Consider the following 144,179-nt stretch of genomic DNA (forward strand, 5'->3'; position numbering starts at 1 on the left):
TTAGCCCACCCTGCATTTTATTAATAGATGCAATGGTATTGCATTTTCGGTGGCATTGCATGTTCGATGTTGAAGTCTACTGTCTAGCAGAGTGTCTGCTTTATCACTATTTTCATAAAATTTTTGGGTCAACCACTTGTGTTTTGTTAGCCTTTTTATAAGGTATTGCACTGAATTGGCCCTTTCATGGATGTTAAGAATTTCCTCTGTCAATGTAGCTCGGGTTTATCCCCTCTATCTGTGATTCCAGTTTTTGACATTCAGATAATTCTTACCTTTCTTATTTTAATTGAATGCCCAATCATTTGGATTAGGGACATGGTAGCGCCCATGTTACCCAGCTGTTCATTGTGGTTTAATACAGTACATGTAAAATTGTATCGTTAACATTGCTATGTATTGTGAATATACATTATGCCTATGTTATGATAGATTTCTAAGAGATAACAATATTGTAATATATTAGTAATTTAAAAGATTACAACACTGTAGCACTGCACTCTTAATGGATAAGAATCACATTAAAATTGCTTCTCTTTCAGTGATCTACAAGTGATGTGGTGCCACTAGATATGTATCACTGCAAACTGCAACGATGCATATTTAATCACCGCTCAAATCCATAATGCCGGGGCTCCTCTGGGAACCCCAGTGAAATGACCACTCTGCTGTGATCTAATTTCCCTTCTTACCAGTAGCCAAGCGCTGCTGGTGAAAAGAGGATGTACTGTGCGCATGTGCACAGCACTTCCGCTGTAACGAATTCTGTGAAGCCGGAGAGGCTTCAGCAGAATCTTTTAGGAAAAGAGATGTAATGCCATCCTGAGAAAGAGTTATCTGTCTGCGCAATGCAAAGTTTTTAAAATCTTGAAGCATTGCAAAACTTCGCAGTACCCATATTAGTCTACATGGACTGGGAAGACAAACGTTAAGTGGATTATGTCAAGAGAAATCTTTGATTTCTCCTGCAATAAGCCTTTGATGCATTTTGCGATGGCCATTTAATGGAGAAAACCACTGTTTTCTCCATTTTAATGGCTCATTGTACTTTGATACATAGATCCCTTAAACATTATTATTGTTTTTAATATAAGTGGAAGTTTGTTGTACCTGCTACTGTATACAAAGCTCACTCCCTGGTGGGATCAAGTAGTGAAATGTATTGAGGAAAAAAGGAATCCTGCAGAGTGAGTCATTCTGGCTCCTTGTGCTGTGAAATATAAATGGAAAATGGGGCTTGCATGATATGTTGGATATTTTGGGCTTCATTATATTCTGTACAACTATGTAGCTGTTGTTCAGTGGTGTACTATTATATTATGTATATGTGTTAGGAATAATATTATACAGAGCAATTAGGGTTTTATTTGAGCTCTCACTGTTTATAAAGTCAAAGCCATCATCACCTGTTTAGAAAGTAGTTACTCTACTCCAGTAACTATTGGTGGGGGGAGAGACAGTGGTTCCAGCTTAACTTTAGGAGACAGTGATGGGTTTTGAGTTCCTCAGTTTATTAAAGGTAAATATAAGCTGAACCACAGAGTGGTATAACTGATGTATGATGCAATGCAATGTCAACATAGAGATGGTTTATTGAATCAGAAATGCTGTGGGCAATAGGTCATGGTAAACATCACAACTACATTACACATTACACTGCATTATGTGACATTTGCTATAAACTGAACACGTTTTGTCAAAATGACTAATATTTTCTGTAAAAAAAACAGAACATACAGCTGATATTATTTGCTATATTTATTTACTATTTAGTATGCTTATAATTATTGTAACTATAGAGTTCATTTATCTGCTCTACTTCCCCGGCTCACAAGTAAAATGAACAGTCTCAATTTCTTTCACCCCAACCATTGTATTCAATTTATATTTGCACCCCAGAGGAGAAATGCAGCCTTTGTAACTGTATTCTGCAATGTTGCTACCTGCAATAAAAGAATATTTACAATCATGTAAAATAAAGTGATTACAGTATTTATAAATGTACACTGATGCACAAAATGTTCTTATCAGGATTACTTTATGTATCAAAGTTAATTTTTCCATTGGTTTCTGTGAGATGCTTTTGTTTGATACATACAGTATACATTAAAAATGTAATTCATAACAGTCCATATTGGATCAGATTTACGAGCTACCATGATGAGCAGAAATACAATGTGCACCCCAAAAATTATTTCCAGTGGAATCCATACTCCATGCAACAGATAATGTTATCAGTGTGACCATTAAATAGCTTCTACCTTTACAAGAAAAAGATGGAGGGTAATCAGACCACAACCACTAAAGTGATGAAACTCTAGAATACATTATGATGGAAGATCAGCAGAGCAAGGACTTCCTGAAGGACAAACATGTTACTTTAAACATGGGGGTGTTTATTTGGCCAGTAGAGTTTGTAGAGTTTTTTCAGTGTGCAATCAAAATTCATAGCACCATACAAAGCTCCCTGTTTTGTTGCACTAGACTTACTATTGCTTCCTGTTTTACTTATAGGTCAATTATACCCACCTGCTACACCAGTCTCTGCTCTCAATAAACCACCAATTGTATTCCAGTAGAGGTATAGAGTGAGAGTGTGAGTAATTTGTACTTCCTCTGAGGGGATCATGTCCCTCAACCTGCTTACCACAGAGATATACAGTATTATAGGGCATTTCTTATTGACTCTTTTAAAAGGACCAAGTAGTAACATATTTAAAGAGGAGGAACTTGTCAGTGCCATATTGGTGAATTTCAATTTGTGTGATTTTCTATACACATGTGCCTGGATTGGTTTTTCCAGGTAGAGTTATTTAATACTGTACCGCACACAGTCCATTTTTTTCTGGATACCTCAGATATTCCAAACAAAATTCGGCCTAATAAAGCTAAATCCGGTTTTCTAGGTGGATTGGGGATGTAGTAAATAAATCATAGGTGTAGCTTAAAATGTTATAAAGGACTAATTGGCAATTTTGGTAGGTGTGTAATATTACATCTGGTAATTTTATAGTAAGGGGTCATAAATCAACAGGATTCTCTATAATTTTTTTACACAAATACATTACCTGGATTTCTGACTTTTCCAATATAATTAAAACATAGGTCGCCAGGATGAATACATCGCTCTGTATTATTGGTTATACATTCTGTCAATCCATCTCCAATGCAGACAGAACAGATTTTTCCTTTATGTTCTATGTTCTCAGGAGGCACTAGAAATTTAGCATTAAGCCATTTGAAATGTACTCTTGATTAGGTGAATCATTAATGCTTACTAAAAATGAGCAGTTCTTTCATTTACAAATACCATTATAATGCAGTGAAAATCAGGAGGATTCCATCTAACAAGGGCAGGCTACAATATTATATAGACTTGATAAACAGCAGCCAATACAACATTAGGCAATAGTTTTTTCAAAAAGGCAGAGTAGACATAAGCCCCGGCTCAGTTAATACCATATTATATATGGTATCAGATGAACAAATAATGTGATGTAGTGTTAAATTAGAAAATTCCTGGAATCTCGTACATAGTATATACATAAATAAGATATTAACTACTTTTCATAACATTTGGCACAATGATATTATCAAACAGCTGTCAAACAGGCTAGCATCTTCTACAATAACATGAATGTTAAGTAAGTTCTAACATGTAATGTATTCAAAGTGTACACATAGTGGATGCAGACGTTTTATGGTCTGAACCAACATATCATTATAGAGTTGCCAAATATTAATGGATTATATGTATGCGCTAATAGTTCATAGTGAATTGGTAGATTACAATCTCATGAATATTAGCAAATGTGAGGATAGTGTATCATGAAATACAATTTGTTATTCAGTATGTTCTAAAAATGAAATGTAGCGGATCTTTGCATATTTCCAAAGAAAAGAATTCTGCTACATTTATTGTTTTATAATGACAATTGTCATCTTAAGTTTTTTAATAGCTTTTATATCCCATGAATTCCACCATGTCCTAACATTTGGTCTTCCTTAAGCCTTACATTGTGGAAGCCATTGTTCTATAAATTATATAATTTAGATCTAAGCAGTTTGAAACAGTTGCCTATAACTTGGAAATATAGTTCTGTATCTTTAAGCCTTTAGATCAGTGGTTTATATTTTTAAAACTGGGAAAAAGTCAACAAAGAAATTATTTGAATGTCTCCATACCCCAATAATCTGTTTTTTGAAAATAAAATTGTGAGAGTTTTAGCAGGTTGGAACTGTTGCTTCTATAAACTGTTGGCATAATCATTTGGATTAGGAGACTAGTTTTGCAGATTGTAGTAAGAAAAAATTTGGTGCAATATTTTTTGTACGTGAATCCATCAACAATTCCTAGAGAGGATTAAATCTCATTTATTTGGTTCTTTGGGATATTGATAGTTCTTAAAAATGGGATAGAAACATGTAAATGTGTATTTACCTTTACTGAAATTTACTCTAAATACAATAGTTCCATAGTAAGGTTGAAAAAAGACTCAGGTCCAACACAATCAATATTTCATAAATTCTAAATGTGCTGATCGAAAGGAATCCAAAACAAACTCCCAGTGTGACAGTTAAGCAAAATATTATCTTCATTTTATTTTCCCCATTTAATCATATGTATTCATGATCAGGGAAATAAGTACATAAATAAAACACTTACTTTTGTAGCTATCTGTGTTGCAGTTATCTTCTGAGCAGCAATGGATGTTAATTCTCACATTGACATCAATGAAATTAGCGTAATATAGAACTTCACATGGGAAGCCTGGATTGCAATCTTTTTTAATTGAGTGATAAGTATGATTTCCTAGGGAATGATGACATGTGAAAATATAACATATAACATTTGTTTTACAGAAGAGACGACATAATCCCTTATAATACACAATTTCAATTCCATTCATCTACACTTCCATTACATTTGTCATACAGCAACTTCTAAATTTCCACTTCGACCACCCACTTCCTATACAATAACATTCATTAAAGCCTCATTTAAAATCAAAAGTGTATCCAATTTCTAATGACCTGTATAGATTGAAATGTTGCATTTTGGGGTGTGACTAAATATTATGCCGATAGAAGCAGAATTTGATTTGGTGATATTATCATGAATTTTACTAACTACAACAACTATGAATAGTATTTACTTTAAAATGGCAATTATTGTATTTTTTAATCATTAACAAATCTACTTTAGAGGTAAGTTCCATTGATTTAGAAATTAATATCAAATAAAGTGTCATTTTAAAAAAATTTACTTTAATTTTCTGGTGCCTCAAATTTTAATACCTGATACAGCTGCCTCATGTTGTTTCATTATAGTCAGACCTCTAGATGTATTTCAGACCAATAGGTCTTTGTCTAAAAAATTTTTATGGGCAAATGCCACAAAAATACTTTTATAAGAACCAGAGGAAGGAAACCAAAATGGTGTTAACTTCCTGATAATGTCAGTTATCTTTACTCAGTGAAATAATTCAGAAACTGCTGAATGGAAATTTTCATATGTCCTTTAAAATCAAATAGAAAAGAAAATCTTAAAAAGTTCAGTTTTACCAAAAATGTATAAATGTTCGACACATTTTGCTTTATTTCATGATTTGTTTATTAAAATAGAGAATCAAAGATATGTATCTCTGTGACTTCCAAATTTCGGTTTCTTTCTGCATTACACCATATCTCATACTATTAGTGTGTTTTCACAGTACAAAATATTTGTGTTGTGTATAATACAAGGTACACTCATTTCATCAAAGCACCCGCCTCAAATAATTAGACTTTGTGGAGAATCACTAATCACATGATAACACTTTTTCTTGCTGTAGAGATGGATAATTTCTTGTCTTTTCTCTTACACACCCATTGTGTTTGATCAACTGAATGATTGATACATACGGAATTGATGGAGTTCGGAAACTACCATGCATTGGGTAGCGTTGGGACAATGAACTGTCTCTCCTACACATGTGTCACTGTTTGTTTTGAGACACCGGTAACAATCAGTTGCATCAGCTAGGAAAAAGAATATGAATTATATTTAATAATGAAAACATAATTTTAAATATGCACTAACGCTAAAAAACATATCAACTGTATTAATATTGAACACACAAATCTACTATATAAATGCCTAGTGGCGTGTGTGGAAAAAAAAACCAAGCTGCAGCGCCACCTGCTGGGCAGAGTTATACACTGACCTATATATTTCTTGAAGGAGAAGTGACAGTTGGGAGTGGTTGATGGTTGCCGGGGGTGACAGTGGGGAGTTTTTAACACCTTAAGTAGCTTGATGAAGGATGTGGCGATGAAGATGAAGGATGAGGTGATAGAGAAAAATGATGAGGTGGTGACATGTGGACAAAACCACGTTAAAAAAGGGCGCTTGCGTCGGGAAGTAATGCTCTTCCCCTGAGGAGGCCTGGGCTAGGCCCAAATGCATGACAAGAACCTTTTTAACACCTTAAGTAGCTTGATTTGACTAGAATGCATGAGTATCATGCACGGGTTAACTTGTATATATATATATGTATGTGTGTATATATATGTGTGTGTGTATATATGTGTGTGTGTGTGTGTATATATGTGTGTGTGTGTGTATATGTGTGTGTGTATATATATATATATATATATATATATATATATATATATATATATATTCCTAACCTCAAAGGTTTAACATCCAGTAAAAATGCACATACAACAGGAATGTAGGGGATTTACTGGTCATTAGAGATATTAACACTTTGTCACAGTCACTGTTCTTTTTATAAATTACTAACATTATCACACTGATTTCTTTTTTTTTTTCATTTGTACCTCTATCTGGGAAACTAAAAACAGCGGATATACCAGTATATAGGCTACAATATTCTCCAGAACTAACTCTAACTTGCATGTCATTGAAAAGTATCTTGACAAATGTACGTATAAATGTTTCAGTAATGTCAGGTATTTTTACATGCAATTTTTGACTACAGGCTCAAAGGGCTTCTCTGATGTGTGTTTCTAGTACTAAGACATGCATAAAGTAAATTGCTAACTCATGATCTAATCCCTATCTAAAATATATTTTGTTATTTGTATACCTTGTAAATGTGTTTTGTTCTTTTTGTAGTTTCTTATGAAGCAATTTTTCTGTTCAACTTAAAATCATATTTGGTCATATGGATAAAGATACAATAATTATTCTCCCCCCCCCCCAATTTATTTAGCTAATTATATAAAACCAATGGATAACACAATTCAATCTATTAGGCAGTCATGCTAGTAGTATTGTTTAACCAAGTGTTAGAGTAGAATCACTTATTGCAAATGTAACATTTTGGAGGATTTTTACATTATTGAAGACCTTTCAGGAAAAATAAGTATCATGCAACTAATTCTTATATTTTAAATTAAATGGGTGAATGGAAGGAAGAAAATGAAACATATTTTATTAAAATATAAATGTAAACATCTTACCAGTCCATGTAACAGCACAGATTATGCTGAGAGAGATGAGAATGGATTTCATCATGGTTAGAGTAATGTTGAATTAGACGCTCAGCTTATAAATGGATTCACCTGTTTCTTGGATACAGCTGACTATTATATTTATACACTGAAATCTGGGAGGTGTAGTTTATTTTATTTGCCTATTTATCCTGTTCTGGAATATCCAATTGTATGCAGTGGCATGCATCACATCATCATGTTTGTTTGCAAATAAACAATGGTGAACGTCCTCACCACCATATGTATTCCATCCATTGCCTTGAGTTTGAATATATGCCATTGATGAGTACATAGCCAGATAGCCAGATCCAATTTTAATTGTTTGCTTGTTTTAAAACAAACAAATGTCTCAGTCATTCCTAGAACCATCTTTTTGCATTAAGTATCTTATGCCTTATCTTAAAATAAAATACCAGGCAAACAAGCAGAGACATTTATTGGACTCTGCGGTACACAATAAGGGATGGACACTAGGCTGTCTGAAGGAGAAATTAATAAAATATTTGTCTGCCTTTGCTTTTGTGCCCTTAATGTTGCTTATGTTTCTCTGTGAAGCAACATTTTAAGTAAAAATAACAGAACATACAATATTGTAAAAACAAACAAAAAAGTCAAACTAAAGGGAGTTTCCATGTTTTATATGAAGTGACCAAGTTCACCACACACACCATCTCCAATCCTAAAACCTCTGTGGGTTTAAACATTTTTAAATAAAAATAAATCTCTGTTTTCTTTTTAAAGGACAATGGATGCAATTTTAATACAGTACAACAAGTGGTTTAAAGTCCCAAATGGAATATCAGAAATGTTGTGGATTCCCTGAATGTGAAATATAAATACTTTGCAATAGGAACAACAACCCAATTTTGAGCAAGAACCTGTTTTGGTGTCATAGAACAATGATATACTGACACTTAGGGTCCCAGAACAATGGCCCAATGACATATGAGGTCCCACAACAATGGTATACTGACACCTGGGTTCCAGAACAATGGCATACTGACACATGTGGTTTCAAAACAATGGAACACTGACACTAGGGGTTTCAACACATTGGCACATTGACACATGGGGTTCCAGAACAATTGCATATTACCAAATGGGGTATCAGAGTAATGGCACACTGCCATATAGGATCCCAGAACAATGGCACTCTAAAACAACTGGTCCCCGAACTATGGCACTCGGACACATAGGGTCACTGAGTAATGACACACTATAGTCTCTGCCCCTAAAAAAGGTTAACACTTCAAACCAACCCATTTGTTTTACCTTTTATTCTTATGGGCCATTGCCACTACCCTAGTTCCTGGTGGATAAACCACATTATCTAATATTAGGGTTTACTTTAAATTGTACCTATCATTTAGTAATGGAAAAAAATCAATCAGGGTATAGACAAGATTTTCATTACTTAATTTCTAGTACTTCTAACCGGCTTGTTATCTAACTTTGACGGAATTTACAATATCAACCGTATCATTTTTATACATTTTACGGGGAATATTAGGAAATTGTCTTAATGTATTTACCCCCTAATCTATAGTCTTAAAATCCCCCCCCCTATTATCATGGGGCTTTGATACCTATACCTTACACATTTTGTGGATTTTTTTTTTTTATTATTTTTTATGTACCTTAGACATTATTATGATTTAAAATGACAAATCCTATATGAGGTCTTGCATAACTCATCACTATGTATTATGTTAACATTACATACATTGCACATTGTTCTCTGAAATCCCCCCCCAAACAAAATGTCTTCCATATGAAATCCACAGCACCATCTCCAATCACTAACTTTCAATACAGCGCCAATTCCTGTGATACTTCAGCACCTTTTTCAGTGCCAACATTGCAGCGCAATTTTCCTACACCCCTACCTACAGCGCAGTTTTACTGCGATACAGCGCCAATTCCTAAGCTACTTCAGCACCATTTCCATGCCGATTCTATCACTTCAAAACTATGTTTCCAGCTCCTCCTCTTATGCTGAGGTAAACAATATGCAAACTTAGCAAAACTGCAAAACTATATTTCCAGCTCCTCCTCTCACACTAAGGTTAACAAAATACAAAATAAGTAAAACTTCAAAGTTATGTTTCAAGCTCATTCTCTCACGTTTTGGTTACACTAAAGAAATTCCCTACACTATTTTAACTTTCTCTATTATTTAACACCAACTACAGTACAGTTTCCCTGCACTAATACAGAACTCATTGTTACCTGTGATCCGTGTTATTTCTCACAAGTCCTCTTATTGCTGCATCTAAAAAGATCCTCTTCTTTCAGGAACGTCTATCTATTTGCGGCGGGACTCTGCCAAAGGAATTGTGATATCTTTGACCTTTCATCATTTAAAAATAAGTACTAGATACTAAAATGTATCAGATGTTATCTAGCACTCATTTTATATGATGAAAGATCTTTAATCCGATATGTGTTTTATGTAATTTTCTTAATTTTACCACTGACATTTATGTTTACCACTAATTCATTGTTAAAATTGTTTCTGGTCTGAATGACTTTCATTGAACAGTAAGATTAGTTTATCATTGGTTTAATCCCGGTCACATGACCACTAGTGTTATGATTACTATGTCTCCCCCAATACGATCTCACTGAACTACGGGACCAATAGAAAGCTGATTGCTTGGCTTACTGCAGAACATTTTCTCTGATGACAAGTGGAAGATACCTAAAAAAAAATTAAATCTTAAGGTAAATTCATTTAGTCTTTGATTGCGCCTTTTAAGTTGCTTCTGATTTCACAAGGTCATCTGATCGGGTAAATTTGTTTACATTCTTCCTGGAACATATTAATTTATTTTATGTCTGATGTTTTATATCATTTTAAAATGTATTGTATGCATTTGTATATGGGGATTCAATAATGAAGTGTCCTTTGAATCATTGTGGTTTCTGATTCAGTTTTATTGTTTAAAGTTTTCACACTATAAATACATGACAGGAAATGCAGGTATGTTAATACTGACTGTGTTTTTATGTAGCACACAAATATTAACATTAAATTTCAGTGTACAACAAGTTATCAAGTATTTGTGTGCTACATGAAAAAACAACCAGTATTTAACTTGTGGGCAAAACAGAAAACTAATTTGCACCCCTTACATTGTTACATGGTTTTGTCCAGGAGACTGAAATAACAAGCTTCTTAAGTTAAGATCCTTAATGAATCAGGCCCTATGTCTTTAGATCACTAGTTTTCTATTCTTATAACTAGGAACAAAGTCAACTAATGAATGTCTCCATACCCCAATATTCTGGTTGTTGGAAATTCAAAGGGGGACCTGTTGCTTCTATAAATTGTGGGCATGAGCACTTGGATTAGGAGATTAGTTGGGCAGGTCAAAGCATTGGCCAAATTTTAGTCCAATATATTTCGTATTTGTATGCACCAATTCCTAGACTGAGAACTAAATCTCATTTCTATGGTTCTTTGGCATAAAGATAGTTCTTATAAATGTGATAGAAACATGTAAATGTGTATTTACCTTGACTGAACTTTACTGTAAATACAATAGTTACATAGTAACATTGAAAAAAGACCCAGGTCCTTCAAGTTCAATATTTCATAAATCCTAATTATGCTGATCCAAAGGAATCCAAAACAAACTCCCAGTGTGACAGTTAAGTAAAATATTATCTTGATTTTTCCCCACATTTCATTATACTTATGTATGATAAGGGAAACATATAAAATACATAACTAAAACATTTACTTTTGTAGCTCTCTGTGTTGCAGTTATCTTCTGAACAGGAATGGATGTTAGATTTCAGATGGGTTTCATTGAAATTAGAGAAATATATTCCTTTACATGGTAAGTCTGGATTGCAATCTTTTTTAATTATGTGATAAGTTTAATTTCCTAGGGAATGAGGGAAACATGTGAGAATATATTTTTTATTGTACAGTTATCCATTTCATCATAAAACTCTTATATAATGTAGCATAACTACTCCCCAAATATAAATGGTGAAAGTTCTACTCCACAAGCATATATAAACAATGAAATTGGCTTTTGAACATGCTTTCATGTAATTTATGTAATTTAACTGTAGACTGAACAGCTATACACGAAACAACTATACCATTAAAATTATAATTTGTTTGATTACTAGAAATCAAACTTTTGGCTCAATCTGGTTCATCTCTACTCCACGCAGTAAATAACAAGCATTGCTGAATGTAGACTTCCTGGATTTTATGCATGTTGTATTTTATGATATACCAACATTTCATTTGCCCTATACAATAGCATTCATTAAAGACTCATGTTAAAACAAAAGTGTCTCCAATATCTAATTGTATTGATTGAATTGTAACATTCTGGGGTGGGACTAAATATTGTGCTGATGGACGAAGACTTTGATTTAGTAATATTATCATTCCTATCACAAACTATCACAAATATGACTGGTATGTACTTTAAATAGAAAAATATTGTAATTATAAGCAATAATAAATCTATTACCAAGCTAAATGCCATTGATTTAGAATTAGGAATTTTCATTTAAAAAAAATCTACTTTTATTTTGGGTGCCTCAAAGCTTGACACATGAGACAATTGCCTGATGTTGTCTCATTATAGTCAGACCCCTAGATGCATTTCAGACCAATAGGTCTGAAGTTTGTATGTTCTCCCTGTGTTTGCGCGGGTTTCCTCCGGGTCCCCTGGTTTCCTCCCACATTTCAAAAAAAACATACTGGTAGGTTAATTGGCTGCTATCAAAATTGACCCTAGTCTCTCCCTCTTTGTCTGTCTCCCTGTCTGTCTGTGTCTGTGTCTGTGTGTGTGTCTATATTAGGGAATTTAGACTGTAAGCTCCAATGGGGCAGGGACTGATGTGAATGAGTTCTTTGTATAGCGCTGCGTAATTAGTGGTGCTATATAAATAAATAAATGATGATGATGATGATGATGAATAGGTTACTGTGTCAATTTTTTTACTGTAGCAAAATGCCCCAAAACTACTTTATAAGAACTAGAGGAGGGAAACCCAAATTGTCTTAACTTTCTGTGAATGACAGTTTTCTTTACTCATGAAAATAATTCAGACACTGCTAAATGGATATTTTCATATATTATCCAAAACCAAACAGAAAAGAAAATATTTAACAGTTCAATTTCACCTGAAATTTGTATAATAAATCAGACATTATTTAACGATGTGTTTGAAACATTAGAGAATCAAAGTTATGTATTTCTGTTACTTATATTTGTCCCTTTTTTTCTGTATTAGAGCATTTCTCATACTATTAGTGTATTTTCACAGTACAAAATATTTGTACAATACCATGTACAACACAGCTCCAGTTTCCAATAATTAGACTTTCATTGGAATCCCTAATCACATTGTTATTTTCTGTATAGATTGATTATTTATTGTGTCCATTCCCTTACACACCCATTGCATTTGTTCTACTGAATGATTAATACTTTCGGACTTAATAGAGTTCAGAAACTTCCATGCATTGGGTAGCGTTAGGACAATCAACATAGACTGTGGAATTAGAAAGTAAAAATAAATGGACCACGGTAGTTTGGTGGCTATCTATGCCCCCCCCCCCCTGCCCTTCACTTGTAGTTAAATAGAAAAAAAACAGCCTACATAGACTGTGGAATTAGAAAGTAAAAATAAATGGACCAAGGTAGTTTGGTATCTGTCTGCATCAGACCCCCTCTCCACTAGGAGTAAAATAGTAAACTATTCAGCCGTTATAGAGTCTAGAATATAAATAGAAATTGAGAAAGGCAATTTGGTATCTGTCTGCATCATAATCATCAACATTATTATTAGTGCCCTCGTCGCCTACACAAATCTCCCCCTCCTTCTCTTCTAATTCAAAAGTGGCATCCTCAATTTGTGTATCACCGACTACACTCGGGCTGTTAAGGCGCACATCAGCAGGACTGCTGAAAGGAACCTTCTTTATGAGTACACTGTCACTAGCAGAATGCTCACGATTAGACATACCACTGGTGGATGGACTCTCACCCAGGGATTAGTGTCATTTCTGATTCAGAGCATACATTATCCTCTAATGCCTTACTGTTTTCTTGGAGCTCGGCTTTCACGCGTAACAGTACTTGTGCACCAATTGTAGGCTCGGTAACATTTTTTGATCTGCCACTAATAGACAAAGGTGAAGGCCTCATTCTCTCTTTGCCACTGCGTGTATAGAATGGCATGTTGGCATTTTTTTTTTTTATCGGCAGTTAACTTTCTTTCAGTTACACTTCTTTTGCGCTTCAACATGGTAACATTTTTTTGGGTGTGTGTTTTTTTGACTGATTTCAAAAGACTGTGTAGCTTGACATCGCCTTTCCCAGATGACGTACTGGGAACACTACCATCAGGACTGGTGACAGAACTTGGTTGCTGATTCTGCTCATATGTGGACTGCTTAGAATCCATTATGAGCCCAACGCACTTGCAGTGCTATAAATTGTTTTAGATACTGCTGACAAATGACTTTTGACAGCCACAAAAATTAATGCAAACGAATGGGGGACACCCAAAAGGCACTTTGGAGTGCTAAATATTATATTTAAAATCTGCTGACAGATAGTACTTTTGACAGCCAGAAATATTAATGCAAAAGAATGGGGGACACCCCAAAAGCACTTGGGAGTGCTAAATATTATATTTGAAGTCTACTGACAGATAGTACCTTTGACAGCTAGAAATATTAATGCAAAAGAAAGGGGGACACCCAAAAAGCACTGGGGAGTGCTAAAAGTTATTTGGTAAATCTGCTGACAGATAGTAATTTTGACAGCCAGAAAAATTTAGGCAAAATAATGGGGGACACCCAAAAAGCACTTTGAGTGCCAAATATTGAAAACAAAAAGACTCCTTTATCCTCCTCTCTTCTCTATCGATTGTTGTTAGCACAATTGGAATTAGAATATTGTATTCTCTGTCCCTGCTCCAATCAGCCTGTGTCTACACCCTGCTCTCTCCCTCTGTCAAATGGCGATGGATTGCTGTGGAGGCGTGTATTTATAATCTTCAAGTATCGCGAGAACCGAGCCCGGAGATCCGACAATGTCACAATGACGTTCGGTCTCTATTTGGATTCCGAGCGGGCGGTAGAGTACCGAGCCTACTCGGCTCGGTACTCGGATAGCCGAAGTTCGGGTGGGTTCGCTTCTCAGGGAACCGGACCGGCCCATCTCTAGTTAGAGTAAAGTTGAATTAGACACTCAGTTTATAAATGGATTCACCTGTATTCTGGATACATCTGACTATTATAATTAGACAGTGAAATCTAGAATGTGTAGTTCCTTTTATTTGCCTATTTACCCTGTTCCAAAATATCCAATTGTATGCTGGGGCATGCATCCCATCATCATGTTTGTTTGCAAATAAACACTGCCAAATGTTCTCCTCACCTTATGTATTCCAACTATTGCCTTGAGTTTGTGTAACATGAATATAAGCCATTTATGAGTAAATTGCTAGTTCAGAATTTTAATTGTTTGCTTTAAAACAAACAAATGTCTTAATTAATCATAGAACCATCTTTTTCCATTTAGTATCTTATGCTTTTTCTTAAAATAAAATACCAGGCAAACAAGCAGAGAAAAATATTAGACCCTGAGGTACACAATAAGGGATGGACACTAGGCTGTCTGGAATAGCCATTAATAAAATATTTGTCTTTTGTTTTTGTGCTCTTAATGTTGCTTATGTTTCTCTGCAAAGCAACATTTTAAGTAAAAAAGGACAGAACGTACAATAATGTAAAAACAAACAAAAAAGTCAAGAGAACTAAAAGGAGCTTCAATGATTTCCTAATTGGAACACTGACTAAAGCAAAATAATACAAATAGATATAATGCTATTTACTTATAAGTCACAGGAATAAAGCCTTCTATATTATGTGTGAAATATGACATGACCAAGTTGTTCACCACACACACCATCCCCAAGCCTAAAAATGTGGGTTTAAACATTTTTACATAAAAATATATCTCAGTTTTATTTATAAAAGACATTGGATTTAAAATGAATACAGCCGTGCATAACTAGTGGTTTGGAATCCTATGTGGAGTGCCAGAAATGTTTGGGATCCCCTTATTATGAAATATACAATACTTTGTAAAAAGAACAACAACCTCCTTTGGTGTCATAGAACAATGGCATACTGACACTTGAGGTCCAAGAACAATGGCCCAATGACAGATGGGTTCTCAAAACAATGGCACTTGTGGTCCAAGAACAATGGCACTCTGAAACATTGGCTCCCAGAACATTTGCACATGACATATGGGTTCCAAAGAAATGGAACACAGACACATGGTGTCCTAGAATAATGACACACTGACACATGGTGTCCTGAAAAGTGAGAGACACAAGAGACCCAGTAACCAGTGGTAATCTGTATCAAATTATTTGTATGAGATTAAGAGACCAATATTGACTTAAATAATTCCTGATGAAGCTTCAGAATCAGAGATTATTTATGGACTATTTCAATAACATACAGTAAACATATAATATAATTTCAACATAGATGACAAGCTGTGAGTAGACAATAACTTATATTACTGACTTCTTGGTAATTGTGTATATCTTTATCATGTAGGTGTGTCTGTGTGCGTGTATATATCTCAGAATTCATCACAATTCCCATGTTGGCTGCATTATCTCCACCCTGCATATAGTGCAGCAATATCCATAAATCTTCATTGCTCTCTCTCTCTTCGGCAGTATTGTCATCAGTAGTATGTCTCCCCCTAAAGGCTCTCAGACCTCTGAAGTGACCTTGACATCCGGGTAGAAACGCCAACTGTCATAGCTGTTTTCAAAAAAGGAGTCAGATAATTTGAGAATAAAAAAAACAAATTCATTCAAGCTTGCCTGAATCACGGACCCTCTAAACTGGTTAGTGTATGTAATAAAGAAAAAAAATTATACTTTAAAACAACAATATATGGTTAAGGAAAATTAGGGGTTTTATAACAAACAACAATTTTGAGACTAACGCAGATTTTAACCAGGATAATAATAATAATAAAAAAAATAGAAGTATAAACTTGTTGCATAAAACCAAATAAGAATAATGTATAAATGACTTTCATATATTTTAATAAAGAATTAATACTAATGCTGAAATGGTAATGAATCAGTGAGGATTGATCCATATCCCAAAAATTATTTTAGATGTAATCTTGTTAAGGATTTAATAATCTGATGTAACTTTTAGCTATGTTGATCCAGAGGAATACAAACTCAAATAAAGCAGTAACCAAATTCACCTGACAGACCTCAAAACTGCAATAATATTAATTCCCTGGATCAAGCATTCCGATAATGCAATTTAACAGTTATTTATAGAGATACCATATTTTGTAATAAAGACATCCAATTAGCTGTAGTTACAGAACAAGCTATCATCATCTGCATTGTTAGAAAACTCCACAGTCTGACTATAGTGATAAACCCTTTCTATGCCAATGGTGGAACCATCTTTCTTTTAGACACAGTGTATGTCCCCTTGTTTAATATTCTGATTCTTACTCCTTTACTTTTGAAATGTTTAATATAAATTTAGAAATGTTCTCAATACTAAACATATAATATGATGTTTTTTCCTATTAAGATTCTTTATACTTCAAGAAACAGAGGGAAGTGGTGGGAAGTAACAGTAGCCACTGCTATTTGTACAGTATATTATATCAGGAATACCATATATCCATATCCTAGTAATGCAGACAAGCAAGATTGTGAAAATTGTAAATGTTAGCGATGGGAGTCAACATGTATTAGTCTCTGAGAATTTGGACAGTCTTTTATGTCATTGTATTTGCCTGAGTGCCTCTTTGTGACCTTGCAGTGTTCTGCACTGCTCATTCACATAGCATGTAGTGCTATAGATGTCAATGCAAATAATGAAGATTATATATATATTTTTAACTGAAGTAAAGTTTATTGAATTTTCTAAGATAATTGCAAAGGATACAAAAAAAAGAAACAGGTAAGGGGTAGGACCTAAAAGGGGAAAGGGGTACATAGGGGGGACGAAACCCAACAATATGTCATAAAACACCAGCAATCTAGACATTTATCACTTTGTAGTATTTAAATATAATTATAGCCAGTTGACTAGTAAAACTAAAGATTGGCACTCTAAACATAAGTCACTTTAACTTTACAATACGGAGACTAGTCCATTCCATCCTTGTACCTAGGCCCAAAAAAAAATATTTCTTAGATCAAGGCACGAGACACTGAGTCGGAGATATCCAGCCTATGGGGGGACAGGGATGGGGCCCCCCTCCGTCTGTGACGTAATTATGCTAGCTACACCATTTCACTAATGGGGAAGAAGCTATCGTGGAATACAGAACTCCTAGGGTCTCCATCTCAAAGCTGAAGTTCACTTTAGATATCACCTTAGCCAAAGACGGGGGAGACGGTTGTTTCCAGGCCTGAGCTATAGCAGCTCTGGTTGCAATGAGCTGAAGATTATATTTTAACCTTAATAACTTGTCTTCCAGTAATAGATAAAAGATAGATGAAGCATCAGGGCTTAGATCAATGTATGGTCATCAAGTTGACCAACATCTAGTTCAAGTCCTGAAACAGGCCAACTAGTTATCATAAAAAATATTTACAAGCAGTTTTACAAAATGGAATACATTTGGACAAATTGTATTGGTTTAGGGTATGATTTCTGTTTACAAGTTACATACTGAATATGTTTTCTTTTATTTCACCATTATATTTTGTAACTTTCTATGTTTAGAAGTATATTATTTCCTTATTTTTAATGAGCATTGTACCTTGATATTAATATTAAAGACTTTAATAAGTTGGGCACTTGATACAGCAAAAAGCCTTATTTAAGAATCCCATTTGCCCAACTGTGTTAAAGAGCAAGTTATACCACTATTTGACATTAATATATATCAAACATGCTCTTCCTTGCCTCTCTGTAGTAGGTTGCCATGCCAGGGGGTTTGTGTCCTCTAACTGAGTAGGCACAGTGTGACAGACATCTTTGCAAACATGCACTATAGATGTGTGGACTTATACATAGGAGCAGGGCAAGTGATAGCAAAGCAGTTCAACTGACTGCAGTCTCAGCTTTTTTACCTGTATCAAATCCAATTAGAATATTATCACACCGATGTTGGAGATGGCTTAAGTTGTTTGCAATGGAATGGTGAACTTCTACTATATTAGATTTTAACACTAATCATCTATGCAGACTTCCCTCATGCTTCATATCTGGAGGTTTTAAAAAGTCCCTTAAAAAGTGGGAGGCACATATAGAAACCATTGTAATTCCTACACCGTTCACCTGATTTGGATGTAAATTCCCTCAAATTAAAGCTGAAAGTCTGCAGTTAAAGCACATCTTGTTAGTTTCATTTCAAATCTATTGTGGTGGTGTATAGAGCCCAAAATATGAGAATTGTGTTGATGTCCCAATATTTATGGACCTGACTGTAGTTGTTTGACACATTTGTGAATATAACTATATCATACCACATCTACTTTCACTATAAAATATATATATAAACTATTTACTATAATATGTTATTTAAAACAATTTCCCCTTACTTCTACTACCTACTAAATTATATTTATTTTATTTAAACAATTACTTATTTATTAACAGCCTTTTGGCTGCTTGTCCGCAGATAGCTAGACTATATGTGCGTGCTACATACTTTGGGATGACCCAGTGGTCGAAGTGGACATTTCAAAGTAGTGGTATGGAAATTTGTAATAGAAATGTAAGTGAATGGAATTTGATAATTTTACAATAAAGGCAGTAGGAAAAGTGGCGGTATGGTATAACACCGTATATTTCCCCTCTTTTACGACTGGGCTGAGCTTGAAACTTTACATAAAAGTTTTCATGTGGTAACAATAACTAACACACAATGTGGGCTATTTTGAGATGTGATTCCACTCGCCACTGTTACCCATGTAAAAGGTGAGTGAGAACTCCATTGGTTAAAGTGATTAACCCACTTGCAGCAACCACCTCATGTGTGCTGAATGTGTGTATGTGACAACATGTGTGTATTTGTATTTGAGTTGAACAGTTACAGTTGCAGTCTGTTATATATGACCATATACGTGCTTGTTAATGTACATGTTTTAAATGCTGTAAGTTGTGATAATGAATAATATCTGAACTTTCAATTGGATGACTATGAATATTGATCAGAGAACACACGAGAATAGCCACAGAGAAGTTAGCAAAACATCATCTATGACTTCTTCATAAGGATAAATTTCACACTTTTTGCACTTTCTGATTTTCTGATTGATGAGGACAGTTATGCACCAGAGAGGTGCCTCAGTGAAGACTGAATGATAAAGAAAAGCTAAAGCAAGAATTTTATGGTCTTGGTGTTGGAATTATGAGGAAGTTAGTTAGCCAGTAATCCTGGAAAAAATAGTTGTAATACATTTCCTATGAATATAGTATATAAATGAAAAATCCTCATGAAATTCACATATGCAATTTTTCACTAGTATAAACTTCTTGCATATTTACGTATCTGAAAACCTCAGTTCCTTAACCCTTCATTGCTCCATCTCAGCCCATTATGACCCATCTGGACAGCAATGTAATAAGATTTTGCAATGCATGTTATGCTTTTCTTTATATTGGCATAGTTATCCTAAAGTGATATCCCACCGTAAAGTGATATCCCAAGGATTTCCCTGTAGACATATTTTTAAAATTGAACTTTTAAGAGTAATTAGAGTAGGGATACTCAAAATAACCCGACTGCATCTGTATTGTATTTAGTCAATGTTTCCAGCAGTATTTTATAAACTTCTAAGGCAGCTCTAAGGACATACTTTTTATGAGTTTGTGTCCCTGTTGAAGGGGAGAAGACGTAACTTGTTTACAGTCCTAAAACAGTTTTCTTCTATTTTTTTATTTTCATTTACCTTCATCATTTTCTTTAAGTAGAAAAATCAATGCCATTGTCAATATTGTGTCATCCATATTTACTCCTTGGCATGGTTGAGAAGTGGAAAAATTAATTATATAATTTGGATGCAATATTTATTTTCACACGTTGGGCGAGAGTTCTACACACAAAACTGTCTCCTTAACATGACTGGAAGGCATTGTCACAAACCAGGTGTTTAAATAAAACTCTAAGTGTAATTAAGATGTGTGTATAATAAGGGAATTAATATGGCATATTTTTCCCTGCATATGCATTATTCACTTTAAAATACATAATTAAATTGCAAGGTATATTTCATTACACCTTTGGAGTGTGCTATAATCCATAGACACCATTCAGAGTTTAGCTTGGTAAAGGAAATGACAAATTAGTAACTGTATATAAAAAAAGGTGAAAAACACCACTGCACTGTTATGTGTTCTGCCCCTTTCCTCATGTAATCACATGCCCCTCTGAATGGATATGTGGAACAGTTAGGGGTCTATTTAACAACCTGTCATAGCTCCAAAATCCAGCTATGAATGAAATATCTTGATAGCGATTGGCTTTCTTGAGTATAAAAGAAGACCAGTATGAATCCCGTGTACACTTTGACAAAGACACCAGAAGCGGGGTCGAAACGCGTCGGTTGAACACGGGTCATCCTGCTACAGCAGCATCTCGTTTTATGGACAGAATTTGATTGCCCAGCTGATTGTGCCAGGGACTTTTGATATCTTCATGCTGGTTTTTAGCTTCTATCTCGTACGAGTACAATAGCTACTTGATGTCAGGTTTTTCTCTTTTTAACTGTTTTCAGCTGTTTTGTATATGTTTATGAATAAATCCCAAGGGTATTACATTAGATGTCGTCATCCCTTTTCTTTATGACTATCGATTGGACTATGATTAAAATGTGAGAGTTCCCTAATGAAGGAAACTTTACCTTGGAAGTGGATTCACTCACATACGTAAGCTTATTGAGAACTTATATGTAATCTCATCTAGAGACTCCCTGTCACAAGTGTGGTGGTCTTACTATTGTCTAACAGCTGACACATTGTATCTAGTGGTATTTCTGGGTGTTAAAAATCTAATTGGTGATTTGTTTACTAACCCAGTATTTTTTCCACTTTTTATTTGATAATTTTAACCACCACTACTGGGAGACATCATAAGAATCAAATGAAGTTATTGGATGAGATATTTGACACAACAAGAATTCAAATGAACTATACACTCTATCAATAGAAGAAAGTGTCTTTATTGTGGACATTGTTCATGTTTTTCGTATGTTTTTAATTTTTTGATTACATTATGATAACATGTTCATAATATCATATGCGTCTTTTGTACTTTTTGGATTTAAAATCTCAACTCTACCATATAAATACATTTTATGGGGAATATTGAGAATTTTCCAAATCTATTTACTGCCTAATCTATGGTCTCAAAATCCCCCCTTCCCTACTCCCATGGGGTTTTGATACATATACCTTACACAGTTTGTGGAACTTTTATTTTCTTAATTTTTTTATGTACGTTAGACATTGTAAAGATTTAAAGTGATAAATCCTTTATCAGTTCTTGCATAACTCATCATTATTTATTATATTAACATTACATGCATTGCACATTATGCTCTGAAAGAAAAAAATCCTGTCTTACACATAAAATCCACAGCGCCATCTCCAGTGCTAACTTTAAACGCAGCACCAATACCTGCGATGCTTCAGCACTTTTTCCAATGCCAACACTGCAGTAAAATTTTTCTATGCTACTAACTACTACAGGGCAGTTCTCCTGCGATACAGCACCAATTTCTACTCTACTTCAGCATCATTTCCATGACAATTCTATCACTTTAAAACTATGTTTCAAGTTCCTCCTCTCACGTTTTGGCTACACAAAAAAACTTCCCTACAGTATTCTAACGTTCCTTATTATTTGACCCTAACTAAAACGCAGTTTCCCTGCGCTATTACAGAACTCATTGTTACCTGCGATCTGTGTTATTTCTCACAAGTTCTCTTATTGCTGCATCTAGAAAGATCCTCTTCTCTCAGGAACGTCTTTCTTCTTCCAGAAGGACTCCACCAAAGGACTTGCAATATCTCTGACCTTTCATCATGTAAAAATGAGCACTAGATACTGATATGTATCAGATGTTATCTAGCACTCATTTTATATGATGAAAGGTCTTTAGTCAGATATGTGTGTTACGTAATTTTCGGAATTTTACCACTGACATTTAGGTTTACTACTAACTCATTATTAAAATTGTTTCTGGTCTGTATGACTTTCATTGAACAGTACGATTAGTTTATCATTGGAGTAATACCAGTCACATGACCACTAGTGTTATGATTATTACCTCTCCCCCCTGTTACGATCTCACTACTCTATGGGACCTTTATTAAGCTAACTGACTGTTTTGCGTACTGCAGAACATTTTCTCTGATGACAAGTTAAATATCTCTAAAATGAAGTTTAAATCTTAAGTTAAATTGATTTAGTCGACAATCGCACCTTTTAGGTTGGTTCTGATATGGCAACTGAGTCATCTGATTGGGTATGTTTGTTTATATTCTTCCTGGAACACATTAATTTATTTTATGTCTGATGTTTTATTTAAGTTTAAAATGTATTCTATGTATTTGTATATGGGGAACATATAAGGAAGTGTCCTTTGAATCATTGTGGTTTTTGATTCAGTTTTATTGATTAAAGTTTGCCCACTATAAATACATGACAAGAAATGCAGGTAAGTTATGCCTTGACAAAGACACTGTGTGGTTGAAACGCGTTGGCTGTGGACTTCTCATCATCTTTGGACTTTTCTCCTGCTTACCTTGCTTTATAGTTTACATCTACAACATTACATCTGCAAGTTCTGGCAGGCGCCTGGTCCTTTTGATGTATATTGGGAGACAGCAAATCTTTCTGAATTTATCCATTTACTGAATGTCTTTTTAGTTAAATTAAATATTGAAAAAACTGCACTATATTTGCCTCTTCTTTGCTTTTATGACACACTCTACATGTAAGAAACACAATCATCACAAGGAATGCTGCATATATGTGGAAGATCTTTTATGTAGATATGGAATTCACTTCTTTATATTGAAGTAAGCAAATTCACAAAGGGAGATTCCCCCAAAATAATCTTTTGTCGCAAGCTGTGATTAATGTCTTATAACTGAAATGGTGATAAATACCTTATTATTTTTGTTTCACTAAATCAAGCAAATTCACAAACGGCAAAGGGGGTAATGGAGATTTATGAAACCCTAGTTCACCATTTTTATTTTCTTTTTCTTTTGCACACTGAAAAATTATCTATTTTATGATCATTCTGCACTTTATATGTTTCTCTGTTTATATTTTATATACACCTGGAGTTTCTGTTCTGGAAGACATCATTAAAGTAGAGGAGGAAACATTTATTTATTTCATTTGTTTGATGGACTTTGGCTTCATATAATTTTCCATTACTTATTGAAACATATATATGACTTATATGTTGTATACATTGATAGTGCCTGTCGATGATTGTCTTCTCTATGTATATTAACTATAACCGAAGCTGTCAGATCCAAGAACCAAGATATCAACCAAGAGCTACTCCTTTTTAGGGCCAACTAATGCAATCAACAGCCTTCACCATGTCTAATGCCACAATTAACTCTGAGGTCTTAGTAGTTTTAATTTGCCACCTCCTGGTGTTATCTAAAGCTTGAAAACCAGGAACATTCCAAACTTGGATGTGATTCATCTTGCTAAACCATACACTAAGCTTATTGACTAGTATCTAGGCAAAAACCTTCACGTCAACATTCAAGAAGAAAATAAGCCTGTAATTTAAACAAGAAGCAGGGTCCTTGCCTTCTTTATGGATCACAGAGTTTGTGGTTCTTGTGGTGAATCAACCAAAATATGACCCACCCTGTAAGGAACTATAACGATCTGGATTTCTGGAAAATAATATCACTACTTCTTTTTATAGTAGAAGGACAGGAGAACATCTGTAACAAGAGCAGTGACTGATTATATTAAGAAAATAATTGACAGAGATAAAGAGATTTAATGGCTTCTAAAGACAATTGTAGCTAGCAATACAGTCATCAATTTTGTTCTGTAAATCAGGAGGAAATCCACTTGTGTTTTGGTAAGTGATAAAACTTACTTTAGAAAGACTGTAATTCTTCTGTTATTTATAAGTCACCCTGCGTATTACTAATAGATGCAATGGCATTGCATGTTTGGTGTTGGAGTCTACTGGCTAGCAGGGTATCTGATGTATCACTCTCTTCATAAAACCTTTTGGTCAACCACTTGTGTTTTGGAAGCCTTTTTAGAAAGTATTGCATTGAGTTGGCCCTTTGAAGGATGTTAATAGATTCCTCTGTGGATGCAGATTGGGTGCCAGGCCTGAATTGCCTTTATCTGTGATAGTCAGATTTTTCTTACCTTTCTTCATCCCCATGTATAAGACTCACCTTCTCCCAAAAAATGTTGGGTCTAAAAACTGTCTGCGTCTATACATCCGGGGGGGGGGGGGGGAGTACTTCAGTGGCAGCAGGGGGGGGGGGGCGATTGCAGGGGCTTGCTGCCAGCAGCTGCACACTATGTGCAGGTCCATTGGGCAGGGACAGGCAGGGGGAGTATGCTGGCCGGCTGTTCTGATTCTGATCTCCGCACAGTTTGACAGGTACTGTAATATATATTTTTTCAAATTTCGGGGCCAAAATTGAGGTGCGTCTTATACATGGGAGCGCCTTATACATGGGGAAATACGGTAATTCAATGCCTTATCATTTGAATTTAGGTACATGTCTTTCGTAGTACAATCACTTTAGCAAGCATAATGTGTTTGGATCCTGTTCTAAAAAAATATATTCTACTGACAAGAATAATTGCAGTCAAAGGACCATTAGCCACAAAATTGTCATTGAAAAAAAATAGACAACTTTTATAAGGGATACTTCATATTACTAGATCTAGTATGGTAATCTATGAAGGACCATTCTAATTTGGGTTTAACTGCAACCCATTGCAAGATATTTCAACGGAACAGTGCTTCACTATATGAATTTGCTAATTTTTACATAAATGTTCTGCTATACAGAGGCCTATTACACTTTCTGTGTTATATTACATGGATTGATTCACAAAGAAATCGTCTTGATTGGAATACGAAAAATCCATGACCAGGTTTTAATTTCGTACATTGTGTTGAAGCTTGTGAGGAAACCATGGGTCAGGCTAATGGACTGGTCCTGGTTCTGCTCCACCCCTACCATTGTACTTTGATTAGCGTATTGCCTCTAAACACAGGACTTTTGGGTGATAACATGTTTTTCAGCTGTTCAATGTGGTTTAATACAGTACATGTGCTGTAAAACTGTATCGTGAACATTATATAGTTATATATTGTAATTATACAGTATGCCAATGTTTTGATTTCTAAGAAAGAAAAATACTGTTATATTTTAGTTATCTAAATGATAACAACAAAACTGTAGCACTGCGCTCTTACTGGATATTAATCACACTAAAATTGCTTCTCCTTCAGTGATCTACAAGTGAAGTGACTACAACAAGATTATTGTTTTTAATAAAAGTGGAAATTTTTTGTAACTGCTACAGTATCCAGAGCTCACTCCTCTCCTTGGTGGGAACAAGTAGTGAGAAGTATTGAGGGAAAAGGGGACCCTGTATAGTGAGTCATTCTGGCTCCTTGTGCTGTGAAATATAAATGGGAAATGGGACTTGTATGATATGTTTAATAGTTTGGGGTTAATTATATTCTGTTCAACTATGTAGCTGTTTTTGTTCAATGGTATACTGTTATGCTATGTAATTGTGTTAGGCTTAATAATATACAGAGAAATCATTGATTTACTTGAACCCTCACTGATTGCATTGCCAAAGTCATCATCACCTGTTTAAAAAAGAGTTACTTTACACCAGTAACTGTTGGGGGGGGGGGGCATAAAGCTTCACCTTGGGAGGCAATGATGGGTTTTGGGTTCCTCAGTTTATTAATGGTAAGTATAAGCTGCTTCACAGAGTGGTATAACTGATCTATGATGCAATGCGATGTCAACATAGAGATGGTTTATTGATTCAGAAATGTCATGAGCAATAGATCATGGTAAACATCACAGTCACATTACACATTACAATACAGTATGATAAATTTTTCTATAAACTGGACACTTTTTTTTAAAGTGACTGACATTTACTGTTAAAAAAAAACAGAACATACAGCTGATATTATTTGCTATATGTATTTACTATTTTGTACGGTTGTAATTATTGTAGCTTTACCCACAAGTAAAACGAACAGTCTCAACTTGTTCCGTACCAAAAAATGCATTCCATTTATATGTGCAACCCAGAGGAGAAATGCATCCTTTGTAAGTGTAGTCTTTAATGGTTTTATCTGCAAATAAAGAACATTTAAGATAATGTAAGAAAAACACAAGTGATTACAGTATTTATGAAAATACAATGATGCATCAATTTTTGTGATCATGATTACAGTGTGTATCAAGGTAAAGTTTTCCACTGGGCTCTGTAAGTTGCTTTTGTTTGATACACACAGTATCAATTAAAGATATAAACCATAATAGTCCATTTGGATGACATTTACCAGCTACCATGATGTGCCGAAATAAAATGTGCACTCAAAATATAAATTCTAGTGCTATCCATACTCCATGCTATGACTAGTGCTATCCATACTCCATGCTACGACTAGTGCTATCCATACTCCATGCTACGACTAGTGCTATCCATACTCCATGCTACGACTAGTGCTATCCATACTCCATGCTACAGCTAATGGTATTAGTGTGATCCATAAATAGCTTCTACCCTTACAAGGGAAAGATGGAGAGTAATCGGACCGTGTCCACTGAACGTGAAGAAACAGTGCACCCTGTTTTTCTGTGTTAAACTTGCCATTGTGTCGTGTATTACTTATTGGTCAAATATATCCAACTGCTTCACCAGTTTCTGTTCTCAATCTACCGCCAAATGTATTCCTGCAGCGATGTTACATACTTTTAGATATGGCTCTACTGCCATCTACGGCTGGAGCCATACCTGTTTTTGTCTTGTTTTATATATTCTTGATGTATGAACGAGTCAGAGTTATTGTAACAAAAGCCTTTTTCTCGTTGTGAAATGGTCAGAACTATGCTCATCACATGAACTGTGCAATGTCTTGTTTTCACCAAATGGTTAAATAAAGTTTCATATTTTTGTATACAATTTCTACTTTTCCTTGTAAATTAAAATGATGTAATCCTCCTTCAGGAAGACTAATTCCTACAGAGGTATAGAGTGAGAGTGTCAGTAACTTGTACTTCCTCTGAAGGAATCAAGTCACTCAACCTGCTTCCCACAGAGATATACAGTATTATAGGGCATTCCTTATTAAATCTTTTAAAATGACCAAGTAGTAAGATACATAAGAGGAGGAACTTTTCTGTGCCATATTGGTGAATTTTAATTTGATTGTTTGTTGTAATTTTCTATACACATATGTACCTGGATTGATTTTTCCAGGTATATTTTAGAGTTATATAATAATGTACCTAAAACAGTCCAATTTTATCTGGGCAGTGCAGAAATTCCCAAAAACAAGTTGGCAAAATAATTTTGGGATGTGATAAAGTTAAATCAAGTTGGCTGGGTGGATTGGGGGGTGTTCTAAATAAATCATTAGTGTAGCCTAAAGGGTCCCAATGTTCTAATTGTCAATGCTGGAAGGTATGTAATATTACATCTGGTAACTTTATAATAAAGTGTCATAAACTGAAAGGCATCTGTATATTTTCTTTACAGAAATACATTACCTGGACTTTTAAATCTTCCAATAAATTCAGCACATAGGTCACCAGGATGAATACATCGTTCCGTGTTATTGCTTATACATTCTGTCAACCCATCTCCAAAGCAGGACGGGCATATTTTTCCATTGCGTTCTATGTTCTCAGGAGGCACTAGAAATGAAGTAAACAACCCGGGATTGATTAGTCCCATATTATACATTGTATCAGTTGCATGGCAATATAAATGAGCATGTGTATACAAAACAAAAAGACAATTGTTGTCAGCACTTGTCCTTAATACAACATATCTCTATTCCTCTAACAAAATTAAAACTTGTGGTATGGGGCCATATTTTGATCAAAACTTTTAAAATCACATGCCTATTTAAGGGTGTGGTTTACAAGCCCCTATAACTGGGAAGTGAGTGCATTTATATTGCATTCAGCTGGTACCATGTATAATATTGCACTGATTAGCTCTAATAAGACTGAATCAGCTGCCTAAAAGTTTGAAATATAGCACCCCATCTCTAAGACTTTTAGTTCAATGGTTTTCTATTCTTATAACTAGGAACAACATTAACTAATGAATCCATGCCCCACTTCTGGTTGCTTTAAATCTAAAGGGGGACCTGTTGCTTCTATAAATTGTGGGCATGATCATTTGGATTAAGAGATTAGTTGGGCAGATCAGAGCATTGGCCAGATTTTAGGCCAATATATTTTGTATTTGTATGCACCAACAATTCCTAGAGTGAGGACTAAATCTAATTTATTTGGTTCTTTGGCACAATGATAGCTCTTGTAAATGTTATAGAAACATGTAAATGTGTATATACCTTTATTGAATTTTACTGTAAATGCAATAGTTACATAGTAAGGTTGAAAAAAGACCCAGGTCCATCAAGTTCAATATTTCATAAATCCTACTTGTGTTAATCCAAAGGATTCCAAAACAAACTCCCAGTGTAACAGTTGATTAAAATATTATCTTCATTCCCCCCCATTTCATTATACTTATGTATGATAAGGGAAACACATAAAGTATATAAATAAAGCACTTACTTTTGTAGCAATCTGTGTTGCAGTTATCTTCTGAGCAGCACTGGATGTTAACTTTCACATGGATTTCATTGAAATTAGAGAAAAATATATCTTCACATGGTAAGCCTGGATTGCAATCTTTTTTAATTATGTGATGAGTTTCATTTCCTAAGGAATGATGGAAACATGAGAATATAATTTTTATTTTACAGAAGAGGCAACATTATTCATTTTAATGCACAGTTTACAAAAAAAAGATGCACACATGCTACTACTGACATCTATATGTGATTTGGATTTTCCTTCATTGACAGTTATGCATTCCATCATAAAACACTTCTATAATGTGACATAACTACTGTCCATATATAAATGATGAAAATTCTACTCAACAAGTATAAATAAAATATAAAACAGGCTTTGCTTAATTCTACTCAACAAGTATAAATAAAATATAAAACAGGCTTTGCTTTATACATTCAGGTAATTTAACTTTGAATGAATTTAAATTTGTGTACTTTAACTGTAGACTGAATAGCTGTACAATATAAACAACTTTACCCTTAACATTTATATTTTGTTTCATTACTATAAATCAAACTTTTGGCCCAATATGGTTCATCTCTAATCCAAGCAGTAAATAACAAGCATTGCTGAATGCAAGCATTGCTGAATGTACACTTCCTGGGTTTTTCCGCATGTTGCATTTTAGGATATCCCATTTCATTTGCCCTATACAATATCATATATTAAAGCCACATTTAAAATCATAAGTGTCTCCAATCTCCAAACACCTGTATTGATTGAAATGTTGCATTCTGGGGTGTGACTAAATATTATGCTGATGGACGCAGACTTTGATTTAGTGATATTATCATCCCTTTCACAAACTACCACAAATATGACTAGTCTGTACTTTAAAAATAAATTATTGTAATTGCAATTATCAATAAATCTACTACCAAGGTAAATAATATTGATTTAGAATTTAGCATTAGGAATTTTCATTTTAAAATAATCTTTTGGTGCCTCAACACTTGTTGTATTATTACAGTCACATGCCAAGATGCATTTCAGATCAATAGGTCACTGTGTCAATTTTTTATGTAGCAAAATGACCTCAAACTACTATATAAGAACCAGAGTAGGGAAACCCAAAATGTATTAACTTTCTGTGTTTCTGTCATTAAAATAATTCAGAAACTGGCAAATGGTTATTTTCATATGTCATCCAAAATCAAATAGAAAATATTTACCAGTTTAATTTTATCTGAAATGTGTATGATAAATCAGGCTGTATTTAATGATTTGTGTATAACAATAAAGAATTTGAGTTATGTATTTATGTTACTTACAATTGTCCTTTTCTTTCTGCATTAGAGCATATCTTATACTATTAGTGTTTTTTCACAGTGCAAAATATTTGTGTTGTGTACAATACAATGTACATTCATTTCAACACAGCACCAGTTTCCACTAATTAGACCTTCTGGAGAATCCCTCATTGCACTGTTATTTTCTGTAGAGATGGATTATTAATTGTGTCCATTCTCTAACACACCCATGTGTTTGTTCTACTGAATTATTGATACTTACGGATTTGATAGAGTTCAGACATTACCATGCATTGGGTAGCGTTAGGACAATCAACTGACTTTCCTTCACATGTGTCACTGTTCACTTGGAAACACTGGTTACATTTAACAGCGTCAACTAAAAGAAATAATCTCAATTATATTAAATAATGACTATCAATAAAAAAGACAGATCAACAGCATTAATAGTGAACAGGGTACAAATGACAATTTCATAATAAAATTGAATATCTAAAGTTAGTATCTTGCACTGATATATATATATATATATAAATATATATCTATATTGGGAGCAGTTAGGATTTATGGATATTGTTGCACTATATGTAAGGGGGAGATAGTGCTGCCTACATTGGAATGGTAACAGATTCTGGGAAACTAAACTTACACAAACACAAACACACACACGTCTCAAATATTAGAGACATTAACACCTTGTTACAATGCTAATAATTGTTCTTTTTATAAATCAATAATATTATCACACTGATTCTTTTTCGTTCATTTGTAGTTGGATCTGAGAAATTTAAAACCATGGCTATACCGGTATACAGGCTACAATATTATCCAGAACCAAATCTAACTTGAATGCGATTGAAAATCAATCTGCCAATATTGACAAATGTACATATAAATGTTCCATTAATGTCATCTATTACCGGTGATTTTCAAGTACAGGCTCCAAGGGCTTCTCTGATGTGTGTTTATGTACTAAGACACTCATAAAGTAAAATGCTCCCACAAACCCTGTTTAATATATATTTTGTTATTTGCATACCTACTAAATATCTTTTAAGTTCTTTATTGTAGTTTCTTATAAAGCAAGTTTTCTATTAGGCTGTGACTACTAGTAATATCGTTTAACCAAGTGTTAATAAGAGTAGAATCACATAACATAATTGTAACATTTTTGGGGGACTTTTACATTACTGAGGACAATTCAAGGAAAATAAGTATAATGTCAACAGATTCTTATATTTTTAATTAAATGGGTGAATTGGAGGAAGAAAATAAAACAACTTCAATATAAATATAAATGTAACTTTCTTACCAGTCCATGTAACAACACAGATTATGCTGAGAGAGATGAGGATGGATTTCATCTTGGTTAGAGTAAATTTGGATTCACCTGTTTCCTGAACACATCTGACTATTGTATTTATACACTGAAGTCTGGAATGTGTAGTTCATTTTATTTGCCTATTTACCCTGTCCCAAAATATCCAATGTATCCTGTGGCATGCATCACATCATCATCATGTTTGTTTGCAAATAAACACTGGCAAATATGTATGTATTCCAACCATTGCCTAGAGTTTGTGTATCATGAATATAGGCCATTTATGAGTACATAGCCAGATCAGATTGATTTTTTTATTGTTTGTTTGCTTTAAAACAAACAACTGTCTCAGTCATTCCTAGAACTATCTTTTTCTGTTTAGTATCTTATGCCTTTTCTTAAAATAAAATACCAAACAAGCAAGCAGAGTAACTTATTGGACTGAGCAGTACACTATAGAGCAGGGGTAGGCAACCTGCGGCTCTCCAGGTGTTGTGAAACTACAAGTCCCAGCATGCTTTGCCAGTTGATAACCAGCAGATAAGTGGTAAGGCATGCTGGGATTTGTAGTTTCACAACACCTGGAGAGCCGCAGGTTGCCTACCCCTGCTATAGAGGATGGACACTAGGCTGTCTGGGGGAGCAATTAATAAAATATATGTCTGTGTTTTTGTGCTCTTAATGTTGCTTATGTTTCTTTGCAATGCAAAGTTTTAAGTAAAAAAAGGACAGAACATATAATAATAAAAAAAAAATAACCAAAAACCAAATTCTCAGATTTATTTATAAAGGACAATGAATGTAATTTTATTATAGTGGTGCACAACAAGTGGTTTGGAAACCCAAGTAGAGTACCAGAAATTTTTGGGATCCCCTGATTGTGAAACATGCAATACTTTGTAATAGGAACAACAACCTCCTTTGGTGTCATGGAACAATGGCCAAATGACATATAAGGTCCCACAACAATGGTACACTAGTACATAGGTTTCAGAACAATGGCATGCTGACACATGGGGTTTCAAAACCATGGCACACGAACATGGTGTCCTAGAACAATGGCACACTGAAACATGGGATCCCAAAGCACTGGCATACTGACACATGGGGTCATGGAGGATAAAGGATTAAGCATCACTGCATTAATAGATTAATGTTTTGAGGCAGTTTTTGCTTTTCTTGAGGTGGTAGTGGTTTTTGATATTCTGATATACAAATATTCAGTATGACTTTAGGAGATTAATTAGAACGGTCAGGCAAGCACCGCTCAGTCCCTGTGTACAGTCTGCATGGTGCCACTGGAGAGTAGCAGCATGTTAGGTGGTGTTGGTTTAGAAGGTATGGCGTAACTTGGGCCCAGACTTTGAGAAATATATCAGAGTCAGTTGGCAATGTCTAGGGATTCTCGAAGACAGTTTCTGGAGAACCGCCTCAGCCCAGCAATCTCTCTAGGTGGATATGAATCAGCAATGTACAGAAGGCAGGAAAACAGTGTGCAGCCAATTAAAACACCTGATGTTGAGGTATTTGTCAAGCACGTGGCCAGTCAAAATGGCTGCTGTTAGAATTATCTGAGGATAAGCTGTGGCTTGTGAAGAACATATATTCAGATGGAGTAGTGTATCAGCAATTAGAGATTGTGTAAGATGATCCACCAGGTTAACACTTGGTAACGCTTTTATACCATAAATTAAGATGTGGTTCTTGACAATATTTATTCTGATTGTGCAGCAAATGCCCAGATATCAAAAATAAGTTTTATAGAGATGATGAGATGTGCTCCAATAGCTTGTCTATGGTGCAGTGATAACCTGCTCTGCGTACAACAGTGGCACATATGGCAAACCTACATGCAGGAAAGATGGGGGATGAGACAAGCTTATTGTTTAGGCAATATTATAGAAATGTGTTTTTATGGTGGGTAGGGGGAGGCTGATGTCGACAAAGAGGGGGGGTGGTCCCTGTTCTAGGAGCCCAGATGGTAGGAGCTTATTGACGGAGCAGGGCAGACTGCTGCAGTACTGAGTGGGCAGGTCGCCTCTTACCTCCAAATATGGGAGACTGTGGTGATCAGGGAGGTGGTCCTCCCACAATGAGTTACCTTAATTACAAAGCAAAGCTAAAGCAAGAGTTTTATGTTTTTTGTGTTGGCATTATGATGGAGCTAGTCAGTCAGCATGCCTGAAAAGATAGTAGCAATACATTTTCTGTGAATATAATATATGAATGAAAAATCCTCATAAAATTTACATATGCTGATTTTCACTAGGGAGAAAACTTATGCACCTGTAAATATTATAAATCTCAGTTCCATAGCCCTTTATTACTCCATCTCAGCCCATTTAGACCCATATGGACAGCAATGCAAAAATAATATCTTGCAAAGTATGTTGTGCTTTTTTATATTGACATAGTTATCCTACAGTGATATCCCAAAGATATCCCTGTAGACATATGTTGAAAATTTAACTTCTAAGAGTAATTAGAGCAGAAATCCTCAAAATAACCCAAAATAATTTTGTAATAATAGTGACTGCATCTGTATTCATTTTATTTATCTTTATTTATTTTATTTAGTTAATGTTTCTAGCAGTGTTTTATAAAATTCTAAGGCAGGTCTGAGGACATACTTTTTGAGAGTTTGTGTCCCTATTGTAGGTGAGAAGACATGACTTGTTTAATGTCCTAAAACACAGTTTTGTTTCCATTTTTTCTTTTCTTATGACCATCATTTTATTTAAGTAGAGAAATCAAAACCAGTGTCAATATTGTGTCATCCATATTTACTCCTTGGCATGGTTAGGAAGTGGAAAATTAATTATATAATTTGAATGCAAGACAATATTTTTTTTCACACCTTGGCGGAGAGTTCTAAACACACAACTGTCTCCTTAACACGACTGGAAGGCATTGTCACAGACCAGGTGTTTAAATAAAATGCTAAGTGTAATTAAATTGTGTGTATAATAAGGGAATTAATATGCATTGCTATTCCCTGCATATGTATTATTATTTTAAGAAACATTAAAATATATAATAAATCGGAAAATTATATTTAATTGCACCCCTGGAGTAGCACACATGTGCTATAGTCAATAGAAACCAACCAGAGTTTAACTTGGCAAATTAAATGACATAATATGAACAATATAGCATTACAGAAAGAGGTGTAAAACTCTGTTATGTCTTCTGGCCCTCTACTCATGTCATCCCATGCCTCTTTGAATGCATACGTAGAGCAGTTAGGGGTCTGTTTAACAACCTTTGATAGCCCCAAAATCCAGGGAAAATAGTTGTTTTCTCCAGAGATTGTATAATGGTAAATTAAAAGTTGTGAACTGCACTCTAAACAATTGCTGCTTTCTGCTCTAAAAAGAATCACACATAGATTCTTGTATAAACATATATCTAAAATATAAAAATAGTTTCCAGCGCTACTGCCTGCATTCACATAGACGCAAATGCTCCAAAAAAGTGTGACTATAGTGATGATATATCAAAAAACATACATAACCAACGCGTTTCAATCTAAACATAGATTTTTCTTGACAAAGATCTATGCGGGTGAAAGGAGAGAAAAATTTAAATCTATATTCTGAAGTTCAGTCTGTACTTTGCTAAACAGAATACTGAGCGCCATTGTACAAACTATTGTATCTTTGGTTGTTTTAGTGGTTTAGTGATAGTCCATTAAGTTTGTCCAAGGCTGCTGTGGTTATTGAAGCGCTCTAGATCTATATTTCTGTGCTATATTTTATGTGGTTTAGCAAATGTCTGGGCGAATTTTAACTAGAGAAAATAAACACATACACACATAAGTGGTACATATAATAAAGGCCTAATGACTCACACAGTCAAGATTAATTTAAGATAGAAATTAAGCTGACAACAATAATTTGGTAGACATACTGAGAAGTTGAAATTCATGAAGGGCATGGTCCTAAATTGATAGTTAATAGACTTTATACTACAGATGGACGGGCTCGGTTCCCCGAGATCCAAATTAATCCGAATTTAGCCTATCCGGCTCGGTACTCTGCCGCCCATTTGGAATCGAAATCGAGGCAAAATGTCATTGTGATGTATTCAGATTTCTGAGCTCGGTTCTCACGAGATTTGAAAAGCATAAATACCAGCCTCCACAGCAATCCATCACAATTTGACAGAGGGAGAGAGCAGGGGTAGGTCACAGGCTATATCAGCGCAGGGACAGAGCAATAATTGAACACATCATTGTTTGTATTCTAGACAAATCTAATATTAATGCCAATTGTTACAACAGTAAGAGGAGTATAGAGCAGGGTTTTCTTTTCAATTTCTGACACTCCAAGTGCTTTTGGGGTGTCCCTTATTCCCCATTTTTTTACAGTAATTTTTCTGGGTGTCAAATGTCATATTTGTCATCAGTATAAAAAAAAAATATTTAGCACTACCAGTGCTTTTGGGGTGTTCGATATTCCCCAGTGTTTTACACTAATTTTTCTGGCTGTCAAAAGTCATATTTGTCAGCAGTATTTCTACAATTGTTTGCACTGCAAGTGGTTTGGGCTCATTAAAATGGATTCAAAGCAGTCCACATATGAGCAGAATCAGCAAACAGGTTCTGGCCCCAGTCCTGATGGTAGTGTTCCCAGCATGTCATCTGGTAAAGCCGATGTAAAAGTACATAGTCTTTTGAAATCAGGGAAAAAATTACACACCAAAAAAAAAATTACCGTGTTAAAGCGCAAAAGAAGTGTAACTGAGGAAAAATTAACTGCCGATAAAAAAAAAATTGCCAACATGCCATTCTACACACGCAGTGGCAAAGAAAGAATGAGGCCTTTGCCTTTCTCTATTAGTTGCAGATCAAAAAATCCTACTGAGCCGCCTTCTTGTACGGTCACTTGTGATGATCAAGCAAGACCAAGTAATTTGGAGTCCAAAAGTGGTGCACAACTACTGTTACGCGTGAAAGCCGAGCTGCAAGAAAACAGTAAGGCATTAGAGGATAATGTACGCTCAGAATCAGAAATGACACCAATCCCTGTGGAGAATCCATCCACCAGTGGTATGTTTAATCGTGAGTATTCTGATAATGTACCCATAAAGAAGGTTCCTTTCAGCAGTTTTGCTGATGTGTGCCTTAACAGCCCGAGTGTAGCCGGTGATACACCAAGTGAGGATGCCACTTTGGAATTAGAAGAGGATGAGGGGGAGATTTGTGTAGACGACAAGGGCACTAATGATGATGTTGATGATTATGATGCAGACAAATACCAAATTGCCTTTCTCAATTTCTATTTATATTCTAGACTCTATAACAGCTGAATAGTTTTCTAGTTTACTCCTAGTGGAGAGGAGGTCTGATGCAGACGGATACCAAACTGCCTTTGTCCATTTATTTTTAAATTCTAATTCTACAGACTATGCAGGCTGCTTTTTTTCTATTCAACTACAAGTGGAGGGCGGGGGAGGGGTCATAGACAGCCACTAAACTACCCTGGTCTATTTATTTTTTATATGGTTCAGTCTATGCAGGCTGCTTTTTTTCTATTTAACTACAAGTGGAGGGGGGGGGTTTATAGAGACTGAACCAAACTGCCTTTGTCCATTTAAATTTATATTGTACAGTCTATAACGGCTGAATTTTTTAGTATTTTCTACAAGTGAAGGGGGGCCTAGAGAGACAGAAACCAAACTGCCTTTGTCCATTTCTTTATATATTTAACTGTAAGCGTAGGGTGTAATATACACCCAAAGACAATGGCTGCATTGCCAATAGGCTAAAATGAAGAGGAAGACAATCAGGTTTGTGTGCAGAATTAAGGACGGCCTACCAGGGATTAAATTGTTTTCTTCCTAATTTATTAGCTTTAGAATTACCTTATTTATCCAAGAAACAGGTGGAGCACTAAATTAGGTTATTTTATGCCCAAAAACATTGATTTTTAAACAAAACCAAAATACGACTGTAATCCAGATCCAAAACCAAAACACGGGGGTCAGTGAGCATCTCTACTTTATACAGACATTTCAATAGATTAATAGATTCCTCTGCGGATGCAGATTGGGTACCGGGCCTGAATTGCCTTTACCTGTGATATTCAGATATTTCTTACCTTTCTTCGTAATTCAATATCTTATCATTTGGATTAGGGACATGTCTTTCGTAGTACAATCACTGTAGCAACCATAATGTGTTGGGCTCCAGTTACAAAAAAATATGTTCTACTGACAAGAATAATTGCAGTCTAAGGACCATTAGCCAAAAAATTGTCATTGCAAAAAAAATTACAACTTTTATAAGGAATACTTCATATTTTCGATCTAGTATGGTAACCAATGAAAGATTTTTCGGTTTGGGTTTAACTGCAACCCATTCAAGAAATATCAATGGAGCAGTGCTTCACTCTATGAATTTTCTCAATTTCACATAAATGTTCTGGCTATCACACTTTCTGTGTTATATTACATGGAATGATTTACAAAGAAATCGTCTTGATTGGAATTAAGAAAAATCCATGACTTTCTCAAGGCTTGAGAAAGATTCATTGAATTGAAATGCGTTAGGTTGGGAGGATAACTCATAGAAGTCTGTTACCTTGTTATCAGTACCTCGAATTGCAGGCAATTCTAGGGATACCTTTATATGCATGATTTACACATTATGCGGGTAAGGGTACATCTAGGGAAGAATAACTACATGTCAATTTTATTTGTGTGTTTCCAACCTATAAGTGTCTGAATAAAATCTTTTTTTATCAAGAAGACAATGCACTATTGGCACTTTATATATTTCCCCTATTATCTCCGCACTATATGCTCGATACTTGGTATGAGAGATCAAACAAAGATATACTGGCGGAGATCGAGGATCCGCTCCGATATATCCTAATTGGAGGCACATGTCATCTGAGGCTCTGATATAACAGAAAAGACACTGTTGTATATCAGCAGTTCGGGCTTTGGTGGTGTGTCCGGAAGCTGAGTCTTTGCTGTGGGGATGTTATGCTGTTTAATCACAGAGATCTTGTAAGTGCATTTCCCTGAGGGGCTTTTTTGTGAAGAGATAACAAGTACATACTGTTGTGGTTGAAATCCGCTTGGATGAAAGAACTGTTCCCTCGTTATATATTACATAGTGAAAACAATATTCTGACTTTGGGTTCATATTTTCGCACCCATATCATTGTATTTATTGCATTACCTGCAGACTGCCAATAGATCATTATATTTCACTGCAATTGTTTTATTTATATATTTGTGATCATCTCTATCTATATAGTGAGATTTTTCACTGATTTTTTGATGGTATGTGTTTGAAACTTTAGCGCCGTTGTTGTGTTGCATTTGTTTATAATTGTTAAGTTAGTATCAACTCCGTTTTGGATAGGAGTAACAAGACATAGGCAGCTTTAAATTTCTAGTCTGCGCTTTTATATGCTATCTACATTTTTCTTTTACAGGTAGTAAAATGTATTCATGGAAAACGGGACCCTGTATAGTGAGTCATTCAGGCTCCTTGTGCTGTGAAATATAAATAGGAAATGGGGCTTGCATGATATGTTCCATATTTTGGGGTTCGTTATATTCTCTACATCTATGTAGCTGTTTTTGTTCAATGGTGTACTGTTACATTATGTAAATGTGTTAGGCTTTATAATATAAGGTGCAATCAGGGGTTTACTTGAGCCCTTACTGATTGCATTGTCAAAGTCAACTGTTTAGAAAAGAGTTACTCTACATCAGTAACAGTTGGTTGGGGGGTAGAGTGGGGGATCAAGCTTAATCTTGGGAGGCAATGATGGCTTTTTGGTTCCTCAGTTTATTAATAGTAAGTATAAGCTGATTCACAGAGTGGTATAACTGATCTATGATGCAATGCAATGTCAACGTAGAGATGGTTTATTGATTCAGAAATGTCATGAGCAATAGGTCATGGTAAACATCACATTACCTTAGATTGTACCTTACATTACATTACATCCCCTTAGATTGTACGCTCCTCTGAGCAGGGCCATCTCTCCTCCTGTTTCCACCACTTCTAACTCTGCTCTCCAGCTACTTAGCCCTCCTCCTCGAGGGTCCTCCACCCCACATCCACTCTCGCTCCCTCCTCCCCCCTGGGGGTCTCCCTGTCTTCCGCGCCCTTTTTCTTGGGCCCCGTCGTTTGCGGATCCTCCCTCCCCCTTCCCCGCCCTCTCTAGCTGTGCATTGAGCGTACTGAGTTGCTGTGTTTTCTGTACTGTGCTGTCTCCCATTGTATTGTGATTTTGTTTGTCTCTGTACGGCGCTGCGGATGTCTTGTGGCGCCTTATAAATAAATATTAATAATAATAATAATAACATTACACATTACACTACAGTATGAGAAATTTGCTATAAACTGGTCATTTTTTGGAAAAATCACTGACATTTTCTTTTTAAAAAAAAACCGGAACAACAGCTGATATTATTTGCAATATTTATTTACTATCTTGCATGGTTGTAATTATTGTAGCTTTACACACAAGTTAAACGAATAGTCTCAACTTCTTCTGCACCAAAAAATGCATTCCATTTATATGTGCAACCCAGGGGAGAAATGCATCCCTTGTAAGTGTAGTTTCTAATGTTATTATCTGCAAATAAAGAACATTTAGGAAAATGTTAAAAAAAACCACAAGTGATTACAGTATTTATGTATATACAATGATGCACAAAATGTTGTGATCATGATTACAGTATGTATCAAGGTAAAGTTTTCCATTGGGCTCTGTAAGTTGCTTTTGCTTGATACACAGTATAAATTAAAGATGTAACTCATAATAGTCCATTTGGATCAGATTTACCAACTATCATGATGTGTCGAAATAAAATGTGCACCCAAAATATAAATTCTAGTGCTATCCATACTCCATGCTACAGAAGTGTGATCAATAAATAGCTTCTACCCTTACAAGGGAAAGATGGAGAGTAATCAGACTGCGGTGACTGAACGTAAAGAAACAGCGCACCCTGTTTTGCTGTGTTAAACTTGCCATTGTGTCGTGTATTACTTATTGGTCAAATATCCCCCACTGCTTCGCCAGTCTCTGTTCTCAATCCACCGCTAAATGTATTCTAGCAGAAGTGTTAAATACTTTTAGATATGGCTCTACTGCCATCTACGGCTTGGGCCATACATGATTTTGTCTTCTTTTATATATTCATGATGTATGAACAATGCCAAGTAATTGTAACAAAAGCCTATGCTCTTTGGGAAATGGTAAAATCTATGCTCATCACATGAACTGTGCAATTTCTTAATCTCACCAATTGGTTAAATAAACGTTTCATATTTTTGTATACAATTTCTACTCTCCCTGTAAATTAAAATGATGTAAACTTCTGTCAGGCAAACTAATTGCTACAGAGGTATAGAGTGACAGTGTGAGTATCTGGTACTACCTCCGAAGGGATCATGTCACTCAACCAGTTCACCACAGAGATATTCAGCATTATAGGACATTTCTTATTAAATCTTTTAAAATTACCAAGTAGTAACATAGGTATTGAGGAGGACATTTCCAGTGCCATATTGGTAATTTTCCATTTGGTTGTTTTTCACTGTACACATATGTGCCTGGATTGGTTTTTCCAGATAGATTTTAGAGTTATTTAATACTGTTCATCAAATGGTCCAATTTTATCTGGGCAGTGCAGATATTCCCCAAAACAAGTTGGCAAAATATTTTTGGTATGTGGTGAAGTTAAATTAAGTTGACTGAGTGGATTAGGGTATCCTAAATAAATTATTAGTGTAGCCTAACATGTCCCAATGTTGGCAATAATATATATATATATATATATATATATATATATGTAGCAGACAAGATGTAAACAATGTAAACACTGGCGCTCAACACAGTATTGTATAAATAACTAAATCAATTCAATCCCACATATACACCTCTTCCATGTAAGGAGGCAGCCTTCCTTCAAAACACTGGCTGGTAAGGCCGAATTAGAATGGCATAGGTACAACAGAATGAAAGCGCAATGGTGATGTTAACAGATATTACTGAACAAGGTGGGTAAATAAATAAGCATATGGATTCAGTACAAATCTCTGGGTTGGTATTCAACAAGATATACAATTCATCCAGTCTTAATCCAAATGTAAGACAGAGTAACCAGTCATATCAAAACATGAATGTGCAGGATTCCACTCTAAAAACAGGGTGGAATAGAAAAGTTCATGTGCAACTCGTACACACTTGCTAGGCTGCTGTATCACAGCTACAATTCATTGTCATCAGAGGACAGAAATGTGCAAAAGGTGTGTGAAAATTCAGTTCATCAGATAATACAAATCAATAGTTAAAGGCGTACCAGAGAGTAATATAAAACCAGCTTATCTGTAACAGGGTCTACAGGGGGGAATCCCAGCTCCACCTAGTAGATCAACTTTGAATGGTGAAAGTGGCTGTGCTGTGTATGATGTGATAGACGGTTCGACCGCTGACGAAGTGACCGATAGAAATAACGGCGCAACATTGCCACGTCCTCCTCGGCGGTTTTCTTGCGGTGTTTACGTCACAGTCCGGACGTCAGACACAATCACGTCACTGAGTGCACCGCTGGAAGGTGGTTATCGGTCATCTCCATCTTACAATTAATAGGGTCGCTACAGTGCTCTGCGGTGCCAGACAGTTGGGAAAAAAGGACATACATAAAACGGGGCCTTACAAGGTGGACAAAATAAAAGCCAACTTGAAAGCAAATGTTTGAAAGCGGTACTTCCATTGAGACGTCGGTCCGTGGTTAAGAAATATCGTCTATTGCGGTCGCCGTATTGTCCGTTCCTGACTTATTAGGCGGAGCTGAGATTCCCCCTAGGAGACCCTGATACAGATAAGCCAGTTTTATACTATTTTCTGGTACGCTCCCAATTATTGGTTTTTTTTTATATTTATCTGGTATACATAAATTACTACACTATATAGCTCCTTTGTCTCTATTTATCTGGTTGATTGGAGTCTGAGAGCAGTGTATACACTTGGAACGTCTGCCGTATCTAAGAAATATCGCTCGTGGTTCCTGTTTGTCCGTTCCTGATCTACTAGGTGGAGCTGGGATTCCCCCCTGTAGACCCTGTTACAGATAAGCTGGTTTTATATTACTCTCTGGTACGCCTTTAACTATTGATTTGTATTATCTGATGAACTGAATTTTCACACACCTTTTGCACATTTCTGTCCTCTGATGACAATGAATTGTAGCTGTGATACAGCAGCCTAGCAAGTGTGTACGAGTTGCACATGAACTTTTCTATTCCACCCTGTTTTTAGAGTGGAATCCTGCACATTCATGTTTTGATATGACTGGTTACTCTGTCTTACATTTGGATTAAGACTGGATGAATTGTATATCTTGTTGAATACCAACCCAGAGATTTGTACTGAATCCATATGCTTATTTATTTACCCACCTTGTTCAGTAATATCTGTTAACATCACCATTGCGCTTTCATTCTGTTGTACCTATGCCATATATATATATATATACATAATATTTGGCAATGTTGGTAGGTATGTAGAATTACATCTTGTAACTTTTATATTAAAGTGTCATAAACCAAAATGTGTCTCTATAGTTGTATATAGAAATACATTACCTGGACCTTTGACTCTTCCAATATATTCGAGACAGAGATCGCCAGGATGAATACATCGTTCTGTATTATTGCTTATACATTCTGTCAACCCATCTTGAAAGCAGGCCGGGCATATTTTTCCTTTGCGTTCTATGTCCTCAGGAGGCACTAGAAATGTAGCATTAATTAATTTGAAATGTTATTTATACAAGCTCTGTTGATTAATTGAAGCATTAATTCTTACTAAAAATTAGCAGTTCTTTCATTAACATATGTGCTTGAAACACCATTATATTACATTTAAAAAACTGTATCCTAGGTATAGGGGTTTACATCTAACAAAGACTGGCTTGTAAGCCCCAACCAAAATGGCTTTAAATTGGCTTAATAGACAGCAGCCAATAAAACATTAGGCAATATTTTGAAACAAAGCCAGAGAAGAAAAAAGCCTGGGATTGATAAATTCTATATTATGCATTGTATCAGCTGCATGGCAATATAAATGAGCATGTGTATACAAAACAAAACCACAGTTGTTGTCAGCACTTGTCCTTAACACAACATATCTCTATGCGTCTAACAAAATTAAAATATGAGGTATAGGTTCATATTTTGATCAATACATTTAAGCCTGCACCTCATTATATGCAAGGTGCTTCAAACACCATTAAAATGCAGTTAAAAATCACATGCCTATTTAAGGGCGTGGTTTACAAGGTACCATGTATAATATTAACTGCACTGATAACTACACTGATTAGATCCAATAAGACTGAATCAGCTGCCTTTGAAATAAGTTTAAAATATAGCACTTCATCTCTATGACTTTAGATCACTGATTTTCTACTCTTATAACTAGGAACAATGGCAACTAATGAATGTTTTGTTTTGTTATATATCCAAAGGGGGGCCTGTTGCTTCTATAAATTGTGGGCATAATCATTTGGATTAGGAGATTAGTTGGGAAGGTCAGAGCATTGGGCAAATTTTAGTCCAATATATTTTTTATTTGTATGCACCAACAATTCCTAGAGTGAGGACTAAAGCAAGTTCATTGGTACAATGATAGCTCTTATAAATGTTATAGAAACATGTAAATGTGTATATACCTTTATTGAATTTTACTGTAAATACAATAGTTACATAGTAAGGTTGAAAAAGACCCAGGTCCATCAAGTTCAAGATTTCACAAATCCTAATTGTGCTTATCCAAAGGAATCCAAAACAAACTCCCAGTCTGACAGTTAAGCAAAATATTATCTTCATTTTATTTTCCCCATTTCATTATATGTATTCATGATAAGGGTCATAATATTTATAGTCATAATAAATATAATAATAATTATATGTATTCATGATAAGGGTCATAATATTTATACTCATAATAAATATAATAATAATTATATGTATTCATGATAAGGGTCATAATATTTATATTCATAATAAATATAATAATAATTAAATGTATTCATGATAAGGGTCATATATAAGTACATAAGTAAAACACTGACTTTTGTAGCAATCTGTGTTGCAGTTATCTTCTGAGCAGCACTGGATGTTAGTTTTCACATGGGTATCTTTGAAATTAGAGAAATATATTTCTCCACATGGTAAGTCTGGATTACAATCTTTTTTAATTAAGTGCATAGTTTCATTTCCTAAGGAATGATGGAAACAAGTGAGAATATAATTTTTATTTTACACAAGAGGAAACAATTTTCCTTAAAATGCAGTTAATAAAGAAACTAAAAAAACTTGCATGCATAAGGTGCTACTGACATCTATGTGTGATTTTCCTTCATTGACAGTTATACATTTCATCATAAAACACTTATATAATGTAACATAACTGCTGTCCAAATATAAATGATGAAAGTTCTTCTCAACAAGTATAAATAAAATATAAAACAAGTTTTGCTACATACATTCATGTAACTTAAAATTGATTTAATTTCAATTTGTGTAATTTAACTGTAGACTGAATATATGTATATTATAAAAAGCTTAACCCTTATTATTTCTATTTTTAGTTATTACTAGAAATCCAACTTTTGGCCCAATATTGTTCATCTCTACTCCAAGCAGTAAATAACAAGCATTGCTGAATGTAGACTTCTTGGGTTTTAAACAAATTTTGTTTTATGATATCCAAACATTTCATTTGCCCTATACAAAACATTAATTAAAGACTCATTTAAAATAAAAAGTGTCTCCAATCTCTAATGACCTGTATTGATTGATATGTTGCATTCTGGATTTACTAAATAATATGCTGATGGACGTAGACTTTGATTTAGAGACATTATCATCCCTTCCACTAAACCACCACAAATATGACTGGTATGTACTTTAAATTGAAAAATATTGTAATTGTAAACATCAATAAATCTACTACCAAGCTAATTACCATTGATTTAGAATTTAGCATCATGAATTTTCATTTTAAAATAATCTACTTTCATTTTGTGGTGCCTCAACACTTGGGGCTAGATTTACTAAGCTGCGGGTTTGAAAAAGTGGGGATGTTGCCTATAGCAACCAATCAGATTCTAACTTTCATTTATTTAGTACCTTCTGCAAAATGACAGCTAGAATCTGATTGGTTGCTATAGGCAACATCCCCACTTTTTCAAACCCGCAGCTTAGTAAATCTAGCCCTTGTTGTCTTATTACAGTCACACCCCAAGATGTATTTCAGATCACTGAGTCAATTTTTTATATAGCTACTATATAAGAACCAGAGGAGGCAAACCCAAAATGTATTAACTTTCTGTGAATGTCCGTTTTCTTTACTCATTAAAATAATTCAGGAACTGCTAAGTGGTTATATTCATATGTCGTCCAAAATCAAACAGAAAAGAAAATATTTAACAATTCAATTTTACCTGAAATGTGTATAATAAATCAGACTGTATTTAATGATTTGTTTGTAACAATAGAGAATCACAGCTATGTATTTCTGTTACTTATAATTTTCCTTTTCTTTCTGCATTACATCATATCTCATTCTATGAGTGTATTTTCACAGTACAAAATATTTGTGTTGTGTACAATACAATGTACATTCATTTCAACAAAGAAATTTGACCTTCTGAAGAATCCCTCATTGCGCTGTTATTTTCTGTAGAGATGGATTATTTATTGTGTCCATTCTCTAACACACCCATGTGTTTGTTCTACTGAATGATTAATACTTACCGATTTGATAGAGTTCAGAAACCACCATGCATTGGGTAGCGTTAGGACAATGAACTGACTCTCCTACACATGTGTCACTGTTTTTTTGGAAACACTTCTGACATTCTATAGCGTCAACTAAAAGAAAGAATGTTAATTATATTAAATAATGAAAACATAATTTGAAATAAGCACTAACATTAAAAAAGACATATCAGCAGTATTAATAGTGAACACACAGAACGATTTACCTCACAACATAAATTTGTTAAGGTAAATGAACAGGAAAGGGTAGAAATGACAATTCATTTTATAATAAAGTTTAATATATAAAGTAAGTATCTTACACTAATATATATATATGTGTGTAAAACTAACATGAAAGATCTAAAATCCAGTAAAAATGTACATACAGCATGAATGAAGGAGATTTGCTAGTCATTAGAGACATTGACACCTTGTTACATTGCTAATAACTGTTCCTGCTATAAATTAATAATATTATCACACTGATTCTTTTTTGTTCATTTTTAGCTGGTTCTGGGAAATTGAAAACCATGGCTATACCGATATATAGGCTACAATATTCTCCAGAGCCAAATCTAACTTGCATGCGACTGAAAATTAATCTGCCAATATTGACAAATGTATATATAAATGTTCCAGTAATGTCATCTAATATTACCTGTAATTTTCGACTTACGGCTCCAAGGGCTTCTCTGATGTGTGTTTCTTGTACTAATATATTCATAAAGCAAAATGCTAACTCATAATCAAAGCCTTATTTAAAATATATTTTGTTATTTGCATACCTACTAAATATATTTTAAGTTCTTTATTGTAGTTTCTTATAAAGCAAGTTTTCTGTTCAGTTTAAAAACAAATTTAATATTGTGGAGGAAGGGTACAATAATTATTTTTCCCCAATTTATTTGGCAAATTATATGTAAAGTAACTTGATCTATTAGGCTGTGACTACTAGTAATATCATTTAACCAAGTGTTAATAGGAGTAGAAAAACATAACATAAATGTAATATTTTGGGGGGATTTTTTACATTATTGAGGACAATTCAAGAAAAATAAGTATCATGGCAACATATTCTTATATTTTTAATTAAATGGGAAAAAATGGAGGAATAAAATGAAACAACTTCAATATAAATATAAATGTAAACATCTTACCAGTCCATATAACAGCACAGATTAAGCTGAGAGAGATGAGGACGAATTTCATCATGGTTAGAGTAAAGTTGAATTAGATACTCAGTTTATAAATGGATTTACCTGTTTCCTGGATACATCTGTCTATTATATTTATACACTGAAATCTGTAGCTCATTTTATTTGCTTAATTACCCTGTCCCAAAATATCCAAGTGTATCCCGTGGCATGTATCCCAGCATCATGTTTGTTTGCAAATAAACACTGCCAAATGTGTATGTATTCCAACCACTGCCTAGAGTTTGTGTATCATGAATATATGCCATTTATACATAGCCAGATCAGATTTTTTATTGTTTGTTTGCTTTAATACAAACTGTCTCATTGATTCCTAGAACTATCTTTTTCAGTTTAGTATCTTATGCCTTAAAATATAATACCAGACAAACAAGCAGAGACACTTATTGGAGTCAGCGGTACAAAATAGAGGATGGTCATTAGGCTGTTTGGGGGAGCAATTAATAAAATATAGGTCTGCCTTTGTTTTTGTGCTCTTAATGTTGCTTATGTTTCTCTGCAAAGCAAAATCTTAAGTGAAAAAGGACAGAACATACAATATTGTGAAAACAAACCAAAAACTAAAATCTCAGTTTTCTTTATAAAGGACAATGGATGTCATTTTACTACAGTGGTGCACAACAAGTTGTTTGGAATCCCAAGTGGAGTACCAGAAATTTTTGGGATCCCCTGATTGTGAAATGTGCAATATTTTGTAATAGGAACAACAACCTCCTTTGGTGTCATAGAACAATGGCACATTGACATAAAAGGTCCCACAACAATGGTACACTGACACATGGGTTTCAGAACAATGGCACACAGAAACATGGTGTCCTAGAACAATGGCACACTGAAACATGTTGTCCTAGAACAATGGCACACAGAAACATGGTGTCCTAGAACAATGGCACACTGAAACATGGGATCCCAAAGCACTGGTATACTGATACATGGGGTCATGGATGATAAAGGATTAAGCATCACTGCTTTAGTAGATTAATGTTTTGAGGCAGTCTTTGCTTTTCTTCAGGTGATAGTGGTTTTTGATTATTCTTACAATTAGTAGCACATCTGATGTGAAAGTCATCAGCATCTCAAAATGAATTCTATGGTGTTCACAACCACATACTATAAAGGCATCCATATTAACAAAATATGAAATAATGAAATAAAAGATGGGTTTGGTTTTATTATTTGTATAACAATATATCCAATATTTCTTTTATCTACAGTTTGAGAAAGTGAGAGACACAAGACCCAGTAACCAGCGGTAATCTGTATCAAATAATCTGTATGAGATTAAGAGACCAATATTGATTTGAATGATTCCTGAATGGGTGAGGTGTTTCTCTGTAAATAACATATTATATTGCTTTGCCTGTTGCCATTTAATAAGGGTGTCACTGATAAGGATCCCACAGTTACACCTTAATTGCACTCGCTAACATCGTATTTAGCTCCTGGATACTCTTGTTACATAGCCACACGCTTTTACACTTTCCCTCTTATGACACACCTACTTCAGTCCTTTAAACCTAATTTACTGCATCCATATGTATCTGTATCAAGATATTATAAATTCAGAATCACAACTCAGAGATATATATATATATATATATATATATATATATATATATATATATGTATGAAATAGAATCTTTACTTGTACACCAATGTAATGATACAATTTCAAAAACAAACAGTAATCTTCCTCATGGTACATATAATGCAATTTCAACATAGGTGACAATCTTTTGTATTATTAATATCCTGCTAACTGTGTATATATTAATCATGTAGGTGTGTGTATGTATCTCAGAATTCATTACCATTCCCATGTTGACTGCATGATCTCCAACGTACATATAGTGCATCTCTCTCTCTCTCTCTCTCTCTCTTTCTCTCTCTTTCTCTCTCTTTCTCTCTATCTCTTTCTTTCCGCCTTCCCCCTTTGGTACGTCTAATCTAGCACTCATAATAAAACTTCCCTGTGCAAAGTCAATACTTAGCACAGCATGGTATGAGGTCGGCCATTTGAGAGCATATCTTAACAATGCATGTGGATCTATGTTGGCCATTTTTCTAATTACTTGTTTTATGACACTCATGATATGTGCATATGGCATAGTTATCCTAAAGTGATATCCCAAGGATATCCCTGTAGACATATCTTGAAAATTGAACTTCTAAGAGTAATTAGAGTAGGAATCCTCAAAATAACTCAAAATAATTTTGTGATAACAGCGACTGTTTCTGTATTTATCGTATTTAGTTAATGTTACCAGCAGTGTTTTATAAACTTCTAAGGCAGCGCTAAGGACATTTTTGAGAGCTTGTGTCCCTGTTTAAGGGGAGAAGACTTGACTTGTTTAAGGTCCTAAAACACAGTTTTCTTTTAATTTTTTATTTTCTCTTCTTATGACCTTCATCATTTTATTTAAGTAGAGAAATCAAAACCAGGGTCAATATTGTGTCATCCATATTTACTCCTTGGCATGGTTAGGAAGTGGAAAATTAATTAGATAATTTGGATGCAAGACAATATTTTTTTTCACACCTTGGTGGAGCATTCTACAGACAAAACTGTCTCCTTAACATGACTGGAAGGCATTATCACAGACCAGGTGTTTAAATAAAACTCTAAGTGTAATTAAATTGTGTGTATAATAAGGGAATTAATATGCATTGCTATTCCCTGCATATGCATTATTCATTTTAAGAAACTTTAAAATACATAATAAATCTGAAAATCATGTGCTATATACAAAATTTACCAACCAAAGTTTGGCTTGCCAAACGGAATGATATAATAGGAACAATATAGCATTACAGAAAGAGGTGTAAAACCCTGTTATGTTTTCTGTCCCTCTACTCATGTCATCCCATGCCCCTTTGAATGCATATGTAGAGCAGTTAGGGGTCTGTTTAACAACCTGTGATAGCCCCAAAATCGAGGGAAAATAGTTGTTTTCTCCAGAGATTGTATAACGGTAAATTAAAAGTTGTGAACTGCACTCTTAACAATTGCTGCTTTCTGCTCTAAAAAGAATTACACATATATTCTCATATAAACATATATTCAAAAAATAAAAATAGTATCCGGCGCTAATGTCTGTGTTCACATAGACTCAAATACTCCAAAAAAGTGTGACTATAGTGATGATATATCAAAAAACAAATACTTATAATTTTTTGAAGTGTAGGTCCTTTTTACACTCTTTGTGATATCCACTCCACATAAATTATTCAAAGTGATATGAGACATGAACAAAAAAAAAATTAAAACAAAACATAGTGTGATATTGTTTCAAGCATAGAAACATCTATTCAATATTTCAAATAGTTTTAGTAATTGTTTTTTCTTGTGAATAAATATATCCATGTAACTTGATCCTCCTCTATGTCTCTCTTATAAAATTCCACTTAATAGACAACTATATTGGAAATCGTCATTAATAAACATTTTATGCTGAGAATGTGTTGTATTCTTGTTCCTTCACCTTTAAGTCCCCTTGTGTGGTTACACTTAATAGCAAAAGAAATATATAAAGACATTGTATCAAAATGCTTGATAATTGTCTTTTTCCTCTGCAATGTTGTTTGTTGATTCAGTCTAAATTTAATTTTTTAAGTTTAATAGGTAGGGACAAGAAGAAATGGCATTTGTCAGGTCTACAGCTTAAATGGACACAAAGAATTAGAATTTTTCATCTTACCAATATACGTTTCATATTATAATTATTATGATAAAAGTTGTACAGGTCTTTAACAATTACTTTGTTGCTATCCTTGTTACACTAGTTTGTTGGAGAAGGAGAGAGGGTTGTAGATGGTCTGTTTCTATTTAGTTGTAGTTTCATCATTGTCAGGCCGTTGGCCTATAGAGGACTACAGAGAGCAGGGCACTAACCGGTATTAGCACTACTGAACCAGCAGGTGCAGAGTCTAATGTACCCCTGGTATTCGCCAGGGACCCCCGCAAGGAGGTTTGGACTTCGCTGCACAGGGTACGCAGGTCGCGGTCCTACTAGCCAGTTACCGGTGTAGTGTAGAAGAGTCAGACGGTCCGGGTCGAGCCAATCGGGAGTGCAAGGTACCAGGGAGAATCCAGAAGAATAGTCAACAAGTCGAAGTTGCGGGGACAATATAGGTCACACAGATACATGGAATGGTCGCCAAGCCGGGTCACAATGGGAGAGCAATAACAGGAATCACAAACAGGAAACTAGGAGCAGGAGAACCAGGAACACTAGGTAGAAACCTGTTATTTTGGCACCCTGATGGCCCCAGAGCCAGGTTTAAATAGATGCAGGAAGCAGCTGATAAGAAGCTCCAGGGGGGCGGAAGCATGGAAACCGAGTAGCGTCCCGTTGCTAGGGGGCATGCGTCCAACAATGAGCTGGCCGGAAGCCGCAGCATGTCTGTTGCCTAGCAACAGAGCGCTGCTGCACGGGGGGCAGGCATCCCTCCCCGACTGACAGGGGATTAGCGGGGACGGCGCGTGACAATCATAGCTAGTGTTCCATTTCCATTCATATATTGATCTACAACTTGGGTTCTCTATGTTCTTAATGTCATGATCGGTAGACATTGTATACAATTGCAGTTGGTGCACTCACAAGTGATTACTAGAGCTAAGTAGATTTCTCTGATGGCAGATCATTTTTTACTGCTAAACTTTTCTGTTATGAAAAATGTCCATTACCATAATAGACAAGCCAATTACCATGTCGTTTTAGGGTAACTTGGTCACTTGTCATGGTAATCTTACAAATTAATTTTAGTAAAAGTCAAGGACAATGGAAATGCCAATCATACGGTGTCCTTCAAGCTCATAAAGCACAAGACCTTTGCAGAGACTAATAAAGAAAATCTAGTCTTCTACTACAAGATGCTTAAAGTAGATCACACTGTTTAAAACTTTGTTTATAAAATGGAATGTGTTTCTCTATGGTGTTTCTACATACAGAAATGTATATATATGCTAAATAATATCATTTCTGTACTCTTTTTAGCACTCTATCTATGAGTTATTACCAGGCCGAACTCGTAACCCAGAGTACTCGAGACACTCTGCCTGATTACCAATGTATTCAAAGATTTTTTGATCTGTGCACTCAAGGCTTCCCACAATGAAACAGGTTTTTTTTGTGTTGTTTATTGGTGACACTAGTCATTGGAGAAGAAGTAGTTATCATTAAAAATATTGGAAACGGAAAAAGATAGAAAATAACTTTACTCTCCAAACATAAATTGACAAAACAATTTAGCATATTTTGGAACTTGTCTGATTTGAACTGATTTGGGGTCCTCAAATCAACTTGAAAACCAATGACAAGAAGCTAAATAAAAGTTCAAAATGTATTTTAAAAAGTAGTTTGTGGACAAAAAAGGAGTCCAAAGTGTGGTGCTTGATTAACAAATGCTATAAAACCATAACATTTTTACTTATACTTTTCATACTCTTAAAAAATAGTTTTTATTTATGATTTGCGATACCTGTACTAAACGATTTGATAATCAATTCTCCAAATATAATGGTCATATCATTTCCAGAACTGTATATTAATGTCTCCCATCTCCTTATGATCAAATGCCTGTGATTGAGAGCACCGCAAATAAAATTTGTATGTAAATATGGCAGCTTTGCAGTGATGCAACATTTATCATCTTATGCAAAATTTGAAGGGAGGAGCATGGTGGATCGGTTCATTCACTGCTTAATTCGAGTAAGGTGAATGAAGGTTCCTTGTTTTGTAGGCACATACAGAAATTAGATTCATATTTTCAGATTAAGAAAGTTTAAAATAAAATTTGAGGGGTGAAGTGGGCTCATTTAAGGGGTCATAAACTTTTTAGCAAGGGCCCACAAAAAAAACTTACTTTGCAATTTTCTCTGTTCATTTGGGTTTTCCATGTCCTCGGTGATGGTGAGAATTAGGTGTCTGGGGTGTAAATCAGGCCTATACTTTACGTGCATTAGTTTGTACAATTGCGCACAGTAGACTGTTGAACAAGGTACAGACTGAATTTCAGAATATAGGGGAACATTTTTCAAATAAAATCACATAAAGAATCCTTCATATATCATATATATGGAGTAAATGCAAAATAATTCTATATAATCTTGAGAACAATCCCATGTCATATACAATGGATGAATACTTGTCCTGTGATCCTCCTTTGATGGTATGCTTACATCAACAGGCAGATGAAATTTGCTTTCAATAGAGGGTCTTTATATTCTTTCTTCTCTCTTATATCTCTTTTCTTCTTACTTCCAGATATGCATTCATAGGATAAGAATCAGAGAGAACAAAAAAGCCCGATCTAGGTGGATTACCCTTTCATAACTTTAATCCCAAATAACTTTAAAATCATTCACATCCCATAGAAGTTAACATTATATCTCTATCCTCCTCTCCATTCACACTCCCGCCCGCTCCCTGCGCTCGGCAAATGACCGTTGCCTCTCCTCCACTCTAATTACCTCTTCCCACTCCAGAATCCAAAACTTCTCCCGTGCTGCCCCCCAGCACTGGAATGACCTCCCTCGCTCCATCCGTCTCAGTCCCAATCTGTGCTCCTTCAAACGAGCACTCAAAACTCACCTGTTCCTCAAAGCCTACCAACCTTCCACCTAGCCCCCTCATCTCCTCCGCTCATTCTCCCCTCTCTCCCCTGGTCCCCTTTTCTCTCCCCCTTGCATCACTGCCTCCATATCGTGCCTGTTTCATCCACCCTCCTTTAGGATGTAAGCTAGAACGAGTAAGGCCCCTCTCCCCTCCTGTCTCCATACCCATTCTTCTGCTCCGTATTTACTCTATTTGTCTGCCCGGAGCTTCTGAAGCATTGGTACTTTGTGTTTACTGTTCTGTACTGTTTCACCCTGTATGGTTTACTGTTTGTACTATGTACGGTGCTGCAGATACCTTGTGGCGCCTAACAAATAAAGGATAATAATAATAATTGATAACAGCCAATCTTCCTACCAGATTGTCTCATTTCAGCCGCATATAACAAGCTTATATTCAAGAGGCAGTTCAATATACACCATACAATAACTAATGCATTTCAATCTAAACAAAGATCTTTCTTGAGAAAGATCTAGGCGGCTGAAAGGAGAGAAAACTTTAAACCTATATTCTGAAGTTCAGTCTGTACTTTGTTTGACAGAATACTGAGCGCCATTGTACAGACTATTGTATGTTTGGTTGTTTTAGTGGTTTAGTTATATTCCATTAAGTTTGTCCAAGGCTGCTGTGATTATTGAAGCACCCTATATCTATATTTCTGTGCTATACTTTACGTGGTTTAGCACATGTCTGGGTGAATTTTAACTAGAGAAAATAAACACATACACACATAAGTGGTACACATAATAAAGGCCTAATGACTCACGCAGTCAAGATTAATTTAAGATAGAAATGAAGCTGTGCCAAGCAATAATTTGAAAGACATACCGAGAAGTTGAAAGTCATAAAGGGAATGGTCCTAAATTGATAGTTAATAGACTTTATACAGACATTTTCACTCTTTCCATCTTTGTACTGTGCGTGTCTGGTGGATAGGCACAAATGTACACAAAGACCACTTTTATAGATTACCTTTATTATATCACATTGCTACATCAATGGACTTCTCCCTACTCTACATGACAACCTTTAAGCATCATTTACCTAAAACATATTTGATATTATTGTCATAATATTTTCAGTTTACTTTTTTCAGTTTTACACATTTTTTGTTTATTATGTTTTAGTGATATTTTTCTCTATCATAGTACATTTTTCTCCATTGTTTTGTCTCTCCTTCTATGGAAACCTGCAATAAGATACAATTAATGCTTGCAGACAGTTGCCAGGGTCAGAGAGCGTACAGTAGCAGCAGAGGACTTCTCAATGAGAACTTGATAAGCATAGCAAAAAAACTTACTAAATGTCTACATTTCCCTACCAGACTTTCTCTACATGTGAGTCTGTTACTCATCAGTGATTTGCCAAGGATTCTCATCAGAAGGGGGCTGGCAAAATTTAGCCTAGGGGGGCAAGACTAAGGTGACACAGCCCAAGGTGACCCACTATGGGACCAGCCCGGGGGGCAGATGCCCCCTGCACCCCAGCCCAGCCTGCCCCTGCTTTTCATCCCAGGTAAGAAATATTACATGAGAAGTTTGAAATTATAAGCAGCAAACAAACCTGTGTGGTAATCAGCTGACAATACAGAGACCAACTATTCTTTTTTTATACAACTGTTTTAAACACAAATTATGATTATAGTAGAGCACATTTATGCCCATGAAAGCTCTTGCCTTGTATTGAATGGGACACTCGCAAAATTTAGAATTCTGTTTAAACATAGCTTACAGTATGGTGTACATACAGTTTTACACAGTCATCTAAATAGACGCAATTGCATGGTCTGCACCATAACATGGGGCCAGAATACACCAAGTATATGTCACATACATGTAAGCCCATGTTCTCTACCATTTTTTGGTATGTGAAATACACTATAATTGTTAGATGTAGCTAAAATGTAAAATAAACCCTCTCTAATACTGCAGGTACATCTCTCAATCGTGTGTATGATCAACAACATAAATCTCTTACCTAACTGAATATAATTTCTCAGTACTATACCGATTTTTATCCTGCTCTTTATAAATTATGATTTATTGACTTTTTAAAAAGCATTTAATAGTTATTAAAAAGAAATATAATTTTATTGGGATTTTTTGCAGTGGGCATATCACATTGTATTGTTTACTCAGTCTAGAATACAGACCATAAAATTGTACCTGAGTAGGAGCAAAGTGATCCTGATAATTTTATTCAAGTAATGCAAGTATGATTTTTTGGTTTTACAGTTGTGTGCATTGTATATATTAAGTACATGATCCTTTTGTACCACTTACACCAAACATAGTAGTATTGTAAGGGCGGTAGTGTGGGTTCACACTACAGAAAATTTCTCCCAATGAGATATCATTAACAATATTGCCAACAACTGAGAGTCCCGATCAGCATGCCGATTCCTGTGTACACACTATACATGTTTTACACAATATACAGTCAGATCTGTGCTCTTCATCTGTCATAACCATCGACTGAAAAGATTGTGGCTCTGTAAACTCTATGGAGATCTGCCTACACTGCTGGTCCTGAGTGCATACATACTGCAGACTTTGCCCGACGTTGGTTCATTGTTTAAGAGATTTTTAGTCCAGCTATAAAATCTAATCAAATGATACGATGAGCTTTGATACAATAAAACATGATCGTGGGATTGTGCACACTAATACAACATTGGACCTAACAACGGTTATCATGTGATTGCCACGATAATTGGGTGAAGAACTTGTTGTGTGTACCCAGCCTAAAAACAAATAATGCCAAAATCTTGATTGCAGAGTAATGACATTCCTAAGGAAATACATTTTTAAAAATAGTTATCCTTTTAAAGCAACAGCAATACCAAGTTAGGGTGTGTTTGACTAAGGTCAGAGCACCTTATTTTATTAAATCTTCATCTCCTCAAGTAAATTCTTCAACCAATAAGATCATCATAATATTTATAGCCAAACAGACTATTTCAGGTGATGAATGAGATGATTCTGTGGTAGGCAGTGACCAGTCCGCATGCAATTGTGCTAGTGAGGACAGGACTGCATGTAACAGGATCAATGCAGTGATGTGAGGAGGGGGATGGAGGATAGGAGATAGTTGGAATGAGAGTTTGATGATGGAACAGCACAGCATAGTGACTGAGCCTCCTATCACACTGATGCAGGAAGATTATGGTGTCACATACACCTCTACATGAAATATAGTTCATAATCTAGTCCAACTTTGTTTTACATTTTATGTTACTTATGTAAATAAGTGAGAGTTAATTTTAGCAAGTATAGAGCCATTATTTTTGTCTCTATCCAATTACTCCTTACACTTCAATCTTGTGTGACACAATCATCTCGCAATACAACATTTTGGGGTGCAGGTTGGATCTTACTGCCACATTACCAATACTGCTAGAGTCAAGAAACGTCAGAGCAGGAAACAACACAGAAGTGGAAGTTGTTCAATCAATTTATAGCTTCATGGCAGGTGCTTGAAAGGGTTATCTAAATAAGCAAAAATACAAAGAAAACTCCCCCAGAATACTGCTATAATTAGCAAAGGAGTTGCTATTTCTATTTGTACATAAAAATGCAGAAATCTCAGTTGCACACATTTTCGGGAAACAAGACAGCAGGCCACAGTTTGCTTATAAACTGTACAGAGAGATAACAAAACTATGTACCCCCCTTCCCCTGGGCTAGGCATAATTATGCAAAGAAAATTATTGTGGCTATGTTACCTTTAAAATGTTTAGTTACCTATAATTCTAATTACCTAAGCAGTAAATGGACATCTATTCTTGCATTAACAGACAATTCTATAGGACCACTTTTATGAAGCACACTGGATGTGCAGTTTTGTACCAGTATGCCTATAAACTGCATTATGTAGATGTTTTACTTCCATAAACTTAAACCTTTCAGATGTTATTTCTTATTACTTTATTTGCAAGTAATAACCACATGGACACCGGATATAAGTTGACAAAGAAAATAGTTTATTTTATTTAAATGAAGGTAAACTTATTGGTGGTGGCAAGAGGAGGACAGTCAGTAATCGAAATTGCAAAGCCAAACAGTGGAAGGTCAGACCATTACCAACTGGTCCCAGGAGTAACTCCTTTATGATTAACTGGTGTTAAATTGTGCGGCCCTCTTGGTCTCAACAATGGTGCCTGCTCAAGGCATACCAAGAGGTCCTCCACTCAAGAGGACCAAGAGTCGTGATACTTTGGAAGGTGCAGTGACCCCAGCAATACAGGTAACACCATATGCTTATTATCCACTGACTGCGCTGCTATCAGTGCAACACTTTGAAAACTATTATACCTAATTCTGTTGGGAGGGAGGTAAGCATGGAACTAGAATGCCAGCCTACAACTAGAGGTACGATATATAAAGTACCTTGGTCCATCCCCGTGGTATACTATTGGCTGTACACTGAAGAGACATTAAGAGACTGGGTAAGTTCATGTCATCCACACGCCCATGAGTTTAGGTGCGATCAGCTAATTTCTTCTCTTGACATATTGTATACCCAGCAGTACTCATCATGGTGCACTTCTACTCCTGGTTTTGATTTTGTGCTGTGCCTCAGCTATTTTGAATTTCTTAAATTAGACCCTTTTCATAGCATATTTAGGACTCAGTGCCTTCATACAGTATTTTTGTACCCAGTGATTTTGTTACTATGGGCATTTTTCAAACTTAGTATGTTGTATTTTATAATCATTGCATTTCAACAGGTTCTCCTGTACAGTCTTCTTCATTCTCGGTGTAACATGTTTGACAGATCAGAGCTCCCCCTAAAACAACATACCTTTAAATAATATTGCACAAGATTTTCAGAAATTATTATTTTTATTATAATTATTTATATCACTAAGAAAAGAGGCTGCATCATGTACTGATCACTGATATATAGTTCACAGTAATATTCTGCTTAAACAACTAAGGTGAACAGTTAGCACAAGTTCCAGGCTTCTTATTGTGTATGGTCCAGGAAACCGATTGTTCCTTCTGTCCTTATGTCACTGTATACAGCTCTGCAGTACATTGTGCTGCTTTGGTTTTTCCTGTAACTGTACTACATAGGACAGTGAAATACTATGTGACTGTATTTTGCATTAAGATACTGCTCATACACTTTTACTATTAAAAAGAAACAAACTTGTTAGTCATTGGTGCTTTTATTTACATTCTTCTCAAATTGATTGAAAATTGAGTTAGTAGCTATCTTAGAGAGCATTGATCTCTATTATAAATGTGTCCTCTGTGCACATTTAAGTTATGCATACATCCAAAATAGAATATGTAGCGTTCCACAGCTTAAATATGTACAGAGAAGGTGTTTGCATAGAAGAATTTAAGGCCTTTTTGGGTGTGACTTAGAAGCAAGCCCTTGTTTATCTTCAATTATCTCAGTCAAATGAACTAAGAATTATAATTTTGTATCATGTGAAACTGCAAGGTTCCTTATATGTCATCCCCTAATCCTATACACCAGGTATAACGTTGCCCTTATGTGAACAGCCTTTATCCAATACTAACTTTCAGAAATAAAATCAAAACTGAATTTAGTTTGATATGTTAACTTCTGAACACTAGGGGCTTGATTCATTAAGGAAACTAAGGCAAAAAAAATGAGTGGCTTAATTTGGACAGTGTTGTATGAAATAAATGTATTGCCATTAAAATATAATTTAATTTTGAAATCAAACTTAATTCTGTAAAACTGTGCAACTATTCATTACAGTTCAGTATATTAAAAACAATAATTAATACATCCTGTGACAAAGAGAGTGGTTTTCCATGTATCTCAAATAGAGGAGTTAGAAATTTAAATGACAGTTTGCAGAGCAAAGCTGCAAACGGAGCTACACATTTATACAGTAGTGCCCCTAGGTTAAGGAGATATTGGTGGAGAACATATGTGTGGCAAAATAATGGTAAAGAGTGTGATTTTGTGATACACCAAACCCTGGGTATCTCGGTGTGTATCTATGTGTAAACATATGTTAATATATGTGTGTACACATAGCTATATTCATCCACCTGCCTGGTTGGCTTGTGGTTACATTTGCTAGTTGTTGTAAGTGTTTATAAAGGAATTAAAAAAATTAATAATAATAATTCCTGCAGGGAGAATTGACAGTTGGGAGTTTGTGGTGATTGCCGGGGGTGACAGAGGGAGAGAAGAGTGATACACAGGACCGGGGATAGAGATCCCTATGTCTGGTTAAACTGAGAGCAAATAGATAGGGACAGAATGGAAATCAGACAAAGTGATATATAAGCAGATAAAAAGTGAAGAAAGTGGAAGAAGAGAAGAAGTAGGAAAAAGAGAGGTGTGAGAAAAAAACAGAAGTCATGAAAATTATTAAGAAATAGAGAGGTTTGTGAACACACATAATAGAGACTGAGCCTATTTAATGAGGAACAAAGAAAGAGAGAGACAAGCTGCGTTGTAAAATAACAATTAAACAGACCCAATTTAGCATAACACCCACCATTACATCAGAGCAAATGGAAAAATCAGCAGTCACTTAGACATCCCTATTTACTTGAAATGCTTACTTGAATTGCTATGAAAAAGAATCAGTTTTTCAGGAAAACCTACAGAAAAATTATTTTACCAAACTCTTCTTGTGAAAGTATGTAACTATTTAATAAAGTGACTATTTATAAAGTCCAAAGGGCTAAAAATTTAAGCTGTTTATAAAGGAAATAAAAGAAAATTCTCAGTAGAGGAAAGAGACTGTCTCAAGGATCTAATCCAAAAGATGTCCACTTTATTTGGTGTTAAAAAAGCAATTTAAGGGCCCCAACCACATGCACCACTTCTACAAAGCGTTACTTATATTTGTAATGACAAATTCATCTCTATGTATTGTTGAGTTATGTATTAATGTTGGGTAATTATATACATATATGTTAAGATGAATTATTTATCCTGACACAAACATCCGCGGACATAGAATTCCAATAAGATATTAGTGTTATTAGTATGGTGAATATAAAGGTTTGTCAAATGTAAATAGTTTCAAATTGATAAGATATTGTTTAGAAATAATTGTGTGTTTCCAAAATCTATATTGAAGTAATTCTTATGAATAAAAGGGAAATTAGTTCAGAATATACTTTTGTCATCTTAAATGTCTGAGGATAAACCTCTTTACCTCTCTGGTGCATAGAAAATGTGAAGTATTGAAACCTGTAAAAGAACTATATTATACTGGTAAGTTGCAACTTCAATGTATTACTTTAAATACCATAACACGGGGTACCACAATTTAACGTACATGTTTGGAAGTGGTTTAGAGGTATCCTTTTCCACAGGTTACAGCAGCTGACTGGGTGTGTCTGCAATGAGACTCATCAAGTAGAACACCTGAGGAGAACTCACCTACAAAGGCCAGGAGGGAGTGTCAGCTGTCCATCAAGTTAGGGCTGTGGGAGGGGTGGAAAGTATAAAAACCTGAGATGTGTTGTGACTGATGCTGAATAAGTTGACCGGTGTCTAGGAACCTAGTCTCTGTTAATTTAGGGTCACAAGAAAGTGTGTTAAAGTAAGTTACTTTGCCATCCTGACAAATAAAGCAAACTACAAAGCAAGAAGTTGTTTGTGTGTGCATCAACAGAAGGGTGCCCGTGTCATAATTCTTATGTGCATTATATAGCTGGTGAATTCCAACTGAACAACACATGTAAGAAAACAACAGTTAATTAAAAATGTGATAAAGGATGCATTAATTGTGTGCCAAACTTCAAAACATTTTGCAACAGATGAGTTACTGGTCCAATAAAATTATCTGTCAGAAAGAACTCTTAATGTCAATGTCATTGAGAGATAATGGAGTAGATTCAATATTACCGCTACTACAGTAATTTCAGCTCAGATTTTTGCTCGTGGCTCACAGAGCTGTGAGCAAAGAACAGTAGAGACATTACCGTAGTAATGATAATCATGTGCAGCTATTACCGTAGTAATGATAATCATGTGCAGTTATTACCGTAGTGATGATAATCATGTGCAGCTATTACCGTAGTAATGATAATCATGTGCAGCTATTACCGTAGTAATGATAATCATGTGCAGCTATTACCGTAGTAATGATAATCATGTGCAGCTATTACCGTAGTAATGATAATCATGTGCAGCTATTACCGTAGTAATGATAATCATGTGCAGCTATTACCGTAGTAATGGTAATGGTGCAATGCTGGTGTGAACAAATAGTGAAATATATTGAGGGAAAAGGGGACACTGTAGAGTGAGTCATTCTGGGTCATTGTGCTGTGAAATGGGACTTGCATGATACGTTCATATTTTGGGTTTTGTTACATTCTGTTCAACTAAGTAGCTGTTGTTGTTCAGTGTTATACTGTTACAATATGTAAATGTGTTAGGCTTAATTATATACTGAGCAGTCAGGCTTTTAATAGAGTCCTCACTATTTGCATATCCAAAGCCATCACCACCTATTTAGACAGTAGTTACTCTACTCCAGTAACTATTGGTGGGGGAAGACGGGGGTTCAAGCTTTACCTTGGGAGGCAATGATGGGTTTCGGGTCCCACAGTTAATTAATGGTAAATATAAGCTGCTTCACAACATGGTATAGCTGATATCAACGTAGAGATGGTTTACTGATTCAGAAATGTCATGAGCAATAGGTCATGGTAAACATCACAGTTACAGTACACCGTGACTGATATTTTCTTTAAAAAAAAACCAGAACATACACTGATGTTATTTGCTATATTTATTTACTATTTTCTATGGTTAAAATTATTGTAACTTTAGAGTTCATTTATCTGTGCCACTTGCCCGGTTTACAAGTAAAACGAACAGTCTCAACATATTTCAAACCAACCAGTGCATTCATTTTATATTTGCAACTCAGAGGAGATATGCAGCCTTTGTAAGAGCGTTCTGCAATGTTATTACCTGCAAATAAAGAACATTTAGGAGAATGTTAAAAAAAAAGTAATTACAGTATTTTTGAATATACAATGATGCACGAAATGTTCTGATCATGATTACAGTATGTATCAAGGTAAAGTGCTTCATTTGGAACTGTGAGATGCTTTTGTTTGATACATACAGTGTACATTAAAAATGTAACATAACAGTCCTTATTGCATCAGGTTTACGAGCTACCATGATGTGCAGAAATAAAATGTGCACCCAAAAAACTATTTCTATTGGTATCCATACTCCATGCTACAGCTAATGTTATCACTGTGACCATTAAATAGCTTCTATCATTACATGGGAAGGATGGAGTATAGTCAGAGCACGGCCACTAAAGTGAAGAATATCTAGAATACATTTAGGGGGAAGATCAGCACAGCAAGAACTTCCTGAAGATCAAACATGTTAATCTAAGCATGGAGGTGTTTATTTGGCCAGTAGAGATTATAGAGCTTTTTCACTGTGTAATTAAAATTCCTAGCACCATGGACAGCTCCCTGTCTTGTCATTGCTTCCAGATTCACTTATAGGTCTTCTATACCAAACTATTGCACCAGTCTCTGTTCTCAATCCACCACCAAATGTATTCCAGTAGAGGTAGAGAGTGAGAGAGTGTAACTTGTACTTCCTCAGAGGGGATCATGTGACTCAACCTGCTTACCACAGAGATATACGGTACTATAGGACATTCCTTATTAACACTTTTAAAAGGACCAAGTAGTAACATAGATTAAGGGGATGACCTTTTCAGTGCCATATTGGTGAAATTTCATTTGGTTGTTTGTTGTAATTTTCTATACACATATGTACCTGGATTGTTTTTTTTCAGGTAGATTTTAGAGTTATTTAGTAGTGTACATCAAACGGTCCAATTTTTTCTGGGCATCTCAGATATTCCGAAGAAAAGTCAGTCTCTTGTTGGAATGTGGTAAAGCTAAATCAGGTTGACTGGGCGGATTGGGTTTGTACTAAATAAATCATGGGTGTAGCCTAATATGTCCCAATGTTCTAATTGGCAATGTTGGTAGGTATGTATTATTACATCTGGTAATTTTATAATAAAGTGTGATAAACCGACAGGCTTCTCTATAATTTCTATACAGAAATGTATTACCTGGATCTTTGACTCTTCCAATAAAAACAACACATAGGTCGCCAGGATGAATACATCTCTCTGTATTATTGCTTATACATTCCGTCAACCCATCTCCCAGGCAGACAGGACATAGTTTTCCTTTGCGTTCTATGTTCTCAGGAGGCACTAGAAATTTAGCATTAATTCATTTGTAATGTACTCTTGATTAAATGAATCATTAACTTTTATTAAAAATGAGCAGTTATTTTATTAACATATATACTTCAAACACCATTATAAAGCATTTAAAATCAGATCTCTCAGGTATAGGGGCTTACATCTAACAAGGGCTGGCTTGTAAGCCACACTCTTAAATAGACCTGATAGACAGCAGCCAAAATATTAGGTAATATTTTGTAAAAAAAAGCCAGATAAGACATAAACCCGAGCACAGTTAATCCCAGATTATATATGGTATCAGATGAAGAAGTAATGTGATGCAATGTTAAATCAGAAAATGCCTGGAATCTCATACACACTACATACATATGAATGATATTAAATACTTGTCGTAAAATTTGGCACAAGGATGGTCAGTTATCAAACAGCAGTCAAACAGGTTGGCATTTCCTACAATATAATGAATATTAAATAAGTTCTACCATGTAATGTATTCAAAGTGTACACATAGTGGATGCAGACATTGTATGGGCTGAACCAATATGACATCACTGAGTGGACTAATATGTATGGATTCTGTTTATGAGCTAATAGTCCATAGAGAATTGGTAGATTACATTCTCATGAATATTAGCTAAGCATGCAAATGTAAGGATAGTGTATCATCAAATACAATTTGTTGTTCAGTATGTTCTAAAAATGAAAAGTAATGAATCTCTGCATATTTCCACGAAACAAATTCTGGTACATTCATTGTGTTGTAATAATAATTGTCTTCTTGAGTTTTTTTAATAGCTTTTAGAGGCTATGAATTCCACCATGTCCTAACATTTGGGCGTATAGTTTTTGTATTTGTAGCCACCAATAATTCCTAGAGTGAGGACTAAATCTCATTTCTTTAGTTCTTTGGGATAATGATAGCTCTTACAAATTCAATAGATACATGTAAATGTGCTGTTACCTTTACTGAACTTTACTGTGAATATAGTAGTTACATTGTAAGGTTGAAAAAAGACCCAGGTCTAACACGTTCAATATTTCACAAATCCTAATTGTGTTGATCCAAAGGAAACCAAAACAAACTCCCAGTGTGACAGTTAAGCAAAATGTTATCTTCATTTTATTTTCCCCATTTCATTATACATGTTCATGATCAGGGAAATAAGTACATAGATAAAACACTTACTTTTGTAGCTATCTGTGTTGCAGTTATCTTCTGAGCAGCAATGAATGTTAATTCTCAGATAGACATCATCGAAATTAGCGAAATATAGACCTTCACATCGGAAGCCTGGATTGCAATCTTTTTTAATTGAGTGATAAACCTTATATCCTAGGAAATGATGACGTGATAATATTACTCTTTTTTTTTTATCGAAGAGGCGAAAATGTCCCTTATAATGCACAATTTCAATTTTTATAAACAGTTGCATTTATGAGAAAAGACTGACATCTATGTGGGATTTTCCATCGCCGACAGTTATACACTCCGTCATAAACTTCTATAATGTGACAAGTGACACCAGTAACATCACTACTCTCCAAATATAAATGCTGAAGGTCAACAATTATGAGATTATTATTTACAAGCTGCTCCACATACATTCATGTAATTGTGTAATTTAACAACAAACTGAACAACTTTATATTATTATTTTACACTTAAAATGTATATTTTGTTTGATTACAAGAAATCATACTATTGTCCCAGTATAATTCATCTCTGTCCTAAGCAATATTCTGTATAACATGCGCTGCTGAATGTAGACTATCTGGGTTTTAAGCATGTTACATGTTACATTTTATGAGATCTCAACATTTGATTTGCACTGTACACAGTGGTGGAAGTGGGGGTGTATATATGGTATGCCATACCGCCACTTCTCCTACTGCCTTCATTGTAACACTATCACATTCTATTCGCCTACATTCCTGTTTCATTTGTCATACCGCAACTTCTAAATTTCCACTTTGACCACCCACTTCCTATACAATAACATGCATTAAAGCCACATTCGAAAACAAAAGTGTCCCTATTCTCTAATGACCTGTATATATTGAAATGTTGTATTCTGGAGTGAGACTAAATATGCTGATGGAAGCAAAGCTTGATTTAGTCATACTATCAAGACTTTTACTAACTACCAGAAATATGATTGGTATGCAATTGAAAATGGCAAATATTGTATTTTTTAAGCATTAATAAATATACTTCAGAAGTAAATTCCATTGATTTAGAAAATTAATATCAAATAAATTATCTTTTAAAAAAATTCTACTTTCATTTTGTGGTGCCTCTAAACTTAACACCTAATACAGCTGCCTGATGTTGTCTCATTATAGTCAGACTCTTTGATATATTTCAGACCAATAGGTCTTTGTATAAAATTTTTGAATGGAGCAAAATGCCCCAAAACTACTTTTATAAGAACTAGAGGAGTGAAACCCAAATTGCCTTAACTTTCTGTGAATGTCAATTTTCTTTACTAACTAAAATAATTCAAGAACTTCTGAATGGATATTTTCATATATCTTCCAAAATCAAAATAAAAGATAATATAAAAAAAATGAGAATTTCTGCATTACAGCATATCTAATACTATTAGTGTATTTTCACAGTACAAAATGTTTGTGTTGTGTACAATACAATGTATCATCCTTTTAACACAACACCATTGTCAAATAATTAGACTTTCTGGAGAATCCCTAATAACACTTTTTTTTCTGTAGTGATGGATTATTTCTTGTGTCCTTTCTCTTACACACCCATGTTCTACTGAATGATTGATACTTACTGACTTGATAGACTTCAGAAATTACAATGCATTGGGTAGCATTGGGACAATCAACTGACTCCCCTACACATGTGTCACTGTTTGTTTTGAGACACCGGTAACATTGAATTGTGTTAACTAAGAGAAAGAATATTAATTATATTTAATAATAAAAATATAAAAAAAAACATATCAACAGTATTAATATTGAGCACACAAAATGAACTGGAAAGGGTGTAAATGGCAATTATCTTTAAAATAAAATTGAATATGTTCATAAAATTGAATATGATAGCATCACACACACACATACATAAATAAATATATATATATATATATATATATATATATATGTCTATATATATTTTTTTTTATAAAGTAAAGTAAAATGCTTCCTCATAGTCTAAACCCTATCTAAAATATATTTTCTTGTTTGTATACCTAGTAAATATCTTTTAATTTTTTATTTGTAGTTTCTTATAAAGCATGATTTATATTCAGCTTAAAATCATATTTAGTCATGTGGAGAAAAGATACAATAATTATTTATATCCTGATTTATTTACCTACTTATGGGTAAACCAATGGAGAACCCGAATTGATCCATTAGACTCTCCCTGCTATTAATATTATTTAACAAAGTGTAAGTTAGAGTAGAAGCACATGATATAACACTTTTGAGCGGGATTTTAACATTATTAAGAACATTTCAAGAAAAATAAGTATCATGGCTACAGATTCTTACATTTTTAATTAAATGGGTTAAACGGAGGAAGAAAATTATACATCTTCAATTAAAATATAAATGTAAACATCTTACCAGTCCATGTAACAGCACAGATAATGCTGAGAGAGATGATGATGGATTTCATCTTGGTCAGAGTAAAGTTGAATTAGACACTGAGTTTATAAATGGATTCACCTGTTTTATGGATACATCTGAATATTATATTTATACACTGAAATCTGGAATGTGTAGTTCATTTTATTTGCCTATTAACCCTGTTCCAAAATATTCAATGGCATGCATCACATGATCATATTTGTTTGCAAATAAACACTGGCAAATGTTCTCATCACCGTATGTATTCCAACTATTGCCTTGAGTTTATTTAACATGAATATATGCCATTGATGAGTACATAGCCAGATCACATTATTAATTAATTGCTTGTTTTAAAACAAACAAATGTCTTAGTCATTCAAATAACCATATTTTTCAATTTGGTATCTTATGCCTTATCCTAAAATAAAATACCAAACAAGCAGAGAAACGTATTGGACTCTGTGGCACACACTCGGGGATGGACACTAGGCTGTCTTGAGTAGCAATTAACAAAATATGTGGCTGCCTTTTGTTTCTGTGCTCTTAATGTGGCGTATGTTTCTCTACCAAGCAAATTTTTAAGTAAAAAATGACATAACATACAATATTGGGGAAAACAAACCAAAAAGTCAAGAGAGCTAAAAGGAGTTTCCATTTGTTTTTAATTGAAACACTGACTAAAGGTACATGATACAAATAAATATAATGTTATTTACTTGTAAGTCACAAGAATAAATCTTTCTAATTTGCGTGTGCAATATGACGTGACCAAGTTGCTCATCATACACACCATCCCCAACCCTGAAACCTCTGTGGATTTAAACATTTTTAAAGGACAATGGATATAATTATATTACAGCGGTACATAACAAGTGGTATATCATTTTTTGGTAGAAATTTTTGGTATATCATTATTGTGAAATATACAATACTTTGTAATAAAAAACAACAACCTTTTTTGGTGCCATAAAACAATGGTATACTGATACTTGAGGTCTCAGAACTGTGGTCCAATATATATAAGGTCCCTCAACAATAGTACACAGATATATGGGTTCCAGAACAATGGCACACTGATACATGGGGTCCCAGAACAATGGCACGCTGACACATGGAGCTTCGACACACTGTCACACTGCCATGTAAGACCACAGCACAATGGCACTTTGGGTTCCAGAACAATGGCACTTTGAAACATTGGCTACCAGAACAATTGCACACAACACATGGGTTCCTAAACAATGGCACACAGACACATGATGTCCTAGAACAATGGCATACTGACAAATGGAATCCCAAAGCAGTATGTACTGACAGATGGGGTCCCAAAATAATAGCATGATGACACTTGGGGTCCAATATGATAAAGAATTGAGCATCATTGTTCTAATAGTTTATTGTTTTGAGCCATCTTTGCTTTCTATGAGGTGATAGTGGTTTTTAATTATTCCTACAATTAATAGCACATTTGGTGTGAAAGTCATCAGCATCGCAACATCAATTGTATGAAGTTCACAGCTACATACTACAATAGCAACCATATAAACAAATCCATGAAATAAAAGATGGATTTGGTTTTAGCATTTGTATAAAAATATATTACATTATTTCTTATATCTACAATTTGAGAAAGTGAGAGACACAAGAGACCCACTAACCAGCGGTAAATCTGCATCAAATGATCTCTATGAGATCAAGAGACCAATATTGACTTGAGTGATATCTGATTAAGCTTCAGAATCAGAGATTATTTATGGACTCACTGGTTAGGGGTTCAATAAAGTTTCTTACTTTCCTATGTTGGCTGCATTATCTCCACCCTACATATAGTGCAGCAATATCCATAAATCCCAATTTCTCTCTCTGTCTCTCTCTCGTAATAAAGCATACCTTACAGATAAATCTTGCCAATGCAACTCCTCTGTTAATAAAACTTCCCTGTGTAAAGTCGCTACTCAACAAAGCATGGTATGATGTTGGCCTTTGAGAGCACATGTTAACAAAACATGTGGCTCAATGTTGTCCATTTTTCTAATTGCTTCTATGCCACTCAAGATATGTGGCTATAAAACAAGTACAGTATTCTTAATCATGTAACAAACAAATGACTGCTATTTCTCACAAGTCCTCTTATTGCTACATCTAGAAAGATCATCTTCTTTCAGAAGCTTCTTTATCCTTCCAACTGGACTCTACCAATGGACTCACAATATATTTGACCTTACGTCATGTGAAATTGAGTATTAGATACTGAAATTTATGAGCTGTTATCTAGTACTCATTTTTTAAATTATGAAAGGTCTTTAATCAGATATGTGTTTCATGTAATTATCGGAATTTTACCACTGACAAGTTTACCACTAACTAATTCTTAAAAATTGTTTCTGGTCTATATGACTTTCATTGAACAGTAAGATTAGTTTATCATTGGTACAATCCCGGTCACATAACCACTAGTGTTATGATTACTACATCTCCCCCATTATGATCTCACTACTCTATGGGACCTATAGAAAGCTAACTGATTGTTTTGCTTACTGCAGAACATTTTATCTGATGATAAGTTAAAGATATCTAAAACAATGTTTAAATCTGAAGTTATATTCATTTAGTCCGCTATCACGCCTTTTAGGTTGGTTCTGATTTGACAACTTAGGTCATCTTTTTGGGTATGTTTGTTTATATTCTTCTGGGAACAGATTCATTTATTTTATGTCTGATGTTTTATATCATTTTAAAAATGTATTGTATGTTTTTGTATATGGGGATCCAATAGGAAAGTGTCATTTGCATCATTGTGGTCTTTGATTCAATTTTATTGATTAAAGTTTGTACACTTTAAATATGTGACAGGAAATGCGGGTATGTCATATCTTGCATAGACCTTGTGTGGTTGAAACCCGTTGGCTGTGGTCTTCTCATCATCTTTAGACTTTTCTCCTGCTTACCTTGGTTTATAGGTGATTGGAATGACCACAAGAATAACCTGCTGAGAACTTTTACATCTGCAAGTTCTGGCAGGCGGCTGGTCTTATTGATGTCACCAAATCTGATTTTATCTCTTTATTACATGTATTTCTTAATTAAATTTAATACTGGAGCTAATGCACTATATGCCTCTTCTTTGTGTTTTTATACACTGTACATGTGAGAATCTGAATCATCACCAGAAACAATGCATATATATGTGGAAGATCTTTAATGTAGATTTGCCATATACTTCTTTATATTGAAGTAAGCAAACACACAGGTGGTGTATGTCCCCCAAATAAACTTTTGTCACAAATGGTGATTAATGCCCTATTATTGAATTAGTGATAAATTCCTTATTATTTTTGTTTCACGAAAGTAAGCATATTTACAAGGGTGTTGTAGAGATTTGTGATACCCTTGTTCACCATTTTCATTTTATTTTTATTTTGCACACTGAAACATAATCTATTTTATGAACATTCTACGCTATATATGTTTCTCTGTTTATATTTTATATACACCTGGAGTTTCTGTTCTGGAAAACATCATTAACCGGAGTGGAGAAACCATTTATTTATCACATATGTTTGATAGACTTTGGCTTCATATGATTTTCCATTACTTATTGAAACACATATGACTTATATGCTGTAAACAATGACTGTGTAGCGCCTGTCAATGTATGTCTTTTCTATGTGTAAAAAAAAACTAGCCAAAAACTACTCCTTCAAAACAAATGAAGTGCCAACCAATGCAATCAAAGGACTTCTCCATGTCTAATGCAATAGGTAACTCTAAGATCCTAGTTTTATGAAGTCCATTGTCCTCCTGGTGTTGTCAAAAGCTTGACAGCCAGGAACAAACCGAACTTCAGGGTGAATCATCTTGGTAAACCTTACGTTCAGCCTAATGACTATTATCTTAGACTATAATTCTTCTGTTTTTTCTGAAACCATAATTTTTCTCTCCCTGCGTGTTACTAACAGATGCAACGGCATAGCATTTTGGGTGTTGTTGAAGTCTACTGGCTAGCAGGGTATCTTCTTTATTACTCTTTTCATTAAACCTTTGGGTCACTACTTGTGTATTGGCAGCCTTTTTAGAAAGTATTGCATTGAATTGGCCCTATCAAGGATATTAAGAATTTGAGAGCTTTCTCCAGGTTGGGTGGTGGGCCTGAAATGACCAGATCTGTGATTTCAAATTTTGACATTCAGATATTCAGTACCTTTCTTCTTGTAATGCAATGCCTTATTATATTGATTAGGGACATGGCTGTCCCAGTACAATCACTTAAGCAAGCATGTTGTGTATGAATTTTATTCTAAAAAATCATCTGCTACTTAATTGCAGTCTGAGGAACATTAGCCAAGAAATTGGCATTAAAAGAAAATAGACAACTTTTATAAGGGGCACTTCATATTAACAGGTCTACTATGGTAACTTCTAGTGGGCAGCACAAAGTGTATGGACGACATTTTAGATCTGGTGCCAATCAATCTTATGTATAAATTAAACTATGGTGAAGAAGGTAATACATTAGATATCCTTTATTCATCATAGATAATTTAGTTGGAGCATGGTGGCATTGAGACTTGGAAGCTGATTGGTGATATAAAGGGAAGGAAAGCATTGGAGCTTGTGTTTTATAGACATTCAAGTAAGTATAATAGAAGTAGATTAAGTTTAGACACAAATAGTAAAAATTGGTCTCCAATATTGGAGTTTATATTTTTTGTCAGTGTTCTGCATGAGAGCGCCACCCGGAGGAAATTCCAGAAAGGATATTTGAAAATAAAAATATGAAAGGCCATCCAATGTGGTTATAATTACAACCCATTACAAGATATATCAGCATAACAGTGCTTCACTATTTAAAATTTTTAATTTTTCCATGAGTGTTCTGCTCTATAGAGGGCTATCACAATTTCTTTGATGTATTATATGGATTGATTCATGAACAAATTGTCTTGAATGAAGTAATAAGAAAGCTCCATAAGAGACAATTTAATTTTGCATATTGTGTTAAGAGTTTGTGAGGAAACCAAGGGTCAGACTAATGGACTTTTATAGCCCTGGTCGCTTCACCACTACCGTTGGACTTTGAGTAAAGTAATGTCTCACAGCACAGGTTTTTTTGAGTGCTAATCGTTCCCATGTTCTCCTGGTGTTGTATGTGGTTTAGTACCGTTCATTGTAGCATGAATATTGCTATATATTGTGAATGTAGAGTATGCCAATGTTGTGATATATTTCTAAGGTAATCCTATGCTATTATTAACACAGTTATGTACATGACAATGTGTATTTAATAATTGGTTAATATAAGCCACCTACAGCTTAAATGGTAAAATGTGCCCTTTGCAATCTGCAAGTAGATATATTCTACCTGCATTAACTGTCTATGAGTAATTCATCAATGTATTAGGAATGTAACCTGTAATTTATGTTGTTATCTATTGTAAATGTATCACTGTGTGGACAGAGGGATTTCATACATTAAGATTAAGCTTTGAAGGTAAAGTCAGCAGATTCCCGTGAATAGATAAAAGTTATTGCAATAGATTAAATGCTAATAGCCTTTTGTCCACAGCTATCTCTAGGGCAGGCAGGTCTTTTCACATCTAGTTATATGTTAATTAGTTGATTGTGAGCAGTCTCTGATTTTATTGTCTAGGACAGTCTAAATAAAATAATCTTGCTTGTCCCTGTGATATATGAATGTTATTTAAAAATACAATATTATTATCTACCTGTGCGACTTATGTTATATTGTGTGTGTATTGAAGTGATGTCATGTATTTGATAGGGTAGGCATAATAGGAAGAACTTAATGTTATGAAGTAAGTGAGCACTAGAGGAAGAGAGCTTGCATGAGGAACACCTAATGTGAGTGGGGGAGACGCATGTTAGCACAGTTTGCAGGACTCGTGTGTTAGGGGTACAAAGCAGGTATCTACATTCCGTTCTTTTGGAGTGCCTTTAGTGACAGTGCTTGTGTGAGTCAACATCCCAGGTTGAGAGACACAGGGCTGTTATTGGCATTAAACACAGAAGGGCAGCGCCATGTATTAAAAGATGCTACTCTGAACCACGGACCTTACTATCACATACCCAGAGACATTGAACTACTACCTGCAGGAGCTTGTTGCTCTCCTGGCTCCCGTGTATTATACATTTGGAAAGTTGCTGTTTTTCACTGACAGCTAAAGGAACAGCTCAGGGTCATGACAATAGGAGATATATTTAGAATAGAGTAACCACACATAGCCTCTCTAATTTCTTGAGTGAACATCATAATGCTAACCCACTGGAGGTAAATGTATCAAGCTGAGATTTTTCCATCGGGTTTGAAAAGTGGAGATGTTGCCTATAGCAACCAATCAGATTCTAGCTATCATTTAGTAGAAAGTACTATATAAATGATAGCTAGAATCTGATTGGTTTTCCAAACCCGCCGGAAAACTCTCAGCTTGATACATTTACCCCATGGAGTTCAAAAGTTAGCTATTAAACATGGAATTTTGAAACTACATTCCTTATCACCAGAGACCCTAAAAAAATATTAGAATATAGTTTTTTTGCTTGAATACATGGAGAAATATATTTATATTTTTTAATCTAATGGCTATATATTATGTTATTTTATTCACTATATATTTGTATTTTTTATTGTTATTTCTTTATTAATTGCTTTATTCTATCTTAATTTTGATGTTTTTGCTATCCCTGATTACACTGCATATTTATGTCATGCTATAGTGTTTATTTATGCCATGGCTTCCCAACATCTTTATACCATGATTTTTATATGTGTTATCTACACTTTATGTGGTTGTAGTTGGACACATTTTTCATGTTTCTTTTGGCACTTCACTTATGTATTTAGTAGTAGGACTAGATGGTTATGTGTTGGTTTAGCTTTAGGATTAATTTAATTTAAAATTGTAAATAATGTGACATTTTTGTGAGCCTGGGAGTAATACAATAATCACTGATTTCATAGATTTACTGTAGTCATCCCTAACATGTGAGTTAACCTAGGGAATTGCTAATTATTATTGGTTATTTATATGATTTGCTTATTGCAACAAAATAAAAGTTGCTTGTCTCTAAGATACATTTTTTTGATGAATACATTTAGTGAGATGGCAGAGTTAAGGTCTTAAAAACACAATGGAACATAAAGATTAGCAGTACACTGTGTGAATGAGATGCTATCATTTCAAATGGTTTTGTTAGTTACTTAAAGGTTTGATAGCTCTCCAAGTTAGCTGTCCAATGATCCTTTAGTTCTTTGTGCAGGCAGAATGTTACTCTTTGCACAGGTGATAATCTTAATTAGTTAAGAAAGTGATTGGCTGACACACATATGGAGGAGGGTTAAATACCCAGAGAACTTGTTTACCTGACGAAACGTATCAATTGTTCTAAATCTGGTGAACACTCAATAGAAGTTTCTGATATTAACAATCCCGCAAGTATTCACACTATTACATCTATTGCCTGGATGTGTATTTTTTGCCAACAGCTAAGGAAGTTATGATTTTCAGTAACGGGACAATCGGCTCCTAATTAATACACTAGATATTGCTGAGCTGTTTCTGCTATATTTATTTATTATTTAATAAAAGTCTTAATACCCATATTTTTTCAAAACATGACAGCTTATATCTGTTCTGTCCACTCTCTGCTAAACTCTGATTTATAACACTTATTCTTATTTGATAAGAGATAATAGAGACAATTTGATACAATCATTTTATTTGCAGCATAACAGAATTATTAAAATCAAAGTCTATGTTTGGAGATATAAACTCTACACCCTAAATCATTTTGAAGCAACAACTCCTTATACTGGATAGAATATTTATCATCTTCAGTGTTACACAAGAAATACCTGGGATTTAAGACTTAACAATAATATTTGAGGGGGTGCATATATTAATGGATATTCTTTTATAAACCTACTTGTGATTCAGTGTCTACTGTATTGCTTCAGAAATATTAAGTCGATTTCTGATTTTTAGGTATATATTTTTTAATACTTTTTTGTCATTTCATGTGTCTTGAGCCATCTCTTTGTTTTTGAAGTTTTCTTGATTTAATCTCTAATATTATGACACCTTATTGGAGGCTTAATAAATTGGCTAATTTTGGAATATATTTTATTCCAACTACATACATACCTTAATGTGTACTGTCCCTATATTTTTCTTTTTTTTTCTTTTGTGGTACTAAGAATTTTGGTACTATTCTGTAGACTGGCTGACTTATTGCTGTTAGCGATTGGTATTAACTTTAGGATAATAAAGTAAGTTGAGCACCTAGGTATCTTATATTTTGCCTTGCTCTCAGGCTTGTATAATCTGATGGTCACAGACACTTTTAACATATTGCAGATAAGCTAATAAAATAAATTGGACACAAGCATCGGGCGCACGCTGTGGTAATATGAGAACAGACTGGTATACACTTTAGAACATTGACTAGTAATGCTATAAAAAGTGGAAGACTACCAATTACTCTATAGAAGAAAAACATCATGGGAGAAATAATTGTGAGCTAGGTGAGTGTCGGGAGTGTTTATCTGTCTGTAGCTCTGATGGAGCTCTGATTGTTGGTGGTTGTTCTGGTAGCATTGTCTAGAAGCCAGGGTCTGTAGAATGTTGGAGTAGCTGAGATCCATAGATAGTCAATCGATGTGCATGAAACACATACATACAGTAGTGGCAAGTTTCAACAAGATGTGGTTAATGTCCTAAATTAACGACATAACAAGACACAAGTAATCTCCTGATATCATGTTATATGTTAATTACAAGATGCTATAGCACATTCTAAAGTCAATCCCATACAAACCAGATGTATTTTATGTCATGAGATAATATCATCATATGTTATGAACATGATTTCTGTACTGAAACAGTAATGTCTGAGGGTAATGACATAAAATCCTTTGAAACTTCTCATTAAAGAGACATTGCTTAGTGAACTCATATACATTACATGTACACAACAGAGGTAAAAGGGGACCCTGTAAAGTGAGAAACCTGGCTCCTTGTACTGTGGAATAGGAATGGAAAAGTGGGTTTACATAAAATGTTTTACACTATAGGTTCCTTATATGCTAGAAAACTCTGTAGCTGTATGATATGCTGTTTTGGGCCCTCACCTTCTTTATTTGCTATTATCTGCATTTCCACAGCTATTATTCTGCATTTGTGTAGAGAACAGTGCCTCTACACTACACCAGTAGTTGGAAAAGAGGGTACAAGCTTCAGTCTGGGAGGTAGTGATGGGCTTAAACCCTGGGTACATCAGTTTAGTAATGGTAGGTCTTGGTAAAGACCAGTCACATTACATGTTACACTGCATTATGAAGAAAATTGTTATTAATAAGACATTTTTTTGTCAAAATGTGTGATATCTCCCTTAAAAAGAAAAACAACATAAAATACATGTTATATGATTTAATGTATTAATTTATTATTCAGTATGGTTACAATGACTGTAACTTTAGTGTGCATTTATCAGCTCTACTTGCCGGGAGTGCAAATAAAATGCTCATTCTCAACTTCTTGTAGACCAACCAATGCACTAAATTTAAATTTGCAGCCCAGAGGAGAAATGCAGCCTTTGTAACTGTAGTCTTTAACGTTCTCATCTGAAAATAAAGAACATTTGGAATCATGTAATACAATCTACAGGTAATTACAGTATTTTATCAATTTATAATGATGTACAAGACATTCTGATCATGGTTACAGTGTGTATCAAGGTAAATATTTCCATTGGGTTTTGTAAGATTAGTTTGTTTTATAAACACAGTATGGATTAAAGATATAATATATAATAGTCCATGTTGAATCAGATTTACCAGCTACCATGGTTAGTAGATATAAAATGTAAATCATTACCAAAGCTTGTACTACTGACCCGAAAAATAAAGTTCTCTTGAGCTTATCTTATAACTTAGTAGGCATCAAAAATATATACAACACACATGGCTCATATTATCTCCATCAGTGTTGTTGTAATGTACAATGCACCCGAGATTAGCATTCTGATTGTACCCAGACTCTATTCTAAAGCTAATGTCATCAGTGTGGCCATTAAGTAGTTTCTCCACCTTACAATGGAAAGACAGAATTGAAATCAGACCACAGCCACTATAGAGATGCCCTCTAGTAGGGAGATATGACGGTGAAAGATCAGCCCAGAAACAAATTCCTAAGGGTAAAAACTATCCTAGTATAAGAATGTTTATGTGGTTGGGAGAGTTTGTAGACCTTTGTCACTGTGTAATCTTTATTCTTAGCACCCTAGACTTAGACTTTACAGCCTGCTGGGTCCTAGGCTGGATGGTGTTTCCTGTTACAATTATAGCTTAACTAGTCCCATTTGCTTCATCCGTCTCCATACTCATTCCACCATTAACTGTATTTCAGCAGAGATATAAAGTGACAGTGTAAGTATATGATATGTCTCTGAGGGGATCATGTCCTTCAATATGCTAAACACCAATATATTCAGTATTAGAGAGATTATATGAAAATTGGCTGAAATATGGCCAAAAATCCAATGTTGCCACAAGTCAAGTTGATAGTAATGTTCATTACTAGCACTGAGTATGACAAACTAATGACATAGATAAACAATACAGAACCTATAAATTGCAATTAAAAATATACCGTATATACTCGTGTATAAGCCGAATTTTTCAGCATACTTTTGTATGCTGAAAAAGGGCACTCGGCTTATACACGGGTGAACTTACCTGGTGTCCGGTCCCTCGGCTGTCAACTTCTGCATATGCGTTCCAACAACAGGAAGTTTGGCATTTGGAGCGCAAACTTGCGTTCCAAATGCCGAACAACCATGCGTTCCACTGCCGGGTAAGTGAAAAATCTCTCTCTCTCTCTCTCTCTCCTTTTTGTTTTTTGTTTTTTTAATTTACAGTGCAATTACATAATGAACAAACAATACAGCCACCATGTTCATACATTTATATCCCTACCCCTTATATACCCCTTTATTTAGGTTAGGTTGTACCCAATGATTTTATAATCATTTATGAATGTTCCTTGTCATCTAGCTAAAAATGATTTCATAGATTGAACCTATCATTTTTATTTAGGTTTTTAAATTAGCGCTCTTTTCCACCCTAGGCTTATACTCGAGTCAATAAGTTTTCCCAGTTTTATGTAGTAAAAATAAGGTGCCTCGGCTTATATTTGGGTCGACTTATACTCGAGTATATACGGTATATAACTATGGCCAGTTGCAGCTCTCAGTACCTGCTCTGGGACCTGAATGTTAATGCATACAAGGAAAAAAAGATATTGAGAGCGCAAAAACTGTGAACCAACAGTTTAAAATCTAAACAATTAATTTAATATAATAACCAAATTAGTACAATGAATATAAAAATAAACATAACAAATAAATGTATGAATCCAGCAAGTAAGGATGGGAAATAGCGATCTAATTGAGGCTAACAATATCTCAGTCTAGTTCTTAATAACGAACAGAGCACATAGAGAAGTCTCTCCTGAAATGGATGCAAAGAAGGTAGAATTACTAATTGGTGAGATGGCTCACATAGAGATTAAAATGCTTGAATGAGCACAGCTACGTGTGCAAGAACACATTCTAGAAGATAGATTTGCCAAATATTATAGATGGTAATAAGCAGATTCCTTCAATCTGCAGATGGTACAGTTCACTAATTAGTAAAATAACCCACAGAAAAATAGAAATGGCCAAAGAGCACAGCTGTGTGTGCATATTGCTTGGCCAGAAAGAAACTCAGTGTGAGGGAAACAATAGCCTTAAAAAATGGATGGTACTTAGCACTTATCTGCGATGGACAATTTCCATGTTAAGAGTCCAGCCTCCAGACATTGCCAAAGTGAAGTCTCCACGAGTTGTTTATCGGAAACCTGGCCAAACTCGGGGTGTACGAATCAGAGTGCCTCTGATGAAACGGTTATGGTGCCAAGAATCGCATCAGGCTTATTGTGTATCCAAGTTGGTGAGGATTGGAGCTGATTGATTCGTACTTTGTTTCTGATTGTTTATATTTTAAACTGTTGATTCACAGTTTTTGCTCTCTCAATATCTTTAATTCCTTAGTGACATAGATAGAGAGGTGAGCATTTTTCTACCAATTGTATTGGTTAATATCCATTTGACTGTTCTTTTTTTATACTCTTATGTTCCTGGGTTTGTATTTACTTGTAGACTTTAAATACTACCATGCCTCCGCCATGCCTATTACAATTCTGATTGTCCAGGAAAAAATGAAAGTGGTCAAATAATTTTGGCATGTGGTAAAGCCAAATCAGGTTGGTCATAAGCGTATGATTGGTGTAACATGAAGTGTCCAAATGTTCTAACTGGGAATGTTTGGAGGTATGTAATAACACATCTAGTATCTCTAAAGTAATGTTTCATAAACCAAAAGATATCTCTTTCATATGTATATAGAAATACATTACCTGGATCTCTGACTTTTCCAAGATAATCAACACATTGGTCTTCTGGATGAATACATCGCTCAGTATCATCGCTTATACATTCTGTCGAACCAAATTTGAAGCAGGCGGGGCATATTTTTCCTTTACGTTCTATGTCCTCAGGAGGCACTAGGAATGTATTATTAATGAGTTCCATGTTATTTAAACAATCACTGTTAATTTAATGTATTCATTCTTAATAAAAATGTATGTAAAAGTTCAGATGTAGTTCTTGCAGTGGACATTTTGCAGTAAGCATGGTTTTTCTACACATATTCACAGCTAAACTGATCAGAAATAGCAAGTTATCACTGATTTTTCATTTAACCCTCAGATGCATCATTGACTTAATTAAATCTATTACTACTTTAATTTATTTGAATCTAACAGAAGGTCCTGCACATCATATTGAGATTACCCCAAAAAACGGGGACAGTAGTCAAAAAATAATTTTTCAACAATACAAATTATTTAAAAATAATCCTGTCATCTGAATACAAAATGTAATTATATTTTTTAGCATTTAATTAAGAACCTGTTAAGGGTATTTCATCTCTGTCCCTATGTATCTCCAGTAGAACACACTCTTGTGATTTTCCTTCTCTGGGAACAGGTAGATTACTCAGTGAGAATGTTAAATAGATTAAATTAAAATTGCTTGATTAAATAGTACCTTTCACCCACACAAAGTAGAGACAGCCATTTTGTCAACTGAACTAATATCCACCCTATGTATTCAGTAGGAACCTATGTCTCCTAAAGATTGGTCATGCCTTATGACTACAATGCCACTGACATTAAATAATGTTTGCTGACAAAGAAGAGTGATCAGAATATATTAACAAAAGTGTCTTGTACACTCGTAGGATGGTCACATATTAAACAAGTTGGCATTTGTTGCAATGTCGTAAGGCTTGAGGAAGTTCTACCATGGGATTTATTCAAAGTGGACATGTCCCAACAACCAGTGGAGGCAGACAATATCTGGGTTGAACCAGTGTGCAGTCAATCAATATGTTAGCAAACAATGACATCACTAAATCTCTACCTAAAGTCCCTGGCTTATATATATATATATATATATATATATATATATATATATATATATATATATATATATGAACTAATGGCTCATTTGATTTGATGGATGACAGGCTCATGTATATTAGTTTATCCCACAAAATGTGAGTAAAGTTTACAACCATTTTAATGGGAAGCTGTCATCAAATACAACTTTTTATTTAGTATGTTATATAAAATGAAATGTAGTTGATCTTTGAATATTTAATAATAAAGTAATTCATATCTGCTATTGTTATTGTTTAGTAATGAAACTTGTCCTCTTAAATGTATGAATAGTTCTAGGCTCAAATAATTTAACCATGTTCAAAATTTCGATCTTCATGAAGCCCTTCTCTGTGGAAACCAGTATTCCATAACTTGCACTTATGAGATCTGATAAGAATGACATAACTGCCCATAGGTTGGAAATATAGCTCTGCATATACCGTATATACTCGTGTATAAGCCGAGTTTTTCAGCATACTTTTGTATGCTGAAAAAGTGCACTCGGCTTATACACGGGTGAACTTACCTGGTGTCCGGTCCCTGGCTGTCAACTTCTGCATATGCGTTCCAACAACAGGAATTTCGGCATTTGGAACGCAAACTTCCTGTTGTTGGAACGCATATGCGTTCCACTGCCGGGTAAGTAACAAAAAATCTCTCTCTCTCTCTCTCTCTCACTCTCTCTCTCTCTCTCTCTCTCTCTCTCTCTCATCCCTGCCCCTTTATTTAGGTTAGGTTGTACCCAATGATTTTATAATCATTTATGAATGTTCCTTGTCATCTAGCTAAAAATTATTTCATAGATTGAACCTATCATTTTTATTTCGGTTTTAAAATTAGCGCTCTTTTCCACCCTAGGCTTATACTCGAGTCAATAACGTTTCCCAGTTTTATGTAGTAAAATTAGGTGCCTCGGCTTATATTCGGGTCGACTTATACTCGAGTATATACGGTACATGCTTTTGTATGAGTGATATCTTTTCTTATAACTAGGTACAAGGTCAATTAAGGATTTATTTGAATGTGTCTTTACCCCAATAATCTGGTTGTTTTTGGAAACTAAAAAGGGTTTGTGGTCATAGCAGTTTGAATGTGTTATTTCTGTTATGTGCACACATGATTGGTAGAATAAGATAAATTTGGTAGATTGGAGGAATGGACATTTGGTGTTCTGATATTTTTAGAGCAAATGTTAAATTTCATATCTTTGATTTTGTAGGATAATAATGATTGCTATAAATGTGCTAGAGGCATGTGAATAACTTCTGATTTAAGTAAGGAGGCTTTTGGTGAAGTTTATTGTAGATACAGTAGATGTAAAGCTGCATAGTAAGTTTAAAAAATAACGATCCTGGTCCATCAAATTCAACTTACCTAAATACTAATAGATCTGATCCAGAAGAATCAAAAACAAGCACCTTGTATGACAATTAAACCATTCCCCCGCCCACAGCCCTTTTATTATACTTATTCGTGATCAAGATTAAAAGTCCATAAATAAAACACTTACTCTTGTAGTTATCAGTGTTGCAGTTATCCCCTGTGCAGCATTGTACGGAAACTCTTATAATTGCATTATTGAAATCAGAACAATAGAGTTGTTTACATGGAAAGCCTGGATTGCAATCTTTTCTAATTGAATGATACGTGGAATTTCCTGGGGAATGATAGAGATATGTGAAAATGTCACTTTTAGTTCACATTAGAGGCTACATTATTCCTTACAATACACCATTTTCAATTTGAAACATAACACGTTGCTTGTTTGAGTGTTATGACTCCCTCTGAGTCTATCAAATAACTTGTATAGATTTAAATATGATGTGACCAACCATTATGCTGATGGATGTAGCGACTGATTTAGTGCTTATATTATCCTGTTTACAAACTTCCACAAATATTATTATTGTAATCATTATTATATCTACTATCAAGATAAATAACATTGATTAAGAATTAGGCATCACAAAATTGACATTTAAAAAAATAAAAGCTTAATTTCAATGTGCCTAAAACCTTGATGCCTGAAACAGCTAATTACATAGTTACATAGTTGATGAGGTTGTAAAAGGACACCAGTGCATCCAGGTCAACCTAATTAAAATGGTGATCCAACCCAAGTACTTATACCCCCTACAACACTCCCCGGTGTATCTACCTTTGAAAGTTTTCCAAAATATTAATAAACATCTCATTTCTCTGATCTGGGGGTAAATGTATGAAGCTCCGGATTTTTCAACTCCGGCGTGTTCAGCGTGTTCGGCGATTAAATTTAAAGCGGCGCTGCACTGTAAAGGGAAGTTTCCCTTTACAATGCAGCGCCGCTTTAAATTTAATCGCCGAACAAGCTGAACACGCCGGAGTTGAAGAATCCAGAGCTTCATACATTTACCCCCTAGAGTAGTAAGAGAGCAAGGGTGTGCTTTAACACATTATCTAGAACCAACAAATTCAGGAGGACTGCCCATGCCCAATCTTAGAATTTATTCCCAGCTTACACATTTGGTCTCTTGGTTAGGCGATACGCAGAACACCACTCTCAAACACTTCTTTGGTGAGCAGACAGACCCCTCCCTTGGAACTTTGCAGATTTTGTTATATTAATACATACCTAGTGAAGAGGCCCCTAAAATACGACAGGCATCAATGATTTTGGCAATATCACATGCTCTTATGGGAGGTGAAGGTATAGACCCAGACACTCCCTTGTGGTTTAATACTGTTTTCAGGAAACTGGTGGGGTTGGAGGGTTCAATGATGTGAAAGGTTGCGGGAATTCACACCATTGGTCAAATATGTATAGACAGCCAATTAGCTTCATATGAACATTTGAAAGCGACCTTCCCATTACTCAACAATTAATTCTTCCGGTATCTACAGATGAGGCATGCACTGAATGCCCAATTTCCTGAAGGTTTGATTCATATGTCAGATTCTTCGATTAAAAATGTATTAGGATCTGCAGGGTCATATAAAACTATTTCTGTGCTTAGGTTTCAGCAGATCCATTTTTACATTGTACATAGTATACTTAACACCAACTAAGATGCACGCGATGGGACTGTGCACCTCTTCAGAGTACCCCAGGTGCGGTATCACTGAGGCACTTTTTGGCATATTTTATGCTCATGTCCAGTTCTCCAGTCCTTCTTGGACCAAATATGAGAGGGACTGCATTGCCTCCACCCTACCTGTGACCCTATTGTTATGTCCTAAGATCTGTCTATTTGGCACTACATGAGAAGAAAATGTAAGTAAATCACACTTTAAATATATATTTACCTTAACCTCCTTAACCTCCTTGGCTAAGGTTATTAAAGCTAGGGGATGGATGGTGACTGAACCACCTAGTGTATCTCACTGGATTAATCTAGTTACTGAAGTATGGAGGCATGAACGGTTCATGTATGAAAGTAGAAAGGCCATACCTAAATACCATAAAATATGGCACAGCTCGCATGAATGAAGTAATGTTATCCACCCTCATCAGGATGATATGATGGGTTTGGGGAGTCACCAGGTGGATGGCTAACTCTCAGCCTCTGTGCAGCTTCCATTGATCTGACCTGGAGTGTAGTAAACATGCTATGATGATCTCATCATCCTAAAACTTCAGTAGATACCTCTGTACTATGTTTATAGCGACATAGGCAGAGATAGATGTTAGTTAGATTAGATGTTAAATATGTTATTTGTATGTTGTAACTAAAAAATCTCAATAAAAATACTTTATTCAAAAAAAACTAAAAACAAAAAAAAGAAACGTAGTGCTTACAAATAATTTATTACACAATGATCTTACTGCCTATGCATCCGTATTTCCTATAGGAGATGTAGTTTACAACTGATGTGATAAAAGACATTCAATATATTACATATAAGGGTATATTCACAATATAAAGTATTTGTGTTATGTACAAAACAATGTACATTAATGTCAACATAGAAGCAGACGTACATAATTATAGTTTCCTAAGTCACTCTGTTATTTACTGAAAAGATGGATCCGTTTCCTTGCACACCCAAGTGTTTGCTCTAGTGAATTATTTTAACACTTACCAATTTCTAAGAGTTCAGAAGCTACCATGCATTGGGTACAGTTAGGACAGTTAACTGACTCTCCTTCACACGTGTCACTGTTTGTTTTCTGGCACTGGATACATTTAAGGACATCATCTAAAAGAACGAAAGAATATTAATTAGATTTAATAAGTAGAACATTATTATTTGAAAAAAGTACTACCGATAAAAAAAACATATCAACAGTACGAACATCGGACAAACAACACTAATTATCTCACAACATAAATAAATATATTAAGTGAAATACACAGGGAAGGACATGAATGATCATTTTACCTTACAATAAAAAAGGAATATTTTAGTATAATATCCATTTTTTACATAGAAACATTGATTTTGACTGTAGGAATGAACCTATAGGTCCATCTAATCTGTCATTTAAATCTGTGTTTAAAAAATAGCAATTATTTTGTCCCAAGCATTTTGAATTATTTTGCCAAATGAACACCATATATACTTGGTTATTTATTAAGCAAACTTTAATCCACATAGATATCTTAGAAAGGACTAAAATCCAGGAAAAAAAGAATGCAATATACATCAAGATTAGAAAGGAGTTTCTGGTCTGTAATGGTATTGTATGTAGTCAATTTGCATTTGTAGTAGATACTGCTTAAGAAATTCATAATTTGTCATAATGCTAACTGTTCACTTGTTTATGATTGAAATTGAAAATTAATCTCAGCATACTGATTTATATACATATAATTGTTGTAAATGTCTTTTGCATTTACTTGTAGTGTCTTATCATTAAAACCACATTTGATGCTGTGGAAGAGGGGTACAATTTAGCTAATTATTTTAAAACGTCAATAATGAACCCAATGTGATATATTAGGCTATCTCAACTAGTATTATCGTTTCCCCAAATCACATAACATAAATGTAACTTTTTGGGGATTTCTACATGAAAATTTATATAATTTATGAAAAATAAAGGTCATTCTTACACATCTAATGAAATGGGCTAAATAGGAAGGAAGAAAAACATTTTCATTTTAAAAAAGTAAACCTCTTACCAGTCCGTGCAACAGCACAGATAATGCTGAGAAAGATCAGGATGGATTTCATCATGGTTAGAGTGAAGTTGAATAAGACACCCAAATTCACCTGTTTTCTGACTACCTGTGACTATTGTATTTATACACTGAAATCTGGAATGTGTAGTTCATTTTATTTGTCTATTCACTCTGTTCCAAAATATCCTATTGTCTGCCATGCCATGTATTGCATCATCATGTTTACTTGCAAATAAACATTGGCAACTGTTCTCATTGCCATATGTTTTCCAACCATTGTCCTGAGTTTGCCTAATATAAACATATGTCATTGAGTACATAGCCAGACCAGATTTTTAATTAATTTGTTTGTTTTAAAACACGCAGATGTCTCGGTTGTTTATAGAATCATCTTTTTCCATTTAGTATCTTGGGCATTGCCTCAAAACAAAACACTATGCAAAATAAGCAGATAAATGCACTGTGGTAGATGACGGGGATGTAGGAACTGGACGACTAGACGAGGGATGGCTAGATCTGTAACAATTTATATATAATTTTTGTGATTCTCTGTTTTTGTTCTTAATGTTGCCTTTGTTTCACTGTAAAGCCAAGGCAAAATTATAAGTAAAAAGGACGTAAAATAAAATTATGTAAAAACAAAAAAAAAAGTCACGAGAACCAATAGGAGTTCCATTTTTTTAGAATTGGAAACCTGAATAAAACACTATAATAAACATAGGTATAATGATAAAAATGGAAATTTGTAACAAGAATAAATCTTTCTAAAATAAGAGTGAAATGTGAAGTGATCTAGTTGACCACCACACACACCATCCCAAAGAATAAATGCTCTCTGGTTGGAATTTTTTTTTAGATTCAAATATTTCTTCATGTTATGATAGGACAATCGATTTACTGGTCTATAATAGCAGTGAACAACTTCTGGGTTGGAATACCAAGCGAGGCTGCACAATTTGTTTGGATCCATTAATTATTAGATATGCAATACTTTATTATGGGAAACACCTATTTTGGGACTACAGAACAACAGCATACTGCTACATGGGGTTCCAGAGGAATGGTACAATGCCAAGTGTGGTCAAATAACAAAGGGGCACTGATACATGGTTCCCCAGAAACATGGCAGGCTTATTCAGGGGGTTAAAGAACAACAGCATTATGACACACAGGGTCCAAGAATAATGGCATTGTGAAGACACCAGATTTGGTATCCTCTAGTGGTTATTTGATACACTCAGGTAAATGGAAATTATGCAAATAAATTTAATTTATTATGGTATTTTTCAGGATTGCAAAAGATCAAAACAACTGTACAGCCAGATGAGTACCCAGAAACCCAGCAAAGGTATCCACAATACACTTTCCCGATTTAGGCAGAAGATGTTGGTAGGTCTCCGATGATAGTGTACAACCTTTGCAAGCGAAGGTCCATATTGCTTAGTATAGTTCCATGTCTCTTTTAATAGGGTACAAGCTCACTTGTCCTATTATTCGTAGATCCTGTTCCAAGCTGACAGAACCATAGCTCCTGCTCAGTCTAACATGCCCCATTGCATCCCTCTTTTTCTGCCATCTTGCAATAATTGTCAATGAGAGGGGCTAGTTAGTGCCATTATGTCTGAGTTTGGGAGAAGAGCCAAGATGTCCCAGTTCTTGCATATCAAAGGCTGATAGGACAGTTAACTTAATTATCACTAGGACAAATAAGATAAATTTGAAAATTTAAATTGACATTGAGTATGTGGGCAATAGATCCAACATATATAAAGAGCAATTTGCTCTTTCTCACTCATCCATTAAGAAGGCTCTAGCTAACACTAATACTACACAGGAAATAAGTCTACTGTCTGTTGCTAGTGATTTTGTACAGTCATGACACTCAATAATAGACTGAATATTCAGTAAGTTCTTTCATTACATCCAATATTTTAAGATCTTGGCCAAAAGATTATAATCAAGGTAGCTTCATTTTGGGGCAACAGACCATAGTAAACTCCAAGAGCCTGATTCATTAGGGCACGAATTCTGAGCGCAAATTATGTCCCATATTTTACGCATGTATTTATGATTTGCGCACTCCCAATTTCATCATGGATTAAATCTCAAGAGACGTAGCAAGATGAATTTGTCCGTAAGTCGTTTATATCAAGTAAAAGCTATGCAGCGCACTCCTGCGCTTGATCACAAAATTGAACGATTTTTGGGTGTGCAGCACATGGACATGTAAGCATGCTATACATTGGAATAATTAATAAATAGTTTAGCAGAGTAAGTTTGCTTTGAGTTGAGCTTATTATTTAATAAGTAGCTTTGAGTTTACTTTGCAGCAGAGTTCTTAGATAAATACAACATTATTTACCTTAATTAAATTTTTGGCTCTACAGTATGTACACAGAATGTTGTATTAACCTAAGAATTCTCTTGCAAATTAAACTCAATGCTATTTATTAAAAGATAAATACACAACTACACTCAACTGAATTCAACGCAACTGGCCTCAACTATTTATGTATTTCTTTGAATGTATAATAATGTATAGTAATATACATTTTAAATATTATACATAATGTACTTTACTTACAAAGAGCCTACTTTGCAGGGGAGTTGAATTTGCATCATCTGCCAGGGTTTTGGTGGCAATTGATTGAACAGAAACACTTATTCTTATTCGAAAAAGTGGAGATGTTGCCTATAACAACCAATCAGATTCTGGCTGTCAATTTGTTATTTTAATGAATCAGGCTCTTGGAATTTACTATGGTCTGATGCCCCAGAATGAAGCCACCGTGATTGTAATGTTTGAAAGAAGGAAGAAGTTGATTAAGTCTATTGGCCAGGATCTTAAAATAATGGATGTAATGAAAGAACTTTTTGAATATTCAGTCAATTTTTAAGTGTCATGACTGTGCAAAATCCCTCGCAACAGACAGTAAACTTATATCCTGTGTAATATTAGTGTTAGCTAGAGCCTTCTTGTTTATCTCTGTTTCCCACTTACAGAGAGGCAGCCAGATAATGTGATGTTACATTGTGAAATACCCATTTCAACACATAGACAATTGAGTAGCTTAACAAAGACACCCCTACACCACTAACAGATGGTCTTGACCAATGGATTGACTTGGGTAATATCAAGCACATAGTGAATCAGAAATGATCATTATTACTGGATTAGGTTGATGACAGAATACATGACAGGTGAGGCAGACATATTATATATAGCATTTATCTAAGGCTTTCTACTTCGTCAAATGAAGCATATTTCCGGTTACAGCATATAATAAGTCAAAGGTAACAGTTAAGCTATTATTAAAATTTAAAAATTGCGATTACTAGAGAATTCACATCTCCTAATCTCAGCTCTTAGGTCTTCAAGGAGCCATGGCTGCCGCCTCCATAGATCGATTCAGCGCCGCTGGTACTGCACTATCGAGCACCTATGGTTCACTTTCATTCTTATGCGTCAGCAGACTGTATGATAAACCTAATTTGTGATATAACGACCCCTGGGCCTGTACAAATCATTATTTTTTGCTTTTGGGATGCAGATCTCTGCCCTAGCAAATGTAGCTGCCCTCATGTTTGAAAATTAATGACCCTCCAAGATTTGGCGCTCTGATTGATTCTCAGTGCATGTATGGGTGTACACACGTCACCTGCAGATCCCTTCAATACTGTATTTTATTTGTCTTACCTGTCAATTATTCTCAGTCATCTACCTCATCCAGGCAATTAGGGGTGTGGCAGGCCCCTTGCTAATCATACACAGGCATTTGCAATTACATCACAATAAAACGCACCTTCATGCTCTATATGTGCACTGGTGAAATACTAATTCAGCACTGCCATTTCATGACTTCAGGAGCTCAGACATTTGTGAGATTGCTTTCCTCTTCAATATCATTGGTGAGTACAATGGCCTATGCCAGACCACAATTTGGACACTGACCTCGCAACTATTAATTTCACGCTCAAAGACAGCCGCAACATCTTTTCACATTTCCCTGACCTGGTTTGTCCCTTACAATCCTCTTACCCAAATGACCCAAGTTTACTCTCCTTCCCCATTATCCCAATAATTATTCGAGTCACCGGACCGATTTACCCACACCAGACCCTCTGATCCATCATGCACTATTTTACCCTGTTTATAGTCCCCACTTTTCACCTGCTGCCTCACTACCCTTTCCAACCCAAACACATCTTTCTGTCCAAAAACCATCTCGCCACCCAGACCACTATTCCCAGCCACTCTCTGCTGACCCAGTGACCTGTGCTTCTCCACAGCGATCTACATCACAGGTAGCCAGAAGCCAGATGCAAAACAAACCATAAAGCCGCGGGCAAGCGGAAAAGGTGATGACTAAAAAATATATATTTTATGTATGATGTGTGGTTTGTGGTATTTGTTTGCTATTAATTGTAATACGGTTATTTGATTATCCACAAAACCATGTTTCTGTTTTTTAACTAATATAATTTAAAAGTGACATTTATAACAGATTGTAACAATTACTTACATTAAAAGTAGGTGGGTATCACATATTGCCTGAAGTAGGCTTTGACCTTTGTAGTTTGCGTGTACACTACAGAGTAGAAACATACTTGTAGAAAGGTACAAGTGGCCTCATCAGGCTCATTATAGATATATTTGAAGAAAAAATATTTTTAAAAAACAACAGAATGTACTGAAACATGTGGATTAAAAAATTTAAAAAGAACCCCACAGGGGAAAGAAAATATTGAATTAATATCATGTTGTATAATAATTAAAGCATTAATAATAAAACAGTTGAAAAAAATGTTTTTTATTCATGAAATACATTTATTAGAATGATTTTAATGTCTACTGAACATAGAAACACATTTTACAGTTGCTCATGATTGCAACCTCATCTTACAGTATGCAGATGAGACTGTTATCATTACTGATCAGGACTTAGACTAGCTCCAGAGCTGGGGTAAGAGATACGGCAGAAAGACAAGGTTTTTTGACAGCTGTAGAACTTATTTCGGCCATGAATGCATGTGTTCAAGTTTGGCACGGCCCTATTGTGCAGCAAATATGGCAACAAGCACCTTCCCTGCCCACGTCACTCCCTGAAGTCGTATGCTGGTGTAAGTGCCCTTTACGCTCAATTTTGCACAGATATTCCTTGCATACACGACTGTATAGCTCTATTTCTCGGCCGTGTCTCCCAGTTCTGCACATGCCCAGAGTGAGTTTGCATACAATATGCTCGAAATCAGCAGATACTTGCCCAATAGAATCAGGCCCAAAGAGATCTTCTACTATCATTCTCTCACTCATCCTGGAAAAGCATTTGAAAGAATATCATGGGGTGTAATGAAATTAACTGTTGAGTTTTCTGTGGTATTTTTAAAATGTATTTTGTCCTCATATATTGAGCCTTAAGCCAAGGGGTTAATTAATGGCATTCCCTCTGCCTAGGTGTCACTATGGAATAACACCAGGCAGGGATGTCCTTGTCCCCCCTGATATTTGCCCTGGTGAAATTGAGTCACTTGCATTACTAATCAGGTCTAATCCCAGCATTCAGGGAGTGCAGGTGGGCAACATCAACTCTAATATTTCACTTTTTGCAGAGGACATTTCACTCAGTATCCCAGCTGAGAATCTCCCTGCCAAACCTTTATAAAATTATATTAACCTACAGTGATCTGCCTGGCTATAATTACTCAAAGTCAGAGGCTGTGCTGCTTCTCTCCTCAAGATGCTGAGTTTCTTAAAACAAACTTTAATTTTAAAAGACAATCTAAAAAAGATAAAAAAATGTGAGAGGTTTTCTCACATCCAGTTAGGACTCAATTTTCCAAGATAACATCCTGCATATTTTCTCCAAAATGCAAGTTGACATAACATCCTGGAGTCGTCTTATCATCTCCTTGCTGTTACGAGCCATGGCGGCCCCCGGCTCGCTTTCTCTGCTCACGTCCCGGCTATTATGACAACAGCTGGGATGTCGCTTCTTTCTTCTTTATCTCAGCCATCACCATGGCATTGGCTGTAAACTCTGTGTAACAGTGCTATGTCCTGGCAATAGGGGACAGCAAAAGCTAATTAAGTCAATTAATTATCATTGGTCTCTCCTGCCCCAAGATTGGTTCCAGCTCTGACACTTTGGCAATCCCTAACTTTACTGCCTGCTATGGACCCCTGGCTCTGTCCTGCTTCTGACCATCCACTTCTGTCATGGCTACCACCTCCTATCTACCTGCTGTGGTATTGTATATAAACTTCCACTACGTCAAGAGTTAAGACTTGAGGGCATCCGAGTACCAGTGAGTGCAACAAGCTCAAGGGGTAAAGGTGGCTGATGTAGGAGAAGATCTCTGTCACCTGCTCTGGAAGCTTATGTCAATAGCTGCTAGCTGTAACACTTGCTGGGCAGGATCATAGCTGTTAAATGAACATACTTCCAAAATGGCGATATCACTTCCAGAATCTCCTTGTGGAAATTCCCTCATTCTTATTAAGTAGCATTCAGAAAGCCTTTACCCACTTTATTTGGAACAACAGTCCCTGAAACTGCCAGTAAATATATTAAAGAAATCTATTGCTAATGGTGGAAAGGATCTCCCTGATATTACATTATCTGCTCACTAATACTTCTAGATCTTTACATATGTTTGATCACATTACATGTGGCTATATACTATGTATTTACTCTATTTTTATGTGATCCCATCTCCATCATTTCTGCTGATTGCTTTTTTTTATATCTACTGTTGTCTGTTGTTGAGCCTTCAGCCTAGCTATTAATTAACGGAGTTCCCTCTGACAAGGTGTCTATTCAAAACAGCACCAGGTAGGGATGCCCAGCAACCCCCCGGAAATTTGCTCTGTTGATTGAGTCGCTTGCATCACTAATCCGGTCTAATTCCAGCATTCAGAGAGTGTAGGTGGGCTACATCATCTCCAAGATATCACTTTTTGCAGAGGACATATTACTCAGTGACTTAGCCGAAAATGTCCCTTCTCAACAGTTTTAACGTTATGCAAATCTACAGGGATCTGAACGGCTACTAGATCAATTACTCAAAGTCAAAGACCATGCAGTTTCATGTCTCTCCTCAGGATGCTAAATTTCTTAAATCAAACTTTACTTTTAAGTGCCAAAAAAAAAAAAAATATTTGGGGGGTTTACTCGCATCCAGTTATGATTCGCTTTTCCAAGCTAACTTCCTGCAAATTTTTTCCAAAATGCAAGCTGACATATCATCATGGAGTCGTCTTATCATCTCCTGACTGGGCGGCTCATAGCTGTTAAAATGAGCATCCTTCCTTTCGAAATTTCAATACTGTTTTTAGACTCTACTGGTGATAGTCCTCTTATCCTTATTAGATAACATCCAGAAAGCCTTTACTTTCTTTATTTGTAGAAACAGTCCCCCGAGACTCTCAGTTAATATATTAAAAAAATCTAATGCTAAGGGTGGAAGGGGTCTACCTGATATATATTCACCTGCTCACTAATAGTCCTGTATACATTGTTGATCACATTACTAGACCTTTAAATATGTTTGATGACATTACATGTGGCTATATACTATATACTTACCTTATATTTATATGATCCTATCTCCATAGCTTCTGATGATTGCTTTTGTTTATATCTACTGTTTCTAAAGGTCAAATGGCTGTGATATTTTCTATCTTCTCTCAATAATATCATTATGATTCAGAAATCTCTATGCCTCATCTAGCACCCCACTTTGCCTATTGTTTATTTGCTCCTATTGTCTCTCAATAACCTCCCTATAGAATGTAAGCTCACATGGGCAGAGTCTTCTATGTTTCCTGTTTGTTCTATCTCCATCACTTGTTCCTACCATGCCTTATGCTGAATTGTTTCTGCATGCTATGCAATTTGCTATCTTATTTACATTCATAAATGTATTATTCTGCTTATCTATGCCCATGTATTTTTGCTGTTCTCCTGTATGTCTATTTTCTTTTGCATGATTTGTCATGTACTCTGTTAATTCATAGCTGATTGTTGATTGTATAATTGTGTAACATGTTTTCATTGACCCCCTTCTCAAGGGGTTAAAGACGCTACTGGGACATTACTTTATCCCCTTCATGTCCCAGCTGTTGCCTAGGCAATCGTGACGCTCCACCTGCTTCCACCACGGCTGTTTGACAGTGAGCCTTGACGTACGATTGAGACTGAAATTACATAATAGTAGTCTCCTATTTTTTCATTGGTTTGTGCCCCTTGTACCCCCTTCTGATTGGCCATTCAACGTTTAAAAGGCAAGGAGGGCTTAGCCTCCTTGCTGGTTGTAGCGTCTTTTGCCCTGCAATTACTATTCCTGCTTTGAACCTGTATTTTGCTGTTGATCATCTGTTATCAGACCTTTTGGCTTTGTTACCTGGACCATTCTCATTTGCTGACTGCCCTTGACCCTTTGGCACAATTACCTGACCTTCCCTTGTTCACTGCCTGCTCATCCAGCCTGAATTGAGACTCTCCTCATCTGCTTTTGACATTTTGACCTCTTGCCTGGCTCCGGATGCTTCTCGCACTTACCCCTAGAGTAGTGCTCCAGCCACCTACTCCACGCTACCTGTTCCTTGATATAAACTTTTACTATTCTGAGTGTAAGTCCTGGGGGCTTCCGAGTACTTGCAAGTATATCCATCTCTGTGGAAGGTCGGCTGCTATTGGTGAAGACCTCTACTATACTATCTGTTCTAAAAGCTTATGTGGGATTTGGGGAAGCCATAACTGCATGAAGAGATTTAACAGCTTCCAAAGACAATTGCAACTAGCAAGTAAGTCATCAATTTTATTCTGTAAATCCAGGAGAAAAAGCACTGTTTTTTTATAAGTTATAAAGCTTACATTAAAAAGGCTGATATTATTCTTTTATTCTTCATTCCAGTAGTAGTTCATTCATTCACATGTCAAACAATATGTTGAAAATTTTGTTTTATTAAATATGATTCCTCCTGTTCGAGTTAATAAGAAGATATAAGAAGAATGAAGGGAGATCGAGTGAGAAAACCTCAAAGGATTTCACTTAAACTATAAGAATTATATGTTGACATCATTTTATGCATTTCGTATATCACTTTATATATTTTTTTGGTGAACACTAGTAATTCCAGAACTTCTTAACCTTTGATTGGTGAAAAAAAGAGGAAGGAAAGCATTGAAGGAAAGGCTTGTGTTTTCTCTAAATTTAAGTGAGTGTAATAGAAGCAGATTAACTTTAGACACCATTAGTAGAAATTGGACTCCACTATTGGAGATTAATATTTTGGTCAGCATCCTGCATCAGAGGAAATTCCAGAAAGGAACGAAAAGAAAAATATGAAAGGCCATTCCAATGTGGGTTTAATTGCAACCCATTACAAGATATATCAACATAACAGTGCTACACTATATGAAATTTCTAATTTTTCCTTGAGCGTTCAGCTCTATAGATGGCTAACACAATTTCTGTATTATATTACATGGATTGATTCGCGAACAAATTGTCTTGAATGAAGTAATAAGAAAAACCCATACGATACAATTTGTTCTTGCTCATCATCACCATCATCATCACCATTTATTTATATGGTGCCAGCAAATTCCGTAGCGCTTTACAATTGGGAACAAACATTAATAAAACAATACTAGGTAATACAGGCAGACAGAGAGGTAAGAGGGCCTTGCTTGCAAGCTTACAATCTATGTGACAATGCGAGTTTGATACACAAGGGTAAGTGCTACATCATATTGCATATTGGTCCAGCTAGAATGCAAAGGTAAAAAAGTATTGAGTGGGCTGTGTAATCAGTCACACAGCAATGTTGGTCAGATGGTTGGTGTCTTGTGTTAGCTGTGTAGAGGTGGTAATAGGGTAACTTAGGGAGATTTAGATGGTGGTTGATGAATATCGTAAGGTTGTCTGAAGAGGTGGGTTTTCAGAGAATGCTTGAAGACTAGAGGAAAGTCTTTTTGTGTGAGGGAGAGAATTCCACAAAGAAGGTGCAGCCCGAAAGAGTCCTGTAACCGGAAATGGGTGGATGTGATGAGGGTGGAAGAGAGACGCAGATCTTATGCAGAATGGAGGTGTCGAGTTGGGAGATATTTTGAGTCAAGTGAGGAGATGTATGTCGGTGCAATTTTGTTGATGGCCTTGTGTGTTAGTAGAATTTTATATTGGATTTGTTGAAAAATAGGCAACCAATGTAGAGACTGACAGAGTGGCTCAGCAGATTAAGAGGGTTGTACATTGTGTTGAAGTATGTGAGGAAACCAAGGGTCAAACTAATGGACATTTATCGACCTGGTCCCACTCCACCAGTACCTTTAGACTTTGAGTAAAGTATGGCCACTAAGCACAGGACTTTTGGGTGCTAATAGTGCCCATGTTCTCCAGGTGTTCAATGTGGTTTAATGCCGTTCATATGGTGTAAAATTGTGTCGTGGTCATTGCTATATATTGTGAATATAGAGTTTGCCAATGTTGTTATATATTTCTAAGGTAAATCTATGTTTTTATTAACACAGTTATGTACTTGACAATGTGTATTTAATACTTGGCTAGTATAAGTCACTTGTATTTTAAATGGTAAAATATGCCATTTACAATCTGCAAGTAGATATAGTCTAGACACATTAACTGTCTATGAGTAAGGTACCATAGTATTAAGATTGAAACTTGTAATTTAAGTTGAAATCTATTGTAAACGTTCCCCTGTGTAGACAGGAATGTCACAGATTAAGATTAAGTGAATAGATAAAAGATATTGCAATAGATTAATGGGTAATAGACTTTTGTCCACAGCTAACTCCAGGGCAGGCAGGTCTTTGCACATCTAGTTATATGTTAGATAGGCTATTGTGAGCAGTCTCTGATTCTACTGTCTAGTGTGAGATGTGGATGCTATTTAAAAATACTATGCTATTAGTTACCTGTGCGATATATGTTATATTGTGTGTGTATTGAAGTGATGTATTTTCTGGGGGAGGTGAGGTAGGCATAAGAGGAAGAAGTTAATGTTATAAAGTAAGTGAGCTCTAGAGGAAGAGAGCCTGAGAGAAGAACATCTCTTGTAAGTGGGGGAGGCGCATGTCAGTACAGTTCATGGGACTCGTGTGTTAGGGGTACAAAGCAGGTTTCTAATCTCCGTTATTATTGAGTTCCTTTGATGACAGTGCTTGTGTTAGCCAACATCCCAAGTCATGAGAAATAGGGCTGTTATTGGCATTAAATCATAGAACTGCTGCGCCATTTATTAAGAGTTGCTACCAAGAACCAATGACTTTGCCATCACATAACCAAAGACATGGAACTACCATCTCGAGGACCTTGTTGATCACCTGGCTATCGTGTATTGTATAAGTTGCTCTTTTTCACTGATAGCTGCAGCTATCAGAGTGAACATCATAATGCTATCCAACTGGAGATCAACATTTTTAGCTATTGAACATGCTTCTTTGGGAGGAGATTCAAAGACGATGACTCAGAGAGGCTTACTGGAATTTTAAACCACATTCCTTACCCCCAGAGGGCATAAAAACACATTACAATATAGTTTATTTGCTTGACGACATGGAAAAATATATTTAGATCTTTTAAACCTTAGGGGTGTATATTATGTTAATCTATTCACTAGTCATTTTTAATTTCATTCATTTTTATTAAATCTTCATTTTGATTTTTTTTTTCTATCCCTGACTACACTGCACATTTATGTCATGCTACATTGTATATTTATGCCATGGCTTCCCAACATCTTTATACCATTATTTTTATTTGTGTCATCTACACTTTATCTGATGTGTAGCTGGACATATTATTCATTTTTTAATGGCACTTCACATATTTATTTAGTAGTAGGACTACATGGTTATTCTATGGTTTCCCTTTAGGATTAATTTAATTTAGAATTGTAAGTAATGTGTCATTTTGTGAGCCTGTTGGTAGTAATATAATATACACTAATTTCATACATTTAATGTAGTAATCACTAACATGTGAGTTAACCTAGGGAATTACTATTTCTCATTGGTTATTTATATGATTTACTTATTACACAAAATAAAAGTTGGTTGTCTTAAAGATATATTTTTTCGGATGAATACATTTAGTGCGATAGCAGAGTTAGTTCTTTAAAAATATCATGGAACATAAAGATTAGCAGTACATTGTGTGAATGAGTTATTATCATTTCAAATGGTTTTGGTTAGTTACTTAAAGTTTCATAGTTCTCCAAGTTAGAAAAGCTGTCCAGTGTTTATTTAGTTCTTTGTGCAGGCAGAATGTTACTCTTGGCACAGGTGATGATACTTATTAGTTAAGATAGTGATTGGCTGACACACATATGGAGGAAGGTTAAATACCTAGAGAACTTGTTTACTTGACGAAAAGCATCAATTGCTGTAAATATGAAATACTCAATAAATCTATTGGCTGGAAGTGTACATTTCTGTCATCAGCTAAGGAGGTTATGATTTTCACTAACAGAACAATCTGCTCCTAATTAAAATACTAAGGATTGCTTTTGCCACATTTATTTAATAAAAGCCTCATTATCCATATTTTTTCAGAACAGGACTGCTTATATCTGCTTATATAGCTGACGACTCTCTTCTAAACTGCAATTTATAACAGCACTTATTCTTATATTTATTTGATAAGAGATAATAGAGATATACCAACGAGTTTAGAAATTGGGATTTGGGTATTTTATACCACCATTTTAGCAGCTGTCTATTAGACTTCTTAAGATGAGAGTCTATGTTTGGAGGTAGACACCGGCCTCCCCCATTCCCACCTCACCCCCATTCCCACCTCACCCCCCTTCATTCTATTCTCAACACGACTGCGGGACTCTTTTTCCTTTCACGTCGCCCTTCTTCTGTGATATTAGACTTAAGAATGATATTTGTGGGATGTGCTTATATAAAAAGATATTCGTATATATATGTTTGTCTACTACAATGTTTCAGCAATATTCAGTAGTTTTCTGATTTTTATGTATGTATTGTTTAATACTTTTTTATAAAGTCTTCCTGATTTAATTATCTGATATTATGACACTTTATTGTAAGTTTAATATATTAAATAATTTTGTAATATATTTTATTCCAACTACATACACATCTTTATGTGCACTGTCTTTATTTTCTTCTTTCCTTTCTTATGTGGTACTGAGAATTGTGGCACTATCCTGTGGACTCGCTGACTTATTGATGTTAGAGATTGGTATTAACTTTAGGATAATAAAGTAAGTTGAGCGCCTAGGTATCTTATATTTTTGTCTTTCTCTCAGGCTTGTATAATCTGATGGTCAAAGACACTTTTAACATATTGCAGATGAGCTAATAAAATAAATTGGACACAAGCATCGGGCACACACTGCGGTAATATGAGAACAGACTGGTATACAATTTAGAACATAGACTAGTAATGCTATAAAAAGTGGAAGACTACCAATTACTCTATAGAAGATAACCACCATGGGAGAAATAATTGTAAGCTAGGTGAGTGTCGTTAATGTTTATTTGTCTGTAGCCATGGAGCTCTGATTGTGAGTGGTTGTTCTGGTAGTATTGTTTAGGAGCCAGGGTCTGTAGAATGTTGGAGTAGCTAAAGCTGGGTACACACTACAGAAATTTCCACCAATTTTTTATGCCGAGCAATTTTACATGCGATCGATGGTCCGATCGCTCGGTCCATGGACTGCATACACACTAGCCTTGTTTTGGACGATAAAGGGAAGAGCGGACGTCCCTTTAGCGACTTTTTACAGCCATGTTGTCGTGAGCAATGATTGCAATTTCGTACACACTGAAGCAACATTTGCGGGGAACGTAACGAGATTCCAAAGACATTAGTATATGCTGTTTGCAACTTTTGTGCCACAAACCAGTAGCACCCTTTCAGTGTAACACTATTTTTTTTCACATGTCATATTGTACTATACAAATTTTATATTTATTTTTTTACCTGCAATAAAATTGTTGCATAAACACTGGTTTATTCAGAGTATTTTACAAATATTAGGTAATAAAGGTTAATATGACTTTATAACTTTAATAGTTTATGAACTTTTTTAAAGGTTAAATGAGAATTGATTGCCAACATAGATGCAAAGGGTAATAACACACGTTCTTTATACGCGTGTAATGGTCTGCAGCCAGACAGGTGCAATACACATCGATACAAAACACAAGCCTGTGATGTGAGGATACCGCACCACGTGGGACTGGGACAGACATAAAAAATTTACATACACACGCCCCCCAGGTCGAGGAAGTATCGAAGGATTGTCGTGGATCGATCGGAAGTTTATACACACTACACAGCGGAAACGAGATTGGAACTAAAATATTAAACGGTACGACCAACCAAATGAGGCAATAATCATCCATTTGGGCAGACTTTCGACCATCGTGTCACTACACACACTGACCTGACTTTTGAACGAGCAGTTGTATGTCGGCTGATTGAGCCGATTATTGGACAAAAACCGTGTAGTGTGTACCTAGCTTGAGATCCATAGATAGTCAATGGATGTGCATGACACACACACATACAGTAGTGGCAAGTTTCAACAAGATGCGGTTAATGTCCTAAAGTAACGACATAACAAGACACAAGTAATGTCCTGATATCATGTTATATGATAATTACAAGATGCTATAGCACATTCTAAAGTCAATCACATACAAACCAGATGTATTTTATGTCATGAGATAATATCATCATATGTTATCAACATGATTCTGTACTGAAACAGTAATTTCTGATGGTAATGACATAAAATCATAATGTCCTTTGAAACGTCTCATTAAAGAGACATTGTTTAGTGCACTCATATACACTACATGTACACAACAGAGGTGAAAGGCGACTCTGTAAAGTGAGCAAACCTGGCTCCTTGTACTGTAGAATAGGAATGGAAAATGGGGTTTACATTAAATATTTTACACTATAGGTTCCTTGTATGCTTGAAAACTCTGTAGCTGTATGATATGCTGTTTTGGGCCCTCACCTTCTATATTTGCTATTGTCTGCATATCCACAGCTATTATTCTGCATTTGTGTAGAGAACAGTGCCTCTACACTACACCAGTAGTTGGGAAAGAGGGTACAAGCTTCAGTGTGGGAGGCAGTGATGGGCACATCAGTTTAGACTATTTAATCCTGCCTTGGTCCTTGTACCTCCTCTATTGGCTATACCAATAGACTATTTAATCCTGCCTTGGTCCTTGTACCTCCTCTATTGGCTATACCAATAAAATTGTTGACTATTTAATCCTGCCTTGGTCCTTGTACCTCCTCTATTGGCTATACCAATATATATTTCTAGCGCTGTTTTTTGTCCTCCAGTACATCAGTTTAGTAGTAGTAGGTCTTGGTAAAGACCAGTCACATTACACATTAAATGTTACACTGCATTATGTAGACAATTGCTATTAATAAGACATTTTTTTGTCAAAATGTGTGATATCTCCCTTAAAAAGAAAAACAACATAAAATGCATATAATATGATTTAATATATTGATTTATTATTCAATATGGTTGCAATGACTGTAACTTTAGTGTGCATTTATCAGTTCTACTTGCCGGGAGTGCAAGTAAAATGCTGATTCTCAACTTCTTGTAGACCAACCAATGCACTAAATTTAAATTTGCAGCCCAGAGGAGAAACGCAGCCTTTGTAACTGTAGTCTCTAACGTTATTATCTGAAAATAAAAGAAAATTTTGAATCATGTAATACAATCTACAGGTAATTACAGTATTTTATCAATGTATAATGATGTACAAGACATTCTTATTATAGTTACAATGTGTATCAAGGTAAATATTTCCATTGGGTTTTGTAAGATTAGTTTGTTTTATAAACACAGTATGGATTAAAGATATAATATATATTAGTCCATGTTGAATCAGATTTACCAGCTACCATGGTTATTAGATATAAAATGTAAATCATTACCAAAGCTTGTACTACTGACCCAAAAAATAAAGTTCTCTTGAGCTTATCTTATAACTTAGTAGGCATCAAAAATATACCAACATGGCTCATATTATCTCCATCAGTGTTGTTGTAATGTACAATGCACCCGAGATTAGCATTCTGATTGTACCCAGACTCTATTCCAAAGCTAATGTCATCAGTGTGGCCATTAAGTAGTTTCTCCACCTTACAAGGGAAAGACAGAATTGAAATCAGACCACAGCCACTATAGAGATGCACTCTAGTAGGGAGATATGACGGTGAAAGATCAGCCCAGCAACAAATTCCTAAGGGTAAAAACTATCCTAGTATAAGAATGTGTATGTGGTTGAGAGAGTTCGTAGACCTTTGTCACTGTGTAATCTTTATTCTTAGCACCCTAGACTTAGACTTTGCAGCCTGCTGGGTCCTAGGCTGGATGGTGTTTCCTTTTTCAATTATAGTTTAACTAGCCCCATTTGCTTCATCCGTCTCCGTACTTATTCCACCATTAAATGTATTCCAGCAGAGATACAGAGTGACAGTGTAAGTATATGATACGTCTCTGAGGGGATCATGTCCTTCAATATGCTAAACACCAATATATTCAGTATCAGAGATATTATATGAAAATGGGCTAATATGTGGGCAAAAATCCAAAGTTGCCACAAGTCCAGTTCATAGTAATGTTCATTACTAGCACTTAGTATGACAAACTAGTGACATAGATAAAGAGGTGGGCATTATTCTACCAATTGTATTAGTGAATATCCATTTGACTGTTCTTTTATATACTCTTATGTTCCTTGGTTTGTATTTACTTGTAGACTTTAAATACTACCAAGCCTCCACCAGGCCTTTTACAAATCTGGTCGTCCAGGAAAAAATGGAAGTTGTCAAATAATTTTGGCATGTGGTGAAGCCAAATCAGGTTGGTTACAAGCATATCATTGGTGTAACCTGAAGTGTCCGAATGTTGTAACTGGGAATGATTGTAGGTATGTAATAACACATCTGGTATCTCTAAAGTAATGTTTCATAAACCAACAGATATCTCTTTCATATGTATATAGAAATACATTACCTGGATCTTCGACTTTTCCAAGATAATCAAGACATTGGTCTTCTGGATGAATACATCGCTCAGTATCATCGCTTATACATTCTGTCGTACCATATTTGAAGCAGGTGGGGCATATTTTTCCTTTATGTTCTATTTCCTCAGGAGGCACTAGGAATGTTTCATTAATGAATTCCATGTTATTTAAATAATCACTGTTAATATGAAACATTCATTCTTAATAAAAATGTATGTAAAAGTTCAGATGTAGTTCTTGCATTTATTTATTAATTTGACTTTACTAACACTGACAGACCATGATGGTCAGAAGACAAAATAAAACTGCATAGCAAGTCCTTTTAAATACAGATGGATTAGAGTCTAATGCAGTTGACATTTTGCCATAAGCATGGTTTTTCTACACATATTGAGAGCTAAACTAATCAGAAATTTATAGCAAGTTATCACTGATTTTTCATTCAATCCTCAGATGCATCATTGACTTAATTAAATCTATTACTACTTTAATTTATTTGAATCTAACAGAAAGTCCTGCACACCATACTGAGATTACCCCAAAAATGGGAACAGTAGATAAAAAATTTTTTTTCAACCATACAAATTATTTTGAAATAATCCTGTCATCTGAAAACAAAATATCTCTGTCCCTTTGTATCTCCAGCAGACCATACTCTTGTGAAATTCCCTCTCTGGGAACAGGTAGAATACTCAGTGAGAAAGTTAAATAGTTTAAATTACAATTGCTTGATTAAATAGCACCTTTCACCCATACAAAGTAGAGACAGCCATTTTGTCAACTGAACCAATATCCAACCTACGTATTCAGTAGGAACCCATGTTTCTTAAATATTGGTCATGCCTTATGACTACTGGTCGCTAGTTTCTACTAAATTGCAGGTTGTATTCTAACAAAATATCTGCCCAGCTAACCAAATAATGTATCCATTGTGTGCAATGGATGGAAACCTTTCAACCTGCCTCTGGTACTTTAGTAACATAGCTGAAAAACAAAGATTTAGCAGACTACTTGAATGCATAATGAATATTTGTCTTTTCCTAAATAATGTTTGCTGACAAAAGAGAGTGATCAGAACATATTACCAAAAGTGTCTTGTACACTCGTAGGATGGTCACATGTTAAACAAATTGGCATTTGTTGCAATGTCATGAGGATTGAGCAAGTTCTACCATGGGATTTTTTCAAAGTTGACATGTCCCAACAACCAGTGGAGGCAGACAATATCTGGGTTGAATCAGTGTGCAGCCAATCAATATGTTAGCAACCAATGACATCACTAAATCTCTTCCTAAAGTCCTTGGCTTATAAATATATATGAACTAATGGCTCATAGTGATTTGATGGATGACATTCTCATGTATATTCGTTTATTCCACAAAATGTGAGTAAAGTTTACAACCATTTTAATGGGAAGCTGTCATCAAATACAACTTTTTATTTAATATGTTATATAAAATGAAATTAAGTTGATCTTTGCATATTTCATAATAAAATAATTCATATCTGCTATTGTTATTGTTTAGTAATGAAACTTGTCCTCTTAAATGTATGAATAGTTCTAGGCTCAATTAATTTAACCATGTTCAATAGTTCGATCTTCATGAAGCCCTTCTCTGTGGAAACCAGTATTCCATAACTTGTACTTATGAGATCTGATAAGACTGAAATAACTGCCCACAGGTTCGAAATATAGCTCTGCGTATCTATGCTTTTGTATCAGTGGTATCTTTTCAACTTTCCCTAATTCCTAATAGATCTGATCCAGAAGGATCAAAAACAAGCACCCTGTTTAACAATTAAACCATTCCCCCGCCCACGGCCCTTTCATTATACTTATTCATGATAAGGAATAAAAGTCCATAAATAAAACACTTACTCTTGTAGTTATCGGTGTTACAGTTATCCCCTGTGCAGCATTGTACGGAAACTCTTATATGTGCATTAGTGAAATCAGAACAATAGAGTTGTTTGCATGGAAAGCCAGGATTGCAACCTTTTCTAATTGAATGATAGGTGGAATTTCCTGGGGAATGATAGAGATATGTGAGAATGTAACTTTTAGTCCACATAAGAGGCTACATTATTCCTTACAATACACCATTTTCAATTTGAAACATAACACGTTGCTTGTTTGAGTGTTATGACTCCCTCTGAGTCTATCAAATAACTTGTATAGATTTAAATATGATGTGACTAACCATTATGCTGATGGATGTAGCGACTGATTTAGTGCTTATATTATCCTGTTTACAAACTTCCACAAATATTATTATTGTAATCATTATTATATCTACTATCAAGATAAATAACATTGATTAAGAATTAGGCATCACAAAAATTGACATTTAAAAAAATAAAAGCTTAATTTCAATGTGCCTAAAACCTTGATGCCTGAAACAGCTAATTACATAGTTACGTAGTTGATGAGGTTGTAAAAGGACACCAGTCCATTCAGGTCAACCTAATTAAAACGGTGATCCAACCCAAGTACTTATACCCCCTTCAACACTCCCCAGTGTATCTACCTTTGAAAGTTTTCCAAAATATTAATAAACATCTCATTTCTCTGATCTGGGGGTAAATGTATGGAGCTCCGAATTCTTCAACTCCGGCGTGTTCAGCATGTTCGGCGATTAAATTTAAAGCGGCGCTGCACTGTAAAGGGAAGTTTCCCTTTACAATGCAGCGCCGCTTTAAATTTAATCGCCGAACACGCTGAACACGCCAGAGTTGAAGAATCCGGAGCTTCATACATTTACCCCCTAGAGTAGTAAGAGAGCAAGGGTGTGCTTTAACACATTATCTAGAACCAACAAATTCAGGAGGACTGTCCATGCCCAATCTTAGAATTTATTCCCAGCTTACACATTTGGTCTCTTGGTTAGGCGATACGCAGAACACCACTCTCAAACACTTCTTTGGTGAGCAGACAGATCCCTCCCTTGAAGCTTTGCAGATTTTGTTATATTAATACATACCTAGTGAAGAGGCCCCTAAAATACGACAGGCATCAATGATTTTGGCAATATCACATGCTCTTATGTGAGGTGAAGGTATAGACCCAGACACTCCCTTGTGGTTTAATACTGTTTTCAGGAAACTGGTGGGGTTGGAGGGTTCAATGATGTGAAAGGTTGCGGGAATTCACACCATTGGTCAAATATGTATAGACAGCCAATTAGCTTCATATGAACATTTGAAAGCGACCTTCCCATTACTCAACAATTAATTCTTCCGGTATCTACAGCTGAGGCATGCACTGAATGCCCAATATCCTGAAGGTTTGATTCATATGTCAGATTCTCCGATTAAAAATATATTATTATCTGCAGGGTCATATAAAACTATTTCTGTGCTTAGGTTTCAGCAGATCCATTTTTACATTGTACTTAGTATACTTAACACCAACCAAGATGCATGCGATGGGACTGTGCACCTTTTCAGAGTACCCCAGGTGCGGTATCACTGAGGCACTTTTTGGCATATTTTATGCTTATGTCCAGTTCTCCAGTCCTTCTGGGACCAAATATGTGAGAGACTGCATTGCCTCCACCCTACCTGTGACCCTATTGTTATGTCCTAAGATCTGTCTATTTGGCACTACATGAGAAGAAAATGTAAGTAAATCACACTTTAAATATATATTTACCTTAACCTCCTTGGCTAAGGTTATTAAAGCTAGGGGATGGATGGTGACTGAACCACCTAGTGTATCTCACTGGATTAATCTAGTTACTGAAGTATGGAGGCATGAACGGTTCATGTATGAAAGTAGAAAGGCCATACCTAAATACCATAAAATATGGCACCGCTCGCATGAAAGAAGTAATGTTATCCACCCTCATCAGGATGATATGGTGGGTTTGGGAAGTCACCAGGTTGATGGTTAACTCTCCGCCCTGTGCAGCTTCAATTGACCTGACATGGAGTGTAGTAAACATGCTATGATTATATCATTATCCTAAAACTTCAGTAGATACCTCTGTACTATGTTTATAGCGACATAGGCAGAGATAGATGTTAGTTAGATTAGATGTTAAATATGTTATTCGTATGTTGTAACAAAAAAATCTCAATAAAAATACTTTATTAAAAAAAAGAAAAAGAAAAGAAACGTAGTGCTTACAAATAATTTATTACACAATGATCTTACTGCCTATGCATCCGTATTTCCTATAGGAGATGTAGTTTGCAACTGATTTGATAAAAGACATTCAATATATTACATATAAGGGTATATTCACAATATAAAGTATTTGTGTTATGTACAAAACAATGTACATTAATGTCATCATAAAAGCAGACATACATAATTATAGTTTCCTAAGTCACTCTGTTATTTACTGAAAAGATGGATCCGTTTCCTTGCACACCCAAGTGTTTGCTCTAGTGAATTATTTTAACACTTACCGATTTCTAAGAGTTCAGAAGCTACCATGCATTGGGTACAGTTAGGACAGTTAACTGACTCTCCTTCACACGTGTCACTGTTTGCTTTCTGGCACTGGATACATTTAAGGACATCATCTAAAAGAACGAAAGAATATTAATTTGATTTAATAAGAAGAACATTATTATTTGAAAAAAGTACTACCGATAAAAAAACATATCAACAGTACGAACATTGGACAAACAACACTAATTATCTCTCAACATAAATAAATATATTAAGTGAAATACACAGGGAAGGACATGAATGATCATTTTACCTTACAATAAAAAAGGAATATTTTAGTATAATATCCATTTTTTACATAGAAACATTGATTTTGACTGTAGAAATGAACCTATAGGTCCATCTAATCTGTCATTTAAATCTGCGTTTAAAAAATAGCAATTATTTTGTCCCAAGCATTTTGAATTATTTTGCCAAATGAACACCATATATACTTGGTTATTTATTAAGCAAACTTTAATCCACATAGATATCTTAGAAAGGACTAAAATCCAGGAAAAAAAGTATGCAATATACAGCAAGATTAGAAAGGAGTTTCTGGTCTGTAATGGTATTATTGTATGTAGTCAATTTGCATTTGTAGTAGATACTGCTTAAGAAATTCATAATTTGTCATAATGCTAACTATTCACTTGTTTATGATTGAAATTGAAAATTAATCTTAGCATACTGATTTATATACATATAATTGTTGTAAATGTCTTATGCATTTTCTTGTAGTGTCTTATGATTAAAACCACATTTGTTGCTGTGGAAGAGGAGTACAATTTAGCTAATTATTTTCAAACTTCAATAATGAACCCATTGTGAAATATTAGGCTATCTCAACTAGTATTATCGTTTCCCCAAATGCTAATTACAGTAGGATCACACAGCATAAATGTAACCTTTTGGGGATTTCTACATGAAAATTGATATAATTTATAAAAAAAAAGGTCATTCTTACACATCTAATGAAACGGGCTAAATAGGAAGGAAGAAAAACATTTTCATTTTAAAGAAGTAAACCTCTTACCAGTCCGTGCAACAGCACAGATAATGCTGAGAAAGATCAGGATGGATTTCATCATGGTTAGAGTGAAGTTGAATAAGACACCCAAATTCACCTGTTTTCTGACTACCTGTGACTATTGTATTTATACACATAAATCTGGAATGTGTAGTTCATTTTATTTGTCTATTCACTCTGTTCCAAAATATTTTATTGTCTGCCATGCCATGTATTGCATCATCATGTTTACTTGCAAATAAACACTGGCAACTGTTCTCATCGCCATATGTTTTCCAACCATTGTCCTGAGTTTGCCTAATATAAACATATGTCATTGAGTACATAGCCAGACCAGATTTTTAATTAATTTGTTTGTTTTAAAACACGCAGATGTCTCGGTTGTTTATAGAACCATCTTTTTCCATTTAGTATCTTGGGCATTGCCTTAAAACAAAACACTATGAAAAATAAGCAGATAAATGCACTGTGGTATATGAGGGGGATGTAGGAACTGGACGACTAGGCGAGGGATGGCTAGATCTGTAACAATTCATATATAATTTTTGTGATTCTCTGTTTTTGTTCGTAATGTTGCCTTTGTTTTACTGTAAAGCCAATGCAAATTATTAAGTAAAAAGGACGTAACATAAAATGATGTAAAAACAAACCAAAAGTCAAGAGAACAAATAGGAGTTCCGTTTTTTTTACTGAATAAAACACTATAATAAACATAGGTATAATGATAAAAATGGAATTTTGTAACAAGAATAAATCTTTCTAAAATAAGAGTGAAATGTGAAGTGATCTAGTTGACCACCACACACACCATTCCAAAGCCTAAAATCTCTTTGGGTTTAAACATATTTTGGATTTAAATATGTATCTATGTTTTGATAGGACAATGGATTTCATGGTCTATAATAGCAGTGAACAACTTTTGGTTTGGAATACCAAGTGAGGTTGCATAATTTGTTTGGATCCACTAATTATTAGATATGCAATACTTTCTAATGGGAAAAACCTTTTTTGGGATCCCAGAACAACAGCATACTGCTACATGGAGTTCCAGAGGAATGGTACAATGCCAAAAGTGGTCAAATAACAAAGGTGCACTGATACATGGATCCTCAGAAACATGACAGGCTGATACAGGGGGCTAAAGAACAACAGCATCATGACACACAGGGTCCAAGAATAATGGCATTGTGAAGACACCAGGATTGATATCCTCTAGTGGTTATTTGATACACTCAGGGAAATGAAAATTGTGCAAAGAAATGCAATTCATTATGGTATTTTTCAGGATTGCATCAGATCGCAGTAACTCTACAGCCAGATGAGTGCCCAGAAACCCAGCAAAAGTGTTCACAATACACTTTCCCAATTTAGGCAGAAGATGTTGGTAGCAGTCTTTGATGATAGCGTACAACCTTTACAAGCGAAGGTCCATATTGCTTAGTATAGTTCCATGCCTCTTTCAATAGGGTACAAGGTCACTTGCCCTATTATTCTTAGATCCTGTTCCAAGCTGACCTAACCATAGCTCCTGCTCAGTCTAACATGCCCCATTGCTACTGCATCCCTCTTTTTTCTGACATCTTGCAATAATTGTCAATGAGAGGGGCTATTTAGTGCCATTATGTCTGAGTTTGGGAGCAGAGCCAAGATGTCCCAGTTCTTGCATATCAAAGGCTGATAGGACAGTTAACTTAGTTATCACTAGGACAAATAAAATATATTTGAAAATTGAAAATGACATTCAGTATGTGGGCAATATATCAAAGATATAGAAAGAGCAATTTGCTCTTTATCGCTCATCCATTAAGAAGGCTCTAGCTAACACTAATACTACACAGGATATAAGTTTACTGTCTATTGCGAGACATTTTGCACATTCCTGACACTCAATATTAGACTGAATATTCAAAAGTTCTTTCATTACATCCATTATTTTAAGATCGTGGCCAATAGACTTAATCAACTCCTTCCTTCTTTCAAACCTTAAAATTCAAAGTGGCTTCATTCTGGAGAATCAGACCACAATAAACTCCAAGAGACTGATTCATTAGGGCACGAATTCTAAGCGCAAATTATTTCCTGTATTCTACGCATGTGTTTATGATTTGCCCACTCCAAGATGAATTTGTTTGTAAGATGTTTACATCAAGTAAATGTTATGCAGCACAATCCTGCGCCCGATCACGAAATTGAACCATTTCTGGATGTGCAGCACACGGACGTGTAAGCATGCTATGCATTGGTATTGTTAATAAATACTTTAGCAGAGTAAAGTTGCTTTGAGTTGAGCCTATTTTTTAATAAGTAGCTTTGAGTTTACTTTGCAGTAGAGTTCTTAGGTAAATACAACATTATTTACCTTAATTAAGCATTTGGCTCTACAGTATATACACAGAATGTTGTAATAACCTAAGAACTCTCTTGCAATTTGAACTCAAGGATATTTATTAAAAGATAGATACACAACTACACTTAACTCAATTCAATGCAACTGAACTCAACTATTTATGTATTTATATGAATGTATAATTATGTATAGTAATATGCATTTTAAATAATATAAATAATGTACTTTCAAAGAGCCTACTTTGCAGGGGAGTTAATTTCGTATCATCTACCAGGGATTTGGTGGCAATTGATTGGATGATTTGTCATGTACTCTGTTAATTCATAGCTGTTAGTTGATTGAATAATTATGCATCGTGTATTCATTGTTTAATTTGTAAATGTGTACTCTGTTCATGTCCCTGTGTATGGCACTGCAGAAACTTTGAAATGCCTTACAAATAAATTAGTAATAATAATTGGTTTGGTCACATAATTTTGATATGGAAGGTAATTGGTCCGGCCTCTGGTATCTACGGATGTTATTCCAGTACCATCTTGGCTTCTGTTGTTTGGTAACGGTTGGCGTGTGTTTCTGACCAGGCATAACACTTTGAGGAAATTTCTAGTTTTTATAACTGGCTTGTTAAGTAATGGCTTCTGGCAGCCCTTGATAAAGATGACATATGGTCACTGAAACAGCAAATGTTATCATCATCAACATTTATTTATATAGAACAAATTCCGCAGCACTTTATAATTTGGAACAAACACAGTAATAAAATAAGACTGGGTAATGCAGGCAAAGGTAGAGGTAATAAGGCCGTGCTTAAAAGCTTAAAATCTATGGTACAATGGGAGTTGGATAAATGAGGTGAAGTCTATATATTGCATTTTGGTCCAGGCAGAATGCAAAAGTAAAATGTCATTTGCATGCAATATGATCAAGTCATCCATCAATGTTCATTAGGGGGGTAGAGTGTTTTTGTCTTGTGTGAATTGTGTAAAGGGTGGTCATAGGGTAACCTAGAGAGGTTAAGAGTGTGGTTGAGGAATATTATAAGCTTGCCTGAAGAAGTGGACTTTCAAAGAATGCTTGAAGGTTTGTAGGCCAGAGAAAAGTCTTATTGTGCAAGGTAGAGGATTCCATAGTGTGGGTACAGTTCGATAAAAGTCCTGTAAACAGGACTGGGAGCATGTTATGAGCGTGGATCGGAGATGGAGATCTTGAGCAGAAAGGAGTTGTCGAGATGGGAGATATTTTGAGACAAGAGAGGAGGTGTAGGTTGGTGCAGTTTTGTTGATGGCCTTTTAGGTTAGTAGAAGTATTTTATATTTGATTTATATTGGATTTGGTAAAAAACAGCCAACCAATATAGAGACTGGCAGTGATTTAGCAGAGGAAGAACTATTTGAAAGGAAAATCATTCTAGCTACTGCTTGCAAAATAGATGGAAGACTAATAAGGAGGGAATTGCAATAGTCAATGTGGGTTGAGTACATGAATTAGAGTTTTTTCAGGATCTTGTGCGAGATATGTGTGTATTCTGCAAATGTTTTTAAAAGAATGCAACATGATTTAAATATACAGGCGATGTGGGAAACAAGGGATAGTTCTGAGTCAAGGATCACAACTAGGGAGCGAGCTTGTGGGGTAGGATTTATGGTCATGTTGTCAACGGAAAAAGAAATGTCAGGTGGGTAACTTCTGTTGGTGGGTGGGAATATTATTAACTCTGTTTTTGAAAGATTGAGTTTGAGTTGGCGAGAGGACATCCAAGATGAAATGGCAGAAAGACAGTCAGTAACGGGGGACAACACACATGGCGATAGATCAGGACAGGACAGATAAATGTGGGTATAATCTGCATAGAAAATATACAGAAATCCAAAGGAGCTTATTAGTTTTTCAGCAGAAGTGGTATAGAAAGAGAACAGCAGAGGACCTAGGACTGACCCTTGTGGTACGCCAACTAATAAAAGAAGTAGAGCACAGGTTGATCCAGAGAAATTAAAACTGAAAGAGCCATTAGTAAGGTAGAATGAGAATCAGGATAGGACAGTGTCTTAAGGACCTGCTGATTGTAGCTTTTGTATGAGAAGAGAGTGGTCAACAATGTCATATGCAGCAGATATATCAAGGAGAATTAATAGAGTGTACTAGCCTTTGGTTTTAGCAGTGATCATATCATTGACAACCTTAGTCAATGCAGTCTCTTTGGAGTGTCAACAATGAAAGCCTGTCTACATTGGAGCCAATAGGTTGTTTTTGGAAAGGGAATGTGATGCGAGTGTAGACAATTATCTCTAGAAGTTTGGAGGGGCATGTGAGCTGAGAGAAAAAACTTATAATCGATCTATTGGAGAAGCTGTTTTTCTTTTGCCCCGCTGCCCTCCAATTGCATTTTTGTTTTATATTTAGACAAAGTTCTGATTCACTTTTGTGATTTAGCCACACATCCCTTTTAGATGAAATCAGCTATTCAATTCTTTGTTGAAAATAGTTTCTATACCAAGTTTGACTTTCTTTGCACAGCCACAGGTATCATTTATTGGGTACATCATGTTTGTATTCGGAAATGAAATGGACCCTGAAAAGGAATATGTTATGCTAAACTCATCCCACTGACCTGAAAGTTACATTGGGCTTTTTGGTATTTGCAAACTATTACTGACATTATTCCTCCATCATTACTCTTGCTAAAAGCAAAAATTGAAATTCTGTAGCAAAGGAACTTTAAGAAAAAGTATAAAGATTTATTAACAAAATAAAAGCTTAAAATATCAAGTCTTAAACTCTGCCTTCTGGACACAAAGCAGACCTATTTATAAACACTGAACAATAAGATGTCAAATGTCATATTACAATTGGCTGAAGTAGTATGTAGGCGTTCCATAGTGCATTAGGGTCCCAGGTCTACAATGGGAATGAAGGATGTCTTTGTTCACCAGGAGTTCATTTTTAACATCTGTTCTTAGAGTTAACTTTTCCACTGCTGCTCACATCTCTCGCCTCAGCTCACAGACAATACAATTGGCATAAAAAATACCACATCAAGTAAAATGATAAAAATAAAATAAGACAAAACAATAAAAATATATTTAATGCTGATCTATTGGCTTCATCCAAAAATACTTTGACACTCTCATTCCATCACTCAGGATAAAAAGGGGCAAAACCATGAGTATAGCCTTGTGAAGCAGTGTCTGCCTTTCAGATTCTCAAAAAGCGCAAAGATATTCATATAGTCCTCACCTTTATTCTTGGAACTCAGTGGAATATCCAGTGGCAGAACTACATCCATTGCAGGGGTTGGTGGGGCTGTGGGGCTTGGAGGTGAGGGAGACCCTTAGCTACTGCAAGCACTGTGATGGGTGTTGTTTTACCAAGTGGGACTCCATTTCTCATGCGCATCCTGCCTATGGCAGAATGGACCACATTGTTTCCTCCCTTAATATTTGTCCCTTTCATTTGGATAAGGGGCAGTTCTGTCCCAATGAAATAAATGTAGCAAGCATGGCTTGTGTGGATTTATTGTCTAAAAAAATAATAATCTTCTGAACAGATTAATTCAATTTGCTCCTTTTCTTTGCTCCTAACTCAAAATCAGGCCCTATTACCATTTATATGGTGAAAACATATGATGCAGAGGATTATGCAGAAACATATTATTTTCAGAGGATATCTAATCATATACATAATTTAAATCCTTGCATTCTATATATCCTTATCACTCAACCTCTGTCCAAACCTTTGCTGGAAAAGTCTTTGAAAATCTTTGAATATTATGACCTATGGCCCAATCTGTATTGACAGCCCATTCATCCAAGTTAACAGAGCATACTGGTATTCTGAAAATCATGGAACTTGTGGAAAGAAGAATGTGAAGGATTATGTCTCAGCTTCCCTCCTAGTGTGTGCCCAGACTAAAAATCATAGCCATACTCCTGGTGTCTGTCTCCTTTATCTGCATCTCCCGATAAACCATGGGCTTAAATGTGTATGAACTTTGTTACTGATTTTAATGCTTTGAATAATTGTCATTTGGAAGGTAGAAGACTGATTCTCTAAAATATCAACCTCATTCCCCGTAATGACATACTATTTTACTCTCTTATTGCAAGATTATTAAAGAGATTGCTCAAATTTCTATATTACCAGTTCCTATTGTCTGAGATACTGACAAACCTTTGCATGAAAATAGAATTCTCTTATGTGAACATTGCACTTCTGGTGAACAACTGGCTTGCTTAATCTGCTGCATGCCTTCCAGCTGTTAGGGAACTAACAGCATGTCCTGGGAACACTGGATGTTAAAGGATGAACAGCATAGCCAGTTTGGTGCAATGTAAGAGGGCAGAGACTGCTAGAATGTGCTTGGTACAGATATCTATAATTTTATTGGAAATGTGATGGTGGACACCGCGAGTTTATACACATTAGAGATGGGCACAAGCTGGTAAAATGCATTGAGCCCAAGGCTTGTGTAACATTATGAGTAGAGATTGGTATATCATATTTAACATAGGCTGGTATAATCAGATAGATTTGGGTTGATATATTGTGAGGGTCTGACATTTGGCAATGCATGTAGGTAGATATGAGAGTGACAACACGTCAGAGATGAGGCAATAGGGCAGTTAGCGGAAGAGACATGGTGAAAATATCACAATCAGACATGAGGCGTTATGGCAGGAAGCTTAAACTGTATGTTAGATAAAAAGGGGAAGATAGGAAAGCATAAAAGTCAAGATGTCACATAATGACCTCCATGCTGGTTAACGGGAAAGAGTACCCACCACTCTGGAAGAGAAAGAATATCATGGTAGAAACAAGTGGTAACTAGGTAAGTGTTGTGTATGTATGTTGCGTTTTGTATGTGGGTCAGTTGGAATTACATGTGAGGAATTTTTGAGAAGAAGTTAGTGCAAGAAATGTGCTGTTATATCACTGGCAAAGTTTGATTGCTGAACTAGACTTTATAATGAAAAGGTTTCCACAATCTCACTGCAGCACTGCTACACTATAATAATTCTATAGCAATGCACTCATATTGGATTATAGTCACACTAAAACTTCTTGCTGCTTGTACATGTTTTCAGAGCTCATTAGTAAATGTGTTAAGGGGAAAAGGAACCCTGTGGAGTGAAACATTTGGGATCCTATAGCAATATGATTGGGAAATGGGGATTGCATAATATTTGACACTTTAGGTTTCATTACACGCTGGACATCAGTGTAGCTGTATAACATGCTTTTCGATATTAAATATTACATAATGTAACATTGTTGGGCTTTAAAAAATACTGAACAAACACAGCTTTATTAATAGTCATTGATGATTGTGTGAAAACATGAACGAAGAGTGGTGTTTATCTGATAAAGTCTATAGATAGGCAAAATTCCTATAGTCTAACTCAATGTGAATCAGGAACATTTACTTCATTCTGTTGCTAAGAGCCACCACAGAATACAGGATCCAAAGAGATTTTGTTTAGAACCAGTGGAGGAGAACCTCACAATAGCTGAAATTTGATGCAATTCAAGATCAGTGTAGTGATGAGTTACTAATTGTCTAAAATCTAAAAACAAGGTAGACTTTGTGTGTGTGTGTGTGTGTGTGTGTGTGTGTGTGTGTATCGTCTGTATTCCTATATTACTGGGGACATTGACCTGTTTGCACCTCAACACTTTGAACACTTTGGTCGTAGTGGGGACAAAAAAAGAGGTCCCCACAAAGCGCACCAACACTAGTTAATGCAGGGGACCTTGCTAATATACTGAGCAAAAACAACTGGTACAGCCCTGCAAGTCACTTTTGTCAGATCAAATGCATGCGTGTTTCTGATGAAGAGGGAAGAGTGTGTTCAATCCACCACCAGTGGTCAGCGGAACAGATGTTGGTGCAAGTACAAGCAGGAAGAGGAGGAGGAGTGTAAAATGTCTATATGTTTACCAGACCAGCTTCCTTGTTATACTTAAGAGACTCTGATTGCATAGGCTTTTTTGCCCGAGAGTATGGTGCCATCCCCACATGCTGTCTTCCAAGAAACTTCAAAAGCACGTTGACACTCTCTCAAAGGTCCTCAACCTAAATGGCACAGAGCTGGATCAGTTGGCGGATTTACTTGGGCACGACATCAGGGTGCACCATCAATATTACCGCCTCCCAGAAGGTACCCTCCAACTCGCCAAGATCAGCAAACTTTTATTTTATCTTGAGAGTGGCAGATTGGCTGAATTCAAAGGCAAGAATCTGGACGAGATGCACATTGATCCGGATATTAAGTTGGAAATTTTGTGTCTGATGTATGCTTTTGACTTTTACCTAGGTCATTAACAAATCTGTCTATTTTCAGAACTAGTCCAGCTACTTAGTGACTGGTCGGTGATGAGCAATCCCCTGTGACTCAGGGACAAGTGGTCAAGCGTTCGGTCAACACTTTCATGTCAGAAGAGAGGCGGTGTAGGGACCAGGCAACACAGGAACAGTGCATAGCGAAGACTTCCATAGGTAGGTGTAGCACATAGTTTTGTAAGGTAAAATCACTTTGGCAACTCTACATTTCGCAGGGTCGTAATAGACTGCTCTACTTCCTTTCAGGTTGCAGATAAGTGTGGTGAAAAACTTGGGACAGATAAGAGATCAAAACTGTAGAGAAGCCCATGATGATGTTTATCCTAACATGCCGGTTGCCCCGCAAGCATGATGGTGATGCGTGCCTCATGGCGGATCTATCCATACTGAAAGATCAGAACTGGTCGGCGGTGAAATTCTACATAAATAACAGCTTTAAACAAGGATTGAATTTGTTGAAGTCATATGCAGTGGTTGAACAGGGCTGTAACCTTCAGGGCTAGATGTCGGTTTATGCGGGCATGCGGATGTCCTTAGACAACCAACATACATGATCCTTTCCTCACCATTGTTGTTTATTTATGAATGCAGGAATGTGGATGTCCTCAGACAGTCAAAATAAATTAAACTTTTCCCACCATGCAGTCTGTGTCAGTACTTTAAGCAAAGTAAAAGTGTATATCTCAAGTGATAACTCTGGTGACAAACAGCTCGTACACATACCCATATGATTGTTCTGTTGACAGGGTATTAGATAAGAGGTGTCCCTATCCACCATGTTCCAGAAATGGGTGCTCACAATGCAATAAAAACTAATATGTGTGTGTATGTATGTGTGAGTGTGTGTATGCATGTGTGAGTGTGTGTGTAAGTGTACATAGGAGACAACTTTTTCAAATGATTGGTGGTGCCCATGTTACCCCCCTATATGAATGAAACATGTCATGATTAGACATATACACAAATAATGGTTTAAGCTCCTAAATCTGGGTGTTAGTGTGTGTGTGTGTGTGTGTGTGTGTGTCTGTGTCTGTGTGTGTGTGTGTGTGTGTGTGTCAAATAAGACACATTTTTTTAAAATTACTGATATTTACTTTTAAAAACAGAAAATACAACTGTTATTGTTTGCAATTTTTATTTATTATTTAGTATAGTTACAATCATTGAAACTTTATGTTTTAATTTGGGGGGGTGCAATTAAAACGCTTATTTTCAATTTCCTTTAAACTGATAAATGGATTAAATTTATATTTGCAGGCCAGAGGGGAAATGCAGCTTTTGAAATTGACGACTCTAATGTTATTACCTGCAAATAAAGAACATTTAGTATCACTTAAAAAATAACATGGAAGTGATTGCAGTATATAACATTGTACAGTGATGGACAAAATGTTTGATCTTGCTTAGAGTATGCATCAAGATAAATGTTTCCATTGGGTTCAGTGAGATTGCATTTTTAGTAAAAGAGTATGGATTAAAGATGTAATCCGTGTTAGACCAAATTGGATCAGATTTACCAACTACCATTAAATGTAGAAATAAAATAAGGATCTTTACCAAAGTATGTAATATTGACCTTAAGCAATAAAGCTGTCTTGAACCTATTTTAATTAATTTAACATGCAATTATAATGTATGAAACATACGTGGCTCTAATTATGACCACCAGTGCTGTGACAATGTAAAAGCCACCAAATTGAGCTATGCTAATTACATCCATACTTCATGTTACAGCTAATTTCAGCACTGACCATTAATTAGCTTCTCACCCTTACAATGGAAATATTGAGTTTAATCAGATAGGACCACTAAAGAGAAGCAACTGTAAAGCTGGGTACACACTACACGGTTTTTGTCCAATAATCGGCTAAATCAGCCGACATACGACCGCTCGTTCAAAAGTCGGGTCAGTGTGTGCAGTGACACGATGGTCGAAAGTCTGCCCAAAGGGACGATTGTCGCCTCATTTGGTTGGTCGTACTGTTTAATATTTTCGTTCCAATCTCGTTTCCGCTGTGTAGTGTGTATAAACTTCCGACCGATCCACGACAATCCTCCGATACTTCCTCGACCTGGGGGTCGTGTGTATGTAAATTTTTTGATGTCTGTACCTATCAAACGTGGTGCGGAATCCGCATATCACTGACTAGTGTTTTGTATTGATGTTTATTGCACCTGTCTGGCTGCAGACCATTACACTTGTATAAAGCACGTGTGTAATTACCCTTTGCATCTATTTCGGCAATGTATTCATATTTACTCTTTATACACTTATACCGTTATAACCTATTAATGTTATATTAACTTTTATTAACTTATAATTGTGAGGTACCCAGAATGAACCACACAGTGTTCAAGCAACATTTTTATTGCAGGAAAAAAGTACAAAAATTTTAACACACACACAGCTGTCTGAAAGATCCGCATGAGAAGTGAGCGCGCCCATACCAATCAGAGAGCAGAGTACTGCAGTATTTTTAGTATATAGTATTTTTAAAGGTGCTACTGGTTTGTGGCAGAACAGGTCTTGATGTCGCTTGGGTTTCTATTCCCTTTGATTTCTTTATCTGCAATACAAGGAAATAAAAAAATGTTTACCATTTAACTTCTATATCTGTAATTTATATTCTACGACATAAATACTCTCATTTACTCACCTTGCACACTGCTCGAGATCAGTTTATATTTTGGTCCCTGTGGCGAAATCGCAATAATAGCGGGCTTAACCACCATACATTCTGGAAAACAGGCGCCATTTTGGTTATTATAACGGTACAGGTATGTGCCAAAAGCATTTAGTTGTCTACACATGTTCACTGAAATACCTTTGTGTAGAACTTCTTTAGCATATTTTTCTTTTTCAATTTTTTCTTGTTTGCTACCAGGTGTAACATTAGTGGTATCAGTGGTATCTAAACAGGCCTTCTCACCGTTAATTCTTCGTTCTGACATAAAAAATTAGGTTACAAATTAGTTTACATTGCTTTATGTGACACTAGAATGAAATAAAGTCCTTCTAACAGGTACACTACAAGTGCTACTGACCTTTTTTAATGTCGCTGTCATCCTGGTAAAGTACTTTGACCATCATCTCCACCTCTCTTGGGCTCATTGGATTTGCTCTTTGCTCTTCTTTAGTATCTCCATCCCCCACCTTAAGTTTTCCAACATTTTTTGGCCCTTCCAGCACCATCTCTGACTCTGTCTCTGTCTCCATAGCTACAACCCCCACTGACACCTTCTCCTCACCCGCAATCTCCACTGACATCTTCTCCTCACCCGCAACCCCCACTGCCACTTGCTCATTCACCATCTTCTGACACTCCTCAGCGCCAAACAGGTTCCTCTGTCATTTTATACACTCAGACATGGGCGTTTGTTTCTGCTGTGGACCAATCAGCGATGATGCATGCCGAGAATGGAGCATTCTATTACATACAAAGGGATTTTATTATTAGGGAATATTCATTGCATTGCACTTTAGATGTTAAATGTTTTTCTAAATTTAATGTATATTACTAAACTTCTATTTTATAGAAATGAATGAAGAGACAGTGTTGCCATCTCTTTTTATGCAGCTTTGGGTGTTACCCATAGCGAAAGCTCTGCCCCTTTATGCTAATGTCTTTGGTATCTTGTTACATTTCCCGCAAATGTCGCTGCAGTGTGTATGAAATGAAAATTATTGTTCACGTCAACAAGTCTGTAAAAAGTCGCTAAAGAGACGTCCGCTCTTCCCTTTATCGTCTTAAACAAGGCTAGTGTGTATGCAGTCCATGGAACGAGCGATCGCATGTAAAATCGCTCAGCATAAAAAGTTGGTTGAAATTTCTGTAGTGTGTACCCAGCATTACAGACATGAAAGTGGAAGATCAGCACAGCACAAACACCTGAAGGACAAAAATGTTAATGTATTTGGCCAGGAGAGTTTGTAGACATTTGTCACTATAACATGTAAACTCCTAGCACCCTAGACAGCTCCCTGTTTGCTGAGCCATAGATTTGCCATGGTTACCGGCTTTACTCATCTGTTAACCATTCCCAATTGTTTCAACTCATTCCTGCATAGAATGTATTTTGCCAGAGACATATGGTAAGAGTGTTAAAGTAAATGATACTTCCTGAGAGGGGATCATGTCTCTTAATCTACCATAGACACAAACAGTATAATTTATATATTGCTTGTTTTTTATGTAGATTTTAAAGCTGTATAATACTGTACCTCCAACAGTCCAATTAAAGCTGGACAGTTCATTAAATCGACAAACAATGTGACCAAGTACTTTTGATATGTGGTTCAGCTAAATCCGGTAGGTGAATTCTAAGTATGTTATGGATGTAGTCTATGTGTCCCAATTTTTTAATTGCACTGCTGGTAGGTATGCAACAGTACTATTGGTATCTCTACAGTAAAGTATCACATCAACAGGCTTTTTTAAATTTATATATAGAAATATGTTACCTGGATCTTTGAATTTTCCGATATAATCAACACATAGGTCACTTGGGTGAAAACATTGCTCTGTATCATTGCTTATACATTCTGTGAACCCATCTCCAGAGCAGGCAGGACATATTTTTCCTTTGCGTTCTATGCTTCCAGGAGGCACTAGAAATGTTGCATTAATTAATATGAAAACCTACTATAATTATTAATTAAATTATTATAATAATTAATGTATTATATCCCCTCTTCCCTCACCTATTTGCTTTTCTCTATTACGATCTATACATCTATCTGTACTATTTTGAGTCATATATCCACAGTCTTACACTGAGATACTTTTATACTTGTACTTATTTAATAAAAATGTGTATTTTGAATTTGCATTTGATCTGATATGTATATGTTAAAATTCCATTCCCAATCCCGTTCCCCCTTTTTCTTTTTTGTACCCCTCCCTCACACCTTTGGTTTCAGTGAAATTTCAGTAACATTTGTTAAAAAAAGTGAATCATTAATTATTAATAAAAATTAACAACTACAGCTACTGTCTTACAATACACATGCTCAAAAAAGTATGCACACATCGTATGAAGATTTTTGTGTCTCTTCAACATATGAGTCCTTATAGCGTAAGAGCGTTGATAGGGAAGGGGACTAGAGAGAAGTGCAAGCATAGGCCGAGTACAATAAGGGCAAAGTCAAGTAATTTCAATTCAATTAGACATGGACACACACTAAGATACATATTTCAGATGGCTTATCTCTTGCACGTACTGGTGCAAATATACACAACGATGACGACTGTCAGCAGCACTAACTAGCTTCTGATTGGCTACTTGCAGATTTTCCTCCAATGTATAGTTCTAAATTCATTACCATTACAGTATATAGACAAAAGTATTTGGTTGCTTGAAAAATTACACCAACAGGGTCTGTCATGATATTGTATTCAAATAGATAATATGGAGTTGGTCACCCTTTTGCAGAGATAACAGTTTCCACTCTTTTAGGAAGGCATTCCACAAGATGTTTGAGTGTTTTTTGGGCATTTGTGCCCATTCCTTCTGTAGAGCATTTATGAGGTCAGGCACTGATGTTGGACGAGAAGGCATGGCTTGCAATCTCCGTTCCAGTTCATCCCAAAGGTGATCGATGGGGTTAAGGTCAGGGCTCTGTGTGTGCCAGTCAAGCCCTTCCACACCAAACTTATCAAAATATGTCTTTGTAGTCCTTGCTTTATGCACTGGGGCACAGTCATGTTGGAACAGAAAAGGGCCTTCCCCAAACTGTTGCCACAAATTTGGAAGCATAGCATTGTCCAAATTTACTTGGTATGCTGAAGAATTAAAATTGCCCTTCAATGGAGATAAGAGGCTTAGCCCAAACCCTGAAAAACAACCCCATATAATTATCCCTCCTCCACCAAACTTCACAGGTGGCATAATGTAGTCAGGCACATAACGTTCTTCTAGCATGTGTGAAACCCAGACTCGCCCATCTGACTGCTAAACAGTGATCAGTGATTCACTCCGCAAAACACGTTTCTACTGCTCCAAAGTCCAGTGTTGGTGTGCCTTACACCACTCCATCAGACGCTTGACATTGGTCTTGGTGATGTAAGGCTTTCATGTAGCGACTCTACCATGGAAACCCATTCCGTTATGCTTACGCCACACAGATTTTGTGCTTACATTAATGCCAGTGGAAGTTCAGAACTCTTCAGTTTTGGAATCAGCAGAGCGTTGATGATTTTTACGCACCATGCGCCTAAGCAGTTGTTGACCCTGTTCTGTGATTTTATGTGGTCTTCCGCTTCGTGGCTTAGTTTCTGTTGTTCCTAAACGCTTCTACTTACAGGTGACTGTTGTGAGAGTATAAAATAATTGATAGTTATTAAGATGTACAAATATATAGTAAATGTCTTAACAAAAAAAAAAGAACTATATAGGACTACGCTTTGAAGGAAAAAAACAGATGCTTCCTATGGAACAAGACAACAGCAAGATGCCAGACTGAAGCAAGCAACTGGCAGGAAGAAGCATGTAATGCTGAACAGAGGATGTGGGCTTATATGTATATTTGCTGAGCTAAAGAGATTTCCTTATATGTCCTTGTCGTTAACCAGTTAATGCTGGTCACTATGTATAAATAAAGGATCAGTTTGCATGGAGCCTTAGAGCGGATTTTGAAACTGCAACACCTCGTTTGTGTTTCATTTCTCCACTTTGCTGTCGACGGCAAAATACCACATAGGAAATCAGGTTATCAGAGATTGATAGTAGGGGCACCAAGCCTCAGTACCCCGACATCTTCTGGGGGCTCGTCCGGGATACTCAACATACCAGCCCAGGACTGACCAGAGACCTCCTCAATCTACAGGAACAGCAGAACAAAAACCGCGCGGTGAGTAGTGAAGTTTTTTGCGTTTGCAACTCTCTACTCCATCTGCTCTTCCTGTAAGATATAAGGTGGGGTTCAGTAGGGGATGGTATAACGGGTATTTGAACAAATTACTGCATAACCTGTTTTCCTGATATATATTTGTTTTGTTGTGATAAATAGATAAGTGAATGTATGTGTTTGTGTCGATACAGGATGTATATAAAAGGATGCAAATACATAACTCATTAATTGACCTCGATAATCAAAGGCATTCCTCTATACTTGTTGCTGAGACCTCGCCTTGTTTTGTGTAGATGATTGTCCTTGGGTTTGAGAGGTCACTATAAGAATCCTTTGCTCCTGTAAAGATTGAGTGATATTGTACTGATAAGAGATGTATAAGGGGACAACATAACCTTGAAAAGACTGATCTGATCAAAGACTGTACCTTGCACATGCTACTGAGGCTTGACCTTGTTTTGTGTAACGTGCGACCACTGGGCCAGCTGTCAGTCTACAAGGGTCCTCAGCTCTCTTAGAGGTTGAAAGAAGTAACAACCAAGTAACACGGTAAAAGTGCAGAAAGGTTGCTCACTGATTCTGGTAAGGGTCTTCCGCATTTCCTTGTTGGTACCTCTGCTCAGAGGCGCCTGAGGTCGGAGGATAGGACTGTCTACTGTCTACTATCTACTGTCTACTGTCTAATTTCTTAAAAAAAAAAAAAAAAAAAAGGGATTAGATGACACCTTCAGAAGAAATAGCTGAATGTATTAGTGGAATTATTTTAATAGTAATAATTGTACTAGTATTAATATATTGTTTCATAAAAACATCAAAGGGAGCTGAGGGAATCAGAGACATGCTGTGGGGAGTATAAATGTCAGAAAGTAATCTTAGTTGTCCAGACTGTAAATGTGTTGTTATAATTCAAAATGCATTGACAATACAAACTAGTAAATTGATAGCGGTGATAGGAACTGACACTGATTGTTCAGTAACATATGGTAAACATAAGGAGGGAAATTTTAATACAGCAATATTTGGAAGACACGGTTGTCCAGACTATCTGAAAACCCAAATAGGTTTGGGATGGTGGAAAATATGTTTGTTTTGTTTTTAACATAGAACATTAGAAGGATAGGGCCACTTACATGTCCATTAATTAATATTATATCAGTAAAGTATGTACCCAAGTTGATCAAACAATCCATAACAGGATTTGATTGTAAAGGTGTATAAAGTTAGATTAACAGTCACTTCTCAGGCACACTAGGGGCCGGTATTCCCATAACTGCAGTAATGGGGGCCCAGGGCAGTAAAGGTATGATGGTACAGACATCATACACTCCTGCGGATCTAGTTAAGGAAAGAGAAGGTACTGTGGCTGTTAAAGGAATCCATATAGTCTTCAGGAAGGCAGGAATGCCAGATATAGGGTCATTAGATCCTAAAAGATGGGAAACTTTTCAGAAAGAACACAGTATATGGATTATTAAGAATAAGAAAGAGCACCAAGTGTCAGCATGGGTAAGGGCATGTAGACAAATAGAGCAAGAACATATGGTAAAAGAGGAAATGTTAGAAGACCTCCAGGGACATGCAACTGTGAACCCGCCTCCTACTCAGCCACCCCCAAGTGCACCATCAGACCCACATAATCACACATTAGAAATGACGTCAGGACAATTACCCCACAATAATTCATTTGTAACACCAGTAAAATACCCCAGTCTTAGAGCATGGGGTGTGAAAGGGGATAAAAAGTGTCCAGCTTGTGGTTTTTGTATCCCAGGGGCAGGGAGTACCTGCCCAAACTGTTATAATAAGGTATCAGTTGAAGGAGAACCATGTGACTCCCTCCTAGGAAACTTAAATAGAAAACCTCCCCTGTGGTCACCCTCATCACATTGGACTAGGAGTAAGGTTAATATCTGCAATTGTGGTCAGGTTGATTCCAAGGGTACCAAATGTAATTGTGGGAAGACTACAATGTATCCAGTGGAAGTAGGGCCACCCCCATATCTTCATAATACTGTCTCCAGCTACCCAATTACTATACAGACAGTGCACGAACCAAATCCAGATTTTGGTCAATTAAACCACCCCGATGCACCTAGATTAAGAGTAACTCGAAGACAGGAACAATATAGACCTTGGGCACCGGCGGAATTAACTGATATAGTCAGGAAAGCCCCAGATTACAGGAAGAATCCCCTAGCCTTACATAGATATATAGAAAGACTGGTGACAATTTGGGCCGCCACTTGGGGGGACTTAGAGGAAGTTTGTAAAATGATAGTTGGAATGGGTAGTGTAAATGACATACTTGCAATACCTGTTGGAGATGGAATAGTGGCAGCCCCAATAGGAATAGAACAGAGAACAGAAGAGTCTGGTAATCTATTCCTAATCAGATTGAGACGCTGGTGTGAGGCGCAACAGCAGAGAATGCCAGCTGTCCCAGAAGGTAGACAGAGGAGGGACCAGTCAGTGAAAGATTATTATGATCAAGTTCATCAGGCACATCTGGATAGGGGATTCCAGGAAGATAACCTTACCCATCAGTGGCTACTGCGTACCGCTTTCCTACAGGGACTCGAAGAATCCCTAAGGAGTGAGTTAATGACCAAAAGGCCAGAGGCTAGTACAATGACAGTAGCTTCCCTGTTAGAAGTATTAAGGGCTATAGAGGATCAGAGAGAAGAGAAAAAGAGAAAGAGCCAAGAAAAGTCCTCTCATGTTACTGTCCATGTGGTCCAGGAGACTCCCAGACCAAAGAGCTTTAACCAGAAAAAGAGAGTCACTGGGGAAGAGGCAAAAAGAAGGGGATTATGTTTCTTTTGTAACCAACCAGGTCATATGAAAAGGGATTGTCAGAAATATAAAGTCTGGAAGCAGGAAAATACTCACAAAAACCCAGAAGCCTCAGCATTTATTACCTCCACACCCAACCCACACCCATAGGAAATAGGCTACCCAGTGTCAGGCCCCCAGCAACCCACTATTAATACCCCAGGGCCCACAGGAAAAATTCAGTTGGAATTACCCCAAGGGGAAATTATTGATTGCATAGTGGACACTGGAGCAAGCCGCACAGTATTGAGGGCCTCAGAGATACCAAAAAAATATATGAGTAAAGTAAAAATCATTGGCACAGGTTTATCAGGGGATGGAGTTCAGCTTAAACAAAGCGAACCAGTATTTGTTAAATTACAGGATAAGACTTTAACGGTACCTGTGCAATTTCTAACTTCAACTACCTGTCCAGTCAATCTATTAGGGGCTGATATACTGTCAGCAATACAGGCCAAAATAATGTACAAGGATGGGAGGGTTCAGATTACTTCCCTGTCAGAAAATCAGAGTTGTCAGCTGCACGCTGCCATATATTTGGTTCAAAGTATTCCCCCAGAAAAAACAAACTCAATACCCCTGTGGCTCAGTGAAAAAGTGCCACAGGAAGTATGGTCAAGGGGAAAGACAGATGTGGGATTACTGGCAGTACAGCCTGTACATTTAAAAATGAAACCAAATACTGTCCCCATCAAGATGAAGCAATACCCCCTGTCTCAACAACAAGATACAGCTATAACCAAACAGGTAGTGACATACCAACAGGCTAAAGTTCTCAGGGAATGCAGGTCTCCCTGGAATACGCCCCTTTTCCCAGTAAAAAAGAAGTTAGAACCTGGAAAACCACAGGAGTATAGAATGGTTCACGATCTTAGAGAAATTAACAAAAGGATGGTGATTGATGCACCTATTGTACCCAACCCACATACCCTCCTCAATCAGATCCCTGCAGAAGCAGAGTATTTTACTGTTATAGATCTTGCAAATGCATTTTTCTCTGTCCCTCTTACAGAGGACAGCCAGCTTTTCTTAGCATTTACACATCAGGGAAAACAATACTGTTGGACTCGATTTCCACAGGGGGGAGCCACCTCACCCTCAGCATTTTCAGAAGCAATGAACCTCATATTACAGGGATGGAGACCAAAATATTCATCCACACAACTGCTCCAATATGTAGATGACTTACTACTGTGTTGCCAAACGATTGAAGGGTGTCAGGAAGAGACTATATCATTAATTAACTTCTTAGGGCAGCAAAATTGCAAGGTATCACCCACAAAAATGCAAGCAGCGCAGAGTAAGGTAATATTTTTAGGACATTGCATCTCACAAGGTACCAGACACCTCACACAGGACAGGATAACTGCAATCCAGCAGGTAAAGCCACCACAGAATACCAAGGAATTAAGGGCATTCCTAGGTTTGGTAGGGTACTGCAGGGAATGGATTGCCGGAGCATCCCTCCTAATGCAACCCCTCTATGAGGCTCTTAGTGAGGTAAAAGGGTCCAGGATATATTTAACTGAATCACAACTAACATCGTTTGAAACATTAAAACAAGCCATTGTGCAGGCACCAGCGTTAGGATTACCACAATATGATAAGCCATTTACCTTGTTCTGCAATGAATCTAAGGGACATGCACAAGGGGTCCTTTCACAGGTACACTCACATAAACAGAGACCGCTGGCTTACTATTCATTACATCTGGACAGTATCATAAGAGGAGCCCCGTCCTGCATAAGGGTGGTGGCAGCCGCAGCCTTGCTAAAAGACAAGGTGGCAGATATAGTACTAGACCACCCCTTAACTATACAGGTCCCACATGCAGTTACAGAAATACTAAACCAAGCAAGAACAAAGCATCTGTCCACAGCAAGGCTCACTAAGTATGAGGTGTCATTATTAAGTCATGCACATGTAACAATTAAAAGATGCACAGTTTTGAATCCTGCTACACTGTTTCCAGTTGAAGCAGGTTCAACAGAGGGGAGAGAGGTGGGTGGGGACCTACCCACCCTTGATGAATCAGAAAGGGAGAAATGTATCAGTACCAGACAATATACACACAAAAATTTTCCCTTTTCTGAGTAACATGACTGTGCTGAACTAATGAAGCTAGAAATGAAGGAATTAGAAAATGTGACAGATGTCCCTATACCTAATGCAGATTGGAACTTATTTGTTGACGGTTCCAGGTATTATTATGAAGGGTCACCACACACAGGGTATGCCGTGACCACCCTGGAAGAGACTTTGATACAACAACCACTCCCACCTTTCTGCTCAGCACAGGAGGCAGAGTTGCATGCACTCACTGAGGCATGTATAATGGCGGAAAACCAAACAGCTAACATATACACAGACTCCAGGTACGCATATGGCGTGGCCCATGATTTTGGGCCAATATGGAAGAGCAGGGATTTTGTGGGGTCAGCAGGAAAACCTATCAAGCATGCAGAACAGATAAGGGCTATGTTTAGAGCTCTGCAGCTACCCAAGAAGGTAGCTATATTGAAAGTCCAGGCACACACTAAAGAAAAGACTAGGGAGGCTATGGGAAATGCCAAGGCAGATGCTGCTGCTAAACAGGCAGCCCTTATGCCCAGGGTGCAGGTCTGCCATGTGACACAGGGTGAAAACCCTGTAGAGCCTATAACTCTTGACATACTGCAAAAGTTCCAGGAACAAGTCTCCTCAATAGACAAAAAAGCCTGGGAAAAGGAAGGTGCTACATGTCAGGGAGGGCTCTGGAGAACAGATAATAAGTATTGTCTGCCCAGAAGCCTATACCCTATGATGACTCAATTGGCACATGGGCTGGTCCACAATTCTAAAGAAGCTATGACCAATATTGTCTTACGACATTGGGTAGCACCAGGATTCAATGCAGCCGCTACGGCATATGCAGCAGCCTGTGTGATATGCGGAAAATACAATCCAGGTCAGGTAGTGAAAACACCACAGAAGAACACACCAAAGCCATTGTACCCATTTCAGAGATTGCAGATTGACTATATACAGCTACCTAGGGTAGGAACATATGAGTATGTCCTTGTGTGTACAGATCTATTCTCAAATTGGCCAGAGGCCTGGCCAGTGGCTAAGGCAACAGCTAAAAACACTGCCAAGAAACTGATAAGTGAGGTAATTTGCAGGTATGGAATACCTGAAACAATAGAATCAGACCGAGGATCGCATTTTACGGGGGAAGTAATGCAAAATATAATGAAGGATATGGGGATACAGCAAGCCTTTCATACCCCGTATAGGCCGCAGGCAAGTGGAAAAGTGGAAAGATTGAATGGCACATTAAAGTTAAAAATTCAGAAAATGATTGCAGAAACAGGAAAAACCTGGTTAGATTGTCTACCTTTAGCTCTATATTCAGTTAGAACAACACCAGGAAAGAAGCATAAGTTGTCCCCTTATGAAATATTGTTTGGGGGAGCCCCGAAAACAGGGTGTTATTTTCCTCAGCAATTGCAACATAATCATGCAGATCTAACTGATTATTTAATACAGCTTACAAAGATAATGACTAATGTGCACTCTCAAGTTTTCTCCTCCATTCCAGATCCAAATAACGATACAGGAACACATGCCTTGCAATCAGGAGATTGGGTCTACCTAAAAAGGCACATGAGGAAAACTTTGGAACCCAGATTTGATGGTCCATATCAAGTGGTCTTGACTACTCCCACTTCTGTTAAGTTAGGAGGACGAGACACCTGGGTCCACGCATCTCACTGCAAAAAGCTGACAGTGAAAATTGAAGCACCATGAATCCTTTTTGTGTGATAATGTGCATAGCACTAGTAACAGTACAGATAATGTATATACAGATGTATACGCCAGGAAATAAAGTTAAGAAGGTAGACTTAACCAAATGTGCAGGTATGATAGGGAATAAATCAAGTAATCAAGAAGAATGTGCGATGGTAGATGTAGGAACAGGAAGTAGTAGAAGAATGATTCCATATCCCTGTTGTAAGTTAAACTTTACATTTACTGGTGGCCATGGGTTTGTAGAAACAGCAGGGAGGAATGAACCCCATCATTTCTGGGCACCAGGGGAAAATTATACTATAACCATAACTAATAGTACTCCCATCATATGCTGCACTGAACCATTTATCAAATTAAAAGGGTATACCCAAGCCTGGATAGAAGCCCTCAAGTGTGTAAATGGCTCCAATAATAATACAGTACCTATAGGAAGGGCATGGAAGGGAGTAGGGGATTTGATGATGATGTGTACCAACAGTACTGAGATACCAGGGGAGTATGTACTCATGAAAAGACTATACATATTAGACCCCAAGCCAAGAATCATTAATGATACTCTAATCAAGGTGCCCTCTACTTGCAGAAATATAGGTACTAGAAAATATGCAACCCAGCACACTTTCAATATCACATTCCCTCTTGATCCCATGTGCCAAAATAGGAAGAAAAGGGAGTGGTATGATACATTATTGGGGGCAACAGGTACTGGAATGGGGGTACTTAACAGTATAGACATAGAAACATTGAGTAATAAGATGAGTGCAGCAGGAGAAGATATAAACAAGGTAATCACCATGCAGGCACAGTGGATGCCCACAGTTTTCACGCCTTTGCAGAAACTAATATTATGGGACAAAGAATATTTACAGATATTTAATGCAACATTTTTCAATTCCTTAGGAATAGATATAAATATCTCCTTGATGTTTAACTGGACTGAATGCTCAATTAAGACACTGTATCAGAAAATACAAAAGAGTAACGCTCAAACTCAATTAATGACTAACAATGAACTGGTATATAGAAATATGTTTAATGTAGCTACGCAGCTATGGATTCAAACTGATGGAATGGGTGTGAAGTGTACAGAAAACTGGTGCATAGGAAGTTTTCAGACATACAGTATACTGAAGACTGAGATAATGTGTAAATTCCTCATATTGCCTGTCCCACTCTATGCCCAGGTCGGTGGAACACAATTATGGACCCCGCAGATAAGAGGGGAGTATATAGATGATAATAACAACACACATAACTTGGGATTGTGTTCAAATACAGACAATGGAATAGTGTGCTCTCAAAACACTCAAGTTTATGAACCTTGTAAGTTAGAACATCCAACTAGTGTCTGTAATTGGGAGCTCCATGACAGGAAAAATGATATGTTTATAGAAGTAGCACCACAAATAGTGTGCTTAGTAACCCATGATAAACAAACTATAGAAATGTATAACTTGACTAACCCATTTTCAGGATGTATCCAAAATGTTACTCATCTAATATGGAGGAATGAGACTTATATATTCTATAAGGATAGGGGAGACAATATATATCAGCAATTTATCCCAATTAAACTACCCTCCTATAACTTGACTATTAATCTTCAGGGGATAATCAATGCTATAAACAACACCCAGCGCCTGGCAGAACATTTGGCACAGGTAAACTATTCAGCTAATCATGCACAAATGCAGACAGTAATAGAAGCACGGGAATTAAAATATGTAGCTCGTCAATTAAAAGATAATCTGCAACACCATTGGTGGGATGTGTTCATAGGTAATTCCCCCACTGCAACAGGTATTTTTAAGGTAATGCTCCATCCAATACTGGTAATAATAATGGTTTTGATCCTGTTGATTGTGTGGAATTGTTATTTGTCCTGTAAGTTTAGGAAAATGGTTAATCAGGCCATGACTCCGGTACCAACATATTTTAATCAAACTCAAAAAGTATGTACCTCATGTAAACGGAAGAACCCCTATCAAGCAAAAATAACATGTGTATACTGCAGTGAAATACTGCTAGGGAAAGAATAAATGATGCAAGGATACTTTCTCTTGTGAATGATCCATTCTCTATCTTCACGGAGACTCTAGGTCAAAGTCGGGATAAATGTAGCTTGAGATTAGGTAGCCCTGTATCATGACATGATAGGAAGGGTCAGGAAACACATGTATATTTGTTTAATGTAATAAAAAGAGGGGATTGTGAGAGTATAAAATAATTGATAGTTATTAAGATGTACAAATATATAGTAAATGTCTTAACAAAAAAAAAAGGAACTATATAGGACTACGCTTTGAAGGAAAAAAACAGATGCTTCCTATGGAACAAGACAACAGCAAGATGCCAGACTGAAGCAAGCAACTGGCAGGAAGAAGCATATAATGCTGAACAGAGGATGTGGGCTTATATGTATATTTGCTGAGCTAAAGAGATTTCCTTATATGTCCTTGTCGTTAACCAGTTAATGCTGGTCACTATGTATAAATAAAGGATCAGTTTGCATGGAGCCTTAGAGCGGATTTTGAAACTGCAACACCTCGTTTGTGTTTCATTTCTCCACTTTGCTGTCGACGGCAAAATACCACATAGGAAATCAGGTTATCAGAGATTGATAGTAGGGGCACCAAGCCTCAGTACCCCGACACTGTGGAATCTCCAGCAACTATGAAATTGCATGGACTGTGTTATTGCAATGGTGGCCTTCTACAAAGTACCACACTTCAGAATGACCCATTTTGTATCACAAATGTTTGCAAATGAAGACCGCATGGCAAGGTGCATGATTTTATACACTCTGGCAATGGGTCTGATTGAAACACCACAATTCAATAATTAACAAGTATCTCCAAAAAGAATTTGTCCATATAGTGTATACTAGATTCATTAATTAAATTAATTAGCTGTCATCTATTTGCATTGTTTAGTTGCAATTTCCATATAGACTGCTGCAATAAACATGATTCCCATTTAATTTTTGAAGGGATAAACCAAGAATTTGGAGGTGTTGTATTTATTATTTCATTATATACTATTTTATATTTATTATTCTCTCTTGTGTCTCTAACCACATTACCTATTTCTAGACAATATGGCTATGTTCTACATACTACATTTGTAAACAGCTGTTAGGCCCCATGAATTCAACTGTGTGCTAAAGTCCGATCTTCTTTAAGCCGCACACAGTGGAAGCCATTGTTCCATAATTCGCACTGATTAGATCTAATAAGACTGAAACAGTTGCCTATAAGTTGGAAATATAGCTCTGCATCACTATGGTTTTTTAGAAATGGGTAAAAAGGTCAACATAGGAGTTATTTGAATGTTTCCATACCCCAATAATTTGCTTTTGTTGAAATTAAAAGGGGAGGGTTTTAGCAGTTTTAAGCTCTTGCTTATGTAAATTGTGGGCATTATTGTTTGAATTTGATGATTAGTTGAGCTGTTCGGAATGATGTCCCAATATTTTTTTATGCATTTGTATCCATCAACAATTCCTGGAGCCTATTTTCCTTGATTCTGTTTGATAATGATGATTGTGACTAACATGGCCTAACATGGTAGAAGAATATGAAAATATTAGTACATACATTCAGTGTATTTTGCTGTAGATATTGCAAGTTGCATAGTTACATAGTAAGGTTTAAAAAGACCCAGGTCCGTCAAGTTTAATTATTCATATATCCTAACTGTGTTCATCCAGAGAAACCCAAAATAACCCCCCCCCCCGTGCGACAGTTGAGAAAGGTTTTATCTTCAATTTATTTCAATCATTTTAATTATACATATTGATTATTATGGAAATAAGTACATACTTTTGTAGTCATCTGTGTTGCAGTTATCCTTTGTGCAGCATTGGATGTTAACTCTTACAGTTGCATCATTTAAAGTACCAGAATAAAGTCCGCCACATGGGAAGCCTGGATTGCAATCCCTTTTAATTGAGTGATAAGTGTTTCCTTGGGGATAATAGATAATATCACGTTTATTTCACAGTAGAGTCTACATTATTCTTTATAATATACAGATTTCCATTTGAAACAACCCAAGTTGCAAGTATGAGGTGATACCGATATCTATGTGTGATTTTCCTTCTTTGGCAGATATATCTTTCATTCTAAAACACTTGGATGTAACAAGAGATACAAGTACATCATTACTTTCCAATGTTGCATTCTGGGCTGTAGCTAAACATTATTATTATTATTATTATCTTTGACTTATAAGGCACCACAAAGGGTCCGCAGCGCCGTACATTACATATACAGAAAACAGAACCAAGACACAACATGATACACAAATATATACAAACACAGGTGACAGGGTAAAGCAAATCAGATTATATCTGACAGATAGAGAAAGGGATAGTAGAAATCAGCAAGAAGAAGGCCGAAGATTTATAAAACAGGGAAAACAGGGCTAGCGAAGCAGGTCAAGAGGTACAGAGGGTGAAGGAACTGTAGAAGGAGCACACAAGGAAAGAGGGCCCTGCTCATGAGAGCTAACAACCTAGAGGGAGAGGGAGACCCATAAATGGGGGTACTAACTAGGGGAGAGAGCCAGTACAAGAAAGTTAGGAGGACTGATAGACTTGAATAAAGAAATGAGTCTTAAGGGCACGCTTGAAGCCTTTGAGAGTAGATGCTAACCTGATGGAACGTGGAAGATCGTTCCACAGCAGGGGAGCAGCCCGGGCAAAGTCCTGAAGACGAGAGTGAGAGGAGGTGATCAGTGAAGTAGTGAGGCGGCGGTCAGAGGCAGAGCGGAGGGAGCGGGTAGGAGTGTAGGTAGAGATGAGATTGGAGATGTAGAGAGGGGAAGATTGACTAAGAGCTTTAAAGATGAGGGTGAGGAGTTTAAACATTATACTGATGTGAGCAGCATTTAATTTAGTACTTATATCATCCCTTTTATGAACTACCACAAATATGACTGGTAAATAAATAGCAGATGATGACTGTTATAAAAGACAAATATGGTCGTTTATATCCAATAATAAATCTACTACCAAGGTAAATTAAGCATCATGAAAATTGTCATTTAAATCTTACTCTCATTTCTGGGTGTCTCAATTCTTGAAGCTTGAGACAGCTGCCTCATGTTGCCTCATTATAGTCACACCCCTAGAAGTAAATGTTACAAACTTTTATGTGCCGCAAAATGCCTAACTAAGTTCTAGTTGGAAAAATAAAATGTAATTAACTTTCTGTACAATGCAATGAAAAGGACACAGCAGCAGTCTCCAAAAATTATAGTTTCCGGAGCATCCCTCATTACAGTGTTATTTTCTGTAGAGATGGATTATTTCTTATGTAAATTTTATAAACACCCATGTGGTTATTTTACTGAATGACTGAAAACTTACCAAATTGATATAGTTCATAAACTACCATGCATTGGGTCATGTTAGGACAATCAACTGACTCTCCGACACACGTGTCACTGTTTGCTTTGACGCACTTTAAACAATTAATAGCATCAGCTAGAAGAAAGAATATCAGTTATATTTAATAATGAGAACATTATCATTTGAAAAATGTACTAGAAAATGATAACCTATTAACATTATTCATATTGGGCACACAATACTATTTACCTCACAGCATTAATAGAATAACTGAACATGAAAGGTGAGAATAAGTAAAATATTAGTAAGATATTCTGGTTTTTTCCATGGAAATGTAGTCATTCACTACAGAAAAAAGCACAGAGGTCCATTCGGTCTGTTATTTGATTTTGTGTTTTAACAATAGCAATATGCTTGACCCTGTGGAGACAATGACGCACTTACACACCAATATTGTAGGGACCACAGACATAACAGGAACTCAAAATGAGGTCCCCACAAATCTTGACTATGCTTGACAATGCAGAAGACCTTGCTAATAAACCTAGCATCAAAATGTGTCATGTCCCAATGGATCAATTTGTCAGGCAACAAGTTTGTGAATATGTCGTGTATCTACTCCACCACTGGCCATTAGTGGAACTGCAGTTTTATCAACACTTATGAGACCTGCAGAAGTCCACTGCTGCGTTATATAACCACCAGGGTCCTCAGTGCACCGGAGAAAAGGAAATCACAGCTAGTCTCCTGATTACACATAACAGGAAGCAGAAGGAGTAAGAGGGAGAGGAAGAGAGAGTCCATCACAGCTTTCTACTGCCTAAAGGAAGATAGTAACTGCGGAGCATGAACTGTGGGGAATGACAGCCCTCTTATCTCTGTAATATATAGACATTTATCTATATATTTTATTTTTAATGGTATATATGAATATTCTCAGTGGTATTGGTGGCAGCTCTGATTATTGTGTGAACAACTTTGAAGATGAGTATGTCCCTGACACTCCAGAGGAGAATGGTTCAGACCTTATAGCAACATTATTTTAAATATAAAAGACTGGAAATTTGTTTCAGTGTCTGTCCAATCACTTTTGAAAAAAAGGATTAATAGAGTATAACAGAAAGCAGTATACTTTTTTTTTTATACAGTATACTGTGAGAAACCCATTTAAAAACTAGACTGAAATATTGAACATGTTCATTGGAATAAGATGGAAGTTGCAAGGGCTCTTAAATTTCCCATGTACTAAAAGTAAAGACATATAGCACTAAAAGATCTTGGAAATTGAGGGAACTTTGCGCACAATTTGGAGGTAATAAGGATGCAGAGTTTTGATTCCGCTGCTTTTTGGTGTGTGCTTGTACATCCCTGGCCCTGCCTCTTTTAGCCCTCTATTTTGCTCCCCCCCTTTGTCACAGCAGCATCCACTATTGGCTACGACTTTTCACTGCACAGTCCCAGCACAAGCAAGAAAGCAGAATGCAGAATTCAAATGTGAGTAGCTTCTTCTTTTCTCCCCTGCTTGCCACTGACTCTATTTACTGCCCGTCTTTGTCTCACCAACTTTCTGTGTCTGTGACTCTCGTCCCCATCTCTGTGTTAGTCTCTCTGTCTCCAATTTTGCATGCAATCATTTCTCTCTGTCTCATTATGCATGGCTCTGTCTTTCCTTTGTGTGTGCCTCTGTCCACATTTGTGTGTGTGCCTGTAATGTAGAGAATAGGATCTAGTGCTAATCAAGGTTCGCACTGGGCGACCTGAGGTGCAGAGTCTAACGAGCTGCCTGGTATTCACCAAGAACCGCCACAAAGCGGGGTGGACTTAGCTGTCTAGAGCTCACAGGTCGCGGTCCACTTGTCTGCCCCAAAGTGTAGCACTGCGGAAGGAAGACACAGGTATGCAGGAAGAGGACGAGGATTGTGGTCAGAGAGCTGAGTCGGATTCTCGTATGCAGAAGAATCAGCAGGCGGTCTTGAAGTCAGAACAAGTTGGGTCTGGTACACAATTGGATGATGGAGTACAGAATCAGCAAGCAGTCTGGGTAATCCAGGTCTGGTACACAATTGGCAGCGAAGTGCAAAATCAGGAAGTGCTGTCAGTGTCAGGCGGATTTGGTATACAAGAAGGCAGCAGGTGAAACAAGAATAGTCAACAAGCAGCACTGGTACACAGGAGTCAGACAGGATATTATGCAGTACAAGGAATCCACACAATATTGCTGTCAGGAAGCCTACAAGATGATCTGACACTAACCGAGTGTTAGAGCATGGATTAAATGCCCTTTCCAATTTTCAATTCCCCGCCCCAGTTTGCGGTCATGTGATCGCTGATACCCGGAAGCGCGGCTCCTATAGCAGACAGAATGGCACTGGAGCATGGAGAGGTGAGTTTTCAAAACAGTTCCTCTGCCACCCTGTTTGTGTGTGTGCATCTCTGTCTCCAGTTTTCTATTTTATTCAATTTCTCACCATCGTCTCTCTCCATGTGTGTTTCTCTCTGCCAGTGCCACCTAATTGTTTTCTCTGTATTCAAATTATGGTGCCTGTCCCTTTATTTCTCTTCTTGTGCACGTCTCTCTTTGAACTTACATCCTATTTTTTTGCCCTCTATTTCTCCAATCTGTCCCCTGAACCACCTTGCACCACACCTTTCCCCCACTCCTCTTCCAATTCTCCCCTCTTCACACTTTTTTCTACCTTCTCTTCTGCTGGAATCAATGTGGTAGGCAGAGCCAGTGCTGGTCGCTGATAGTCAGAAGTTACATGGATGAACAAAAGCACAACCATGTGCTACACCACATAATTGAACCTAAAGATAACAGGTAAGAACAGTTTTCTGATTTTAATAATTTTTGCTGAATGTCTGTCTCATAGTTAGATACTGTTAAGCTATAGTTCTCATCATGCTCAAAACCCTATTAGTGCCCACACTAATGGGGATTTGAGACAGCATTATTCAGGGATTCCTCATTGGAGATTTTGCATGCACTGGCGTTCTGATGTATTAAAGGGTGGAAAGCAGTAACCCCTGTCAGCAGAAATAATGCCTTTGCATGGGGAAGCCTATTTAACAACTTTCTCTGAAGTATTTGTACCACCGCAATATCTGTTCTGTTATCGCCATCTCAGGTACTGTCTTACCACCGTTGTGGCTAAGGATAAACGTGTACTAACCCTGTCTACTTTATGTTGGCCCTGTCTAGAGTAGTTTTGGTCCCGCCTACACGAGGCCGCTTTCAGAATTTTTGCCAGGGCACTTTAAGTTACCATTGTGCCCCAGTTCTTAAGGACTGAAATCCGAGGGAAACAAGGTTCCAAAGTTCCAATCCTGCAAACACCGGCAATGCAAAATGCAATGGAACTTTTTGCAGAAAAGTGTGAAGAATGTTGAGTAACCACTGATAATGTCTACATGTTTGCAAGACCATCTATGTTTACATTTCACAGGTTATGATTATGTACAACTTTTTCTGAGGAATGTGGAGCAATAAATTCCCAAGCCATACACGGTACCTGGAAAGCATGATTATGTCACATGTATCATAGCTGAACTACATGCACTGAAGGATGGAAACTGGATGGCTATAAAGATAAATAAAATATTTGAATAAATCCACAGTTGCTGCCTATTCCCCCTAATGTAGTGGCATAACTTGCTTGACTAGCCTTGGTTAAAGCAATGTGGTAGCAACAATACCCCAAATGACTTATGTATTCTACAAGTGGAGGTAAAACCCTGTATCTATAAGTGTGTTTATGGATGTCCTTAGACAGCAGGAATACATGAAACTGTTCTGTGAAATGCCAGTCTGTTCACTTTAGGTCAAATGAAAGATCTCAAGTGATAACTGTGGTTACATACATCTCCTAAACATACCTATTTAATTGTCTTGTTGATAAGGTATTTGGAAAGGGTTGTCCCTATGAGTACTCACTATGTATTAAAATCTAGTGTGTATGTGTGTATTTAGTCTGTTCATTCTTTTAAATGGTATACTATATACACTTAGCAACTGCATTATTTCATGTAAATCCTAACCTGGACACCTTAGAAAGATCTAATATCCAGTAAATGTACAGTAGGAATGGAGGTGATTTGCTGGTCATTAGTGACATCCATACCTGCACAATGATAACTGATCTTTTTTATCAACTAATAGTATTTTCACCCTGGTTTTTAATTATTTTTAATTGATTTGTAGGTGTATCCTTTCAATGATAAAACATTATACAGACGACAATATTTTACAGCAAACTACCTTAAATATGATTCAAAATAAAAATTAATCTTACAACATTGACAATTGACAAATGTACATATAAATGTTCCTGCACTATCAGATATTATCACCTGTAATTATTGATTACAAACTACAAGGGGATCTCTGGTGTGTGTGTGTGTGTGTGTTTTAATAGATGTACAAATAGAAGCCTGATGTGCATAGAGGAAAATGTTTCCTCATGATCGGAACCTTTTTTAATTTATATTTTGTAATTTGCATACCTACTTGAACAATTTTTTGTTAGATATAAAATCCCATTTGATGCTATGAAGGAAAAAGTGCTATAATGGGCAATCTCTTATTTTTACCCAATTTCTTTAACTAATTAAATATAACACAAAAGTTAACAAAATTATTTTTCAGGATTTTAAACTTTTTTTCTACTACTCTTATAAGGGCAAGCTAAGAAAATTAGGTATAATGCCAACAGATTCTTGCACTTCTAATTAAATGGGCAAAAGAGGAAGATAATGAAACAACTTAGATTAAAAATCATTGTAAATATCTTACCAGTCCATGTAACAGCACTGATAATGCTGAGAGAGATGAGGATGGATTTCATCTTAGAGTAAAGTGAACGTAGGCACCCAGTATCTAAATGGATTCACCGGTTTTCTTGATACCTGTGATTATTGTATTTATGCACTAAAATCTGGAATGTGTAGTTGATTTTATTTGTCTATTGACCCTGTTCCAAAATATCCAATTTTATGCCATATCATGTTTGTTTGCAAATAAACAGTGGCAAATTTTGTCATATGTATTCCAGCCATTGACTTCAATTTGCTTAACATGAACATAAGCCATTGAGTACATAGCCAGATCGGATTTTTTAAATCCTGTGTTTGTTTAAAAATGAGCAGATGTCTCTATGCACAATAGAGTCATATTGTTCCATTTAGTTTTTAAGGACTTTTGAAAAATAAAGTACTGGGCAAAACAAGCAGAGAAATTAATTGGACTCTGTGGTATAAGACGAGGATGTTTGAATTAGATGACTATTTGAGGGCTGGCTGGAGTTGGTAACAATTAATATATAATGTGTGTGCTTTGGTAGTTTTGCTGTAAATAAAAATGATATAACATATGATATGTAAAAGCAAACAAAAAGCCAAGAGGACAAAACATGAATTTAAATGTTTTATAATTGGAAGACTGACTAAAGCAAAAATGAATAAATTTATAATTTCTTTACTTAAACATTAAATGAAAAAAGATTTCTAAATGATGTGTGAAATATGAAGTGACCAAATTGACCAAGAGACACACTACCCTCAAGCCTAAAATCTTGATGGGTTTGAAAGAAATTTAGATTCAAATATATTTACATTTAATGATTCGGAAAATGGATATCATGCTATAATAAAGATGTGCACAACTTGTGGTCTGGAATCCCAAGTGATGCCCCATACATTTTTGGAATCCCTTGATTATCAGATATGTAATACATTTCAATGGGAACCACATATTTTGGGATCCCAGAACAATGGCATACAGACACATGGGGTTCCAAAGTATTAGAATGCTAATAAATTAGGTCCAAGAAAAATGGCATATCAACATATGGGTTCCCAGATAAATAACACAATGCAATATGGGGTCCCTGAACAAATGCATACTTGTCACGGCAATAGGGTATCTGGGATCCATCTCACGACCTTGGGGCTAGCTGTGGCAGGGATGTAGTGGAAACTGGGAGGCCGGATCAGTGTCTTGCTCATAGGGGTACCTCTATTCCTGTACAGCAGATGTTAGGAGGAGGAATGCTGGACTGGACTCTGTACTAGAATAAACAACTAGAATTTGGACCTGATGGACTCAAACCTTGACGTGGGAACAGGGGGGAACTGACCCACCACCAGAGACTCAATACCTTATTGAGTCCTTCACATGGGATGCCTGGATTGCAAGCTTTTCTAATTGAAAGATAATTGTAATTTCCTGGGGAATGATAGAGAAATGTGAGAAAATTATTTTTATTTCATAGAATAGACTACATTATTCCTTATGTGACACCATTTTCCATTTGAAACATAGCACGTTGCTTGTTTGAGTGTGATTTTCCTTCATTGTCAGTTATACATTGCAAAACATTTATATAATGTGACAAGGGACTATTACTACTAATTACTATTACTACTCTAGAATTATGATGTTATATTCTACATGTTTTTCTACATAAACTTATATCATTTGTGTGTTTTACAGGGCAGCACGGTGGCTAAGTGGTTAGCACTTCTGTATCACAGCACTGGGGTCATGAGTTCAATTCCCAACCATGGCCTTAACTGTGTCCAGTTTGTATGTTCTCCCTGTGTTTGCGTGGGTTTCCTCCCACACTCCAAAAACATACTAGTTAGTAGGTTAATTGGCTGCTATCAAAATTGACCCTAGTCCCGCTCTCTGTCTGTGTGTGTGTGTGTGTATGTTAATGAATTTAGACTGTAAGCTCCAATGGGGCAGGGACTGATGTGAATGAGTTCTCTGTACAGCGCTGCGGAATCAGTGGCGCTATATAAATAAATGGTGATGATGATGATGATGTTTTAGCAGCAAACTGAGTCTCTGCACCAGAAATTCTGTTTGGGAGACTGGTAAGTATAAGTTTCACTACTTTGAACCCCATGGGGTATATTTACTAAACGGTGGGTTTGAAAAGGTGGAGATGTTGCCTATAGCAACAAATCAGATTCTAGCTGTTATTTTGTAGAATGTACTAAA

General features: G+C 36.0%; 5 protein-coding genes across 8 annotated transcripts; all 5 read right to left on the reverse strand.

Annotated features, from left to right (window-relative positions):
* Positions 1–26,570: 26,570 nt before the first annotated feature.
* Positions 26,571–68,569, reverse strand: LOC142107946 (phospholipase A2 inhibitor gamma subunit B-like). 4 transcript variants are annotated; one of them, XM_075191613.1, is made up of 5 exons: positions 68,453–68,562; positions 30,950–31,066; positions 29,375–29,521; positions 28,334–28,480; positions 26,571–26,913 (listed from the first exon to the last, which is right to left on the reverse strand). In XM_075191613.1, the coding sequence occupies exons 1-5, from the start codon at positions 68,502–68,504 to the stop codon at positions 26,795–26,797; spliced, it is 582 nt and encodes a 193-aa protein (XP_075047714.1). In that variant the 5' UTR covers positions 68,505–68,562; the 3' UTR covers positions 26,571–26,794. The 4 variants fall into 4 exon arrangements, with proteins under 4 accessions (XP_075047714.1, XP_075047713.1, XP_075047712.1 ...); XM_075191612.1 differs by lacking the exon at positions 68,453–68,562 and adding an exon at positions 32,000–32,106; XM_075191611.1 differs by lacking the exons at positions 26,571–26,913; positions 28,334–28,480; positions 29,375–29,521; positions 30,950–31,066 and adding exons at positions 63,374–63,576; positions 64,718–64,864; positions 66,045–66,191; positions 67,654–67,770 and having other exon boundaries at positions 68,453–68,569.
* On the reverse strand, positions 40,441–48,088 carry LOC142107948 (phospholipase A2 inhibitor and Ly6/PLAUR domain-containing protein-like). The gene is made up of 5 exons (XM_075191617.1): positions 47,969–48,088; positions 46,806–46,922; positions 45,119–45,265; positions 43,629–43,775; positions 40,441–40,611 (listed from the first exon to the last, which is right to left on the reverse strand). Exons 1-5 carry the CDS (start codon positions 48,021–48,023, stop codon positions 40,493–40,495), a joined length of 585 nt encoding a protein of 194 aa, XP_075047718.1. The 5' UTR covers positions 48,024–48,088; the 3' UTR covers positions 40,441–40,492.
* Positions 68,570–77,895: 9,326 nt separating the features above from the next.
* Positions 77,896–87,243, reverse strand: LOC142106717 (phospholipase A2 inhibitor gamma subunit B-like). Its single transcript, XM_075189711.1, has 5 exons — positions 87,123–87,243; positions 86,080–86,196; positions 83,531–83,677; positions 80,930–81,081; positions 77,896–78,093 (listed from the first exon to the last, which is right to left on the reverse strand). Exons 1-5 carry the CDS (start codon positions 87,175–87,177, stop codon positions 77,971–77,973), a joined length of 594 nt encoding a protein of 197 aa, XP_075045812.1. The 5' UTR covers positions 87,178–87,243; the 3' UTR covers positions 77,896–77,970.
* Positions 87,244–102,646: 15,403 nt separating this feature from the next.
* On the reverse strand, positions 102,647–109,801 carry LOC142106718 (phospholipase A2 inhibitor gamma subunit B-like). The gene is made up of 5 exons (XM_075189713.1): positions 109,672–109,801; positions 108,611–108,727; positions 106,077–106,223; positions 104,185–104,331; positions 102,647–102,846 (listed from the first exon to the last, which is right to left on the reverse strand). The coding sequence occupies exons 1-5, from the start codon at positions 109,724–109,726 to the stop codon at positions 102,719–102,721; spliced, it is 594 nt and encodes a 197-aa protein (XP_075045814.1). The 5' UTR covers positions 109,727–109,801; the 3' UTR covers positions 102,647–102,718.
* A 12,817-nt stretch (positions 109,802–122,618) lies between these two features.
* On the reverse strand, positions 122,619–142,061 carry LOC142107364 (lymphocyte antigen 6 complex locus protein G6c-like). The gene is made up of 4 exons (XM_075190760.1): positions 141,969–142,061; positions 137,195–137,311; positions 135,645–135,788; positions 122,619–122,958 (listed from the first exon to the last, which is right to left on the reverse strand). The coding sequence occupies exons 1-4, from the start codon at positions 142,018–142,020 to the stop codon at positions 122,693–122,695; spliced, it is 579 nt and encodes a 192-aa protein (XP_075046861.1). The 5' UTR covers positions 142,021–142,061; the 3' UTR covers positions 122,619–122,692.
* Between the last annotated feature and the right edge of the window lie 2,118 nt (positions 142,062–144,179).

This window comes from Mixophyes fleayi, chromosome 11 (genome assembly GCF_038048845.1).
Source record: "Mixophyes fleayi isolate aMixFle1 chromosome 11, aMixFle1.hap1, whole genome shotgun sequence".
Taxonomy (NCBI): Eukaryota; Metazoa; Chordata; class Amphibia; order Anura; family Limnodynastidae; genus Mixophyes; species Mixophyes fleayi.

Coding starts and splice junctions, on each gene's coding strand:
- LOC142107948 (XM_075191617.1), bottom strand. CDS start 48,023: ATGATGAAATTCGTCCTCATCTCTCTCAGCTTAATCTGTGCTGTTATA. Junction 43,776..45,118: donor CAACACAGATTGCTACAAAA/GTCAGTGTTTTA, acceptor CTACATTTCTAG/TGCCTCCTGAGGACATAGAA. Junction 40,612..43,628: donor TGGAAGAGTCAAAGGTCCAG/GTAATGTATTTC, acceptor CTTTATTTGCAG/ATAATAACATTAGAAACTAC.
- LOC142107946 (XM_075191611.1), bottom strand. CDS start 68,504: ATGAAATCCATCATCATCTCTCTCAGCATTATCTGTGCTGTTACATGG. Junction 67,771..68,452: donor CTGTGCTGTTACATGGACTG/GTAAGATGTTTA, acceptor TCTTTCTCTTAG/TTAACACAATTCAATGTTAC. Junction 63,577..64,717: donor TGGAAGAGTCAAAGATCCAG/GTAATACATTTC, acceptor CTTTATTTGCAG/GTAATAACATTGCAGAACGC.
- LOC142106717 (XM_075189711.1), bottom strand. CDS start 87,177: ATGATGAAATCCATCCTGATCTTTCTCAGCATTATCTGTGCTGTTGCA. Junction 83,678..86,079: donor TTCTGAACTCTTAGAAATTG/GTAAGTGTTAAA, acceptor ATCATTCCCCAG/GAAATTCCACGTATCATTCA. Junction 81,082..83,530: donor CAACACTGATAACTACAAGA/GTAAGTGTTTTA, acceptor ATACATTCCTAG/TGCCTCCTGAGGACATAGAA.
- LOC142106718 (XM_075189713.1), bottom strand. CDS start 109,726: ATGATGAAATCCATCCTGATCTTTCTCAGCATTATCTGTGCTGTTGCA. Junction 108,728..109,671: donor CTGTGCTGTTGCACGGACTG/GTAAGAGGTTTA, acceptor TCGTTCTTTTAG/ATGATGTCCTTAAATGTATC. Junction 102,847..104,184: donor TGGAAAAGTCGAAGATCCAG/GTAATGTATTTC, acceptor TTTTATTTTCAG/ATAATAACGTTAGAGACTAC.
- LOC142107364 (XM_075190760.1), bottom strand. CDS start 142,020: ATGAAATCCATCCTCATCTCTCTCAGCATTATCAGTGCTGTTACATGG. Junction 137,312..141,968: donor CAGTGCTGTTACATGGACTG/GTAAGATATTTA, acceptor TCTTTCTTCTAG/CTGATGCTATTAATTGTTTA. Junction 122,959..135,644: donor CAACACAGATGACTACAAAA/GTATGTACTTAT, acceptor CAACATTTCTAG/TGCCTCCTGGAAGCATAGAA.